The following is a 144,179-nucleotide window of genomic DNA, read 5'->3' on the forward strand; positions in this document are numbered from 1 at the left end:
GCCGCCCAACCCTCTGCTCCCGCAACCCAGTACAGCTGTACCCCTCATCTGAGCCCCCCTGTATCCCAACCCTTGCTGTATATCTATTCTGTTGTTACCTCTCAAAAGCACTCTGTTATGCATCTGTACTGTTGTATACCTCTGTAAAGCTCTCTTTTATGTAGCTGTATTATTGTATACCTCTGTAAAGCACTCCGTTGCCTCTCGAAGCTAGGTCCGTGCTCAATAAATAGAAGAAGAAGAAGAAGAAGAAGAAGAAGAAGAAGAAGAAGAAGAAGAAGAAGAAGAAGAAGAAGAAGAAGAAGAAGAAGAAGAAAAAGAAGAAGAAGAAGAAGAAGAAGAAAAAGAAAAAGAAGAAGAATAGGAAGACCAACATACAGCTTATGACGAGAGATGAACATCTCTGGGGAAGCCAAAGTCACCTGCCTACAAATATACCCCAAGGAGACACCCTTGAAGGCCGCCCAGGAGGGCGACATAATACAGGTGGACCTACCATATACAGCCTCAGGAGGGGGATGATAAGATGCCTCATAAGCCAAGCTAATGCTGTCCTCACCCACCTAGGCAAGGTAGCTATGGATGGCTGCCTACCCGCACGCATCAGGCAAAAGGTGACAAACAACTGGTCGCATTGCCTGGAACCCGCCATCTTGGCTAGGTACAACTTTACAGCCCTGCCGACAAGCATGGGGTGCACCATGGAAGTACCAAACTTACCAGAGAAGTCACTAAGTGTGGGGAGGGCCAGATTCTCATGAAGATGACATTGATGAATTACCTTTGCTGGTAGGTAAAGTGGAAAGAACCCTAGGACTAGACCTCTCACCCCCGCCCCCTTGATCCACCAGGTCCACCACGGATGAACTACAAGGTCCTCCACAGAAGAAATGGCCCTCAAGGCTCTGACTTCTGCTAATTGAGACCTAATGTTTCAGATGCCAACCCCAAACCAGACACCTTGTGAAGAAAATCTATGACCTGCACAGGGTCACAGGAAATGGGACAAACATGTACAGCCCTCCAGAACCAGGGCCAGAATTGGAGACGGGGCCACCCTTACCAGGCCTACCCATTTAGAAGGCAGCTGTCAAGTACAATTGGGACAAAGTTCACCTCAGGAGGTTAGACCACCTCAGGGTGGAGGGAGCTAAAGAGACTCCCTGGAGAGGTGCAGCAGAAAAGGAATCCAAGGCATCCTAGGCCAGGCAGGGGCTACCAGGATCAAGGAAGCCCTGTCTCTCTTGACCCTTGCAGGACTCTGTGAATCTGTGAGAATGGGAGAAAGGCAAACAGGAGAAACAGTGGCCAGTGAGAAGACAGGACATCAGTGCCTATCACTGGAGGATCCCAACTCATTTACATGTGTGGTTGGAGCAGGGTTTCATGACTGAAATCAAACAGGTCAACTGCAGGGATTCCGAACCTGCCACAGATCGACCTGAACAAAAGACCCTTAGGATGGAGTCTACTGAGGATAGAAAAACCCTTCTTAAGGTATCTACCTGGATTTTCTCCACCCCAGGATATATGAAGGGTGAAGAGACAGCAGATTGACCTCTGCCTATTCCATAATCCTGACCGTAACCTATTGGAGAGAGTGGGATCTGATGCCATTCTGGCAGTTTATATATACCTTTGCCTCCTGATTGTCTATGTGGACAGCCTTCCCCAACGGATGAGGGGTCAAAGCACTGAGAGACCTCCAAATGACCATTACATCCCTCTAATTTGAGGGTTTATCCCCTCCCATCTGGACCATTTCCCTTCAAGGGCAAAGGACCCCAGTGTAGTACGCCATCCCATCTGATTGACGTCTGTCGTGAGGATGAGCGCCTGAAGAGGATCCAAGGATAACACCTGAAGCAGGTGATTCCCCTCAAGCCACCAGGCCAACTTCCCCATGATAATGGGGGAGATTGCTATCTGCCTGGTGTAGTCCATGGAAGGAGAATACCAGTTGTCCAGGAGGTGAAAAACCAAAGGTCTCAAGTGAAACCTGGCCAATGGGAACACAAATACAATGGCTGCCAAGTCTCCATGCACTTACAACCATTGTGGGACCAATGCCTCCTTCCTGCTGAGCACAGCCCTCAGACTGTTCTGCAGGTTCAAGGCTCTGTGAGGTGGTAAAGAGTTCTGGGAATCAAAAAGACCCCCTACAAACTCCAGTACCTCAGTGGGGCGCAGGATGAACAGCTGTGTGTTCACCACTCAACCGGAACTCTCCAGGAGTGCCCACAAAATAGTTTTGTTCCTGAGGGCAACGGAACACAAGGGGGCATGCAGAAAAAACAGTAATTCAGAAAGGGCTAAAGACAATTTCCCTGGGAGTGGAGCAGGGCTACCAGGGGAGCCAGGACCTTTGCGAAGATCATCGAACCAAGCCGAGTCCAAAGGGCAATACTCGTAACTGAAACTGTTCCTCCCCCAGTGCAAATCTGAGGAACTGCCTGCACCCACCCAGATGGGCATGTGGAGCTAGGTGTCTTTGTAATCTATGGCAGAGAGAAAGTCGCCCTTTGCAATAAATTGCATGATACCATGAAGAGTCTCCAAATTGAAGGGTATCTTCCTGGCATGAAGGTTCACCTATTGAGGACTATGATATGTCGCCACTCTCCTGAGGGCTTCAAGAGCAAGAAGAGAATTAAGTAAACCCCCAGCCCTTGGTCCCCGTTGTGCACTGGCTAGATCTCATTTTTCTGGAGAAATAGTTGGATGCCCTGTGAAGAATCGTCTTCTTCACAGGATCTCTGGGACAAGAAGTCATCATCACCCATAAATCTGGAGGGTAGGAGTTGAACTCTATGGCATATCCCCTGTTTACAGTGCCTCGGACCCAGGTGTTGCCTTTGCTGTCTTCCCATGTAGAGCTGCACAGCTGGAGGCAGTCAGCCACTGGAGATGAGATGTAGAGTCCCGGGCTCCTCGACTCAGGAAGTGCCAGTGGCAGCAGTGGGGGTAGCTTTGGGTTTGATGGGCTTAACCGCTCCTCTACCACTAAACATGGAACGCATGGATCCCTTTGGCACCGGAAAGGATGATATTGTCTGGTATCTGTAGTGTGCTTTGGGTTGGCATTGTTTAGGCTTCAGATCAGAAAGGGCATTGTTATCTTTAGCTTTTGTGGCTAGTTGGTTCATCTGTGGGGCATGGACCTTCGGACACAAAAAAGGGGAGATGCATTAAGATGGGCTTCTGGGATGCTTCTCCATTCCACTGTCAAAAGCCAGTCTTGCATTCTGGCAGAATTGATTGACATATCATGCACTGCAATTGCTCTCATAATGTCTGAGGGGAATATCCAAAGCCAACATAATCTCATCCTCTATAATCTCAAAAAGGTCTTCACAGTTATGCCCCTCCTCTAGGGCTATAATTAGTGCCTGGAAATCATTTGTGGAAGATTGGTACCATATCCAGAGTAAGCTCCTGCCCTGAAAGCAAAGATGGGGGTGCCATCATCTTTCGTTAGGGCAGTCTCTACCTGTTTATCTACCGGGTCAGAGAGAGCAGTTTCTTCGTTAGCTATGGATGGATGCCCAGTGAAGGATGACAGACTGGAATTAACCTTGAGCACATCAGGGTATTCCTGGCCGGACCTCAATAGAGGTTAAAGTTTGGACCAGACCTCTGGGATTGATAGATTGGTGGACTCCTGCCAGTCTCTGTGGATGATGTACCAGATACTCTGCAGGGTAGGTAGGCCAGACCTAGAGACTGGAATAAAAAAGCTGTAGGCATCAGGGACAGCCTCAGCGGTAGGGTTCACCTTAAGATTCTGTACATTCCCATTATGGAACAGGTGAGTAGTTACCTCATCCACAATCTCCTACATCAGAAACGTCCTAGCAATAACCTCTTCATCCTCAGGCAGTGCCAGTGGGCCATGAGGGACATGCAGCTGAGGCAAACCCAGAGGGATAGCAGATAGCGGGGATGGCGAAGCAGCATGTGGAATGAAATGGGTCTGCGCGTAAACATGAACCAACTCTGTGATTATTGCCCTAATTCAAAGAGATAGGTGTGAATAGCCAGGAATGAGATGTGGACACAGAGGACTCATGGTGTTTGCCATACAGTTTTATTAAATAATAAAGGGGCTGGAAAATTCCTCACTGTCCCTAACCTAGGAGGTGTTCCCTACCTCAACCAAAACTAAGGGCCTGTCATACGTCAAGATGTCCAAAGCAAAAATGTCCTGTGTCTGAAATCTTGTCCTAGCCCTCACACTCTATTGTAACTCTAAGGTGCAAAGGGTAATGTCTCTGACTTACAAAGTGCACATATGTTCAAGTTCAACAAAAAGGCGTAAATCCAAACCAAAGTTCCAAATGAATAATGTTCACAGTTCTAGGGAATGACTCCCAACCCCAGGTTTCTCTACACCAAAACAAAGGTTCAAAAGGATAACCAAGTTCTTTGTAGCTCAAGAGGATAACACCCTACTCTTGAGGTTGCGACTTATTCCAGAGGATGTGTCTCCCTTCCCCAACTCCTTCCCACATTTAACGTAATCCAAAAATCCTAAGGTCATGAATCTTCACTGGGATTCTCTGACTCACACAACACCTGGCATACTCTCGTGCCAGGTTGTTTCCTTACATTACATGGCATTTATAATACGCGCTGTGGACCCGCAGGCATAAAGACGCACACAACAGAAAAGAAAACACAAAACTAGAGACTCCAAAAACTTAGAGCATCTGAGGACAGTTAATGAACTAATCAGGACAAGACAAACTGCATGAAGTGTGCCTGTTAAAAGGAACTGCTGCTGGATCTGTGTCAGGTAAAAAGTAAGGTTTTCAGTTCTTTCTTAAAGTTTGGTAGTATTTTGTGATTGCACAAGTACCCTGGCAGTTGGTTCCACAAACTGGGTGCTTTAAACGCGAATGCCCCGTTCTCTGCTTTGGAAGTCCTAGGTCCTAGTTTCTCCAGAAGATTTTGAGATCCAGACCTCAAGGATCTGGTGTTGATTTTATCTTTAATATGACACTGAAGATAAGGAGGCAACATTTGAATTCAACACTTGAAGGTTATCATTAGAGTTCTAAACTTGATTCTTGATTCAATTGGAAGCCAGTGAAGAGAATGCCTGGCCTCCAATATGTGTTTGTGTCTCAAAATCCCTACAGCCACCAACACCGCCCAATTCTGTACAACCTGTAGTTGCTCATATAATCGCTCTTGCGATAGTTTCAGCACTTTTTTGTGAGATAAGAGGCCTCAGGTGTGACAATAGTTTAACATAGTAGACCGCCGAAGACACAACTGAGGTCACATGAGCTTGTCTGATCGAGTGTGACTCCCAGTATTTTAGTCTTTGGAAGTGGACTTATAATGTCATCCCATAGCTTGAAAGAACTGTAGGAGTAATTTAAAGCTTTCAGAGCCTGTGGACTACCTACTATCTTTAGCTCTGTCTTGCTCCTGTTAAGTGCGAGATAATTATCCAACATCCATTTCTCAATTAAGCTGAAGATTCTATTAACTTCAAGCTCATCTTGTTCATGGGATCCCGTTAGAGGAACTACTCATTGGGTGTCATCTGCGTAATTTGAAAACACCACACCCTCCTCCTCTAGCATGAAGAAAAAAGGTGCCATGAAGAGGTTGTATATGCATGGAGTGGTGCTAGCCCCCTGACGGACTCCATAGAGCACTGAGATTGGGCCTGCTTCCGCAGTATCTGAACAGACGCTACTGTGTCTAGGTTCCAGGAAGGATGCGATCCAAGATGCAGTCCAGTCCGAAAAATTGGCGACTTCCTTAAGCCTAATGTTTAGTATAGAGTGTTCAATCAGGTCGAAGGCTGCTGATTGATCTAATGATATAATCAGTGATAGCCCACTCTTATCCATCTGTGTTAATAGCTTGGATTTCAACTCTAAGAGGGAAGTCTCTGTGCCGAATAATTTTCTGAAACCTGACTGATGGGAATGCAGGATAGAGAATTGGTTCAAATGCTCAGCAATTTGATGATATGCTACCTGATCCAGTATTTTTAAAAGAAACAGGGTATTCGAAATCAGTCGGAAATTCAATGGATTGTCCCTTGATAAACCCGGTTTCTTAATAATTGGGGTAACCATAGTTTGCTTTAGTTCTGCCTGTAACCTTACCCTCTATAAGAGAAGCATTAACAAATACGCTCACTGCTTTAACTGTAGTTGGAGCAAAAGTCTTGCTTATCATTGATGCACATGCATCCCCTCTACACTGTGATGGCTTCATCTGTTTGATGATTTTTTTCTGGATCTGATTCACTTATTGGGTGAAAATTAAAAATGGGGATATCAGTGATCATTTTGAATGCTTTAAGAGGGACATCATCCAAAGAAGCAGAGTTCTGCTTCTTTTTTTCAAGCATTGTTGATCGAATATTATGCAGCTTGTTTTGGAGTCTGTCTTGGATGAGTTGACACCACTCGTTATCGATATTTTCTGCTAGACCTGATGGAGCGGGCGTGAGTTCCTGTTCCTTCAATATTTTAAATAACTCTTTGGTGTCTGGTTCGGCATTAACTATGCGGTTATTATGGAAATTATGGAAATTCATATAGTTCCTTGATACAATTTGAGTGCAGGTCCCATACTCGCAAAACAACCAGTATACTCTCCTGCCAGGTTCCTTCTCTTTGTACATTCGCTGCAGTTCAGAATCCTTAGGGCATGGCTCTTCCTTGGGATTCTTTAACTCACAAACGACCTGGTATACTCTCCTGCAAGGTTCCTTTTTTATATTCACTGCAATTTACTTTATTCACACTTGTTTTCATCTGGCATACTCCCATGGCATGTCTTTTAATATTCATTGCATTTCACTCTTTCCTGCCACACTGTTTTTCCCACATATATATTTTAATGTAGCTATGGGTCCCAGACCCTTTCACATGGACTTCTTATCTTGTAATCAAATATCCCAGGGCCCTATAATCCTGCTGAGGCTTCCCTCTGCTCTCACAGTGTGTTTCCTTTGGTACGCCTTCTAAATTGCCCTGTTGGCCAGGCCCTCTGCACAGGCTCACCGGTTCTCAGCAGTGGCTTCAGGGTTCCTTGTGTCTCCTGTGTCAGTCTGTGGCTTGCTATCGGGTCTACCGAGCGTTTCATTCACCTGTCAGTTTCCACCACACCTCTGGCTCCCCTTGGCAGTTTCCTCTCTTCTCTGCATCTCTGTGGCAGTGCTTTGACCCATGGGCTTCACTGGACAACGTTCCGAGGCATTCATGACCCAGCAAGACCGTCTGCCTCCTCTGGCTGCTCCGACCAGCATTGGAAGCAGTGAATCTACTGCACCGACAAACGCCATACTCCCGGTCTCTCGCCACGGCTGTTCTCACCCCAGCTGGATAAGAGAACAAACTCCATGTTTCTTTTCCCAGCATGGCTTTAAACCCTGCTGGACCAATTGCATTCTTCCAGATTCTTGATTGCTGGCGTTGTTTCGTATTAGGAGTAATCCTCATTGCTCCTTGCCTCTTCCTCATCTCAGTTTTTGTTCCTTTATTTGATCTATGATATTGAGGAATACTGTCAGTAAAATTGTCAAGTTGTTGAAGGGGATGAATACAATATACCACTAGGGCATGAGGAATGGAAGGAACATCCCTAAAAGGGAAAGGGGGATATGGTATTTTACTTCGCCAACCCATTCCTCTCCCAGATGGGCCGTTTCTCCATCCATGGTCCATTCCATCTGCCTCACCTTAGCTATTTTTCCACCGAAACATTGATGACATTGCCAGATTCATCGCATAGGGACAATGATGGCTCTGAGAAAGTGAGTCAAGATGTTTGTGGCTCCAGAGGCCTCCTGGTGCTCCTGTAGGAAGAGGCTCTCGAATTATAGTACTTCCAGCCGCCCCTCTACCCTCCCTGGACCTGAAATGAGAACAGGATCTCCTCCTGTATGAGGTCACGTCACATGCATGCACATACTCCAGACCCTTGCACAGTACACCCAGTTGCTGGAGAAGTACAGCAGGCTAGCCCAAGCCTATTACCCCCAAGCTCCTTACCATAAATGACTAGCCTTTCCTGTCATGGGCACTAGAAAGTGAAAAATACTCAAACCTGAAAATCGGCCTGTCTCCATGGAGCCAAGAAAAAAGCAGGCGGTGATGTGGTTGGGTGAGGTGCTTATCCCCTGCCCCCTCAGCAGGGGGACAATCAAAGATGAACCCTGAGTATTCTGTCATAATTTGCTATTTCATTGGGTATTGTCTCTGTACTTTGGCATATATTTTATAGAGCACCATTCAGTATCTGTATGTTTTAACATTCAATGTTTGATTTTACATCACAATGTAAATAGTTATTTGTGTGCAATCTGGGGACCCCAATCAGGGGAACTGGATTTGAGATACTGGGCGTCCCTGTCACGCGATGCAGAAGCCTCACATGATAAGGGTTGGGAAGAGGAAGAGGGACAAGGAGGTAATGATAGGAGTAATGTGGATTATTGGTGCATGATTGTCACAGAGAGCCTTCATTGTGTACATAGTGTGAAGAGGAAGAATAGGTTTAGGGGTAATGTGGATTGCAGGTGCATGGCTGATAAAGCACCATCATAGTGTAAGTAGTGTGATGAAGAAGAGTGTAAGAGTAATAGGGATTACCGTTGCATGATTGTCACAGAGCTCTTTCATAGTGTAAGTACTGTGACGAGGAAGAGTATGAGCAGAAGTAATGAAGATTACCGGTAAGCAATCCGACCGTTCGTTCTGCATGATTGCTCAACGCAATCAACTGGTAAGTGCTTCCTGGTGCAGCACAATGTGTCACAAGGCACAATTCGGATCTTAGCTGGACTCTTGTTGTGGGCATGTGTCATGCCCGCGCCGCTGGCGCACGCATTGGCAACCATCATGGACTACTTGGTACTCATTTATCCTCCTAATACTCCTTGAACAACTCCTTTTCACGCCTTGGTCTTTTATTTCCATTTGCTCAACTTTGGTTCTTTCTTATTTTATTCAATTAACTACATTTACCATAAAGCACCTGGCTGCAGTCCTCAATTCCTGGCTATTCTCATTCATCGTTATTGGGACCACAATCCCCAGAAGCCCTAGCGGCCAGTGCTGCTTCCATCTGCTCAGGACCAGAGAGGGAGGAGGCAGACTGTCTTCAGGTGTGCTGCTCTAGGTGCTGTCTATTAGCCTGCCTCAGAACAGGGCAGGGCTGTATATAAGCAGCTGCCTGCAGGAGCACAGTGTCTTGCATCTTGAGATCTCCCGCTCCTGTTTGCCTTGACCCGCTACTTTGCATGCTGTTCCTGTTGCTGCATTATCCTGTTTTGATCCAGTTTTGATCCAGTGCCCTTTCCGGGCTCCCTGTGTTGCAGCCGATCTCGCTCTGCTGCCTTCTACCTACAGCCCCTGTCCTCTGGGCTCCCTGCCCTGCAGCCTGCCTCACTCCAGCTGCCTATGGTCCTTGTCCTCTGGGCTCCCTGCCCTGTAGCCTGCCTCACTCCGGCTGCCTACGGTCCTTGCCCTCTGGGCTCCCTGCTCTGCAGCCTGCCTCACTCCGGCTGCCTACGGTCCTTGTCCTCTGGGCTCCCTGCCCTGCATCCTGCCTCACTCCGGCTGCCTACAGTCCTTGTCTTCTGGGCTCCCTGCCCTGCAGCCTGCCTCACTCCGGCTGCCTACAGTCCTTGTCCTCTGGGCTCCCTGCCTACAGCCTGCCTTACTCCGGCTGCCTACAGCCCTTGTCCTCTGGGCTCCCTACCTTGCAGCTTGCAACCCTCTGCTGTCTCCAAGCCCTTGTCCTCTGGGCTCCCTACCTTGCAGCCTGCACCTCTTCGCTGCCTACAGCCCTTGTCCTCTGGGCTCCTTTCTTGCAGCCTGCTCCATCCGCTGCCTACAGCCCGTGTCCTCTGGGCTCCTTCCTTGCAGCCTGTCTCCCTCCGCTGCCTACAGGCCTTGTCCTCTGGGCTCCCTGCCTTGTGGCTTGCTACACTCCTCTGCCTTACAGCCTGTTTTACACTTAGCTACCTATGGCCCTGCTCCTCTGGGCTCCCTACCTCGCGGCCCTATTCTTTTGGGCTCTCTGTCTGTCGCCTACTACTAATCTCTTTCTGTCCTGTTCTTCTGGACTCCCTGCCTTGCAGCCTACTACAGTCCTCCGCAGTCCACTGCAGTTTGCCTCCACCTAGTGGCACTCTTGACTGCAGAACTGCTTCTTACTTTGCAGCCCTTCTGTTTTCCTGAATGCTGCTCCCTTGTTCTCTTCCTTGAGTCCTCTGTACTCCACCTTAGGTTATCTACTTCAGTCTAACTGCCTTTCCTTCATTTCCTTCTGCTAGATTGCTCATTGACTTCCTTTTCACTGGATATATCTGTTCTTGTCTTCTCATGTGTCTTATGTAATCCCTTTGTACAGAGCTTGCCTGTTGGTTTCCGACAGGCAACCTCTGCCCCTTCCCTTGTCCCGTTTTCAGTGTTACAGACACCCACTGCTGTTGTTCCCAGCCATGAACATATAGCGTGGGCCTCTGTTATAGCAATCTGTGCAGAAGGCTGGAGTTTCCTAAGGTTCGTGGAACACTCTTTCCCATTTCAGCATACACCCCAAGAGGGAATCCAGTTTGTTTGTACCTTTGTATCTTTTGCCCCTTTTGGCTCACAGCTACAGTTTCCTACTCTTCTTTCTTGTTGAATTTCCTGCTGTGTGTGCTTATCTGCTACCTTACTTCAGCACAGCCACCCAAAACCTACCTGGGTACCCTGTGCCGCCACTCTTGACAGAGTGCCATTCTTGACAGCATGGCTGGTGCAGCTGTATTTCATTTGCGCCACCAGATTGGCATTGATTTTATTCTGTGGATAGGTTTGTGCAGTGATGGAGCTAAGTCTCTGTCTGCCCATGTTTTGTAAATTAGTCTCAGAGTATGCAAAGATTTAACAACCAGTAAAATAAGGGCATACATGGCCAGGGCAGTTCTTCTATATGCCAGCAACTGCTTCCTCCTAATAGCTCTAGTAATCAAAAAGTCAAAGCCATTACAAGGTGCCCAACATTATACTTATTGTGATGAAATATTTTTCTGTCCAGAAAGTTCAAGGGGGAGCAAAGGCTATTATGTGCTATGCCCACATTATACCACAATTTGGCTTGTAGGTGTTTCTGCCATAGACGTAAAATAGATATTAGTAGATAGTAAACCTCCTTGCCCAGCATTTTAGTGGCATGGACTGAAGGCAGGCTGTACGCTCCGGAGTTGTGGAGCAGCAGTGGGAGCTTCCAAAAAACAATACACTTAATACTAAAAGTAAACTCTGCAGAAGGGTCTGCAAGAATAACAGTCTAATATTACAGATGGCACTGATAATACTTCGAGTCTCAAGGAACGTTAAAGGGCTTTCATGGTTTTGTTAGTGGGACCTAGGGCCGTCCCTCTCTCGTCTCCCTAGGGGTTCCCACCCTAGCCAAGGCATCCATAACCCTTGGTTAGTGTTCATGAAAGGTAACCCCTTATGCCTTAATTCTTGTTAATAAACTAGCAAGAGATTACCTAACTGCAGACTCCCTGTCCTCCTCATGAACTTCCTAAATTTCAGAACTCTTACGGCTGCTTCATTTTTCTAATGGGAACAGTGTTTGCAGTTGCTCTATAGGACTCACCTGTACCAATCACACCCGATCTCGCCTTTCCCTTATAATCCACCTGTCCCTTCTCCATTTGCTCCTCCAAATGGTCTTCTTTCCCTCAGATGTCTCACTTCTCCTGTCTCCTGCCTCCACCCTTTCATGTTACCTTCCTCAGTACACCTTCTCGTTCCCCTTTCCGCTGCCAGGCCTCCCACATTACTACTCCACTCACCACTACTACTACTGTCCTCTAATTACTGTTACTTTTCCAAAACACTACTACTCCCCTCCTATCGCTACTATTCTCCTTCAACCACTACCCTCCAATCGCTACTATTCTCCTTCAACCACTACTACTCCCCTCCTTTCAACCAGCAGCAGCCTTCTAGAGTCACACCCTACTCTATCCTGACTACACACTTGTCTCACACACACTCGCACTGCAGAACCACAAACACTCCTGAAGCAATCCCTCAACTTTCCAAATATTTCTTCCATGATCTGCAGCTCCTTCCTCCCTCCTGCTGGTCTCTTGGCCATCATTCTCCTCCTCCACTGCTGGCCGAACCCGGTACACCAACAACGTCCTGCTTCCTGTCTGCTCTTAAATCTCCCTTCTTGTCTCCAGATCGGTGTTCTGTCTCTAAGCAGTCCAAATGCCTTTCCACTCCTGGGAAGTGCATGTGCACGTTGAAGCTCTCAAAAGGAGCTGAAGACCCATCCACTGGTGCTCCGACAAGTTGCCCTGTATGGGCAAAATACAGAGTTCAATTATGTTTAGGCTTTTTGGATTTCAGCACTCCAAAAATGTTTTTCCCATTCAGGGCTTTATCCAGAAAATGTCTGAAAATGTCCACTAGATAGAAGCACTGACATGGATTACTGTATTCAAGTGAAAATTGAAAGCAAGGTCAGCACTGCCATTTACTGGACATTTTCAGATATTTCCATTCTGAAAACGATTTAAGCTCAAGTAAGTCATATGATATATCCCACCTAATAATTTTACATTGCAAGAGCCATGCATTTCTTTGAAAGGTAGCAATTTGGAGTTCATAATAGGATTCCTGAAGCTACAAGGCTGAAAGGAATCAATTGGCGACTTGCCACAGAAGATCCTAATAGACTACTTGGTCAAATGACACCTTGTACTCCAAAGACCCTCCATCAAACACTAGTCCATTCATGTTCTTTTGGGGAAATGAGCCATGGAAAGGCCACTTCTATTATCCTCATTGCACAGTTTTCAGAAAAATTAGATTTGAAACGCCAAATACCCATCAAAATGAATATCCTTCTCTCTTTTATGGTGCCTTAACTTACTGGGTTGCCTGCAATACACATTCCACCCTAGACATGGCACCTAATAAGCTTTTGTTGTAGTGTGGTATGACCTCCCTGGCATGCATTGACACGGGATGCCTTTCTCTCTTGGTATTGCTGCACCTCTTGGCAGAATTCCGCACGGTTAATCATCAAATCAAAAGCATCAGACAGAAGGACATTAGCTGGTGTCAGTCTTTCCTGGCTGGAGGAACCCAACAGGTTAAATATATACAATGAGCCAAACCCCACCCTTGAGGCTCCTACTAAAATTCGGGTACTTGTACATACGCGATAAAGTAGGAAACCCCACATAACATCCGTGTATGATGGAGATTATACAACAGGTGAGCAATGTGAATCCATACAGGACAAACATCTGACCAACAAATGAATGATCTTTTCAGCACTTTAATATTTGCATAGTAGACCATTTTTATTCGAAAAATTGAACACGTTAAAACTTATAAAAACGATCTGGCCTCTCTCTCATAGTCCAGTGCCTAGGGGTTAGTAAACACGTGAACAAAGTCACTACATTCCATATATCATGCGCCAACATTACAATGTTGTATACAAGAGAAAACCTTTTTCAAAAACTGTTAAATCAATAGATGACAGTATTGTAGGGGTGTTAGAAAGAACTGACTAAACACAATTAGTCTGTCTACATGTTCAACCACAGACACCCTTTCAAACCAGTATATGTTGTACGGGCCAACAGGCGACAGAAGGACATTAACTGGCTTTAGAATTTCCTGGTTGGAAGACACCAATGGGTGAGATGGAGTCATTCTTTGTCAGCCTCTGCCTGCATTAACTGCAGTGTTCTCTATGGGTCACCATTATTACCCCTTATGTTTAGCACACATCCTCTGTTATCCATTTTTGAAGGATCCAAACTTTCACATCAATCTCACGCTGATGACAACCAGGTGTACTTTAAGGTCTCTGGGCTTAAAGATAATCATTATGGTCTATTGACTTGCATGAAGGATGTTAGCATCTGAATGCTTCAGAATCGACTGCAGCTGAACACATCCAAGTCACAGGTTATGCATTTAGGGAAGGCACACATGCCTAATGACCCCTCCCACGCCCCACTAAGCTTTTTGGACTTCAAACAATGTTGACAAGGAAAGAATCTGGGGTTTTTGGGGCAGTCAGATTTAAGTGTTAATCCGCAGGTGCGGGAGGTGGTCCGAACCACTTATTAAAGACTGAACAACTCTGTTGAATTATTCCTTTTCCCCCCTAGGGAGGAGAATGCTGTGGTGGTTGGTGCGTTTACTCATTCTAAGCTCACCTACATAGAGGTTTTTTATGTCAAGATCCATGACTGTCAACTGGTCCAAAATGCCACTGCTGACTAACTGTCAGGTTGAATAAATCGCATTCTATTTCAGTCTCCGCACCATCCCTTCACAGGATGCCAGTACACTTCAGAGTTGTTTTAAAATTAATTTGTGGTCCTGCTCCCCAATATTTAAAAAATAAAATGGAGCTTTACAAACCGGTTATTTGTTCCCAAAATGACTGTTGAATGTTACTAAGTCCAGATGTAAGACAAGAGTGGACCCTCACAGGTTCTCAGTTGCAGCCTCCTCTCTAAAATGCCTGACCACTGGCCGTCCACAATCTTTTTTGTTGTTGTTTGTTTTTGTTTAACTATGTTATTGGTTTCCATATAATACAATAATTCATTGAAACAATACATCTGAACAATACAACTGTAGTTCAAGATGGCAACAGAATATTACATCTGTTCAAACCGGGTATTCCTTACCCCTTCACACTCTGGCCTTACATGTGACAATATGAATAAGAGTAAGAATAATGACGACCAACTCACAAACATCGTTGGGGAACAATGTAATATACTATAGTCTGTCACACCAGTGTTGCAAAGTGGTGGGGGGTAGTGCACCAATGATTATGCATCTTCCTGCAAGTTGTATGGCAATGTTTGGAGCCAATAATGTCAGCTCATATCTAGTTAACATGGAATTTGTCAGGTACTGTGTTTTAGTATTGTTCAATAAAATATCAATCGCATGTGGCACAGACAATGTCACTTGGTGCACCAATATTATGGCATCGGCTTGCTTCATAGAAATGGCTGCAGCTGCAACACCCCTTAAACAATTTGGCATAATCTTCCCATTGTTTATATGTTTCCCATTGCAGGGTTCTAATGGCCTTGTCACCCTTTTGTGGCTAACACTTCTCTTAAATATCCCATTTTTTCTAGGTCAAAAGACCCATGCACTGGGAACTGTAAATCATGGTTGTTGGCAGTGTGTTAGTTCCATTTGCGCAAAAACAACACTATGCCGAAGCCTTTCTTGATCATCAACTCCCATCCTGGCGTACCTTCCAGGGGAGTAGACACATGTTTTTCTAATTCTGAACGACTCTTACAACATTGCAACCCACAACATCCTTTAGTGCATGAATTTCCCATTTCTGTCACAGTAACTGCTTCTTGTGATCACAAGGTTGCATTGATAATGGCCCAATTAACGCAGTGCTCCCACAATCAAAATAAATGACACGCTCCTTTCATGATTCATCCATCCCATGGTTTCAACTTGTCTACACGAGATGCATTTCTCTTTGGCTCATTTAACACAATGCTCCCATAGAATATACAACACTACAAATTCATAATATCTGACCGCACAACATCATTCTGTAATAAATCATCACATTCTGTGCATGAAACAGTCTCAAAACCCTTTTTTAGCAGTCTTCTGTGCCAGTGCTGCACCAGGAGTATAAGCCTCCTTTCCAGACACAGGCAGGGGAACCTCAGTCGTGGAGACCAATGTGTCGAAGAGAGCGGCTGGTGGACCAAAGTTGTGGCTGCAGGAAACCTCTGTGCACCTCAAGCATCGCGCTCTACGACCTCCTCCAGTCTGGCACCTACTCTCCGACCATGGCAGAACAGTCCAACTGGATCTTAACCATGACAAAGTCCCATCTGGAGTAGCCAATTTGTGGGCAATACTTCTCACAATACCTGTACCTATAAACAGCAGAATGAGACACCAGCACAGAAGATTTCAAAGGGTTTACAGGATATTTTATTATTAATACGCTTAAGTGGGACTCAGACGAAGGAACTGGCTCCGCCTGTGCCTCTCCAGTTGTTCTGAAAACAGCTTTTATACCCTTGGTGTTACATTGCTTTATGACAGGCATTAAATCACCAGGCTAAAAGCAAACAAGGAGTCGGGGTCTCAGTTTACTGCTAATGGAGCGCTACCTGGGCTATTTCCACCCCATGGGCTTGCTCTAAGAAAACATGCATACGTGTAATGCAAACGGTTGCTTTTTATTCTGCAAGGCAAGCACACTGTAACCGTGTGCATAACACTAACTAGATAAAAAGAACTAATTTTCATTTATTTACAGAGTGCTTATAGTTACACAGCCCCTATACTAGAACCTGGAGATTTCCCGCTCAACCAAGTTTCAATCGGTGAGTATATGCCACCAGGTTGCACCAGTGCAGAGCAGACAGACTGGAAAGTTCCTTCCAGTTCAACGTTATGACTTCAAATGCTATGGCTATAAGAGCATCCAATAGCTTCCCTTCCACTGTGCAAGGAGTGCACACTGCATAAAAGCACTGCTGCTGGGGAGAATGGAATAGCAGGGCCACAAATTCATAGTATCTGCGGCCAAACAGCCGCTTAGAAGGGCTTTGAGAATTTACACCAAAATAGCATATGGGCCGAGGTGCCATTATGTTCCTTGCATGACCAGCAGAGCAAACTATCGCTACCCTTACCCAGTTTTGTTAGGCGGGATGGTGTGAACAAAGCTAAATTATATACCATATAAGGCATCTGTTTTGTGAGCCACTAGTGAGGTGTGGTGTTTTGTGAGCCTCTAATGAGGTCTGGTGAGGTATGTCTGATTTTTTACCAAATGTTCAACCATTTATTTTCTGTCATTGAAACCACAAAAGTGTCGTTCTATGCCAATTTTCTTGTTGGTATTTGTCTTATTGACATTATTAAGGGTGGCGTAAATATCAGATGCCATATTAGGGGCTTTCCTCCAACCCACTACCCCATCAATGCTCCCAGTTTTCGTATTAAGCCATTTGAATATACCTCAAGAATTTGCCGACAGTTAGGCTAAAAGTCTTCTGTAATACTGAAAAGGGGAGATTTCCAGAGGACGACTGCAACTGGTGTAGGTATAAAATACATTGTTTCTCCCAAGTAGGCTAATTTAAGAATGTGTCGACTGTTCTCAATTTTAAATTGAAGAGTGGTCATCCTCCCACGAGGGTGCAGTACCCCTCTAGTGCTTGCACCCCAAGTTTGCAATGCATCACACGAAAAACTTATCGGGTTGACCCCTTGTAGGGAAGGTTTGGCCGATATGCGGGGGATATCAAACATTTGGTAGGGGTGCACTAACAATGCTTCCTGGTCAACCCATGCCGGCTGCTGATACATCTCTGCCTCTGAAAACGATTTAATTGTGTGGCTAATTCTAAATGGTATCAGATATTTCTTTTAATTTGGGAATTTCATTCCACCATGTGATGGAAGCAGTTGAAGCCTACTGCAGGATATCCTGGGCCCCCTCCCTTTCAAAAGAATTTGGTTAGTTCCCTATGTATTTCCTCAAATAAGGATGAGGGCCGATGGAGGGGTAGCATTGCCAGGCTGTACACAATTACTGGGAGGATACACATTTGAATCATGCCTAGTCGCCCCCGACCATGTGAGGAGTAGCAAGGACCAAGTGTTCAATAACCTCTCAATCTTGGACTTAATTCTATTGCAGTTCAAATTTAGGGTGTCAACATTGTGTTTGAAGAAATTGATACCCGGGTATTTCATACTACCCTGTTGCCACTTGAGACACTGACCCTTGATATGTGAACTAAAACATACATTGTTTAGGGGCATTACTTCTGTTTTGCCTAAATTGAGTTTATACCCGGATACCCCAGTGTACCGCTCAATCTCTTGCAAGAAGGGGGAAGAGACATTTCCGGATCCTCTAAATAAGCCAGTATATCATCAGCATACACTGAAACTTTGACTGTAAACCGCAAGGCACCCACCCCTTAATTAAGTCGTTCATGCAAATCCATTGGAGTAAGGCTTCTAAGGAGAGAACGAAAAGTAGTGGGGATAAGGGACATCCCTGCTTAGTGCCTCTAAACAAGGGGAAGTATTGGGAGAAGACAATCTTTTCATACACCATGGCTTTGGGGTGCTTATAAAACATCATTATGAATGTTATTATTGTGGGCCCGAAACCATGCCAATGCAAAGCCCACTTTAGTAACTCCCAGCTAACCCTATCAAATGCCTTCTCCGGCCAGGGTTTAACTGCGTTTTCCCACAATTTCACTACATTGCAGAGGAGTCGGGTATTAGCTGAGGATAGTCTGCCCTTGACTACTCCCGTTTGATCATTGTACACTAACCTGGGAAATACTGGATCCAGCCTCAGGGCAAGCATTTTGGCATACATGTTTTCCTCTGTGTTGATCAGTGAAATAGGTCTATACTTCTTCCCATCCAAACTTATTTCCGTGCTTGAGAATTACATGGATCATGGCTTTATAGAACATTCCACTAGGAGCATCCTATACACCATAGCACGTAACTTAAAGATGGCCTCTGTGATTTCAGCTATGTAGATGTTGTGTTTTAATGACATGTAAGCCTCTTCATAGAACTTTTCAAACTCCCTCGCAGTTTCCTTGTCCCTACAGATTGTACTTCCCTCCGTTACCAAGGCAGAGATCCTTATTGTTCTGGCTGCGGGCCTTGAGATGATTTGCCAGCAAGAATCCTGCCTTGTTGGCGTCTCTGAAAAATTCGAAATTGTACTTCAGGATCATCCCAGAAGCCCTATCAGGTCTAGCTTTTGGGACAGGGCCAGCTCTGCGGCCATGTCAACAAGGTGGGGGGTATCTGTGCTTGGATGCAGGCAGGTCCCCTCAAATCCCTCCTTAACTGCAGGGACGGTGGCCTCCAGGCCACAACAGACAGAAGAATCTGGGGGGCCGCTGCACAACAGAACACCGACAAGAAGCAGAGGGTCATCTGTTTCATGGGGTGCCGACAGGCAGCACAACACCAGTCAGCAAAGGAGCTAAGCTCCAGCTGACAGCTATCATCTGGAGCCAGCACAGCATCGGCGCCACTAACCCACCAAGGAATATTAAAGAAATAATAAAAGACCCCGGGGGAGGCCGCAGATATCCACTAACCCACTAGGGATATTTTAATTAATAACATGAAGGCCCCATGGAGGCTTTATCCACTATGCCACAAGGGATTACAATAACATTATTTTAAAAGGCTTGCAGCTCTTAAGGAATCCAGCATCCTGGGACCCCAGCAGGGTCTATGTTGGAAGAAGGCAGGGCTTATCAGCCCTTTTAAGCCCTCCTATGTCTTTCCCATGTCACACCCCCTGGAGCCAGGTAAGCTATTAGTTAAGGTAAGTGGTCAATCCTGGCAGGGAGTAGGGTATTTAAGGCAGTGTGTGTAGGATAGTTGGGTGAGGACAGGTGGCGGTGTAGGACATCCAAGAGACCAGAGGAAGTGAGAGTGCTTGGAGTGCAGAGGCTATTGTTAAGGAGGGGGTCTGCAGAGTGTTTTTGTGAGACAGAGTAGAGTGTGAATATTAGAGGTAGAGTATGAATAGTGGAGTGGGGCAGTAGTAGTGACAGAGGCAGTAGTGGTTGGGAGTAGAAGTAGTAGGTGGTGGTAGTAGCAAGCGAAGGACATTGGTGTTAGAGTGGGAGTTAGCAGTAGAACGGTGAGCAGGGTACCATATCCCTGGAGGTCCCTGAGGGTTGAACAGGGGCTGGTAGAGGGTGATCTATGCACCATATCCCTGGGTGTCTATAATATTGAGAGAGGTGGGCAGGGCACCAGATCCCTGAGTAATTTAAAAGGTAGTAGAGAGAGGTAGTGGTAGAAGCGGAGTGGGAACAGTAGTCATGGTAGCAGCAGGAGGAACAATAGTGAGTGGGAGAATAGGAGTGGATATTGGTATAGGGTAAAAGAGGAGTTAGTATTATAGGAACAGTAGGAGGCTGAGAGGTAGAGTGAGTGGAAGGAGCGAATAACGAAGGAAGGAGGCTAGTTGGGGACAGAAGTGAAAGTAAGAATAGGAGTGGGAAAATAAGTAAGATCAAAGGGTGGAGGAGAAAAGACAGAGTGAGAGATAGGAGGGGCAGTGACGTGGTGGGAGTGAATAGTGGAAAGGATTAATATAGCGATGGTTCAGGAGTGAGAGGTTGTGAAAGAAGGCTACGTGATGCTGGGTGAAAGAAGGCACTAGTCCCTATTTTCCCAGCAACTAACCAACAATAGGAGAGGAAGAGTTAGACATTTCCTAGGGAGTCAGATATCCACCGACATAGGGTGATCACCATTAGTCATAGTGAGAAGAGAGATAGATAGGGATTACCAATCCATAGTTACTAACAGCCCGGTAGGGATGTCTGGGAGGTGGGTCCCAAGCCCGAGGAAGTCGAGAGAGGAAAGGGACAGCCCTAGAGCCAACAATTCCCCAGTCACTTACACCCCAGAAGGAAACAAGCCACAGCTATTCTGACACATTATTGTAAATAAACACCCTTGGAGTCCGTGTGCTTATTGGTGACGGGCCACCCTGTCACACTTTATTATGGTCACATTTCACTTTAATCAGTGCCTTCGAAGATTGAAGTTCTAAAGCTTGTATCTGCCCGAGTTTTCCCTGAGCGATTAATTTTGCCCCCTTGTTTCTCTCTGCAATGTAGCCTATTATGTGGCCCGAAGTGTGGCTTAATATGCATCCCAGACTACATTATGTCTCAACCCCCCATTCAACATTAAGCTGGAAAAACTCCCTTGTGAATTGACATACAGAATATCTAAATTCTGGAGAGCCTAGTAAGTCTGTATTAGCCACCACTTACTCTTTCTAGATTAGCCACAGCCCCAATATAAGGCCGTATTGGGGCGTGGGACGATGTTACTATTGATATGTCAGCCCTGAACACTTTCTCCATTAGTCCTCTACTCATAAATACTTTGCCAATCCTTGAATGTGACAAGTGCATAGGAGAGTAAAATGTATACTACAGCACTGAGGGGTTGGAGAGTCTCCACACATCCTCTAAGTTATTGCAGTGGACAAACTCTTGAAATTCCTTGTGCATTTTGGAAGGTTTGTAGCCACATTGTTATTTCCTATCCATAATGGGATCAAGCGGGAGATTGCAATAGCCCCCTATGATCACATTCGGGGAGTTCAGCCTTTGGACCATCACGTTGACGTTATGCTAGAATTCGGTATCTGCTTGGTTGGGGGCATAGATGTTCAGTATAATTACTGGGGATTTATTCAATGAGCAATCCACCATTACCTATCTACCATTGTCATCTTCTCTGACATTCCCAATTCATACAGAGAGCTTCTTGTGGAAAAGAATGGTGATTCGCCCTTTTCGGGCCCACGGCCCGCCGACACACACCCCAGTCTGATCCATTGCTTCATCAGCTGTGCTGCTTCTTTTGTCAGGAGGTGTGTCCCTTGCATAATGGCCACATGGGCTTACCTCAGGTGAGTAAGCACTGACTGCCTTTTAATGGGGGCCCGAAGGCTTTTTACATTCCATGAGACAACATTGATCAGAATGCAGCATTATCAATGCTGAGCAATATTTGCATAATCCCACTATTACCTTGACCCTGCCATGCAGCCAGGTCACCCACCTGAGGTGAGAGGATACCCACTCCTCCGAACAGACCCCCAAGACATTTCCACACCACATGTGTTTCACTATGAGAGGAGGGAAGGACATATGAAGACACAGAAGGGGGTAAACATGGAAAAACCAAATAAGGGAATCAATAAGATGTAATTGTGATTGCTTCTACCACTTTCAACTGCCCAACCTGGCGCCTCTTCGTAGCATGAGGCAGATCGTGGCTTCAGACCAAAAGCAACCACATATCCATGTGAGCAGTCCCCTCTCCAGCTACACAGAGGTTCCCTGGGAAAAGGGGTTAAACCACAAGAGTCACAGTGGCCCCATATCAACTTAACAAGAGTTACAATACAAAGTTAGAGAAGGTTATCCTGCAGTTAGCAGTGTCTCTGCTTCATTTAGCAACCAGCTTCCTAGTGACCCCTCTTAGCCCGAGTTTGGCTTTGGCTACAGATTCTTGGTAGACTTCAGAGGAGATCTTGACTTGTCCTGAGCTTCTCGATCGGCTTGCGACGTGGTTGCAATATCGAGTGACCCAGTCCCAGGCCTGTGAGGCCTTTCTGGTAGCTGCCGTTGGATAATCTAGCCTCCACCTCCCGGTGATGTCCCAATAGGCGTAGCACTGTAGATGTCGATGCAGATCCTGCACCGTGCTCAATGTGGAGAGGAGGAGCAGTGTCCATGGGAAGGTCAGAGGTTTCCACAAGATAGCGCCAGAGGTCTTGCAGATCGTCAAAGCACACTGAGGCTTCTAATTCGGTAGTAATCACCATTTTACCAGTGACAAAGAGGCCATACAGCAGTCCTCTTTGGTATAGCTTAGGCTGGATTGTGAGGTACTGCTTCCTTATGGCCACTGTGTGCTCGTCATGTGCACTTGGTGGCCCTCGTAGATCAGCTTTTCAGGCTTTTTCCCCACCACCTCTAGAATCTGGACCACTTGGTTATGATGAAGCAGGCATGCTATTAAGGGTCTTGGCTTCTTGCCCCGATTGTTAATTTCAGTGCCCACTCTGTGTGCCCTTTGAATTTTGAGGCAAAGTACAAAGTTGAGCTGGAATGCATGGGGGATCCACTTCTCCATCCACTGGACAGAGTGCACCTTTTGCTTTTTCTCAGGGATCCCGAAGACCCTGATGTTGTTCCTTCCGTTCCTGTCTTTCAGTTGCGAGATAGCTTATTCCAGTTCGCCAACCCAGCCATGGATGTGTTTGAATCCTTCCAATCTATCCCCCAATGAGGATATTCTCTCCTCTGCATGCTCCATGCGCCCCATGAAGGGCCCCATGTCCTTCCTGATAGATTTAATTTTGTTCTGGACATCCTGGGTTTGCCTGTCTATTGAGGACACTGTTTTTGTGTGGATGCCAGTTCCGCTATAATTCGGCCTAATTCCCCCTGCAGCAGTTCCATTGACAGATTATGAGGTGGCAGGACGTGGGGCGCGCTTCGTGGTGATTTCTTGTTAGCCTCTAATTTCAGGGCCTTCTTTGAAGTTATAATGCCTGTAGTTTGCACAAAATCAGGTGGATGTCTTGTATTTTATTGTATTGTATTGTATTCATTATTTATATAGTGCCCTTTCCCCATTGTATGGCCTCAATGCGCTTCATGGTTGGAACACCCTCGGTAACCCCAGTCCATGTGTAGGAGGTTCGAAGAGTTTAAATCAAAAGATGCTTGTGTGCATTTTTGCCAGGCTCAGACTTAGGTGTGCTGGCTAGGCTCCAGTAAGCAGCCCAGAGATCAGGCACGTCAGAGGGCACTGTTGGTGGTTTAGGATAGAATGCTATTGCTGAAGATTCGATTTGTGCCCAGCTAGACCAAATTTGTTTCGTTGGTTGTCACAGTATATTAATGGCAGAGGTGTTGAGGTACATCAGGGGTTTCAGTGTGGGCGGCTATGTGTGCTGCTAGAGCGGATTAGCATAGCCATAGCTGCACTCTAGGGTGCATGGATGGGTGGTCATGCTGTGGCCTGTGGCCCCAGACGTGGTGTAAGGTATATGTACCGTTTGCTTGGAAGGAGTTTGACTGCAGTGTTCTTTGTCTTGGCTTGTCTCTCTATTAGTGGTCTCCCTGGAATGAAAGTCTGAACAGTGGGAGAGTGGCCGGAGGGGATGCGGGGGATGAGGGAGGACGATAGGGGAGGATGATAGTTTGTTGCGATGTGCCTCTGCGAAAGCTTTCGGCATTTGTGAGGTATTGGTGGGTAGGAGTGTTGTGTTTTTAAGGGGGACGAAAGTTTGATGGAATGTGCCTCAGTGAACGCTGCCGGCATCCGCTGGGTATTGGTGGGTAGGAGTGTTGTTGTGTTTGGATCAGCGTTTCTGTGCGCCTATCGAGAGTGTAGAGTGGGGAGGGTTCAAGAGAAGGGAGGGAAAAGCCAGGTTTTTTTGGCCTTTCTGAATGCCAGGTGATTGTCAATATTGCGGTTAAGCAGGGGTAGGGAGTTCCAGATGGTCGGCGCTTGGACAGAGAAAGAGGATCCGCCCAGTCTGGAGGAGTTGTAATGTGGGACCACTAGGAGACATGCTGTACGAGATCTGAGAGTCTTTGAGGGCTGGTAGCGAGTGATCTTGTCTTGAAGGAATTCCAGGCGGTTTTGTGGATGGCCCGGTGGGTGATGCACATTACTTTAAAGGTAGTGCGTCAACCAATAGGGAGCCAATGCAGGACTCTTAGTGTAGGTCTGATGTGCTCTCTGGGAGGAAGGTTAATGAGCAGGCGGGCTGCAGCATTTTGGATTCTTTACAGTTTCCTTTGCTGAAACGCTGGTGCACCTAGGTAAAGGTAGTTTACGTAATCTAAGCGGGAGAGAATGATGGAGATAATGGCAGAGAAACAGTGAGGATAGGTGAGGTAAGGGAAGATATGCCTAAGGATGCGTACATGCAAGAAACAGGTTCTGGATACAGAGTTGAAGTGTTGGGAGAGGGATAAATCCATGTCCAGTGTGCATCAGAGGTTTTCCACTGAGGTGGTGGTAGCCGGTGGGGGGCCTAGGGTTTGCGGCCAGGGAATAGGTTGGCGGAGGAGCACTGTTTTCCCGCAGACTAGGATTTCAGGATTTCCAGGATTGAGGATGAGGTGGTTGGTCGTCATCCAGTAGTCAATATCCTAGAGGCATGATGACAGATCTGGATGGTTGGAGCCCGGCGATTTTGTGATTTTAAGGATGATCTGTGTGTCGTCTGCATAGTTGTAGCAGGTAGGATTGTGGGAGGGGATGAGTGCGGGCAAAGGGTTTAGATAGATGTTGAAGAGCAGGAGAGATAGGGATTCTCCTTGTGGGACCCCTTTTGTTATTGGACGTGAGGTGGAGGTGAACGGGTGGAGAAGCATGATTTGGGAGCGATTAGAGATGAAAGAGGAGATCCAAGAGAGGGCTGTGTCTTTGATTCCTAATGAGTGTAGTCTGTCTAGGAGGATGGTGTGATCGGTGTGATCGATGGTATCGAAGGCGGCAGAGAGGTCAAGAAGGATGAGTACAGCGCAGCCTTCTGCATAAGCAATTCTTTTTAGGTCATCCCATATGGACACAAGGGAGGATTCTGTTCCTCTAAGCGGTTTCAAGCCAGATTGAACAGGGTCCATGAGGTTGTTGGCTCAGTGAAAAGGCCAAGCTGCTTGCATGCTGTGCGGTCCATGAGTTTGGCCATGAAGCGGGTGTTGGGGATTGGCCGGTAGTTCTGGGGGAGGAGTGGGTCGAGTGTAGGTTTTTTGAGGAGAGGTTTCATGTAGGAGGTTTTCATTGCTTCCGGGAAGATTCTCGATGTTAGGGAGTGGTTGAGGATTAAGTGGGCGTTAATGCCTGCAAAGGTTGAGGCTGTGATGTTTTTGAGGCGGGAGGGCAGAGGTCGTCAGGGGAGTCTGATGTTCAGCTTTGTGTTAGCAGTGCAAGGAACTCCTGGTGCAAGATGGGAGAGAAAGAGGTGGTTTGTATTGAAGGGGGTTTTTGTTGACATAGCGACATTGTGGAAGTGTTCTGATAAGGTGTCACATAGGGATTGGGAGATGGGTGGAGGTGGGTGTGAGCAAGCTGGGGAGTTGAATTCGGAAATTATTCTATGCAGTTCCTTGCTTAGGTTGCAAGAGTTTAAGATTGTGATCCCATAGAATGCTTTCTTGGTTTTTCTGATTTCCACTCTGTATGCTCTGGTTAGTCTTGCTAGGGCGGTTTTGTTCTGGCCCGTATGGATGGTTCTCCTGATCTGTTCCAAACGGTGCTTGAAGATTTTTTGTGATTTGCGGTTGCCAGTGAACCACCTAGTTGTGGGCTCTGGTCTCTTTGAGGTCCGTTTTTTTGAGGTGAGGGGTGTGCAGACGTTCAAGAGCCAGAGGTTGAGGATTTTGATTGTGGAGGGGGGTCCTTCCTCGAGGGAGAATGTAAGGAGAGAGGTGAGGAGGGAGTTGGCTAGATCTGGGGTGATAATGACTTTATTCCATAGGGGAGTGAGTGGTGTGGGGGTTGGCGGTGATCGTGCATGGCCTTGGGCAGCAGTGGTCAGTGGTACCGAGAAGAAGATTGCTGAGTGATCAGGCCATGATAGGTGGTGTGGGGGCAGAGTGAATATGTTTGTGGTGCTGAAGATCGCAACCAGGGTGTGACCTCCAATGTGGGTGGGTGTGGAGATGTGTTGTGTCAGGTTAAATGCTTCTAGGTTGTCTGTGAGAGATCGTGTCAGGAGGTTGAGGGAGAGTCAAACCCGATGTTGAAATCCCCTAGGATGGTAAGTGTTGGATGGAGGTTGAGGTTGGATGTCAGAGCTTCACAGAGTGTGTCTGCAAGGATTTTGTTGTAGCCAGGGGGTTTGTAGATGAGTAGGAAGCTGTGTGAGGTTGTGGTTGAGAGTTGGAGTTTTACCAGAAGTGATTCGTAGTTTGTGGTGCTGTTTGAGGTATCCTTTAATATTAGTGGGAATTGGTGCTTGTGTAGGATTGCAATTCCTCCACCCCTTCATGATCCATTCCGAGCAGTGAGGTTGTACCCGTGTGGGAAGGCCTTGTGCGCAATGGGCTCGTAATCATCAGCAAACCAGGTCTCTGTGATGAAAAGGACATCTGGATTTTCTTCTGTGATGAGGTCAAAGATGTGGATTTTATTTTTGGAGGCTGACCTGGTGTTGATGAGGGTTCACGAGAGTTGGTTGGGTATGCTTGCAAGTGCTGGAGGTGTGAATTGCGAATGGTAGGAGGAGCTGAAGTGTAGGAGGGCAGGGTAGCCGGAGGTTGGCAAAGGGTGTGACCAGGGGAGGGTGTTATGGGGAAATGGGTCATTTGGAGTTAGTAGGGGCAAAGGGATGAGCGGTTGAGGGTGAGCAGAGGAGGCGTGGGGGATTGGAGGTGGACCAGGGAGGATGGGTGAAGAAGTTAAAAGGCTTCGACTGGGTTGGGTGCCAGGAGTGAGGTTTTGGCCTGGTGGCTGTGTTTGGGATCTGGGCTGGAGAACAGGTGATGCTAGGAGGGGCCTGAGGATGCCTTGGTCTGGGCCTTTCCTTGGCTTTTGGCAACCCATGGGGTGTGGGTGAGAGTGGGGGGCTGTGGAGTTTGGGGTTTTGGCCAGGGCTGCCCTTGCAGCACTGAGAGAGGGGAAGCAAGAGTTGGGGGAGGGGGTGCTGTGTTGTTTGGCAGAGGTGCGAGCAGAGGATGCAGGTGAGCAGTTAGCGACGGTGGTGGGACAGGAAGGTTGTTTTACCTGGGTTGCTGGGAGGTCCGGTATGTTCCGGGGGTCAATGTTTTCTGTTCCCTTTTTCAATCTTGCCACTCTTGATTGAGCGGAGGGAGATCTACATGGAGGGTTTAGCAGGTCGGAGAGAGGTGGCGTTGGTCAGGCGAGCAGGGGGTGTAAGGAATGTGACCATCCACACGGTGAGTGTGTGCTTGCCTGAGCTTTTTTGAAGTTTTGTAATGAAAACGAATGATGGGGGATCAACCTCAGAAATAAAATGGGGCTAATCCACATTCATTTTCCACTACTCACTGCACAACAAACACATAGTCATGTGTACTCTGGGGGGACGCAGCCGACAGCTGCAGTCCTCCCTGTCACATTTAGCTGGTATGTGACAGCCACAGGTACATCAAAGCATCTCAGGAAGGGGGAAGGCAACACCTTCCTTCGGCCATGGCCAGCCTAAGTAAAATATCAAAGGCACCAATGGGTCTGCCCTGTTCTATTGTAGTTCTGTGTGGTGGCAGCGCATACTGATGAGAGTTAATTGAAGCAGGCCTCCGAAGGTGCCTGTTCACATAACAAAGGGCAGAAACATTAACACCTCTTTGATATGCAATGTGTCAGCTTGAAGCTAGCTCCCACCCCTCTGTATTAAGGGCAGTGAATGTCATGTCTTGGACAACAGTTTACAGTAGGCAACCCCCTTTCAGAGCAAAGAGGTATATGGTTTGATGGAGACAGAAAGTCTGTTCTCGCCACAAACTTCAAGGGAGACCTGCGCTTTGATCAGGAGTCACATAGAGCTCAATTAACCAGATAGACACTTTGATCCACAACAGACAGGAAGATGGGTGGGACTTAGTAGTACATGTTGTCACCCCCTACCTTTCCTGTTGCAAAGCACTCTGGTTATGACCTCACACATAACAGAAGATTGTTGGTGGGAACCTAGGATTGGTTCATGAAGGTAGGCTTAGCCTTCATCATTCACTGGGGCCCATTTGGCTTTAAAAGAGGGCAGAGCCCCTCACTTAGCAGATCATCCGATGACTTTGAAAGGAGTAAGAAGGACTCATTTGGACCCTGGCTGAAGGTAAAGTCTGACTTACAGATTCAGCCAGTGAAGGAAGGCCAGGATTTCCAAGAGGGAATCAAGATCACTCCCATAAACATCTAATAGGGAACAGAGGGAGATACCGGACTCAGAGGACCCATCCAGCAGCTCCAGAACTGGTACCCAGCCAGCACACAGCGTACCCTGCTAGGTTCTGCCAGCAAACTTCCTAGGTGGAAAGTGCCAGAGAGTCTTGAACAAAGGACAAGGAAATTGCCTGCAAACAGTCTCCTCAGCTTTGGGTCGTCTTCCTTAAAGGACGACAGGAGCCCTGTGAAGAAGGTAGGAGGAGTGCCAAAACGAGCATCAATCAGTGTCCATCTTTGAAGGACATATTCAAGACAGTTGAGCCCTCGAACCGTGACCGGCTGCACCACTGACTGTTGTCATGCTGCAGTCACTAAAGCCGTCCGAGATGCCTCGACCAGCCCCCCAGATCTGCCAACCAGCACAGAGATGATTCTTGACCCTGAGCCGTCTTGTAGGCCAGCCTGCAGTCGTCCATCCAGCCTCGCTTGCCGAACTGCCTGTCGCCTGATACCCACAGCTGTCTGCCATCTCAAACTCTGTCGCAGGAGCTGCAATGTGTCCTGGAATCGACTCAACACTGTTGAGCATCAAGATCATCTCAAGCACCAGGTACATTGTGGTTCTATCCCCCTGGTCCTTCTCTGAAGGCCCCTAGTCACATTTACGACCCCTTGCTCCCTTGGTGCTGAAACCAAATAACCTTGGACAGTTAAGACTGATTGCTTTACCGACTACCCTCCTGCCTGAATACAGAGTGCATCCCTTTCCTTCATGAAACAGTCTGTCCTCTGTGTTCCTTTACAGGGTGGGTTGTATTTTGTAGTGTGCTAGAACTGTCTGTTGTAATAATAATAAAGTAGATATTTGCATACAACCTTGACTGGAAAGTCCCTCTTATCATTGGGTAATAATTGTGTGTTGCAACTAACCAACAATTCATAACCTTGCAGAGAAACCAAAATTGGACAAGGAGTTTTATAATTGACTTGTGTTTCCAATCTGTTTGGATCCCATTTGGTGTACTAGAGGTGTGGGACTGATTGATGGTTTAGAAACTGATATTCATCCCTGTACCACTGGTGCTCCAGAAGTTGATTTGTCACAGAGGCATAGGGTGATGTATACCATGGGGTTCTGGAGGGTGGACACAGGGCTGCAAGACTAGGTGGAGGGTTGGGATCATGTTCTGTGCGCTGGAGGTGGCTGGGTTAGGGTGAGGTGGGTCTCTACAGGCCTTCTGGTGCGCCAGCATGCAGCTCTAATTTCACCATTGTGTGGCATGGTGTCTAACCTGTGCGACGGGTGCATCTGATTATGTGTCTGAGTATAGGGGGGACGTCGAACTGGGGGCACAACACTAGATGTGTACTTACCTGGCTTTGGGGCACCTGGTCAGGGCAGTAGTACAGGTCTGGAATGCCTAGATCGGGCGGGGGGAACTAAAGGGGTACAACAGTGGATAGTAGAATACAGTAGCACCTAGGTTTGGGACACCTGCTAGCGGGAGAGATGCCTAAGTGGGAATAGAACAATAGACAGTAAAATACAGTAGCACCTAGAGTTGGGACACCTGGATATCAGGAGGGATTCCTAACTGGGATACAACAGTAAACAATAAAATACAGTCGCACCTAGATTTGGGACACCTGGGTAGTGGGAGAAAGGCCTTACTGGGATACAACAGTAGATAGTTAAATACAGTAGCATCTAGATTTGGGACGCCTGGATAGTGGGAGGAAGGCCTAACTAGGATACAACAGTAGATAGTTAAATACAGTAGCACCTAGATTTGGGACACCTGGATAGTGGGGTAACTAACACAGTTCAAATATAGCTAAGAACATAATTTACCTAACTGTGAGATATGGCTAACTAACACAATTCGTTTAAGTGTGAGATGTGGCTGGCTTACACCGTTGGTCTAACTTCAAGTAGGACTAGAACACACTTTGCTTAAGTGTGATATATGGCTAACTAGCACAATTCGTTTAAATGCAGTAACACTTAGATCTGGGACACCGGGATAGAGGGAGAGTGGCCTAAAATGGGGGCTGAACAGTAAATGCAGTAACTTAGAAAGTATGGTTTACCAAAACAATCAGGTTAAATGTGAGATAAGATTACTATACAAACTGGGGGCTGGACGCATCAGTCAACCAGCTAATAGAGAATATAATTGCATAAGATTGAGTTTGTCAGTTTAGTAGGGAGCAGTGATGGCTGCACCCCCTGCCTGAAACCTCACATACCTTGTCAGTAGCTGCTGGTTGATGGCTCCATGCTCCACAGGCTAACATGGGCCAATACGGTCTGGAGCTGCTTCCGCAGGAGCTTCCTTTTGCCTTCGGCCCTTAGCTGTGGGAGCTGCCCTGTAGAATTCAATGAGTGACTGGCAGGCCCAATTAAGGATCTGGGGTGGGGTGGGAGGCAGGAGGGAATCAGGAATGAGAGGCAAGAGAAGGGATGGGGCTGGGAATAATCTGTAAAGACTGGGGTATCTGTACTTCTCTGTCACCTATATGGTTGGGACAAAGGCACAGATCATTCCAGCCAAGGTTCTCTATATGGTAGAATGGACGAGCAACCAAGACATAAAGTCTCAGGAGGTGATGCAGGCAGGTTTTTAAGTACTGTGCATCCACAAACCCCACAAAGGAATGTCCACACACTATGTTAGGTGACAACACAGCTTCTTTATATAAAATAAGGTTGCTACCAATATATACACATAACTAATAACACTAGTACTCACGCAGAATTCTTCTCCTGCATATACTGGTGGTGAGTTTGCTAGAACCTCTCTGTCAGCTTGGCGTAGAAGTACAAATAATTCCCAGTGTGGAAGATTGAGTTTGTTGGGCTATAGGATATGCTTCAGCCAAAACCATTCCAATATGGCCGCCGGCTCAGCTGCAGCCCATGATGCTGGGAACACTAAAGAAGGACACTGTGCTTCCGAACGGCCTCCTCCACACAGCGCTGTCCCAGGGCAGGCAGGCAGGTATGGTCCGGAACATGAAGTCACGGGGCTCCTTCCCTGCCGTGCGTGTCTCTCATGGACCTCACCTGGATAGAGTGCCCAGTGTGTGGCAGCATGATACCTGGTGAAACGTTGCTTTTCCTGGCAGCCGGCCGCCTCAGGCCATGCACCACAGCCCACGCCGTAAGGCCGTCTGGTCAGAAATGTTGCTAGGCCTGGAAAAGATCTGGGGCTATGCTAATGTTTTGGTTGTAGCCCCTGAGCTTCTATCCGGGGCTACAATCAAAAGGCCCCGGTATATAGCTACACATAGCGACGCACCTGCCTCTGGTGTTTCCCGCCTCCTGCATGCCGTTTGCAACATTGCAGGGACAGTGCTATTCACCCTAGTCACAGGAGCTGATGCGGATTGCCAGGTAAGTAATATTAGGGGATACCTGCACTTTTTTCAAATTCAGTGAGCACAGATGTCAAGCGGCCAACTTGCGGCCGCTGGCACGCCCCCGGCTATCACCATCTTAACTCCTATTGGGCCATTTGACCACCTGATCCAGCTCAGTGGAATTCTATGTATGGCATATACATTTCCAGCGTCCTCATCAAAATATGGTAGACAATTCCTCATTGGATAGCAATTTCTTGCAGTGTAGTATTCTTTTTGATGTTTGCCTCGTTACAGGAGAAGGTTCTGCTGCAGATAGTAATTCCTTGCAGTGCTTTTATCTTTTTAATATGGTACTTTTGTATTTTAATCAGTTATATCAGCTTGCCTTAAATGTCCTTGGAAATACTCTTGCTCTTATGGGTTGCTTGGCCCCCTGTATCCGTTTGTTTCTCTGTAGGAACTAAGGTCATGGAGATAGCCTTGCCTCCGCTGACAATCTTTCAATATGTTACTCCTTGCATCCTTATTCCAAACTGCAATGGCAGCCGCTGCAATAGGGTGAAAGGGGAGACTCCTATTGGATCCTTCGATTGCCTCATCCTGCCACCTAGTTCAGTGGGATAATATTTAAAACACAGCATTTTAGGCGTTCTCATCACTGTATGGGAGTAATTTCCCTAGGGTATAGCAATTCTTTGCTGTGCTTAGATCTTTTTAATTTGGCCCATTTCTATTTTCGTCTATTATATTATCTTGTTTTTCATTTCCTTATACATACACCTGCTTGTGCAGCGTTGCCTGCCCCCTGTATCTGTTTGCTTTCTTATAGTACCTACGTTTCAGGAAATGTCCTGGTCTCCGCTGGGCCATTTTTTGATTTTGTTACTCCTTGTATTCTTACCTCAGGGCGTACAACTTAAAAGTTAAAATACACGCAAGCATATGTAACCAGCTCTGAACACCAGGCACTGTTTTCCACTGGAACAAAAGACATTATTTTAACTTCCTAAAATCCAGGACTGCCAAAAACATCACCTACTGCTTTCAGGAAAAAGTGCCTGGGACAACGTGCTATTGGTGCTGTTGGCAACTGCCTGTGGAGCTCCCAACATATACACAGCAAGGAGATTCAGGAAAAACTAAAAGCGAACCTATTAAAACAAGCCTAGCCAACTAAGTGACTCTCCATGGTACAGGTAATGCCAGCTCCTTGGTTTGCTACACAGTTTGCAAGTCTTTGAGATGCATCATAGAACTAGGGGCCACATGCTTTCTCTGGGCCTCTGCTTTCTTTTGCACTGCAGTTCTATTGCTCACCGTCAATGCTCGTATCTACTCCTTCTGCACTTACCTAACTCTCTTTTTTTGACTGCACATGCACACTGCACCCTTCCCTTACACCTATGTGAATGTACTAGGCCTGTGGATGCACAAAAATAAATAGGTGATGGCTGGAATATTTGGAATTAATCCTAACCTCTGGCATTGCTCTGGGGAACCCTCCAGACCGTCGTTCTTCACCTGCCAAGCCATTACAAAGGGGGAAAGACCATATGCAAATCAGGCTTGGTCCCACCCCAAAAGGGGCAGTCCAGCCCGAAATGCTTGGTCACATCCCTTCTGCATGTGAACACAAGCATCTCCAAACATGTTTCGGCCTTGTTGGGCCTCATCAGTGAGGAGTCCCATGGGTCTCTAGGCCAAGCAGGCCTGTGAATGATCAGCTTATTGTGTTTCCTTCTGTCTTGTTTCACCCCCTCCCATTTGAGGCACCAGAAAATAACTACATTGCAGTTGGCACTGTATGAATCAATAAGGAATGAATAAACCCCATGTTGCAATTGAGTGAAAGGGCACACTCATATTTTCCATGTGATCACTTGATCCGCTGCTTGGCTCACATTCCCCCTTGTGTGCAAGTCGACACACAGCAGACAAATACAGTGGGCATACCACCTGTGTGCCAGTGTCGCACCAGAGACTAGCCTGTCTCAATCCATTCGGATCCTTGGCAGATCACTAAGGGATCTTTTGCCAAAATGAAGATGGTAGGCATCAGTACTCCATGAGCGAATTATGTAATTGTCCGAAATCACCTTCATGACCAATGTATTAGGTTAATATACTAACAAGGAAACCACCCCCTGTTCAAGCGACACGTGGTTATTATCCCTCACAAAAGGAAGGACCCAGATACGCTGCTTAAGTGTTTTCTTAATGAATACATGTTCTATTTCAAAGAACACATCTTACTTGAGAGACCTGATTTTACATAAAGAGCATGGCTTTTTATGTATTGGTGAAACGTGGATTAATGAGGACTACATGTACATTGTAAATTATATTTTACCTGCATAACATAAAGACTTAACTCACAACTGCCAATCTAGATCAGGTCCTGAAGTTGCACCTATATTTTGGGATAACCTTATACGTGCTAATATAACCTAACCAACACATAATGTAGTTGATAATGAACCCTTATGGTCCTTTTAATTGAGGCAACACATCATACAATGGATGGGATGGAGAATAACTCTCACACCAAATAAGAAGACCGACTCAGGAAGTTGGCAAAATGTCTCTGTTTTATTCTCAATGATCCAAAACAGGGAGTTACAACGGACATCAACGGACGTCGCACAGCAAAGTCTCGAAGCATTTAATCAAAAACAGTACTTATATAGGAGAAACTCGTCATGGTTTCATGAAAACCTATGTTTGATTGTGGTTGGTTCAAGGGTAACATCTAAGAATACTTTCTATAAGGGATTGGATTGTGAATGGGTTTCCATAGTCAGGTGGGCAACTTATGCTCTCCGCAAGTCATCTTCAACAGTGATTAGAAACACGTTACATCATTGGCTCTCAAACTATAAGGCCCTTCATTATATGGCCCTCTACAATTCGTTGGCACACTTGTACCATTCTGGAACATTCCATTCACCAGCAGCACTTAAGCTGGCACCCCAGGTGCTGGTGGGTGGACCTGACCGTACCTCCCCACCCAATTTTCGCAACATCTCTCATCGCTCATGCCTCCTGCCATTCAAATTGTCTTTGAACTTGGCCTTGTAGCAGCTCCTCATCTCTGAGGGAGTGTGAGCATGTTCTTATCAAGGTTCAGATCTGCATGCCCCCTTCTATTTCCATCCTGGACTCACATGACAGGAGACTGTGAATCGGTCCATTTTATAGCATTTGATTGTCTTGAATAAAGAAACTTGGCACTCATGGTATTCTCTCTTTGCAACTTAACAAGGGATGCCTCGGCGTCTCACACTCATTGTTCTTCAAGGACTGATAACCAGTTTTGGCTGCCTTAGCCTTTGACTCCAGGCCAAGCAGCCTTCCTTTTGTCCATCTTCGAGTTTCGGCTTATTTCTTTGCTGCGACACACACAAGGCTTTCAATCCTCCTTTCTCCATGGGTTGAGCTTACTAAAGTTGCGACATCGAATATCCAGATTCTATATACATCTATATTGGCGGCACCGCCTGTATCCTATTCACTACGCATAGCCAGCCTTTGCGATTACTAAGTCTACTTGCGTTACAGCATATGTACAGTTATAAAACGGCTTGCATTTTCTGCAGTGCTTCTGGACACGTGCAATCTTTAATCTGCACATGAAAGTCTTCTCGATTCTTTACTTCACCATCAGGTTCTATAAGGTCTATACCTTTTCTTCTGCCATCCTTTCTATTGCGTTATGCTCATTTCTTGTGATGTCATCAGCCTCTCCTTTTCACATTTTCCCACTTCTTCAGCGTCCTCCCTCAGGAGACCGTCATCTCTTTGAGGATACATCATATAGGGCTTTCTCAGTGGATACCTTGTCGTAAAGGCTCTTCGTATAATAGGCACCATTACAGGCGTTTTCCACATTTCCCAATTTCTGGCTTCCAACATATGGGCAGAATAGGGGTGGGACTTCCTGCAGAGGCATTCAGCTGCTCCTCTACAATACAATTTGTGCTTCAGCTCTTTTGACATTATACATGACATAAACACCACTGACCTATGATCAGACTTTTGCTGACTTTATATAGAACTATTTAGTCGACTAAATTCTATCAGCACCCACATTTGTATTTTTGGCAGCGTGAAATTTTGCCCGTAAATGAGAGGCCCGCCGATAATTAAATTGATACTTGATGCTATGAAACAATTAGAATTCACCCAATCATTAAAGGACTGTTGGCATGCAGGTGCAACGTGCCAAATGTGGAAGGAGGTTCAGGCTGCGCAAATTCTATTAGCAGGGACAGTTGGTTGGTTTGGTGTCAGTATTTGTATAATTTGTTTTAGCATCTGTGTTTATGTGTGAATTGTACTTAGTTTTGACACATCATAGAAAGCATCACATGGTGGAATGAAGGGCAGCAGAAGATGGGCCTCATTACGAGTTGGATGCTATTCCGGTGGTAAATCCACTGAAATACCACCCAGCTTAATTACTGTTACTGCCACTGGTGGAATTACCACTGGATTACAAGTGGTGGTGGCAGTGTACTTCCCCATTATGTATGAGTCCATTGGACACAATGGGGCTTGTCCTAATTACCACGGTAGAATTTCCACTGCAGTAATTCCACTGATTGTGTCGATTTTTTGGTGGTGAGTGGCAGAATTTACCTCTAGGATGTTCCTGGAGGTAAATCTTCCACTTCATAGCCCGATCTCATAATTTGGCATAGCAGTAAAATTAGTGGTAACTTTGTTACTGTCAATTTTACTGCTAACCGCCATACTCGTAATGATGCCCACTGTTGCTTACATTTAGCAAGGATCACTGAATTAAATTATGTCTTTGTTGAAGTGAAAAGAATTAGATTGTGACATTATCAGGACAAGCTTTTTGTTAGTGTTGAGTATATGGCTGAAGTGCCAGGTAGTGCAAGCATTAAGTATGGTAAACAATGGGTTTAATTAGCATAAGGGCCACCTGCCACACTAGCCAGAGCCTTGCACTAGGCCTAATTAGAGTTTGCAGCTCTCTGTCAGTAAGAAGCACTAGGCCACAGTAATGAGCTTCTGTCCTGGTCATTCAATCAGGGACGTCATTTGGGTCACCAGAGGTCGCAAGTGCGACCTCTGAGGTCTCCCTTGCGACCTCTAAAAAAAAGAAAAAAGTTTTTTTTTTTTTTTGTTTTTTTTGCAATGCAAGCTCCTGGGCTGTGGCTAGCACTGTGTGGCTCTTTAATTCTGGAGTGGCTGGCTTTCTTGTTCAGGCCCCTTAAAAAGAAGAAAAATAAGAACAGGAGTGCCACAAGTCTAACACTTTCAACACTGAACCTAAATAAGAAAGAATAGGAATGCCAAAAAATGTGTCTTTCTGGAATTCTATACAATAATTGCTAGACTCATTAAAGGTTTATTTCAGGCACACTTCAGGGGGTGAGTCACTAATTTAGTCTGTTCTCAAACGCCTCAACTCAGCCTTTCATCCTTCTGAGGTCAATAAATGGGTACCAACACAGGTTGGGTGATATTGGGTGTATATTTCTTCTATGTAAAGCGCTTAAGCTTAAGTGCTATATAATAATACATCATTATCATTTGGTCATGGACGTCTGCTTGCAATCACAGTAATTTGGTAATATGGGCCTATACACACTGATCTTAACAATACATATGGCGATCAATTCAGGTATGAAATGTACATCACATTATAGTGATATTGTAACCATATGTTTCGTAGTGTACAATGCCATGTGATGCCACTTCCTGTTTTGTCAACGGGTGAAAGGTCGTGTTCCATCACTTCCCGTGATATCACTTTGGGGGGGTCAAATGACATAATTTCCTGTGATGTCATCAGGGGTCAAGGGTCGTGTGATGTCACTTCCGCTACCCCTGGCATTTTGGTGAAATGACGTCCCTGCAGGGATCTCTCAAAAAGATGTCGACACTTCACATTTTGGTCTTTTACTACAGGGTACACCTTTATCCCATGTGTCCCTTCATGCGGATTATGGCATTGGCCTTCGTCAGGACTAGGAAGACTGCTTGTGCGAAGACTTGATCTTCAAATTCCCTTAGTAAGACAGTGTGTATCATATCTGCAAACATGAAGTGAGAGTGTATTACATGTTCGATATGTGTACTGTATCTCCAGATCAAATGAATAAAATAGTCACCAGATGCACTAACCTCCATGTTTGCAAACATGTTGTCAGTTGTTTCTGCCTTCACAATGATGTTTGAGCTTAAATCCCACATCGTGATTTCTTAATCTGTTTTTTTCCAGGAGCCCTGTTGTAGTTACAAAAAGGCTTTATTACATATACAGAAATCTGGATCCCCTCTTTTTATAAAGATATATGTACTTCCTATATGTGCCTAATGTTGCCCAGTTTTGTGTGAAACAAACACCCATTGCTATTATATCTGATTATGCATAACTCTTCCATGCAAGTACTCCAGTTGCCAAGTATACACAGTTTTTCCCACTACATATATCTTCAGAACCCCATTGGCTGCCTGTTCATTGGAAGTCACATATTGTCAATCAAATGAACGTTATTTTAATTTGCCCTCACTTGTTTTGGTGTTTATGCGTAGCTCCGCTATGAGGGAACGACCCTGGCATCAGTGTCCATGCCATTCATTGCAAACACGAGGAAAGTGACCTTTTAACAGGTGGAGCCAAGGCGCCTCGTCGTCCCAGGAGGGATGCTCGCTAAAGCATGCACCGAACTTGCACTCATTGCAAATTATCCCGGTGTGTGAAACAAACACACACGGGAGTCTTACAGAACGAAAACACAGTCGCGCATCTTCCGATCACGTTGGCTGTTACACACATTTTAATGCTAGCGCAAGATGTTCACATCATGCTATGTGCCAGAGGACTATCCTGTGACATGTTTACTACGTCAAACAACTCAAAAGGGCGCCATATTGTAGTAGGTGATTGATGTTTACTATATTGCAGGTGCAGGGTTCAAGATTCCATGAGCAGGAGCTAAAACCAGCTCCTGGGTGTTGGTCCTCACCCAGTATGCAGGAGCTAACGGTGGGGAACTGGGACTGAGTACACAGCAGAATGCAAATCTTCTACAGGAGTGCCAATCTTTAACTTTTTGCACATTATTTATGATCCTTTATATTAAATGTGTACTAGATGTGTCGAAATCTTTCTTTATTGACATTCTCAAATGCTAAAGTTTATGTCTGTATGGCACCTGTTGTCCTGTGGAGCAAAAAGTAGCTTCTGGTAGCTGTTGGTTTCCAGCTAGCCAAGCTCTCCTAGGCTAGAAGAATGAGCTAAATAGCTCCCGGCTCCCCTCAATTTGGAATCCTGCAGGTCAACCTCAATACTTGTGTAAAAAACATACAATGTTCCTTATGTTCATATTACCGTTCATATTACCTGTTGTTGCATTTACTGCACAGGATTCAGAAACCGATTATGTATCACATATCTCTGATGAAAACGTGGCTACACGCTTGCTCACGACCGGAGAGAAATGCCACCAGGAACCCTATCTAAACTTTAATATCAGCAGGCTGGTGGATGGCCATATTTACAAGTACATAAAAAGGTAAAAAAAACAGTTATGCATGAATATCTGTTCTGGTAGTATGACTTCTTAGGTCAATAAAGTGTGTATTAAGGATTTCAGAGCAGGTCCAAACAAAGGCGCAACATTTAGGAAAAAAATTGATTCCACTCCACGCTCGTATTTAAAACATTTTCTACATTGTCAAGGAGCTGAAACCATTTCTGTTCAATTTTTCTCGAAGTTTGGTCTCTGTCTCCACCACTAGGATGGGCTTTCACCAGTTGTATAACAAACTATAGTACCTCATTTGGTTTGTGGCTATATTGTATATAATAGTCTACCAGGGCTTTGTCTGGCACCTTGTTTTTCAAAGAGGATCTCTGCTCACAGAACCTTGATCTGATTCCCTAGATGACTTTCTAATGTAAAGTAATTTACAGAGACATTGGATCCCATCAATGACCCAATTGCTTACACAATTTAAAAAATCCCTATATTCCCAATTAAGACCATAGAGGTCCATTTGTTTCAGATTGTGAGTGAGAGAGCACACTGAGAAATGTCCACATTTGAAATGTCCAGTGACTGGCCTGAACTAACATTAAAGGGATAGTCTAGTAAAAAAATGTATTTTAAAAATAGATAGGCAACATTAAAAAAATAATACTAGCACTTTTTTTAAAAAAACTTCCTATGTAAAATTTTGAGCTATTCAAGCTCAAAATTCGCAAAAGCAAGCACATGGGCGCATCCATTTTGTGAAATGGATGCCCGCCTGTGTTGGCTTTTGCTTTTGCGGCACTAATGAAGGACAAGCCAGCCAGCTGTAGTAAACAAAAGCTACCACTGGGTGGCTTTTCCTTCATTGGTGCCGGGACTCGGAGGATGCGGACCGGAGACCAGAGCAGGAAAGCTGCAGCTGAATCTCGGTAAGTGCTATTTATTTATTTTTTTAAATAAGCACTAGCTGCGTTTTTTTTCTAAGTTTTCCGGGCTGGAGGAGCCCGGAAAACTTAGAAATAAAACCACAGCTTTAAAAACGTTGTATTTATGTTTGCAGTCGCTTTTGAAGCGACCGCAAACATAAATACAACGTTGTGTTTGAAAACGCTGCGGTTTTTCTTTCCAGGCTTCTCAGGCTCCTCCCGCTCGGAGGAGCCTGAGAAACTCGGAAAGAAAAACCGCAGCATTTTCAAACACAACCGTGTTGTGTTTCTGCCTGCTGTGGCTATCACTTTGGGTCTCCGTTGCTCCCGAAGGGGAGCAACGGAGACCCAAAGTGAAAGCCAAGGCAGGCAGAAACACAACGCGGTTGTGTTTCTGCCTAAATCTGATTTCCCATTTGGGGTTCTCGGGCTCCCCACGGGGGGCCCGAGAGCCCCAAATGGGAAGGCTGATTTAGGCAGAAACACTGCAGCATTTAGCCGGAGGAGCCTGAGAAACTTGGAAAGAAAAACCGCAGCGTTTCCAAACACAACGTTGTATTTATGTTTGCAGTCGCTTCAAAAGCGACCGCAAACATAAATACGTTTTTAAAGCTACGGTTTTATTTCTAAGTTTTCCGTGCTCCTCCAGCCCGGAAAACCTAGAAAAAAAACCACAGCTAGTGCTTATTTTAAAAAAAAATAAATAGCACTTACCGAGATTCAGCTGCAGCTTTCCTGCTCTGGTCTCCGGTCCCCGTCCTCTGCGTACAGCACCAATGAAGGAAAAGCCACCCAGCGGTAGCTTTTGTTTACTACAGCTGGCTGGCTTTTCCTTCATTAGTGCCGCAAAAGCAAATGCCAGCACAGGCGGGCATCGATTTCACAAAATGGATGCGCCCATGTGCTTGCTTTTGCAAATTTTGAGCTTGAATAGCTCAAAATTTTACATAGGAAGTTTTAAAAAAAGTGCTAGTATTATTTTTTTAATGTTGCCTATCTATTTTTAAAATACATTTTTTTACTAGACTATCCCTTTAATGATAGTAGACAGCAAGGAAACTTAAAATGAACAAATGATGGAAAAGGCACCATTGTGGCCCAAATGCCATCCCACCACTCACCAGAAACAATTGTCTGGAAAGAGTGTTTACAGTAGGAATTTGCACCCTACCAAACTTGTATAGGGAAATTACCTTATTATGAAAAATGCTATTAAAGAAAGGGAAGACGAGTGACCGCCCTATCAATGCAATGCGTTACTTGAGAAAATGTCACAGGTAACACAGTTTTATGCTACGGCAGGAGATTGTGGGGGGTTCTATGGAGTGTTTTGACAAGTGCATAAGAAACAGAAATGCAGAACTCAATCTCGATATAAGCAAACAAGATGGCGGGAGTTGAACAATGACATTTCTAAGGTGACAGACAGGCTCACTCAACAAAAAATTGTTTTCAGAATGTATTGGGTGCTGAGGAAAAATGCAAATTACACCTGTCGGATACTGATCAGGGTAGAAGGTTTGGAGTAGCAAAGAGGACTCTAGAAGCACACATCCTGCACCTGTCAGAAAGTGAGGCATAACTGGCCAAACATCCTATAAAGAATGCACATGGCTTAGGCATGCGACATTCCCCTATCAGACTCCCTAATTCTTTGCAATGGCCTTGCAGAAGAAGACTGGTCTCACGTTTGGGGCCAAATCAGTACTGTCCATGTCTGTGCCTCCCATTGGTCTAAATCGTTGTTGTTGATACTTTCATGGTTGCTGGACTCTACATATCTCTTCAGCTGGAGTGGGGGGAGTTTTGAAATTGGTATGTAATTTGCTAGGAATTCAGGGTCTTTCTTTGGTTTCTAAAGAATGGATTGATAACTGCTGCATGTTTCATGGAGCATGAAAATATTCCTTTAGTATGGAGGCCAGGGATGTCATTTGGGGGGAGCCAGGGGTCTCAGCTGTGACCCCTGTGGTCTCCCTTGCTACCCTTAAAAAAAGAAATGAATTATTTTGTGTTTAAATAGAAGCTCCTGGGCTGTGGCCAGTGGCATGTGACACTTTGTTTCTGGGGTGGCTGGCTTTCTTTTTCAGGACTCTTAAAAATAAAGGGGGTTCCACAAGTGTAACACTTTGAGCAGTGACCCTAAATAAGAAAGAATAGGAATAACAAATAATGTGTCTTTCTGGAATTCTATACAATAATTGCTAGACTCATTAAAGGTTTATTTCAGGCACACTTTGTGGGTAAGCCACTGATTTAGTCTGTTCTTAAACACCTCAAATTCACAATGCAGACAAAAAACTCCCAAAAAGCATTTCGAGTAGAATAAACATACATTACGGACTGTGTATTTTGCTTTTCGCCAGTTGCAGTTATATCATGTTTTTTTTTCTGCCGTTGTCTCTGTTACAATCATCACAAGACATTCCATCTTGTTGTCCTCGGTTACTTGGCAAAATCCTTGTGCCTAAAAGCGTGTGTACAGTGTAGAAATGTTTGACCATAGCACATAAAGTGGCTCCTTATTTCATTGTGCCACAATTAATGCTTTGTTGTAATGTGTCTATCTTTCCTATCTGCCTGGCATCCTGGCATGCTGTTCAGGATGTTTGTTTGCATGTATGAGGTAACGAGTGCCCAGAGTACGGGATGCCTTGTGGGTGCACTGCTTTCCCTGTGCTACTCTAAATTCTTCAATACACAGCTATGAAACCTCCCAATGGTATGTATTTTGCCAGCCTCTGAAGCCTGAAAAGTAGATCCACGCAGGCTTGACATGCAGCCAACTTTGCACCAGATCTGCAGATGAACTGGCCTGCTGTTGAATCTCAGTTACCAGTTGAATGGTATCCACTACAGAGTGTAATTTACTTTCTGACTTTGAGAACATTCAGACATGTAATTGCTCATTTTACTATGGCCGGTAGGATAGCTATAGCCGGCAAGATAGCTCAGTGGGTTGAGCGCTTGCTGCTGAAATGTATGTGTGATCTGCAGGTTCGAATCTCGACAAGGCCAACTCAGCTTTTCATCCTTCAAAGGTCGATACATGAGTGCCAACACAGGTTTGGTGATATTGTATGTACATTTGTTCTAAATAAAGCGCTTAAGCGTAAGTACTATGTAATAACACATCATTATCATTTGGCCTTGGACGTCTGCTTGTATTCACAGTAATTTGGTAACATGGGCCTTTAGACACTGGTATTAACAATACATATGATGATCCATTCTTGTATGAAATGTATATCACATTACAGTGATACCATAACCATATTTCTTGTAGTGTACAATGCTATGTGATGCCACTTCCTGTTTTGTCAAAGGGTGAAAGGTCGTGTTCCATCACTTCCTGTGATGTCACTTCAGGGTGGGGTCAAATGGCATCTCTTCCTGTGATGTCATCAGAGGTCAAGGGTTGTATGATGTCCCTTCCGCTACCCCTGGCATTTTGATGAACTGACGTCCCTGCATTCAATTAGTCTTTTGTTCCTGCTAACCTCCCCAGCAAGTGTTCAAATGACCAAGGCCTTGGAGGAAGGGTGAAGCACCACACAAAAATGGGTTATTGTTGCAAGACTTAGCTTTTCCCAGATGATTCAGGCAGGAGATGGGCAACGCTATGCTCCCAACGTTAGAAAAATGTAATAGCAGTGAAGGGCAAGTTTTGGTGTGAACATGGCCTGGAGGCAGGACCTAGCTAGGGAATTGAACGAGGTTGTGGTTATACTGACCCCATTGAGAAGTGGTAGGACCATTGGAACTGAAACTGATAGGCTAAATAGAACAAATAAATCTAAGAAATGAGTCCTCCAGAGTGTTTTTATGAAGCCACCTGGTTCCCGAGAGAGACATGGAAGGATGTGTGATAGGAGAGCAACACGTTTCAAGACTGCAGTTGCATGATCCTTGCCAAAATGTACAACTGCAGGGTCTGAGAATCGCTGTGGAGCGCCAAGATGTCTGGTCTCATGAGAAAGTAGAATTGTGTCCATTTTGTTGCCACAGGGTATTGGCTTCACTGGTCACACTCACTTCAAGATTGGGTCCTCTCATGGGGGTGGGGGGGCATGGACATTATGAAATTGTGCTGGTCAATGGGAAGAGGCCATTGTTGCAACAGTAAAATCAATAATGCTGTCCAATCAAAACGAAGTATTTTTTGCTAACTACACAATTAGGTCATTCATAGGGGCGACAATCAAATGACCATGTGGAGGTTCCTGACCAATGGATTTGGGTTGCATAGGTTGTTTTTAGATGTTTGTATAGGGACTAGCAAATGGGAAATGTGTGATTAACATATACTTGATACTTGTAACAAATGTTGTTCTCTGATTTTTCATCTATAAAACTGTGAACTGAGAAGGGCGTGCCAAGGGTGTTTTCAGTTTTTCAGTTCTACAGAGCATACTGACCCTGTAATAAATCTTGCTTTCCTTGCAAATCGTGCACTCCTTACTGATTGTTTTATATCGTTCGGTTTTTGGGCCCACAGTACACCAGCCCCAACCACAGACAGACAAGATTTAGGACTTCAAAAGATTAAAAACATTGACCATCTTCCAGGCTACCTCTACTATATTTGACAGAGTAGAAATCTAATGGACTTTTACCATGGGACTGAACGTTGTGCTGGTAGACCTTGGACAATAGCAAATATATCCATGCTTCTATATATGGCCGTCAGCAATCCAATTACTCATCCTAGGGGCTGGTGGGCCCACCTGGTTCGAAACCACATGCCCTTTACCTTAAAAAGTGGCGTTAGTAGTTTCCACTGAAAGTATTTTATGACAGAGAGGCTTTTTGCAGACCCAACTTTCATTTATAATCCATTTATTATGGCTCCTAACACGTTTTAAAAACTTAGAAGGGTTCCTCTAGCCTTTTGGGTTCTATCCCAGTGATATAAGGCATGGTTGTCTGTTCCATAAGAGGGATGGATGTGTGCACTGCTATTTCCCTTATGTAGCCGTTCTGTGTGAGGGACGGCGCCTGCTCTGTGTGAGCGGTGCTTGTACAGCTGTTGGCTGGCCAGTAACAATAATTACAATAATGTGTTTTTGCATGTAGCGTTTCATCTCAGATTCCTTCCAAGGCCAAGTGCTGTAATTTCAGGTGTTTTTATTAATACCAAATTTGAAGGTACTCAATTTATGAAACTCAGAAAGATGAAAGCCTAAGTCAATTCTGCCACGGGGTTTGAATGGGTGAATTGCGGGCTTGCCCCATGTATGAGGCAAGCACTTCATTTGCAAGCTGTGCACCCATGTGTTTGCCAGGAACCATGCAGCATGTTGCCAGCATGAAAAGGAAAGCCTTTATGTTTTGATTGTTAATTAAGTATTTCTCACTATCCATATCGTGTAATGCATACTTGTACTATGTGGTTTAATTTAACGGAACAGTCAATTATTGCTCCAGATTCCAGCATGGTGGTCTCCCGGCATCAAGCCTTGCATGGGGTGTATATTGTGCCCAGGCCTGGGTGAGGCCAAGTGCACTGCAGGTGCCCATGCTGTACCTGCTCTGTGGGAGGGAAGGTTGCACTGATGCTGCCTTAAATGCCCCTGGTCTGTGTGTGACGGTAGCTTGCACTGCTGCGCCTTCTGCTCCTTGTGTGTATCACAAAAGCGTGAACTGCTGCTGCACATTCTGTTGCTAGAGTGGCTGGGAGGGGAGCTTGCATTGTGGCTGCACACTACTGAATGCAAATGGCACTTGCTATGCTGCTGCCTGCACTGTACGAGGGCGTGTGTGTGCGCTCGCGCGCCTACCTTACACTGCTGTTGTTGTGCTGCCCTTGGCATGCCTAATGTCTTTATGGGGACTGATTGCTCTCATGTCCATGCCGCACAGGGTAGCGGATCTGTACACATGGCAGAGAGCTGGTGCCGGCAGGGCCTGCAGTAAATGAAATCAAATTCATGAGCGTAGGGTAGACAGAGAACGCAGACGTCTGCTTCCAAGGCTACGAAGAACGCAGAGGAGATGCACTTCGAGGGATGTGTTTTCTTCTTTTTCTCCAGGACTTCTAACCCAGCATCATACTTCTCAGACTCTGCTGCTTCGTCCCTCTGCGCTGCCCACGGCAACGCCACAGTGTACAGTGAAAAGAAAACACACACAGGACATGGTACAGAACCTTCCACCATGTGACCAACCAAAGGGGAAATACCTGACGGCTGGATACATAAAACGCGGATCGCCGAGTTGCCTGCACTACTTCTTGCATCCCTATCCCTTGGCTAGAGAGAGAAGCCTTCAGGACAACAAAAAAAGTGAGCTCTTAAGGCACAGGCATCCCCTGACAGCTAAACACTGAACAGCTGCTGGCATGTTCCCCAGATTCCAGGCGTTCCGGAGACCCTTTTACTGTGCAGTAGAGACGCTTGGCACGGGGCTTTGCGCCATTTTGAAAATCTAAGTATTTCAGGAAAGAATCACCAGCTCTGCCGCCTGACCATTTCTCCATCGTCTTGTTGCTTCTCGAGACCTGACTTAATTCCAGGTTCTAAAGGGGGCAGGGAACCTGCTCCATTCTGATGAAGGTGCAGAGAGGAGTTAATTCATGGGACAGTAACGGTACCCCGTGCAAAACTTCTCACTGGAGTTTCTGCCAAAGGTTCCTCCTCCATGAGGGAATTACTAAGGACTTCGGATCATGGTTCGCATTCAAGGCCTATTCATTTCAGCGGATTGTACCCGCTTTTTCCCTATCAGGAAAAAGCTCGTAAAATCCATTGAAATCAATGGCGCACCCCAACATGTAATGAAGGTGGGTGCAGCAATTTGATAGCGCCAAAGATCTAACTATTCCCTCGTTAGCGGTGAGCAAGACATCTTTTATTGATTGTTTCTCTCTGTAGTAGATTACTTGCAGTGAAGACAGGAGTCAGGGAATCTTTAACACGATTGTTTATTCCTTCACAATCCCATGCATCAATGCACACGACGTGCACGTTACAACAATAAAGGCCAACGTGCCTAATTAACATAGGGCATGCTGCAGTGATGTCCGTGCGCGTAATACGCACTGCAGGCCCTGTTTGTCCGAGAAGCCGGCGGGACGCTCCTGCGTTCGCGTCCGCTCTCTCCCCTCGCTCCTCTCTCCTTGTGCGCGCGAAGCCGCGGGGGCTGGCTCATCGCGCTCACAGGTCTCGCGAGAGCGGGAGCTCTCGCGATGCCTCTACACATCTCCCCTTTTTAACCAACAACACATTCACTGTAAAACATAGTCATTATATCTCACCGGCCTTCTGTGTTCCCTTCTGGGCCGATCGCTTGTTCCCATGCACTCTTCCTGTTGCACCGGTTCGGGGTCTATACTCGGAGGTTCTTGTTCAACTTCGATTTCCGTCCTTTCTCTGTCGTCTCCTGCTAGTTCTCTTTCTTCAGCTCTTTCATAGTCCTTTTCAGCTTCCATTCGAGATCTCTCCTGTGTACTCACTTTCTCCCGAGTCTTCTGGAACAGTGCAACTCTTTCAATGTTCCATGCGCGTCCATCTTCCGTGCGGACGTGATTAGTTCCCCTGTGAACCACTTCGATGGGTTGGCTATACCGAGACCCTGTGACCTGATCTTTCTGGGGTAGTCTGATTTTGACCAAATATCCTTTCCCTATGTCGGATGCTTGCTTAGTCCTTCTTCTCCAATCACTCCATGACTTCATGCGTGTTTTACTGTTTTCCATTCTCCACACTACCTCCGACATGTCCACTGCTTCGTCCTCTCGTACCTTCGACAACCATGGTGGAATCAGCGTGGATGCCGCACTCCTCCCTCTCAACATTTTGAACGGAGATATTTGGGTGATCCCATTTGGAGTGAGTCTGTGAGCCGCTATGGCTTCCTTGGTGATTTTGAGGGGGTCCTTACCCGAAGCGTTTGCCAATTGTATTGCACCCTTTATGAATCTGTTTGCCCTCTCCACGAGCCCATTTGCTTGGGGGTGATATAGGGCCGCTTTCTTTTGTTTGATGTGGTTTCTTTTCAAGAATTCGTCCATGTCCTTGGAAACCAGTTGCACCCCGTTGTCAGTGACCACTTCACTGGGAAGGCCTTCCCGCTGAAAGATTTCGGTGAGTACTTCTATGACTGTTTGGGTAGTTATGTTCGGGACAAACTCTGCCTCCACCCACTTGGATAGGTAGTCCACCATTACTATGCCGTAACGATGTTCAGGTGCCATGGCTTCCAACGGCCCTATAAAGTCGATGCCCACTTTGGACCATACCGCCTCTGGTATTTCTGTGGGTATTAGTGGTGCTTGGCGGACCTTAAGTCTCTTATCACTATTTAGACATTCATGGCAACGCTCTATCATGGACCGAATTTCTTGGTCCATGGATGGCCACCAGTAGGCTTCTCTCACCCTGCGGCGCGTCATTGTGTTTCCCAAATGGCCTGCGTGGGCTCTACAGAGGATGGTGCGTCTCATTCCTGTGGGGGGGATAATCTGATCACTTTTCATGATCAACCCTTGCGTTTCAGACAGCTCCTCCGACACTTTCCAATAAGTCCTCATGCCCTCGGGCAGCGTTTTTTCACTTGGCCATCCTTCTTTGATCCATTGGCGAATCATGGCCATGGTGGGGTCTTTTCCATCCTCTTCCTCCCAATGTCTCTCACTGAGTTCTAGGTAAACAGGTGCCCTCAAGTCAGTGATGGATGCAACTATGCATTCTCCTTGCAGGAATGTGGTGGCTTTTCCTTTGCACTCTGGTAGTCTCGACATGCAGTCAGCTTGCGAATTCTTCCAGCCTGAGATGTGCTGGATTTCAAACGTGTACTCCTGCAGCTTGGCCGCGATGCGTGCTAGTCTGGGCGTGGATACCTTAGTGCCTCCCGGGCTAAGCATGTGAATGAGGGGCTTGTGATCAGTCACCAGTTTGAATTTCGTGCCCCACACGTATGTCCTGAAGTGCTCCACCGCCCATGCACAGGCCAACATTTCTTTTTCAATGGTGGAATAGTTCTGTTCCGCCTCTGAGAAGGCCTTCGAGGCAAATGCCACTACATGTTCTGTGTCACCTTTCTTTTGAGTTAAGACTGCCCCTAGTCCATATGCACTGGCATCTGTGGTGACGACGGTTTCCCACAATGGATTGAATGGCTGGAGGCAGGGTGCATCAATGATGTGTTGCTTTATCTTCTCCACCGAGGTCTTCTGGGGTTCTTGCCATGTAAATTCCGATCCCTTTCTGAGTAATTCACGGAGGGGTGCCGTGGTCTCCGAGAATTTGGGTATGAACTTGGCATAATACTCGGCCAATCCAAGAAATGACCTCACCTCCTCTTTACTGGTGGGTTCCGGCGCTTTTGCAATGGCTTGCATGAGGTTCTGTTTGGGACTGATACCCTTTTCCGATATTTTATATCCCAAGTACTCTACTTCCTTCACCTTGAATAGACATTTTTCATGCCGTAGTCGCATCCCTGCTTCTTGTAACTTGTTTAGAACGGTCCTCAGTGTGGCATCGTGTGCCTGCTCATCCGCTGCATACACCAAGATATCATCCTGGAAGTACACCACATTTTGAACTTTCCTTAGCAGGACATCCATCATGCGTTGGAAAGCCGATGCTGCTGATGACAATCCAAATGGCATTTTGGTGAATTGATATGTCCCAAAGGGGGTGATGAAAGCTGTGAGGGGTTTCGACTCTTCATGCAATTGTATTTGGTGATATGCATTTCTCATGTCCAATTTTGAAAATATTTTTGCTTCTTTCATCAGGAGAATTAGTTCGTTGATGCTTGGAAGGGGATAATTATCAGTGACCACTTCCAGGTTCAAGCTGCGCAGGTCTATGCACACCCTTAATTCCTGTGACTGGGGCTTCTTTATCAGCACGACCGGGCTCAGCCATTCGGATGCTTCAATTTCTTCAATGACCCCTTCCCTTTTCATTTTTTCCAACTGATTTTTAAAGGTGTCCCTTGCTGTGGCTGGTACCGGTCTCACACCGTGCTTTACTGGGACAGCGTTTCTTTTGAGCACAATTTTGTGCAGGAAGCCTTTGATGTGCCCCGGCTCCTCCGAGAAAAGTGTCGGGTAGTCACTTTTGACGACGTGCCCACTCGTCACCCTGACCGACAAAACCTGATCTTCGGTGCTGGGATCCAATCTGATTTTTAGCTTGTCTTGGTCATCCCAACCCAATACTGCCGGACCTTCGTGACTGAGGTACACTCTGGTTGTGGTTTCCCTTCCTTTAAATTCCACTCTGCCCTTGATGTATCCCAGCAGTTCGACGGACGCCCCTCCGAACACAGTGGGTTTGTGCTTCGTGGTTAGTACTTGTACCTCTCCTTTCCCACCATTTCCTTGTAGGTCCGAAGGGGTATGATCGTTAAATCAGAACCAGAGTCTGCCATGACCCTCGTTTCCCTGCCATCGATTTTGATCGTGCAGTGGGGCTTCTCTCTTCTGGCTCTTGTACTGTTCACCATGATGACGGTGGGTCTTCCTTCATCTTCTGAGGAAGAATCTTTCTCTGCCTTGCGATCTGCATCGAGACTGGAGACTTTCTTGTTTCTCCACCAAAACACTATAGAGAAATGACCAATTCGTTTGCAGATGGAGCACTCTTTGTCTCTGGCTGGGCACTCCCTGTCGAACGCTAGATGCTTCGTGCTGGTGCACCTGTGGCACTTGAGGGGTTCTTTCCTGTTCCCTCTTCCTTCTCTCGTGTCTATCGTTGGCCTTTCTTTTTTTGAATGGAATCTCACCATTTGTATCTCTGCAGGACCCTGGGCTCCTGTAAGCTCCTTTCGTCTTCCAGCCATTTCCTCAACTGCTCTGGCAATTTCTATAGCTTTTTCCAAATGCAGTTCCTTCTCAACGATGAATTTATCCTGGACTTTGCGACTGTTGGTGTGCACAACCAACATGTCACATATGAGACTCTCTGCATTGTTGCCAAAACTGCACAGCGCCGCTAGTTCCCTCAGTTTTGTGATATAATCGTCCACTGGTTCGGACATCTCTTGCTTTCGGGTGTAAAACCTTATCCTATGGAGCACTGTGTTCTCCTTACTGGCAAATCTTTTTATAATTCTCCTGACCGCCTCCTTAAAAACATCGTCATCATCGCCAGCCACCGGTATAGGGGTGAGACTCTCGAACACTCTTTGACCTTCCACTCCCAGGGCATTGAGTAACATGGCCCTGCGCCTTGCCGCTGAGAACCCCGCTCCTCCTAGAGCTTCCACATAAGTTGTGAACAGGGGTTGCCATTGTGGCCATGGGATGGCAGGCCTACCTGGAGTTTGTAGAAAGGGTGGCGGTGGCATTGCGCCTTGCATGATTCTCCGTGGGTTCTGGTGATGATCCTCGTCGCCAATTTATGTAGTAGATTACTTGCAGTGAAGACAGGAGTCAGGGAATCTTTAACACAATTGTTTATTCCTTCACAATCCCATGCATCAATGCACACAACGTGCACGTAACAACAATAAAGGCAAACGTGCCTAATTAACATAGGGCATGCTGCAGTGATGTCCGTGCGCGTAATACGCACTGCAGGCCCTGTTTGTCCGAGAAGCCGGCGGGACGTTCCTGCGTTCGCGTCCGCTCTCTCCCCTCGCTCCTCTCTCCTTGTGCGCGCGAAGCCGCGGGGGCGGGCTCATCGCGCTCACAGGTCTCGCGAGAGCGGGAGCTCTCGCGATGCCTCTACACTCTCCTTCTGGCACTTCTAGACAGAATGCCAGGGAAGGAGGCATGGCAGAGTGTGCTACTCACAGGTGACACGGGACAGCTTGAGATGTCTGTAAACTCTCCTCAGGGCTCAAAGAACAGCGTCCTGCTTTTATCATTCCTTCAGAAAGGCATGCAAATAATTGTTATGGATTATAGGAATACATTGATTGATTGATAGTTTATTTGTATAGCGCCTATGCACAATGTGTTTCAAAGCGCCTCAAGGCAAGGGAGGGAGCAAGGGGAAATACAATAACATTCCTACCAGGCCTTGAGACATTAAGAATGTGAAAAATGACTATTGTACTAAGCCTGGCGACATTTCAGGTAGTGCAAGAGCTATGACAAAGATAAAGAGGGGGTGGAGGGTGCGTAGGAGATGAGACAGACAAGCAACTATCGTACTAGGCCTAACAACATTTTTTGTAGAGCCGGAGAGGTGACAAGAGGTGCAGGGAGGATGGAGGAGGCAGTAGGAGAGGAACAAAACAAGCGACTATCGTACTAGGCCTGACGACATTTCAGGTAGTGCTGGGGAGGGCGGGTGAGTCAGCAAAAAAGTGAGCTTTCTAAATTGTGAAAGTACTGTGGGCTTTTCATGAAGATTTGGGACTTTGCACATGAAAGGTCACTGAAGATGCAGTTTCTGATGAGATAGCAAATCTAATAATACAATAATGCAGAGGAACAAACGGTGTGCAATGCCTCACTCACACCTAACATTGGAATGATCATCTGGATTATCAAATTGCTGCACACAGCACTGTTTTCATTGTGCTATGCCCCATGATCTGCAAACACTACATGCTAGCTAAGATTGTTCAATGTCACACGTGGACAGCCCATCCTGCCTGGATATTCTTAGTTCTGGGACCCACAGATCTGCACAGTACCCAGTCAATTTGCCGAAGAAAATTTCAGAGTGGTACATTTCAGTGCAACCATAATACCGAAAAATAGTAAATATCTATATATTGGGTAGAGGGGTAAGAGGTTAAAATGGGTCGGGGTTGAGGTGGGATTATAAGGATAGATAAACAGGGGTTTTGCCCCCCCCAATAAACAAATAAAAACAAATGTCGGTATTTGTTCGGTATTTTGGTTTCAGTGAAATATACCGTATGGGTGCCAAAATGCACAGAAACGAGCAAGGGCACGCCTCAAGTGTTGGGAGGGAATATTTCTCTGCTTCACAACCACCACGCAAAATAAGTCGGCATTGGTAAGAAAATAGCTGCCAAGAGGTTGGTCTGAGATTTTCTGCCATTAACACTTTACATTTGGATATTTGTAGGTCCAAACCTATGAGACTATGAGACCCAGAAGGAATATTATTGTTGTCACAAGAGCCAGGGCAAATGGATTTGCCATGTCAGGGGCAACATACTTCACCAGTCCCGTTCTCCAGGCCTGCATCACCTTGCAAATATACTACTAGTAATCCTGTTTTTGAAATGGGAAAATTTTAACTCTATTTTGTAAAAGAAAACAAAATAAAACTGGACCTGGAGAACATCGCTTATGTTACATAGGACAAGAAAGGAGCTTTTCACTGCATATTTTTGAAAAACTAGTTTCGTTGAAGCTGTGATGTTAGATGCCAAATGTAGGCAGTCAATTGTCAACATTATAGCTTTATTGGCTATCAAAATGTAATGAGTAAGCGGGCAATTCGACTGCTATCGCGTGGCTAAAGGATCCAAGGTATTCCACTTCCCCACATCCCTAGCTGGGCAATCTCATCATGAAGGGCACCACAAGGCATCTGGCTAGGGCGTGCCCTTCTGTATTAGCTTACTACACAGTAGACTGGTATCTGCCTTTCTTTGTGTTAAAGTTATTCTGCGTGTACTATCACCACCGGAGTGGTCCCTTGGCGCTCTGTAAATAGAACCAGCTCTTTATTCTCTCTGCAAGCCATTAATAGGCATTATAGTCAATATACATCTTGGGAATAGTTTTATGGACCTCAAAAGGATGCAGGATCATGTTGGTACCAAGACTTCAACCGATGATCTTGAGGTCACACGCTTATCTACGGCAGGTTCTCAACCCTATGAGCTGTGCTAAAATCATTGTCCTGCATGTTAAGCAAGTTATGTGCTGTTGTATGTATTTGAACACAGCACACTAACCAATTGATACATGGTATGTAAAGTATGTTTTTTCCCCATAAAGCTAGCCAACATCTTCAACAGCTCCTCATTTCACACATCAATTCACTGGTTTAATGCATACATTGTGCTATGGAGAATAGGTTCCATGTGTTAATATCACCGCAAAAATATCGCCATACAAAAATATCGCCATATTTTTGTGACGATATTAAGCATGGAACCTGCGGGGGACACCCCCGCAACCCCTGCGTTTTTTGTAAAAGAGTGGGGGACACCCCTGCAACCCCCGCTCCCAAAAACCCCCAAAATGACCCCCCCAAAAATATTGCATATGGCTGTTCCAGACGACCATATATACAGCAATATTTTTGGTGGGGATAATATGTAGTGATACCGGAGAATATACATACATTTCTAATTCATATGTATTAATGGATTGCCTTTTTATTGTTTTGCAGATAGGCACACTCTGTTGTGCTATTTTGCCCTTTGCTAGGTCGAATCATACCTATTGTTCCTAACATGTTTCTGTAAAGTTTTCCTATACATTGCCAGGTGTCTCGAACTTGTGATTTGGTAATTTGGCACTGGGATATATTAAACACAGAGTACTAGTTTTGTTTTAAAAAAACCAGTGTCAAACATAAGATGAGATGGCATGGATGTAGTTTACTGCCTACATTACAAACTTCGAACCAGGAATTCTGGGCTGAAATCCATGCTTTCCCACTTCACCAAAGCGAATGACCCTTGAAACACAATTTGCTGTATAGGCGCATTATAAATACCCAATAAATAAATAAAGACCCTGGGAAAATCACTCAACTCCACTGTGCCTTATTTTTCTTAGGTACCAAAATTGGTATCCCCTACTAGTGGTTCGTTTAAGTGTGCATTATACAACAAGACTAACTTGTGCTCAATTTAATTAACTACAATGGTGCCCATTCATATTAATAACATTGAACATTCTATAGTGCATACCACAGACTGAATAGTCTCTACCGCTTGAGCGAGACCTGAGTCTCTACTGACAGAAGTGTTAAAAATGTGATGTTACACCATTGCATTGTTGGGGTAGCAGGCTTGGAGAGTGCCATGCAGGATTATGGGTAGGACAAATGAAAGGGTGTGATTATGAGATACATGCTGCAAATGTAGGGCAGTGCACTGAAAGATATGATGCCACAGCAGTCAAAATGATATATATCTATTGTACCATTTAAAAGTGCATACTAAAGGGGCTGTCCCCACAGGGGAATCATTTAGGGGTTGCCAGGGGTCGCACCTGCGATCCCAGAGGTCTCCCTTGCTAGCCCTGTGGTCACCCTTGCTAGTGTAAAAAATATATTTAAAAAATAAAAATTGAAATGGAAGCTCCTGGGATGTGGCCAGCACCATGTGGCCCTTTGCTTGTGGAGTGGCTGAAATTCTTGTCCAGGCCGCTTTAAAACAGGGGGTACCACAATTGTATCACTTTGAGCAATGACCCTAAATAAGAAAGAATAGGAATAACAAATAATTTGTCTTTCTGGAATTTTAATCAATTGCTAGACTCATTAAAGGTTTATTTCAGGCACACTTCCGGGGGTGAGTCACTGATTTAGCATGTTCTTAAACACCTCAAATTTACAATGCAGACAAAAACTTCCATAAAGCATTTAGAGTAAAACAGACGTCCATTAAGTACTATTTATTTTGCTTTTCGCATGTTGCAGTTATTGCATTTTTTTCTGCCGTTGTCTCTGTTATGATATTCACAAGACATTCCGTCTCGGTGTCCTGGGTCACTTGACAAAATCATTGTGCTTAAAAGCTTGTGCACAGTGTAGAAATGTTTGACCATAGCACATAAAGTGGCCCTTGATTTCATTGTGGCACAATTAATGCTTTGTTGTAATGTGCCTATCTTTCCTATCTCCATGACATGCTGTTCAGGATGTTTGTTTGCATTTATGAGGCAATGAGGGCCAAGAGTACGGAATGCCATGTGATTGAGCTGGTTTCCCTGAGCTACTCTAAGTTCTTTAATACACAGTTATGAACCCTCCCAATGGTATGTATTTTGGTATATATTTTGCCAACCTCTGAAGCCTGAAAAGTAGATCCACACAGCTGTTGCACCAGACCTGCAGATGAACTGGCCTGCTGCTTAATCTCAGCTACCAGTTTAATGGTATCCACGACAGAGTGTAATTGGCTTTCTGACTGTGAGAACATTCAGGATCACAATCAGGGAGAGCCGGATTCTAGTTTGTAGTTCACCCTGAAGTGTTAATTAGAACATAGTTTTCACACACACAAAGCACATTGTGGGGTCCACTATTTTGTGTGGAAGTATTTCATTCTTTTTTGCCATTTAATGTGTGGCCTCAGTGGCTATTTCTTCTGGAGTAGCCCTCATGGCATGTGCGGGCTTCTGTCCTTAGGGGTGGGGTGATGGGGTCTTCTGTCCGTTTAGTGGTAGGTTTTAGGGGTGGTAGGGATCCTGTCCCTAATGCTGTAGTGAATTGGCTGTTGACCACCTGCTGCTTGGTGATGATCGTAGCTTGTCAGTGTCTCAGAGGACATTGGGGCCACATTTCTAAGAGGAACTATTTCCATGGGTCACGGGACCGCTATTCTTTTATTGACCTTCACAAGAAGTGTGTGGTCCCCAATTCATAGGTCACTTGCTGATTGAAAGGGTTAAAAACCAAATTTGTTGTTGTGGGCTCCTCTTGGTTAATTCGATAGATCCGGATAAGGTGTCCGGTATCTTTTGGATGGTCTAGTTTCTTGGATTAATGCCAATCTATTCCAATCTTGTTAGGGTGGTGGAGTCCACAGAGCAGCAGAATTTTAGGAGGGTCCCTCCTCCAAAGGTAACATTTACTTTTTTAATGGTATCCCAGCTGGTTTATTGGGGTATCCCAGGTAAAAAGAGGGTTGACCGGTTTCGATGATAGTAATTTGTTATCTTCTTCAGGACAGTGTATTCAGGCCTGTCACAATAGAATCAGGATGACAGTGAGATCAGAGAAGCCGTCATCCCATCTGCCTGAGGAAAGAGGAAACCAAAAATGTTTTTTGTATTTGTGAGGTCATGGTTATTTTTTGTCATTATTGCATAGTATATATTTGTTTATTAATCATATATCTACTTTTCATTTTTTTTTAAACTGGTAAGTATAGACAGTCTTGGATTATCTCTAGCCAAAGAGGCTCCTTAATTTTACACATGGTTGTCATCATTACCTTCTGCGCAGCTCTACTGGTTAGATGCTGGGTGCCATGGATGATCTCTTTTGGCAGGAAGGTTTCATCTGGATTTTCCTGAAAGACACAGTAGTAGGTTGTGTCATGAGAATATTTTTGCCAAACAGAGATAGTTTGGCCTCTGTGCGATGTGGGGACGCATACACGAGCATAATCATATGAAAGTGCTCTTGCCCCACCAAATGCATTTTTAATACGCTCTATGCCGGGTGGTGCCATGTTCAAGTCGACGCCTATTATACTATTCATGCGTGCCTGTATTCGTGTGGTAAATGCACTCATGAATATTGTTCCCATAGGCATTTGTTGTTAAAACAGTCTTGGCTGAACGATAGATCGTGCCCTTCCCGTGCACTGATCACATTAATTAGTGCGGTTCGTTGCGCTTTGGGCTCTACAAGGGTGTGCAGTGCCCGGGTAAGGTGCTAACTAGGTGGTTTTTGATGTACATCGCGGCAGTTGCGAGAGTCAAAGGCGCGATATGCTACAGAATTGAAAGCGCCCGGGTAAGGTGTTAACTGGGTGGTTTTTGATGTACATCGGGGCAGTTGCGAGAATCAAAGGCGCGATATGCTACAGAATTGAAAGTGACAGAAATCATCACAGCGTCGGCATTGGAGCATAGTTACATTCTAGCGCTTCACGATGTAATGGTCTGTGTGCTTACCGAGTGAGTCAGAGGGGCTCCGCTTCCATGGGAACCTCAGGACACCAGGGCTCACGCTCTGTCTGTCCCGTCCAAACAATTGGTTGCTCGGCAACCATTGTGGATTTTATACATTGTCCATCATTGATGTTAGTGTCCCTAGGTTATGCTGGTGGCCATGTTTGAATAGTGCTGGTGCTATGTTATTTGTATCTGTAATATACTGAGCAGATGCCTGCTAGCGTGGTTGATTGCTCTAAATGTTACATAATCCATTAGTTACATCATGTTTACATGTACCCCTAGTGGGGTCCACAATTAGTACATATTCATTCGAATATTCATATATTCAAAAATGATTATATTACATCTTACATGCGTGTAATCGCTTCAATCTTGGCTGCTCCATTTTCCCCTTTCATTTCGTGTTAGTGCACGGGTGATTGTCTTGGGGAACCGGAAGGGTGGAAGGGCGAAGGGCCCTGGTGAGGTGGGCAATAGTGGTCGTGTGCACAGTGGTCCCAGGGACACTAATGGTTTTGGAAATCATGTGCCATTATGCAGCCGTCACAGAAGCACAAGGGGAACAATGGTGCCAAGTGGGCCATTAACATATGCAGATATTTACAATTGTTCATCAATCTTGTGGGGGCATTTCCCCTTTATGGTCCCTCGTTATCCTGTCTTCGTTGCTTGGTTGTATATTGTAGGTGTTCTCCGTGGTGTAATTTAATTCCTTTCTGGGTTCTTCATGGCTGATCTTCTTTTTTTTTTTTATTTTTTATTTTTTAATTTTTTTTTTTTTTTTTATTGGCATAAAATGCCTTTAAAAAGAGAAAGGAGATGAATGTTTCACTACAGTTAGTTCCTTCTTCTCTCCTTGAGTGTTCGGGTATCTCTCATCTAATGGCACCATTGCATCATGAGTTTGTAAGTCGCTTTCGATCCTTTCGATCCTTCGCCTTTGCTTCACTCTCACAATTTTGTCCTTGTTTTAGGTGTTATATCAGAAGTTTTTTCAACAGGCTCAAAAGGCGAATTAACGCATAATGCAGGTGTTTTTCCCGACTGTCGAACAGAGCTTGCCACCAATCGTCCGCGCTTGGCGTTTGAAATTTCATTAATTGGGGCCCTAATGTCAATGTTCTCTCCTGGTGTAGGCTTTTGCATTCGAGTGTTAAGTGTTTTAGAGTTTCTTCCTTCTTGTTGCAGAATCTGCAGGCTGCATTGGGTTCTTCTATTTTGCGTTGCTCTCTAGTCCACTCTCTTGTTTTGAATGCATTTAATCTGAAGTGTAGAAACAAGGCTCTGCTGCCGTTGTCTGGGGACAGTTCGATATAAGGCTGTAGGGTGTTTAGATTTCTTGATTCACTCGGCACCTCCTTCATTAAGTTGTTGGCTGATCTTAGGTTCCCAGTCACGATCCAGTCTAATCGCCAGACCTTAGTTTTTGCAGCATTCGGATTGTCGTGTAGGATTTTTAGGTTAATGTCATAAAAAGCCATAATTTCCTCGCAGCGTTTATACCACATTGATAGCAGACAGTTGGGATTTCCTTTGCTGGGATTTTGTAGTATTTCGAATTGTAGGGCCACTTTCTTCATGGTTATCTTTCTAAAGAGGCTCAGCACATTCCAGCTGACTCGTGCATTGATTGATGTTAGGTTTAGCTCGTATCTGATGCAAGCAGTTGATGTACCCTTTGGTAGTTGCAGAACTTTTACCCAGAAGATATTTTCTAAGGTGGACCACACATCCGCTGAGCATCCGAGGGCATTTTCAGCACCAAAAATCAGGGCCGGCACTACCTTTTGGGAGTAAAAGTTCCTTACCGGTTTTATTGAAAATTTGCCGTCTTTCTTGTGTAAGACGCTGGCTTGGCATGCAAATTGCCGACATTTGGATTTGGCTGTCTGTTCCCATTGACTGTCGTTCAGGCTCGAATTAATTTGCATGCCTAGGTATCTTGTGTTTGTTGTGTTGTTTAGCCACTCTTTTCCCAAATGCCATTTAGGTTTTTTGTGCTTTGTTGTTTTCAAGTTTTGCAATGTTAGCACCTCACACTTTTTTTTATTGATTTGTAGGCCATTAGCTCTCACGTAGAGGTCTACTGCGTCAATCTTTCGCTGTAGGCCTATGGGTGTTACGTCTAGCAGTATTAGGTCGTCGGCATAAAGCATCCAGCTTAACGGGGCTCCGTGTATTTTTGGAGAGAAGGAGCGCACGCTGTTAATTGCATCTCCAATGTCCGATAAAAATAGGTTGAATATTATAGCAGCCAGTGGGCAACCCTGTTTGACCCCGCTATAGGTATTTATCGCTTTGGACAGGGTGCCCTTTTGGTCCAGACGGATTTTGATGCTTGTGCCAGTGTGTAGCTCTTTGATGGCCGCTATCAGATCTTTTGGACATTCCCACTTCTTCATTTTCTCCCATAGTAGTTCTCTATCTATACTGTCGAAGGCATGTGAGAAGTCTATCAATGCTAGATGCACTTGGGTTCTTGTTCTTATTGCTTCCATTTTAAGGAGGTTGATTAAGAGAAGATTCAGGGAGCAGCCTACACCCTTGACAAAGCCGGTCTGACGTGGGTCCAGATGTTTTGAATCAGCTGCCCATTTTACAAGTTGTTGTTGTAGAAGAGTCGCGTACACTTTGCCTAACACATCTAGCAGCGCAATGGGTCGATAGTTTGTTGGATCAGATCGGTTCCCTTTCTTGAAGATAGGAATGATTATTGCGCATTTCCATGAGTCCGGACTCTTGCAGTTAGCTGCTATTCTTTTGAACATCATGTGACATAGCTCTGCCCATAGCTCTGGATTTTCTTTGATTGTGTGGTTTGTTAGACCATCCGGGCCTGGGGCTCTGGAGGAGCTAGCTCTTTTTATTATCTCCTCAATGTCGTTTTTGTCGAATTCCAGCTTCCATTTTTCTAAAGTGGATGGTGGTGTCTCTGCTACAGTTGTTCTTTTGCTGTATAACTTCGAGAAGTGTTGTATCCATTCAGCTTCAGGAATTGCATTTGTAAGTAATGCCATTTGTGGGGCTCCTGCGTTGTTTATTATCTTCCAGAAATCAGAGGAGTTTTTGTTTTGTAGTTTTTGCATTATTAGTTCTGAATCGTTCTGCATCATAACTGCTTTGTGTGATCGTAACCATTTTTTGTACTTTTGTTTACAGTTCCTTTTTGCAGTTAAGTAGCTTTTGAAGTTCGTTTTCGATAGATTTCTTATTTGCGCTCTTAGTTCTCTCTTTCTTTTTCTCAACTCTAGATCAAATTTGTGTCTAGCAACAAAGCCACGAGCTTTGGCTCCTTGATGTTTTTCTTTATAGTCGTCTAAGAGATGGATGTATTCAGTCTCCTTTTGATCGTCTACGTATGTAGTTAGTATGTTTTTGACCTCTGTTTTCTTTAGTTTCAGTCTCACCCTGTTGGATTCGATCATTACCGGAAATGTCCAAGTTGTGGGTTTGAGTCCAGGGGTGCTCACGCTCTGTCTGTCCCGTCCAAACAATTGGTTGCTCGGCAACCATTGTGGATTTTATACATTGTCCATCATTGATGTTAGTGTCCCTAGGTTATGCTGGTGGCCATGTTTGAATAGTGCTGGTGCTATGTTATTTGTATCTGTAATATACTGAGCAGATGCCTGCTAGCGTGGTTGATTGCTCTAAATGTTACATAATCCATTAGTTACATCATGTTTACATGTACCCCTAGTGGGGTCCACAATTAGTACATATTCATTCGAATATTCATATATTCAAAAATGATTATATTACATCTTACATGCGTGTAATCGCTTCAATCTTGGCTGCTCCATTTTCCCCTTTCATTTCGTGTTAGTGCACGGGTGATTGTCTTGGGGAACCGGAAGGGTGGAAGGGCGAAGGGCCCTGGTGAGGTGGGCAATAGTGGTCGTGTGCACAGTGGTCCCAGGGACACTAATGGTTTTGGAAATCATGTGCCATTATGCAGCAGTCGCAGAAGCACAAGGGGAACAATGGTGCCAAGTGTGCCATTAACATATGCAGATATTTACAATTGTTCATCAATCTTGTGGGGGCATTTCCCCTTTATGGTCCCTCGTTATCCTGTCTTCGTTGCTTGGTTGTATATTGTAGGTGTTCTCCGTGGTGTAATTTAATTCCTTTCTGGGTTCTTCATGGCTTTGTCATATTTATTGCGGCTTACTTCATCAGGGCCAGATTGTGCCCTATGGAGCCCTAGGGGTTCTTCATAGCCATGCTCCTAGTCATCTGTTTAGTGGGAGCTTACTTCATTAGTGCCAGGTTGTGCTATTGTATTTCTTCATTTAAGCCATTCTTAACTGTGTCGAGTCTGAAGATTCAGAATTGTTCTCGTTTTAGAAGCATTTCTCCAAAATCCCCACCCCTTCTTGGTGGTCTTAGTTTTTCCAGTATGGCCCAAATGAAGTTGTCCTGTGTATGTCCTTTCTCTGTGAAGTGGCTGACTGGGGGGGCAGTCAGGTTTTTTGTGCAGATGCAGGATTTGTGTTCAATGAGTCTCTTCTTGACTTCCCTCATTGTCATACCCACATACCTTAGATTACATGGGCATGTAATGAGGTATATGACACCTTTGGATCTGCAGATAGTGAGGTGTCTTTGTTCCCATGGTGTGTGCCATTCTATCTCAATGTTTTTGCTCCTCGAGGTTTGGGCGCACATGGAGCAGCATCCACACGGCGTGTGTCCTGTGGGTGTAGCTGATTTCTAGATCGTATTTACTTCTTGGTGGTGGTCTTTTTCCTTCAGGGTGTGTACGAGGCCGTCTCTTAGGTTTCGGCATCTTTTGATGACAAAAGATGGTTGGGGCAGAGAACTGGAGCCAGTGTTTAGGATTGGCCAAAGTTTTTTTATTTCTTTTTTCAGACAGTTGAACATGGGTGAGTAACTCATTACTGCCGTTATTTCCTCTATTCTTGTATCTTTCACATGTTGCTGCAATGTGATCTCCCTTCGGATGTTTCTTGCCCGCTTGCAAGTGTCATTAACAATTTTTTCGGATAGCCTCTGTGGATTAGTTGTCTCTTCAGGGCTCCTGACTGTTCCTTGTAGTCTTCTATTCTTGTGCATGTTCTGCGGTACCTGAGAAATTGGCCAATTGGTAGGTTATCCCTCAGGGCTTTTGGGTGGTAGCTGTTGTAGTGCAGTAATGAGTTCCTATCAGTGTCTTTTTTGTAGACCTTGTCTACTAGTCCTTCTCCTTGGGCGGTGATATGGAGGTCCAGGAAGTGTGTTTCCATTCTACTTGAGTCAAGAGTGAATTTAAGATGATTATTGCATGTGGTAAGCCACCGGTGGAAATCTGTGAGTTCTTCTTTTGTGGCTTGGAAAATCATGAAAACATCGTTGATATACCTCTTCCATAATCCTATGTTGTTCAGGAAGGGGTTCGTGGTTGCATATACAAATTGGTTTTCAAAATGTTCAACATAAAGTTTTGCCAGGCTGGGCGCAAAGTTTGCACCCATTGCTGTTCCAGAATTTGTTGGAAAAAAGTGTTCTCTAGGATGAAAAAATTCCTGGTTAATGCGATCTAAGCAAGCTGGGTAATGAAGCCTGCACGCCTTGGTGTTATTTTAGGATCACTCATCAAGAGTCTTATCACCATTTCCACTGTTTCTGCCTGTGGGATGTTGGTGTAAAGTGACTCGATATCCATGGTGACCAACCATTGCTTGGTGTGGTCGAAGGTCAAGGTGGTGAGTAGATTCAAGATTGCTGTTGAGTCCTTTACGTATGATGTCATCTTTGGTATTCTATCCCATAGGAATCTATCTACATATTGCGAGAGAGGTTGTAGGATTTAGTTTATGCCCAACACTATTGGTCTGCCTGGTATTGGTGTTATCCCCTTATGCACTTTTGTTAGTGCATAAAATGCTGGCCATCTTGGGTGTGTGGGTGTAAGGAATGCGGCTTCTTTGTCATTAATGTATTCCTCATTGAGCGCTTCTTCCACAATCGGTCCAATGAGTCTTCTCACTGATGGGATGGGATCGGATGGTAGATCTCGATAGCTATTCTGATCTTGGACCAGCGTGTTCACCATTTGTTGGTAATCTTGGGTATTCATTATGACTGTGGCTCCTCCCTTATCTGCTGGTTTGATTGCAATTCTGTCATTGTTTGATAGTGTCCTCAGTGCTTCTGCCTGATTCCTACCGTAGTTGTTTTGCACATACTTCTGATCTTTTTCCATTATTTCCATTCTTTGTAGTAGTGCTTGTTCAAAGGTGGTGCACTCAGGTGTATTACTTTCTGATGGTGGAAAGAATTGAGATGCTGGGCTTAGATCCGTGAAGTTTCCATTGTCTTTTTCTGCTACATTCTGACAGAATTGCTTGAGTCTTATTTTTCTGATCAGCTGTGTGATCTCAATTCTGGTTTGAAACGGATCATATCGGGCAGTAGGCACAAATGAGAGTCCTTTTCCCAGAATGCTTCTTTCTGATTCAGTTAGCACATGTGTTGACAAATTCATGACTAATGAAAGTTGGGTTGCTGAAACCCTCTGCCTCGGCTGCGAGTTGTCATTGGTGAGAAGGGTTGCCAGCGTGGTCTTCCTCGCTGGTTTCCTCGTTGGCCTAAAAAACGCACATTATTGGTACCTCGCCCTTGCCCTTGGATGTTTGGGAAGGGTCCTGTCGTGGTCGATTGTGCTATTTGTTGTTGTTGTTGCTGGGCCCTTATGTCATCATCCGAGCTCATACTAGAATTGTTTGAAGAGCCGGATCTGTTGCCTCCATATTGTCTACCTCCCATCTGTTGGTTTTGTAAATATGTGTTTCTTCTTGCCAGCTTCACTTCATCAGAGAAATCGTTTTCTGTAGTGTACGGGTACACCTTTTCATGGGAAAAGGCTGCCAAGTCTTTCTTTAGTTTATTAACTTTTTTTGTTAAGTTCCGTTCATGGAACTCTTTCATAGAGGTTTCTAATGCCGCAAGTTGGGTGTTAATGATGTCCAATGCAATATTGGCTTTGCTGGTGTCCATTTTGGTTAGTATATCTTTCATGAGCTTCTTTGAGACCGTTTTTGGAGCTGTTTATAATTAGGATTAGCCAATCTCTTGTGCATTTGTTAGCTATGAATGACCAGTGCTTCCTGAATTGCAGGTCATCCAGGAAGATTCTGGGTTCTATGTGTATAATGAGTCCACTGGGGGCTGCATGGGCTCTCAGGTATTCGACCATCAAGGCTCAATGGAGTTCTGTTCGTATTGGTTTTTTTCTTAGGACTTCGATTTCATTCCATTCGTCGTTAATGATAAGTGCTTGTAGTGTTGCATTAATCCCCAGTAATGAGGGGTTTGCCAAGATGCCTTTCACAAGTTCTTCTGCAAACTCAAGGTAGTTAAACACTTTGTGGGGTCCACTATTTTGTGTGGACGTTTTTCATTCTTTTTTGTCATTTAATGGGTGGCCTCGTGGCTATTTCTTCTGGAATAGCCCTCATGGCATGTGCAGGCTTCTGTCCTTAGGGGTGGGGTGATGGGGTCTTCTATCCGTCTAGTGGTAGGTTTTAGGGGTGGTAGGGATCCTGTCCCTAATGCTGTAGTGAATTGGCGGTTGACCACCTGCTGCTTGGTGATGATCGTAGCTTGTCAGTGTCTCAGAGGACATTGGGGCCACATTTCTAAGAGGAACTATTTCCATGGGTCACGGGACCGCTATTCTTTTATTGACCTTCACAAGAAGTGTGTAGTCCCCAAGTCATTGGTCACTTGCTGATTACAAGGGTTAGAAACCAAATTTGTTGTTGTGGGCTCCTCTTGGTTAATTCGATAGATCCCGATAAGGTGTCCGGTATCTTTTGGATGGTCTAGTTTCTTGGATTAATGCCAATCTATTCCAATCTTGTTAGGGTGGTGGAGTCCACAGAGCAGCAGAATTTTAGGAGGGTCCCTCCTCCAAAGGTAACATTCACTTTTTTAGTGGTATCCCAGCTGGTTTATTGGGGTATCCCAGGTAAAAAGAGGGTCGACCGGTTTCGATGATAGTCATTTGTCATCTTCTTCATGACGATGTATTCAGGCCTGTCACAATAGGATCAGGATGACAGTGAGATCGGAGAAGCCGTCATCCCATCTCCCCGAGGAAAGAGGAAACCAAAAATGTTTTTTATATTCTTGAGGTCATGGTTATTTTTTGTCATTATTGCATAGTATATATTTGTTTATTAATCATATATCTACTTTTTGTTTTTTAAACCAGCTTGGATACCACTAAAAAAGTGAATGTATTATGTACAACATGAAACTATGTTGCATTACTAAGCAATCTTGAGACTGTTAATTGGTTCAAAGTCTTAGGCCCATTGTGTGCCAACACGTGTTTCAACCAACTTTGGTCTTTCTCAAAGCCGGGCCTGATTACAAAAATAGAAATAAATACAACATTCCATTCAAAATAAGAGGGGTTTAGTGGGTCCAGGTTACCATTCAGTGATCATCACAGAGATGCAAAAAATATATTCAAACCAGATTTGTCAGGAGAAAATAGCCATCAAGAACATTAAACCCACAGGTTTGGCACGCCCGATATTCACACAATGCTTTGGAGATTGTAAAAAATTAGAAAAAACCCAAAATATGTGTAAAAGTAAAACAACACACAAGTCACAGTAGAAACACAATAGAAAGATAAAAAGAAAAAAAGGACAAAACCAATTGGTTAGAAATTGTTACCCTAATCTCATAGGAGTAACTGTCATCAAAAGTAAGTATCATGGTGAGTTATAACCGTTTGAACCGTCAAACATTCCAATCTGATCATACTTAACTATGTTTATTATTTTGTTGTTAGTTTAAAAGAAAGGACATGTTGTGTGAAAAGGGGGAGAGTCTCAAAGCAGAGCCAAAGTTAGGGTGGTGCAAATTGAAAAAGTGCCACTTGTGAAATTTCATTGGTGCCACTGATGCAAGCTCTGTAACACTGTCCCAGTTAAGTGAATCTTTCTGTCCCCTATGCAAGCTCCCCAGTGATACATATCATTATGTACCTGGTGTTGCTGCAGCAATTAATATCCTGTGAGAAAATGTTTAAGAATAATGGGTTAATCCTGGTTTTAGTGTTCTCGTTCCAAGGCTAGGCCCTTGTAAAGGCTGAATTTTAAAGTATTGATAAATACCTCATCTGAGCGTTGCACCTAAGATTCGTGATCCAAAAGTAGGGCTGTCATCACAACTTGTTCAACACAATTTTTGAAAACCTATTACTTTGGTTCAGTATGCGACAAGTAATGTGTGGACCCTGAAAGCCAAAAACGACAATACATTGAGCATTGTTTGGGTGTTTTCCTCTCATATTACTATCACACTTAACGCACCTTCTTAGCAATATATGCTATTCTGGAATATTAAAAGCTCTTACTGTTTATCATGGAATTGCTGTACTACTTGGTTCCTGTGTCTCCTTTAATCTCTCGCTTGCTGATCAGCCTGCTTACATATATCAGTCATATTGACATCATGGAATGTTTCTAAATCCGACCAAAAAGATAAAAACACCAGAGATGCTAATCTTTTCCCGCTTGAGCGCTCTAATACCTGGTTACCCAAACACAGAAGTCATTGGTGGAGAGCAGACACCATTTTGTGAAACAGCGCTAACTGCCATTTTTTCTTGAAACACTCACGTCAGCTTGTATCATCTTCCTGGCTGCTGTGCCAAAGGTGAATTTCAACTCGTACCACATCCACAATGTAAACTAATGTAAACAATTTGCCCGTGACATGGACCTCATCAATGCACTAGGGCCAGCCCTCATGAGGGCAAACAGTGATTCATCCTGCCCTCCATCTCCTCAGGGGACCCAATGCTTGACACCAGAAGGACACATTGAGGGAATTAAGGGCCCTCAATTACTCAAAGTTGAGACCAACACGCAGCTGCAGGTAAAATAAAAGGATTACTGAAATGGGGCAGAGGATTAGTAATGCTGAAGAGTGATGCCAAAATCCCATATATAAAAGCTGAATTGATGGTGATGCACACTGTAAGGATCTAAAAAATCGAGAGAGCGGTAATAACCTCTGGGTATAGGGCCATGTGATCAAGCCAAGTACCCTACTCCAGGGGTGGACTGGCCATCCCAGAGCTTGAACGCTGTCATCCAAACTCGCCCCTGGATATCGTTTGGACCACTGGGGCCACGTAATCCGGTCCCTCACATCTATTGGCTGTGGGGCTAGGGAAGACTAACCCAGGTGGCTCACCAATTGGCCATGTGGCAAAGATGAAAGTCCCTTTTCCGTTTTGCGAGTGCACCCCCCCCCCCCCCCCTCACTCTGCAAGATGACTGGGCTCTGTCCTGCCTCTATGTGAACCTTCTAGAGTACGTTTGCATGCCAAAAGCATGTCTGTTTCTGTTGGAAACAATACCACGGGTAGTGTGCGGAAGAGTTCTGAGTGTCAGCGTGAGGACTCGCTGCTGTTTTCCGAACCTGCTGTGGATGTGTTTTCTACTGATGATTGTCCTCTAATCCACTGTGGCTTTAAGAACTGGCTGCTTAAAAACCCACCGCCCTTGCGAAGAGACGCAAAGTGCGCAGAAGTGTTCTGCTTGTTCTGAAGTGGGCTGGAGTGTAAGGAGGGGAGTCGTTCACCTAGTCGCAGAGTTTGGTGTCCAGGACCTGCCTGCTGGGTGTTTTCTCCCCATCCTATTCCTCTTCACTGGAGCTGGAATAAATAGTGGCTCGATACAGTTGGTGAGTTGTTTCAATTTATTTTTGATGACATGAAAAACATTAAAAACACAAAACAGCACACACATGGATTAAGGAGCGCGTTGCTCCATGCTGCTAAGTGCAACCCAAGTCCCGTTACATTGAATGGCAGTGCTAAAGGAGCACCCAATCCTAAAAGAGACGAACAGGACCTCAACATCGAGGCACAATCTAAGACCACAGTTTTTTTTATCATTTAAAAAGCGCAATATCCACAGGAGTTGGAGCTGTAGGTGAACCGCCTCCCCCCTTTTGCAGTCTCGGAAGCCAACGAGAGAAAACCAGTTTCATATCCCCACACATTGACAATAAAAAATAATAGTTTAATTTATTCCTAGGGTTGCAACACAACTCACTTGGTGGAGCAGATGCACAGATAAATACATCAGGAGCATTTGACAACATTATCGGAACAAATCTGTCAGCTAGTCACGATTTGTAGCGTATAGCTTCTTCTATTGAATCCTTGGATACTGATAGTGATTCTGAGGATATGTCTGACTTTGAGGACCCGACTTTTATAGAGTTAATAAAGACACCTTTTCCACACCTGCGCTAAATGCTATGGCCACCACCCTTGACACTCTATTCACTCTCTGCTCTAGAATGGCAGAAGAGCAAGTCGTAGACATAATACTTGGCTGCAACCCGCAGAACCTTGCACAATTATCAGTATATGATGAAAGTTTTGATAATACTCTACCTGAAATTATCTTGATGCCCTTGCAAGAGCCAGTAAATAGTTTCAGCAATAAGAACTCCACACAGCAAGATCAGCAACATCGGCCACTGTATTCTCTGAAGCAAGTGTTTACACATGATTTTGCTGAATCGCCATTAGAGGCGGCTACAGTGCGTACTTCTTCTTTTAGCGTGGGTGTTGGCTACGTGTTCTTCTACACGCAAGGCAGACGGTGAGTCGCACATGCTATTTTTCCTACTGCGGGTGTCCCTGTTAGTAGGGTACCCCTATTTTTCGGGCATACTAGCCTGCGTGTTGGTCACTTATGGCTGCCACAGTGTACTGCGTGTGTTTTTTTACATGCACGTGGGCTACAGGGGTCGCGTATCTCTTTTTCTTGCTTTTTTGGGATGCCTGAGCATTGCATGACACGTCATTTCTCCTAGGGGGCCACAAAATGGGACATTCATCCTAGCTGTATATACGTGTTTGTTGTTTGCGTGCACTTTTGTAATGCGCAGGGACGCTACCACCTGCCTTCGTGTGGCAGACGTGTTTAGGCCTTTGCGTGTCTTTGGCCGTGCGTAGGTTTCCCCTATTCGATTCCATGAATACGTGTAGTTCGCGTGTGTGTGGGCGTTCTGTGCATTTCCCTGCAGTACTTCCCCACTTACACCTTCTTTTTCACGCGTTGTTCCCCATTCCGCGTGTTCCGCCCCGTGTTCCGCCCCCTTTTTGGTGTGTGCGCTGACTTTGTGCGCTTTGGATGTGCGCGTCACGCACAGCGTTCTGGATGTTGCAATGATGTGTGCGTCCATGTGCGCCACGCGTGGATTTGGCACACATCCCGGGGAAAACATGCGCAGGGCCTGCCATGAATCTCACGTGTGCGTGTGTGCTTGCATTTTCACGCTTGTGCCAGCTTGCACCACGATTTTCGTCGCACATTTGTTCCATGAATCGACCCCATGGAGATTCAGGGTTGATCAACATACAGGAACCACCTGGTTCATACTCTTATCTTCATGTTGGCGCTTGGACGATAATAGAACATTTTCTACAGTATTCTGGGCCACTGTCTAGTAATGAGCAAGAAGTGAGAAGGCCTACTCGGCTTGCAGTTTTGAAAACTATACTTATTGCTTCAGCTATATTTCATTCAAGTCAATATGTACAACTTTATTTTTACCTGGATGTGCAAATTATCCATTCTTTCACCAAGATTCTGTCCCCCATCCATGAGCTCAGGTGTTTAACATATATGAATGAAATGTGTGCTATATTCTGCGCTTGGCTTGTTACTTTAGCAATTCAAGAAATATCTTTACATAACAGTTTCCAATGTATCTTTATATATAAAGTTGAATGTATGTATGTATGTATGTATGTTTGTCCAGCTGTACAAATCCACACCGTTGAACCCACGTCCACCACATTTTGCATGGATTCCTCATTTGTCTGGGCCAAGATTGTAGTCTATGTTTGGATGCAAAAAATGAACTCCGTAGACACCAGCATTTACTGATGCTCACTCTGATTCATCTATTTAATTGTGGAAGGACCAGTCCCAATATGAGGAACACACCTTTTCAAGGTCGTAGGATGCACGGTTTTTAAGATATTTGCACCGCAATGCACCACAACGAACTGCACCACGCCAGGGTGAGGCAACAGGTAGGGAACGAGCACAGAAAGTCCCAGTATGCAGCAGCACACCAACTCTCGCCTCCCCCCAACATCTGCTCTGGGGTATGTTAGCCAGCCACACATGCCCATTCTCAGTGCAGTTTACTTCAGGGTGCAAAGCACATCAAGCGGTAAGCGAATCGGAACAGCGACCTACAGGATCATTGATTTTCAGCAATTGATGAGAGTGTTATCATGTCCGTGGATTATAATTATTCGCTAGTACTTATGAATGGGATAAGCTCTTGTTTCTAGATGCTATGGGCCTCATTTTTCAAGTCCCCAGATATTGCTGAAAAAAAAATGGCAAACGTGCGATTCCGTGACTTCAAACCCCTTTGTGCAATATTGATATGGTCGTTAAGATAACAAGGGATTCATGGAGACGTGTTTCTGTGTGTGAAATGTACACCATTTACAAAAGAGACGGATGAATTCCACCAGCAATGTCTGTAGATGGCCGGGAGCATTCTCATGGAATCTTCTGGAATCCGCCTCCTTTCAACAGGTGCAAAAAACAAGTAGATTCCAGCATAAACCCAGAGCACATCTTCCCACGTAAAAAATAAATACCTGCAGGCGGGTATGCTGCCGCCCGGCCCCCATGGACGTCATTTCCCCTGCGACTCCTGGCATGTCCTTTGCGACCCCTGCTTTTAAAAAAAAAATAGTTTGTTGTTTTCATCCAACTATTTAAAAAAGCCAAGCCTGCACAGGTGGCGGCAGGCGCCTCTGTGTCTTGAGTGTTCACAATGTTGCAACCATGTGAGCTCGTAGTTCACCTAAGTTGCCGCCTCTTTGGAGCCTCCTGACGTTTACCGCTTCTGGGTTATTAAATGCGTGACCTGCTGCCCTTTGCTAGAAGAGGGCTGCTGGTGGCAGTGTTTTCAGTTTCATGTTATGAGCTGCACAGATTAACACCTTCCCCTTTCACCAGGTCAGGGGCTGGGAGGCTAATGAGCGGGGCTATGTTTTTGCAGTCGCTGGGACGCACGTCGAGGAATCCATGCAGCTGAAGAGCAAATAAACAGCCAGTACCGTAAGTGCTGCACTGCAGTCTACTCTGCCATAGGAAATGCTTCTATGTATGTGATAAAAATAATTGTCTTGTGGACGTTCATAGCAAACTCTGTTGTAATGTTTAAAATAGTCTGGTGTTTCACGTTCTGCTGCTTAACAGCCCAGTCCCCGGCCGTACATGACATGCAGTCATTTTTTTCAGAGCTCTTGATTGTAATTTGTTGTGCACGTACGTATAACTTGAAATGTATTAATTCTTTCCTGGATGGAACAATAACAGCTCTCAAACTTTCCTCAGAGATCAATGCTGCTTCAGACTGCAGCTCATTCACCCTGCGTACACAGACAGGAGACGATATTTGTTAGGTGAGGATGGGTGGCTGAGGGGCAGACTAGAGGCATCTTACTGTGTCTGTGGAATGGATGTGCGTGGCCCTAGATCTGGCGGTCAGATTTCGGTGATAAGATTTGCTGGCTGGGGTAGAGCCCTTTATTGGACAGAGTGTTATACTTTAGGGGTACTACAGAATTACTCCAAAATCACACCTCGCACCACAAGCCATGTTGATTACCCCGCTTGCTGACTTTTCCCCAACATAGTTTTTGTGAATTGGTAAAACAGATAAATGTTCTGTATGAAATTATAATTTTTCCACATTTTACTTCAGATTCTTAGCAGTGCCACCCCGGGAAGGCACCCCACACTCAAAGTTCTGCACAATAAAAGGTTACTGTGAAAATCTGTCACTTCTTTTCATCTGTAATTTTATCTAATTGCAGAGCATTCAGCTTAAAAAAGAAAAAACAGAAATATTGAAGTAAAATTATGTTGAGGTTGGATATGGCGATCTCACAGTCATATTTAAAAGAATTTTAAAAGTGAAAGTGTGACAGATAACCTGCTTTCTTGCTATTGGACAGCCCCAGTCTCATCATGAGATGTGAGTCTGAAGCATTGGAGCGCCGCGTTGCAGTTTTCAAGATCTCTTTTACTTCAAAAGCATCCACCGAGTTGTTGCCAGTCTTACATTATATGCCCCCATTAGCTCTGGGTCCATACGTTGAGAAAAACATATACGTTTCACCCAAATCTCTGAATGCCAGCTTAGATAGCTCCCCCTGGGCGTTTCCATGAAGTCATTTGTCTAATGACATGTCACAAGGAACACGTTTTTCTTATTTCAGATGACCAGTGGGCATGCATTTACTGTATTCTTACAAACTGTTTTCAGGGTTGCTGTAGTGTGGAGATTGGCACTTGATTGATGCACTATGTTGGCAATGTCTGACCCAAATGGGAACTTAAAAGCACACCACTCCTGTGCCAGGCAAGCCAAGGTAAGTGCAAATGAATCAAATATTTGTGTGTGTGGCATGTATTGTGCAGTCAGTGTAGCCATTTCTTACTGTGACATGACATATTTTACTGGGAAACTGTGATAAAGCCAGCATGATAAGTGTTCCTCTGTGTTTAGAATGGCCTAAATTGGAGCCAGTTTGGACATGTTTTTTTAATTATGGCATTACATTTGTAATCGCAAAGCAAACAGGAGTATGTTATTTGGGGCAAGTGGCATACTGGCAGAGCCAGCTTGCACAGTTTTATTATAGCATCATTACTGGCATCAAAGCCAACATGAGTATTTTGTAATATGGGAACACAGCACATATTCGTGCAGCCACCATGGACCACAAACAATTGCTAGTGAAGAATATAGGCTTATGGCAGGCCTTGGCTCATTACGCAAAGCGGAGGAAACAAATAGGAGTCTCTCTATCTGTGCGTTTCATGCAACACTCTATGTGAGAACTGTCTAACACATGGAAATGCTTCAGAAAACATCCAACACCTGTAAATATATAGAAACTGCTACAATCTATATGTTCAGCTTTTTGCACATCCCGCCAGAGGATGACTGTATATGAGCTTGGCCCTGGCTCACTTCCTAAGGGTTGAATTTGTTGACACACCTTTCATTTCATGCAATAGTCACATGCGTTATCTTTCCATTGCATGGCATCATTTGGCCTGGACGTCTGCTTACATTCAAAGTAATTTGGTAATATGGGCCTGTAGACACTGATATTAATGCTACATATGGTGATCCATTCTTGTATGAAATGCATATCATATTGCAGTGTATTGTAACCATGTTTTTCTTAGTGTACTGGAACAATGCTATGTGATGCCACTTCCTGTTATGTTAAGGGGTGAAAGGTTGTGTGCCATCACTTCCCGTGATGTAACTTGGGAGCGGGGTCAAATGACATCACTTCCTGTGATGTCATCAGAGGTCAAGGGTCATGGGATTTCACTTCCGCTACCCCTGGCATTTTGGTGAAATGACGTCCCCGCCGGCCCCCTCTGCCTGACAAAAACCACACAATCGAATGGAGAGTAAAAACGAGTAAGCCCTGTGCACGCATGTTTTCTGCTCTGTGTGATAAGACAGCACAGTGGAAAAGGATCCCCTCCTGGATCACGCGTGGTACAGGGATTATCTGCGTCTTTAATGTACAAAGGTGTATGCATGTAGCAGCCTCTGCAGTGGTTTTGTCTTTCTAAACCTTGGCTGGAGTCGTGTAGGCGACGGTTAAAGTTTATGTTGATTTGTATGTGTAGGGTCCATTGTATACACTTTCTTTTTTGCTTCTTGTCTCTGGTGGTGCTTTGTGACTTAGCTTTCATGCGCATTTATTGTGGCCTCTTTGCAGGTGCACACCGATATGCTGATCCACACCATGTGGAATATATGGCTGAGTGATCGTGTTTATTTGTGCAAAAAACTCTATGACTCACGTGGTGGTCGCCTATTTAATGTGAATATTTATTAACTTCTCTATATTTTAACAGCTGCATATTTAGACATTCCCCTAATACTCTGCTAGCTTCTCCTATTATCCACTAATTTTAGAGAGAAGCACTTGATGGCTCATCCAGGCAGTTTTTAATCAGCAACATCGTTTCGCAGTAATATCTCTCTCCTTTCACTGCCTGGGGCATATCATACATTGAACTGTTCTCGGTCATGTAATGAAAACGGGTGTTTGATATGTTTCCAGGGTTTTTTGTTTGGTATGTGTTGTGCGTACTCAACAATGCAATACAGAAATGTAAACATTAACCAGGAAGTGCTGTTAGACGTGTAGCGGTTTGAGACATTTGCAGAGTAGGCGCTAAGAAAGAAACACTAGGCTAGACAGATAGTGATGGGCAAGAAGCCGAAATGTATCTTGAGGACTGGAAAGTGTGTCAGCCTTTAAGGTTTAAAAGCCCAATCAGACAGCCTTTGTGGAAGCGGTGCGAGGAATTTTGAAAATTGTTTCCGCTGATGGATAGGTTAATTTCATGATGGTACCCAGTGCCTTAAGTGGCACTACAAATCGAGCCGGGGCTCATCGAGGGGGCGTGGCCTAACAACGGGGGTCTTCGTTGCCCGTTAGGCCACGCCCCCTTGACGAGCCCCGGCTCAATGGGCTACTGGCACCCCTGCCAGGCAGCCTTTTGTAGAGATTAGCACCCTCTCCTCCATGGAGGAGAGGGTGCTGATCTCTGCATTTATTTTTTATAGGCCTGCCTGGCAGGGGACAGCGCCTCGTCTATTCAGCCTTAATGGTGGTGCTGCCCCTCACCAGCTGGGCAGGGGCAGCGTCACCATTAAGGCTGAAAGGGTGAGGCCACTGGAAGCAGAGGCCTTTTTCCTAAAGACAAACTCCCGCGAATCCGCGGGAGCTTGAGTATTTAGAAAGCAAGGCCTCTGCTTCCAGCGGCCTCACGTTTTCTCCATAATGGTGGCGCCAGCCTACGTGCATCACTTGATTAAAGGGATGCCTCGCAGGTGCGGCGCCACCATTACGGCTAAAAGGCATTTTTTTCTGAAGCCTGAAGCTTTCGCTCACGAGCGAGAGCTTCAGGCTGTACAAAAAAATGCCTTTTCATGTAGTGGCCGGGGCTGCCAGGGGAGATTAGTGGGTCCCGGCAGGGCCCCGCCTCAAAACGAATTTTCGGAGCCTGCCGGGGCCCAGCCCCGGCAGGCCCCGGCCCACTTAAAGCCCTGATGGTACCAAGTGGGGGCAGTGCTTGTCAGCTTGGACCTGTCATATTAAAGCAGACTTTTCTTTTTCACATATGGCTTATTGCGCTGTGATGACCAGTGGGAATTGTCCAGCTCCCTTTTACCCTTCCCTGTCAGAGAGTTACACAGCTGACCACAGAGATAATTCGGGGGCTGACAACGCGATCTGGTCAGAATAGGGCGGCGATGGGGACATTTTAAACATACACCTTATATTTTACTCACATGCAAAATAAATGTATTTGCCAACAGTGTAATAGTAATCCCTACTAAGTATTATTGATGTAAGTGGGGGAAACCAAAGGGATAGGCCCAGAATCACACATAGGGCCTCATTACGAGGTGGGCGGTAAGGGTTAACGGGCACCGGTAAGGAGACCGGTGCCGGTAAACCGTTACCGCCCTATTCTGAGGTCCCTTAGCGGGTCCCGCTATGGGCGCCTGGTTTTAGCAGGCGCCCTTAGCCGGAGCCGCTAATGCACCATGGAGCTTATTAGTGGCCCCGTCATTAGCTCCATCCCCATTCCCATTGAGCCCTATGGGGGCTCGAATGGGAATGGGGAATGGTTCTCGGAATGGGGATTTACCGGGTCCTCCAAGGTCGGAATGACCCGGTAAGTCCCTATTTCGACAACCCGGACCCGGAATGCAGTAAGGGGGTAGCCATGGTGCTAATAGCACCATGGCTACTGCCTACCTCGTAATGAGGCCCATAGTGTTGACAATGAAAATGAATATTAGTTAACAGATTTTCAATATGGAGTGACTGCCTGTCCGAGGTTCCAGCAAAGTTGTGGGTCTGTGTGCATGAACACTAAACTAAAGGTAATGTTAGTCCAGCACAGAAATCCGCCCCTTTGCCACTTCTGTCACCCCTTCCAATTTGACAAAATTCCTCAGCCATCTACCGTTTTGGGGACAGTTCAAGGTGGTGCAGCACAGTTCTCCGCGACACTAGGGCCACATTACTATCACTGAATCCATAAGGATACAAGACCACAGGCTGTTACTAGGTTGCTATGTGCAGCCGTGAACCACCCCTCCCTTTACAAGGGTGCAGTATTGCAAGAAGAGGTTAGCTAGGGTACCTTGCCACAGACTGCTACTATCTGACTGCTCAGCAGAGCATTGGCATCCATTGTACAGGGGTGACAAAACCATCAGCTGTTATTAGGCGATGCTGTGCATGCAGCCACCAGCACCGAATGTACAAGTGTGCAGTGCGGTGGCCAATTGCACGGTGTTCCTATGCATAAAGGCAGTGCACTAGATTTGGAGAAGTGCATTAATATTATGTTTAAGCTACTGCAATCATTCAGTACACAGCCAGATACCAGAACTGAATTTAAAATGGTACAATACCACTTGCTGTTGCTGGGTTACCCTGCAAAGGCAGGCACCAGCATGAGACTTACAAATGCGCAGCATCGAAAACTATTTCTAGGATGTGCTGTGCTTTTGGGCACAGCAGAGTACTTACACGCCATGCATTGTGCATGTAGTTTAGAGGAGGCACTATGCTTGATTAGTGCATGACTAGTGCAACTGATCATTGTTGCCCAATTCATTGGCGTTTTGCGGAAGGCCGGAACAGCATGTTACAATGTCAGGATTGGATGTGACCAGTAAGTAATCGAGGAAGTAACCTCAAGTCCCTCTTCATTGTCCCAGTCCTTATTCATCACCATCATCATTAAAAACGTTTTTCTTTTCTTTTTTCTCTTTCTTCTTTCACTTTTTCCCTTTTTTCCTCTTCCTGTTTGTGTTGTCTTATGTACTTGTATATGTGTATTAGTTGTATGTTCCTTGAATTCATTGGATATAGTTATTATGCTAGAATGCGCAAAATATGATATTTACAATGTACTGTAATTTTGATTATTACTGCTTAGTATGAGACGTTGTGTAATTTTTATGAAAACGTTGTTCTTTATTGGAAACTTAATAAAATGTTTCTGAAAAAAAAAAAGTTTTTTCGGCACATGCCATAAAAGTATATTATGAACAGTAGTGCAAAATCAGTCCTTATTAAATCAGGAGTATGTCATTCTCTCAGTGATGCAAATGCAGGTAGTGTTTCAATTAAGGGGCTTGAATCGTGATTTCGGATTTTTGAGCTATGTTCTATGATTTTAATGGAAAGGGACCTGGTGGTCAAACCTATGTAAATATGTGTTATGAGTACATGGACAACAGATTGCATGTATGACATTGTTGGTGTTGCAATTAGTCAAATGTTTTACTCTGCCTGTCGAATTCTGTTATTTCTGGAATCTCGGGTGGCAATAAGCAATATGCGTACAGGTCTCCCCTTGCTCTGAGATGACGCTGGTTGATGTAGAGGTGTAAAACCCTCTATTTGGAATACATTTGTCTACCGGGTTTCTTGAAAGAATATTATTTCATTCTGCCCAAATATATTTTCCTTCATAGTTTTTGTTTTGAAGGAATTGAAACCCAGCGAGTTCCAACTCACTAATCGCCATTCCTTACTACTAAAGGGGTTCTGTTACTGCTCCTAATTTCTGAAATACCTGTATAAGTATTTGGGGGTGAATTGACCAAGCTTTCTTCTGTGGGTCACCCTGCTGATTAGAGTTTCCATCATCACTTGTTTTATCAGCCCTTCCTGAATCACTATTACCATGTCTGATTTAACTCTCCCCCCTTGTGCCAGTCCCCCTCCCTTCAACGCCTGATTTCCTTTAGGCAGCGTTGTGTGGCCCTCTTAGCCATGTTGTAAGAGGTCACTGGACACTTATAAGATTGCTCTTGCACCCACTTTTGATGTGACCACCACCTCTGCCACGTATATTGTATAGCCCAATGGAAATCTGACAAATTCAATGTCAACGGTGGAGAATAGATACAGAACTGGGATTTGTTTGAAGAAGTTCAAGATCGCGCAGTGATTCAGGGATTTATATTTAGTTGCCCTTGATGAACATTTGAAACAGCGTCTTGGGATAGCAAAAGAGGTTGTATCTTTTATTTGTGTTGTTGTATCCTGGGGCTCCTCCTTTGCTTCTTCTTCTCCTTTCTCAGTTGGGGGTATCCCGATCATTTCCTCATTCTCCTGTCTGTTTGGTGTTTTCTGCAATAGGTTGGCTTGGTCCATTGAACATCTTGGATTCTGCCTTTCTGACTCGGTGTTATAGTTAGAGGGCAGTGTGGTATTCTCTTGTTCATCCTGATCGACGTTTTCTCCCCCTCAATTAAAAGATTATGGCCAGTTTCAGATTTTTCTTCCTTTCTGTTAGATGGACATTGTCTAGCTAAGTGTCCAGCTTGACCGCAGGAACAACAGATGCTCATGGGTGGTTTAAAGAGTCTCCCCTCCTCTAACTTTATTTCTCCTTTACCAATTATGTTCCTCCTTTCTCCCTTTTCGGGTTCTTTCAATCCAGATTTAATTGGGACATCCTGATGTCTGTCTCTGTTATTTCTCCTTTCTCCTGTGTGATACAGAAGATTGGAGAAAGCCTTAGGATCTTTTGTTACTTCTTCAGTTCAGTGAATTGATCTTAAGTGTTTATTAGTTTCTACAAAATTTGGGCTGTTTCAATAGCCGTTGCCATGGTAGGTTTCTTCAATTTAAGGACGGCTTTTAGCAGGAGGGGTGCTAAAGAACTGACATATTGTTCTACGGTTAACGTTTCTATTACTTCAGGCAGACTTTGTTTTCCCCCAGCCATAAGTATATGGTGTTCTGCACTTGGGCACCCAATTCAGTAGGTGTCCCCCAGATATTATTTTAATGTCTCGTAATTTTTATTTATATAAAATGTCTCTTCGACTAACTCTTTGTAATAGCCCCTGTTTAATTTCATTATTGTTGCAGTTCCTAGCAGATTTAAAAGTTGTATGGGTTCTGCAGCTCCCCCCCTAATAACGGTCCTAAATAACAGGTTTTTAAATTGTCCCCCTAACGAAACTGCTGAACTAACCTTTTGAAATTAAGGAAAACATGTCCTAGGTCTTCTCCCTCTTTACAAGGCTGTAATACTCTATGGGGGAGAATGGGTCTTCGTTAGGCGGCAACAATTTGGTCCAGTCCAGTCTGAAATTGTATCTCTGCCTGGATTTGATGGGCTGCCAATTTTGCTAATAGTGTCTCTAGCGTGGCCATTGTGTCGCTTGGGAAAGGGCCAGTCAAATACCCCTCAATTAAAGTTGGAGTTTTAACAAATTCCCCATCAGAGAATTCAATTTCTCTCTCAAAGGCACAAAGATCAACTTCTTCAACAGGGTCTTCTGCCTGTCCTAAAGAAAAAGAAAAAAGAACGTCTCTTGTGGTTCCTGATGGGCCTCTATCCTCTAGAAGCTCTTCAAGATTTTCCTTTTCTATATGGATTTTAATAGGTCTCGAGGCTTGGTTTAATTCCCAAGGAAACTATTGGTTGGAGATACCCACTGATTTTAATAGAATGGTTTATTCTGCTATTGGGTTTTATTGCGTAGTCTGATAACCTCAAAGCATTCAATAAATGGCATCCTTGAAAGAGGAGCCACTGGCATTCAATGGGGAGATGAAACCTCTTTACTATAAGTTGTTTAATTACATGGCCTTTGCAAAGAAAGTATATGGCCCGCTCTGAATTGTTTTGCAAAGTTTGGTAAGGTTTGGTCAAGGGGGGGGCAAAGTTATAGGGGGGGTCCCAAAATGTATTTTCCCCATAGACATAATGGGAAAAAACTTTGCTCACACCTACAGCCCAAACCGCTGGACGGATTCTCACCAAATTTGCGGCAGGAGCGGCGGCTTGGTCCCAAAAGCATGCTTATAAATGACCAAAACGTAAGGCAACAAAAATTAGTGATATCTATGTCCGCTCCGCAGACACACTTCCCTGTTTGCTCTGCGGACAGGACACCGACTGGCTAATGGACTTGCCGCGGGCACACAAAGTTTTCACTGATTGGTTGGCGTGTAGCGTGAGGTGCGTTAGATTCTTGGAAACACCCGTCATCTTGGATTCGCGGACATCGTCCGTTGTCCACGGACATCGCGGTAAAACATATTAAAAACACAACATTGCACTTGTCAAACATATGAAATATTGTCTGGGCAGTTGAGGGGTGATGAGGATGGGATGGAATATGGCTGCAAGAAGCAAGAAAAACGGGTGTTTTTCACTGCGAAAGTCTGCGAACAGTTCGGATGTTCACGACCAATCCTGTGAAAGTTCGCGGACACCTCTGCATTGCTGGTTTGGTGAAAAGCAGTTCTTGGGTGGCTTATAACTTTGGCGCCACTAAATGGAACTGCATGCAATTTTGCAGTTATATTCCTGACCTGATCCCGAATGAGTTTGCAAAGTTTAGTGAGATTCTGTCAAGAGGGGCAAAATTAGAGGGAGGGTCCCAAAATAATGTAAAGGCTTATAAATGAGGTGCCATTTGACGAATATACACTTAATTTGTCAAACTGATAAAACATATAGATATACATGTTTTTCCAGAGGTTTGTGGGATTCTGTCAAGAGGGGGCAAAATTAGAGGGGTCGTCCCAAAATAATGTAAAGGCTTATAAATGAGGTACCATTTGAAAAATCTACACTTAATTTGGCAAACTGATAATAGATCTAGATATAAATGTGTATGCGAAGTTTGGTGGGATTTTGTCAAGAGAGGGCAGAATTAGAGGGGGGGTCCCAAAATATTGTAAAGGCTTATAAATGTGGTGCCATTTGACAAATCTAAGATAATAGATCTAGATATAAATGTTTTTGTAAAGTCTGAATGGATTTTGTCAAGTGGGGGTTAGGTTATATGACGATTGTATGTGCATCATTTGACACTTTTGAAAAAATAAAACATGGGTGGATTTCCAGCAAACTTGTGTAAGGATCATTGAGAAAGACCTGAAAGCATGGTCTTGTAAATGTGCCCGTGTTTTATTTTTTGACAAGTGTCATAATGTAGGTACAAAAAATAGTGATATAAGTTTGGTGACTGAGGTGTAGCCTGTGGCCATGTGCAGTGGCCAGATTGTCAGGGTCATGGAATAAGGTCATGATCCGGACAATCTGTCTACTGGCCATGACCAAGAGGTACACAACATGGGGTTAAAGTGGCCATGTCTACCTGGGACTGGTTTTGTGGTAAAGTTATTCGAAATTGGGCAAGATTTGAAAAGGAAGAAAAATGTGCTTGTGGTAATATGGTCATAGAGTTCTCTTTTTGCCTTCTGCAGGCCACCATGGAAAGCGAAGAGGGACCCTGTATGGAACCCTGCCTTCCCTTTCCATGGTGGCCATCTTGGAAAAGGATTTTCCTTCCTCTGGCGTCCCGGTGTAGGAAGAAAAATCCATTTTTTTAGCACCCTGGGTTCCCGCTTTGAGAACCTAGGGTGCTAATGGTCTTGGCCTCGCTTGGGCTGATAACTTGGACTGCCAGGCTGGTATTCACCGTTCCATACCTGGAACTGAGGATAAATGCCACAATATTGCCATTAGCATAACACAAAATGCAAATGGAAATGTTTGAAAATCTTATTGAGTCTATGTACTTTACTGAGAAATATAAAGTAGGTGGAGTCTATACGTTTTTTTTGTTTTTTTTGGCAGGAGAGCTTAGAACGAAAGGTGGGGAGGGAAATGTGGGATTCTGTCAAGAGGGGGCAAAATTAGAGGGGTCGTCCCAGTGTCTCCTTGCTTCCTGCTGGTTTGGAGTTTTGAATGTCCCAGCACCTATCATGTGCTCGCAACCACTAGAGAAAATCATGAGCTTCTCTACTTCCTTGCTCTTCATTGATCTGTTCAGCCGCCTTGCCCCAGTGTTTCCATACATATGGGAATAATAGGCAGTTTTTGGTATTTCATTCACAGAATACTCAAAGACGTTATTTGCAGGTTTTTATGGTTGATTGAAGGGGTCTGCAACAGTATGCTATAAAGGCGTGAGGAAATGAGGGGTTGTCCCTAAAAGAGCAAGGGGGATATGTGTTTTTCTCCGACGATGCCACAGGGGAAGAGCTAGCACCGGGATAGGAGTGATGACACCATCGGATTCATCACAACTGACAGAAGGTTCCTGAGCCTGACCCCGAGAAGAATGAGCAGTCAGATGACAGAATTGAAGATATTCCAACAGAGTTTCAGCAAAGTGGCCATAGGTTTTGTTGAGCTGGTGAAGAAGATAAAGAAAGGGCTAAGTGTTTTGGGGTGGAGTAATGGGCATTTCATTTCAGGTTAACCACTCTTCAAGATTGATGTGACAGTGATACTACAAAGGAGCAAAGTGGTTACCGAGAATTGCTTTCTTTATTGGGTCCCCACATGTTTGTTGAAAATGATGTTTCAGATTCCTGTGATGGCAATGGTCACTCATTGCCCATGCCAACTAGGGTTTTAATTATGTAAGGGGGTGGGAAAATAGGGAAGTATATGATATATATGATGACACTTTCTCAAAATAAAAGAAATAAGAAGGCCAATGATGCCACAACTCTGATGAGAAAGATACATACACAAACAACACAAGAACAAAACATGCTTGGAGAGGCTATTGGTCATTCATTAACACTTTCCATGCCCTTCCAGAGTTGAAAAACAATACACTGCAAACTGAACTCTATGGAGAGTGGAGGGCAGCATGCATGGGGTATTATGGATATGGATTGTGAAAGAAGGAGCAACAGGGAACATGATGGGAATGTTTATTGTAAAGACTGGAGGGGGGTCTCTGTACCCCTGCCCTCTATATGGCAGAATAGAAGCACAGAGCACCCCAGCCAAGATTCTCTATAGGGTAGCGAAGGACCAGCAATCAAGGCTTAAGCTCTCAGGAGGTGATGCATGCTGGTTCTTAAGTACAATGTAGTCCCCAAGCTCCAAACAAAGGAATGTCCACACACTATGTTATGTGATAACACAGTTCTTTATATAAATAAGGTTCACTATATATACACAATCAATAATACACTTTGTGCTTTGTCAAATATGATATGGTAAATATGTACAATGTCTAAGTGGCACCACAGTTAACTCTTGACTCCTTTAAAATGCACCAACTTTTGACAGTCATACAAATCAAATAGTAAAGTGAATCCACATCAGACATAGGAAGGAAGACAAGTTGGGTAAAACAATGGCAGAAATACAGTCCCCCTCTACTTGGAGGTAATTCTGTGTGAGGATCCCCCACCTGGGCAACCTGCAAATAAAGTGTATCAACAAGCCCAGTCCATTACTGTTTAAAGTAGTCTTTTTTCCTGCTAAAAATGTTCTACTACCCCAATGTACCTGGTTTTGCAGAGTTTCTTCGAAGGTTCGTCGACGGATCCCTCGTGGGTGAACTCCCTTTAAAGCAGGAGCCACAGGCGTTGATAGTCCTCGAAGTAAGGTGAACACTGTCATCGAGATAGCAGCTTCGACCTTCGCGGTGCTCGTCAACGATCGGTCGTGGATGTCCTGTGAAGGCAAGGCATGCAGTGCACCTCGATGACAAGAGTTTGTTGCTGCAAAGATGACTCGATGAAGAACGTAGACCCAGGAGCGGGCTTCGGGTGTTGGCGTGGACGATCAGGACTCGACCACAGCTACATTTTGGATCTTCGTTGGTCTTTGTGGACTTTGAGTGGTGGAAAACCCACCGGCGGATTCTCCTCAGTTCGTCGACAACCTCGACTTTCTCTTGCGGGACAAAGCAGTCGACGGTAATGGCAAGGGAGTCCTTCATTTCAAAATGTCTTAAGAAAAGGTGGAGTGGTGCGGCTCCAGTCATCAAGCAGCACGGCGTCAAGCTGTCCCCGCTTCAGACAACACGAATGGACTGGCTTCCAGCGGTTACGTCAATCCTCCGAACCCTGTTCAATGGCAATGGACTTCGGTGGCCTCGATGTCCAAGTGCTTCACTTCAAGATTCCTCGACGGACACCGTCTCAGGTCAACAGCCTTTCAGGACTGGCTTCCAGGGTGCCTTGGTGAAGATTAGCTTTTGCACGATGTACCCTAGTAGCTTGGTAAGAGGTCCCCTAGCCACGTCCTCTCTTGAATCAGTCCTCAACAGACTCGACAGCTTTCAGATTTGGTCGAAGGAAAGCAGCAGCAATTCTTCTTCTTTCAGCTGGGCTTCAAGGATAAGCAGCTTCATGTTTCAACTTCAGCTTCTGAACAATTCTGGTAAGTGAGAGGTACCCAGAAATACTGTTCTGTCTCTCATTCACACTGCTGAGCCAAGTTCAGGCAGGCAATCAATCAGAAGGGCATTCATGCAGGCAGGCAGCCAATCAGGCTCACAGTGCATTCAGGCCATTCTCTTCCATCCATGCACACATAACAATCACAAAGAATGTGGATTGGAGCAAGCAGCCAACCTTTCAGCACACAACACTGCATTCATTTTAGTTTCGGGCAGGGCTGTCGCATTGTTTGTGTCACACACACAAATACCAGACACGCATTACATGAAGTATATAATGGTCACACAATCCATTCATGCAGGTCCCACACCAAGGGTGTACCCACAACATACAATCACTGGGAAGGCTCCAGCCAGTCTGGCCTGGACTTCCCCACAATACCATATATGGTTCTTCCACCCAACAGCAAGTCAGGGTAAGGGACAGAGTCAGGGCTTCCCAGGACTTTGGGAAAACAAGGTAACAGGTTATAGAAACCAAGAGGCCACGGGGGCCATCTTGTCTCCTATCAGGAATCAACTGATTCCAATGGCAGGGCCTGGGTATCCCAAAATGGAGGATACTCAGAGCACCTGTCAAATTCAGCATGGAGCTACCACCAGCCCATACCCTGCTCTGTACACTACACATACACTAGTGGTACGGGCTTGTACCCCCACCCATGGGGGACATAAGAGTATCCCAAGGCTCTGTTAACCACAACCAAAAAGAGGAAGAGCTGCACTGCCAGGAGTCCCATATGGATTCATGTGCAGAAAACAACACAGAGAGCACATGATAAGGGAGTACAGGACAATGACATGGAGGCCCTGTCCCTCCAATGCATTTACAGCATCACATTGATCACTTATGTGATCAAAGGGGGGAATTAAGAGATATAGATTGAGTTTCAACAAGATGGGAAGGCCTGTGCAGTAATGCCAAAAGCCACACACCATAGGGTGCTGCACAGAATAATATTTGTGCAAGGACATAGAAGTTATATGTAGTAGGTTTATTGGGCTAGGTAGAAGAGCTTGGCTGCAGCAGGTAACAGGACACATGTGGCAAAAGCTATATCTATATGATTTCCTTCTGTTTATTTTTATATCTACAGTGTATATATGCAAACCCATGGGGTAAATGCAAAAAGGGCCTTTCGTATCTGCTTTCCTTCCTTTCACTAGTTGTGGAGCATAATTGTTGTTTTGACATTTTATAATGTCTTTTAAAACACATGATGGTGAACACAGTTAAATGATTATACAGAGATAGGTAGAAATGGTAGGAGTAAAAGAGGAGTCCACAGTTTTGGCCATGTTTTTGTAGGCCCCAGTTAGGAAAAGCATTCTCCTAGCCAGCCCATATTAAAAGGCTGCAAGCTTCATTTCTCCTGTGTTTTATTTTGTGCAAACAGAGAAGTGTAGTCAGGTTAACACGTGACGCCGAATTAATTTTGTAAGGGGAGGATTTTCTTAGGAAGAATTCAATCCAGCTGGAGCCTTTTCATGAGATACTCTGAAGGTCACGGAGCTAGGTACCTAGAAGCTCAAGCAAGATTAGGAGGACAAAATGAATCAAACACAGTAAATTCACTTTCCAGCATGGTGCCATCAGGTTTTATTCAGAGCAAAGTCAGCACAGTGTAAGGGAAAAGATGGGGAGGACTGGCAGGGGCTGCAGGGCAAGGTACAGAGAGCCAATCAGGGGGACAAGCCTGGAATACCCATGGCCTTGCTCACCTCGTGTTATCTCCAAACAGTAGGAGCCAGTTAAAACCTGTAGCTGCGTAGCTATTTTGTATGTAACCATTTCCAGCCAATCAAAGCTGAGAGTTTTTCTGCTGGTCAGCTTAGTGATGTGTTTCAGTGGTGGGACATTTTAATATTATGACATCATAGAAGGGTGTTCTAGGTTTTGTTTCAGGAAATATTCTGTCCAATAAAGGTGTCCCAAACTATGGAGCACTATAGGAGCCTGATGATGATCTACTAATCATTTCCTTTGACCTGCAACAAAATGTGACTAATGTGGTTTATGTTATTGTGTGTCTAGTTCTATACATATTGTAGCCTGTTATGGGCGGAGTTCAGAGCTTTTCAACCAGTTCAGCTTGCAGGACTGTCTGAATTGTTGTTTCCCATCTGTGGGGAGATAATAAATGTGTGTTTTTTCTTGTACAGTGTCTCCTCTTCTTTGATGTATTTAGTGTACCTTTATCAGATTACTCATTTAAAGTAGTCCCTCTTTACATAGGAATCAGAGGGGTCAATAATATGTCTTCTAGGAACCCCGCTGAGAGAATAATTAGATAGATACAAATGTATATATCTAAGAGACAAGTAAGAATAGCTCTAAAGACTGGAGGAAGTGCCAGATATACAGGCTTGTCAAATGATCTGACTACTTGGGCATTATGTGAATTGAAAATCATGAAGGAAAGGGTCCAGAGTGGTTACCTTAACCTGGGCAGATTTCATGAAAATGAAGACACCCAACATTTGAGGGAAGACAGAAAGAAGGACATGATAAATGGCAGGAGGCCACATTCTGTAAACAATAGGATTCTGAAAATGATTCCAAGGATATTGGAGTGAAAAAGTCATTAACTTGCTGACTGGAGTAGAAAAAGATATTTGGAAGATAGCACCATCCTCATCAAAGGCCATCTGTCCACATTAGAATAGACAGTTTGATTTTTGATGGTGAGTACGATATTTGAAAATCAGTATCCTGGTCAAAAATAAGTAATTAGACGCAGCTGGGAAGTACATCAGATGTTCAAACATACTGCGGATACTACTATATTAAAATGGGAAAAACATAAAGCAATGAAAGCTTTTCCAAAGTTTGGTCAGTTTCTTTAGGATTATGATTGAAAGGAAGAACTGCAGAAATATGAGCAAATAATTATTTGTTTATAGATGAGTATAATAATTGTCATAAAAATAGATGCTCTAAGCAAAAGCAAAATATAAAATGTCCCAAAGAAAGAAGAACGCTTTATGTTGTTAGTCCGAGAGTTGAAACGAGATCTGGTAGACCATGCTAAATGTATATTTTTATTTTATTGCTTGTGTCATAAACTTGTTTATTGTGATGTATTTTGATTAGTCCTAAACCGTTAGCTAATTGTTGTTGAATTTATGGTAATTGTTTATTCATTTTTATTAAAGTACATGTGAGACAAGTAATTAAGTAGTATGCAGGTGGAAATGTATTATTATTTTAAATATTTCATATGTTTAATATAAAATAGAAATGTATTTTTAAAAACGTGTCTTTTTGTGAAGTGCAATTTATTGTGTGATGTGTATGTAGGGAACAATCGAGGCTTTGTGTGTAACTGTGGACAGATATGTTAAATATAGACCTAGGGATTATACCATTTCCAGAAATGTGTAGTTTGTGCCAAATATTTTTTTTACTAAATTATTGAAGATTATACTTGAATTGCAAGAGGATTCTTTTGTGTGTGAGACTAACAGCGATTGGATGCACCCAGGGGTTTCTTTTGCTCCTGGATTTGCTGAATAATTGCCGGTCTCCACTGTAAGCTACTTCACCACCTGTCTGTTCTGAACCAGTAGATGAGTGCCCTCCAAAGAATCATAGTGCTTTTCAAGGCCTGTACTCTTCATCTTTACAATTCCTTGGTATCAGATGCTTAAACCCACTGAAGTCAAACAATATTAGGACCTTAGAACTCATATGTTTGTCACAGGAAAGGCCATGACTAGAACAATTAACATGAGGTCATCATATCGCCATAACCAGAAGTGATCAGAGCAAGACTAGTACGCAGGTATTTTTATTGTTCGCAGAGACGGGATGAATGGAGAAGCGTATGGGTCAGGAACAGGGCAGGCCTGTGTAACAATGTCAGTATGAGCAGGGATGAAGGAGGAGCCAGGAACACCATTACTATGTGTTCCAACCCTAATAGACATATAAGCGAAAAAGGAGTTGGGCTGGTAGGGTCCTACCTGTTTGGCATTAAGGTGCTTAACATTTATGGATAGGATCCAGGTGCCACAATGGTAGCACCTGACCGTGGAGCATAAAGTAATCACATGTAAAGCAAAGCAAAGGTTAGACTCATACAATATGTAAAGGAACATAGACAGCAAGGAAGGGGCTACAAGGGATGGGGTGAGATACCCGTAAGGGTAAACAATGGTAAAATATAGTGAGGAAGGAATGGACAGAGACACTAAAAGTGACATAGATTTCGAATGAACTGCTTCTGGAGTATCAACTATATTCATTATGTAAAACATTACTTGATTCATGTTTTGAACGTCCAACATATACACCATTGCAAAGAGGAAGCTGGGCTAGTATTTCAATGTTGAAATACCCTTATTGCAACCTTAGGAGCTTCAATGATATGGCCAAGAGAAGGCAGCTTACATTGTGTATGTTATAGGACACAGTTTGTTTTAAAGCAGATAAAACGTGATACAGTGAAGAATTGGTTTTGTAACACAAAACAGGAATAGATCCAATTGATGGCATGTACCTAGCAGTACACAGGGTCAGAAGAAGGAGTCAGACAATTTGAGGACATTATGAACCGCAATAAAAATGTAACGATAAAGATACTCGTCATGTGTCAGGAAGTCCAAAGTAAATATTTCCTCCATCCAACCTAACCCTATCTGACCCTACCACTAAATATAACTAAGGTAAATAGGCCAAGAGAATGTCTCTTCTTCTCTGGGACTTCTCTTTGTTCTGGGAAGTGTTTTTATATGCAGGTTTCCCTTTGGAGTATATACTTGTTAGCGTAATCGTCCTTGATAGTATTTGTTATCAAGTCTTGTAGTTCCTCAAGATAGCTCTTGGATCGTGTGCTTTATGTGGTCCTCTCTTTGTAGTAGTTTTCCTTTCAATAGTTGATCACACTCCTTTAACAACTGTATGCTCCTCACAGTCAATTTGCTCAGCCATTTCCAAATTCCATTTACATGTATTTCCTCACAGGCTTTCTTTGCCATTGATACTCTCATGAGGCTCACTGTTCTTTTATCCTGCTCAATTGCAAGACTTATCTCCTCTTTCTCATTATATATTTCAGGGTTACACTTTCTTAAGGCTTCAGCTTTTAATGTATAGGATTCCTGCCCTTTCTCCCAGGCGTGCTCTTCCCAGTCTCTGTTGGCTCCCCCTCTGGCTTATTTAAATCTCCCTCTTATATCTTGTTCACTTCCTTTGTTAACTGAAGTCTTTAATAACACATTATAGGGCCTCATTACGAGGTTGGAGGTTTTACCAGCAAGGCTACCTCCAAACTTGCATCCGGGTCCGGCACCTGCAAATGGGCAATTATAAACGGAACTGGTGCTACCATCATGTTCTGCTCACGGGTGCCAGTACGTCCACCAGGTCAGACCTGGTGGCTGCCAGGGCACCCACGAGCAGAACTCCTAGTATGGCGGTACGGTCGTAACGGTGCCGGTAGTGATACTGGCGCCATTGTTGCCTTACCACTATACTTGTAATGAGGCCCAATGTCCTCAGGATTGGGACAAGTTCATCCCTCTTATATCCCCGGTCTTTCCCTACCAGGTTATTTATTCATTCTCTTAGATTTGTACAGGTCCAATTATTCAACTTTCTGGTTATTCTTTCGTCCTTAGGACTAGGATGAGGTCCTTCACACAGATAATGATTCCCCGGTGGCCTCCCATTGTTCCCAATTCCCCCGGTACTTCTTGTTATGTGGGGAACAACTCAGGTACTGCTTCTCACTCTCTTTGCTGTTCTTCTTTTTCCTGTTCTCAGTTCCTCGTCAGACGTCTGCCATCTGCAGACGCTGGTGCTTGGATAGCATTCAGACTTCCCGTCGGGTTAGTCTCGTCACCGTTCTTTGGGCATCCTGCCCACCACTCTGCATGCGTAGTCGTGTCACTACCAGGTACCTCTTCCTTTGTGGTCCTGCACACCAGGGCTCCAGCATCTCAAACTCTGCTGCTCTAGTTCTATGAAACTTGCGGCCTGCACAATCTGCTTGGACTCCGCCTCCACAAGGCATGATGAGGTCGGGGGCTTCCCCTGCAAATAGCACACTCCTTCTCTCCATCTGCCTGACTCATTGCAGTTAAATACACGTTACTGTTTAAAGAGACATTTTCCTTATTTTCTCCACATGAAATTCTTTTTACATTTCCTTCAGAAAAACACAAAGTAGCCATATTATTCTTCATAGAAGACAATCCCATATATGCATCTATGGTAGTTGCGTTAGGGAGTTTCTCACAGGAACGGGAATCCTTATCCGCAAAGGGGCAGTCTCTCCCCGTGAGGTCGCACTTGCCTCGACCCCTAGTGAGGGTCTTGTGGAGCAGGCTCATCTCCCTAGCCTCACAGGGGCAGGCTCCCCCTACGGGAGAAGAGATGAATACCTATGATTCGTCACAACTGCCACTGTAAAACATCTTTCATGATATACGTTCCCACGCTATATGGCAGTTCAGCACTTGTTTTAGAAGACATGTCAACGCTGTCTGTGGCAATATATGTAATTGTAATTGTGATCGTCATTTATATAGTGCCCTTTCCCCATTTGTATGGGCTCAATGCTCTTTGTGGTTGCAACGCCCTCGGGGACCAAAGTCCATGTATGCGAGATTCTAAGAGTTACGTTTAAGATGCTTGTGTGCCTTCTGTCAGGTTAGGATTTAGGAGGGTTGACTGGCCCCAGTAAGCAGCCCTGAGGTGAGGCACGTGGGTGGGTACTGTTGCTGGATTAGGATAGAATACTAGTGCAGGAGATTCGATGTGTGCCCAGCTAGACTACATTTTCTTTTCGTAGGTTGTTGCTGTATAATAATGGTAGAGGTGTTGAGGTACGTCATAGTTTTAAGTGTGGATGGCTATGTGAGCTGCTAGACCGCATTTCCATAGCCATAGCGGAATTCTAGAGTCCATGGATGTGGAGCCGTGCCTGCGGCTTGTTTCCACAGACATGGTGCGCGTTATACATACCTTAGTCTCAGACACCTGGCAAGTGGAGGCAACGCCCAGCATAGGAACACAGCAGCAACCAAAAACACCCCGACCTGAGACACCTCGCAAGTAGGAGAGATTCCAAACCATGGACACAGCAGCCAGTAGAGGTACCCAGACCTGAGACACCCGGCAGGTGGGACCAACGCCTGCAGTCTGAGTCACAGCAGCAAGCAGAAAGACCCAGACTTGAGATATCCGGTAAGTGGGAGAAAGGCCCAAACCAGGGACACATCAGCAATAGCAGTAGTAGGACAATGCCTACGTTGGGACAATGGAGTGTTGGGAAAATCCCTACGTTGGGGACACATCAATGGTGGTGAAACCGCTAGAATTGGAACTCCTAGAGTTGGGAGGCATGGATAGAGGTAGAAACACCTAAAATCGTGGAAAAAACAGTAAATGCAGAAACACCTAGATATGGGATACCTGGATAAAGGAAGAAATGCCCTAAATGGGGACAACACAGTAAATGCTGAAACACCTAGATTTTGGACACATGGGTAGAGGGAGAAATGCCTAAAATGGGGACATAACAGTAATGCAGAAGCACCTACACTTGGGATACCTCTATAGAGGGAGAAATGCCTACAATGGAGGCAAAACAGTAAATGCAGAAACACATAGATCTGGGATACCTGGATAGAGGGAGAAACACCTAAAATGGAGGCAAAACAGTAAATGCAGAAACATCTAGATTTGGGATACCTGGATAGAGGGAGAAGCGCCTATAATCGGTGCAACACAGTAAATGCTGAAACACCTATGTTAAGGGAGTTTTCCTAAAGTCTACCAGCAGGTGAGACTCTATAAAACGATTACTTGGTATACAGCCCCCAAATCTTAGTATAAGTCTGTACTACTCAAACGTTTGGTAGAATGGCTGTAAGTAAGTACCATGAACTCAGTAAATAAATAGGCCCCAAGAAACTCTCACACACTTGCAGTTAAAGTAAAATAGACATTTATTTTATATACACAAGGCAAAGCTACATTCAACTAAGTATGTGTTATTTAAACAAATTAACACCATAGAAAAAAGCATCAATACTTCAGGTGAGTAAACCAATAGTAAGGGAATGTACAGTTCATGAACACAGTTCAACGTTTAGTAAAATCACATATGATAGTCACTCAGAAAATGTTCTGTTGTAGGAATCAAAAGGGTTATTTAACACCAGCAAAAGCAATTCAATACTTTCATAGAGTTATAATACTTTTACTAAGCCACAACGCTTTAGCATTCCATCCTTAACTAGTTGTGAGTTCTCCAGAGTCAGTTTGGAGGGAATGCAGTTCAGACACAGAAGCAGAGAAGATAAAGTTCAAATACTTTGATTATTAGTCAGTAAAATGATTTTGGTCTTCCAAAGGTTATCAGGGACCATGGAAAGGAATCCCCGTAGGTGAACAAGCATTAGGTCTGGGTGAATGGTATGGGTGAACACCTAAACACCGGATACAGCACCCCAGTAACACCGGAGTGACAAAAATGGCTTTGAGGATAGTTCTACACTGAACCCCACAGTACCTTAAAAGTGTTGAATACATTGAAGCTGGATTCTTTCATGGTGCAGCAGTGGTTGACCCGGTCTCCTGTTCCTTGGTCATGGTGGCGACAAGAGGGACTCTGGAAGAGATATTGCAGCAGCAGTCAAGAGAAATGACTCTCAGCAAGGAATTCTTTGTACTCCCACGTCGGTCTACAGGTTTGGTGCCTTTCTACCAGCTCCAAGGATTGTTTGCTGCCTGGTCAATCCACCTCAATTCTTCAGTCCTGCACTCTGGTGAGGGGACTTTGAGGAGGGGGATCTTGTCTCTGGAGGTCCAACTGGAGCTCACCAAAGTTCTGGGAAGATTAATTCACAGGATGGCGATGCACTGCAAAGGTCACTTGGTTTTGGCGGTTTGCAGCCCTGGAAGGTCACAGCACATCGGGGATGGTTCGTTCTGCAGGTCGTCTTATGGCATACATTAACACACACACACACATATACACACACACACACACACAGGAAAAAATACTCACAAAGACACACATATTCACTTAGCATTCCCACATCCATATACACGTTTTTTCAAACACCTTTCTCTAGAAGCTAGTCTTGGTGCCTCCATCTACCCATGAACACTTCTTGGACTCCCTGCACTGCATGGTTCTCAAGGAGGGAAGTTTATTGACACTTCCTTCCCTGGATCCTACCTTTAAACGACCCATAGCAAGACATGACGAAGATAATCAGTTAAATTCCCTCATGGATTCCTATGGGCCGTGCTAACTCACCCCTATTGCCTGCAGGGACATAAGTCTTGAAGGCCTCCACCTGGCACAGTCACCCAAATGATGGCCTGCAGAGCCTATTACCCTGCAGGCAGTACATGATTTTACTGTCATGCACGCAATTCCTGTAATGAAGTTCTGTCCATGGCAGAATATGTGACAACTTGTGGATAATCATTGGCGCTGCAACCCAATGCCCATTTTACACCAGCCGTCACTGGTTTGAACATAGCTGATGCACGTCCCAGAAATAAGAGTCCGTTGTAGACTGTGGAGACACACAGAGAAGATTTTGTATTAATGATACAGCAGCAGTTAAAAATAATAACAGTTCACACAACCCCAAGAGATTCGAAATCTGTTCATTGAATGTATTCAGATCTGACCTTTATCCCAGGGCAGCACTTCGAATTGTGTTCCTTTTGCCAGATTTGAATATCTGTACAAAATATCTACCCCTTCAATGGTTTTGGTATAGTTCGAGCTTCTTTTGGGAAGCCATGGAGTGCAGCCAGACATGCAGATGTAGATTCGTAGACTGTGACATTCCAACTGTAAGTTAATGGATTGGGGACATGTACCTTGTTAGCCACGGGGAAGGGGGTATAATTTGTTAAAGGGTGGACCTTTTGTGATGATACTTACAGTAGTATAAAGTATATTACTTCCCGGCGCTGCTTATATAAACCAGCCAGCTGTGTACATTAGAGAGCACCCCCATGAAAATAGAGTGCGTTCCATGAACAACATCCCAAAAATATGTCCAAAACATCACAAAACAAGAAAGAGCATGCACATCTTACACAATTTCACAGTTTGAATGAGTGTTCACTAACATTAAAATTGTGGGGTTCCAGTTGATCTTTCCATGGAAATAAATTGATTTACATAAACCTTGCTAAAGGCATCCGCCACATAGAGGATAACCTTGCCTTCTGGAAGGCCCTCAAGACCTGGCTCTTCCCACCTGCTTCTTGACTGACCTAATCCGCCTCTCGGGGGAACTTCACTCCCAGACAGGTAGGCAGGGGCTTCTATGAATCACATGAGGAGACTCCAAGAAAGTACTGAGCACACACAGAAATAATCTCTGTATGCCTGCACAACAGGACCTGCACCCCATGACGGGTACGTATCGCTCTCCATCTCGATGGAAGATAGCTGTATACCTCCCAAGGCATGACCACCCAAACGCACACATCTGCACATCGCCTCTAGCACTAGAATGCAGCTAAGTCCAATGACAGAAATTCAGTCTAGCTGGACACATAATCAGTTTCCTTGACTTGCATATTCTCCAACAGCCTTCACAGTACCCAACCACAAGCCTGTTCTATGTGGGTTGCATGCAGAGTCTTAGCCACCCTACCTACTCTTGTACAGGATAAAATGCACACATGCATTCTAAATCACTCGAACCAATCTCTCATACTATGGACTTCGGTTTGCCAAGGGTGTTCACCTTCAGCGCTTTAAGGTCATTACAATTGCACGAAGGCACTATCCAAATGCCACATTACATTGCACACAAGAAATACCTCTGGGGATTACAGGATAAAATGCCCCTTTTTAACTAACAATGAGGGACAAATGCTAATTGAAAAATCCAAATAATGATCTCTTACAAACTGAACATATATTGCAAGTAGTGTATACATTCAATATAATTTAGGATTATACTGAAAAGTATGTTTACCTTTGTCAAAGAAGCTAAAGTCCACATGTTTTTGAAAATACCTTAGTAGATATTAATCACTGATGGCTCTGTAGTGTAGTGTTATCACCTCCTTTAACAATCATAACATTTCGCTGGGAGGATATCTCAGGGGCAACGTGTGCATAGCAGCACAGGTTCGAATCCCGGCTCGTACTTAGAAACTGGCCCCCGGTATTATGCGCATTATAAACGAACAATTATACATTATGTCTGTGTATGGTCACCGAAAAATGAAGTATGTGCACACGACCCAAAAAGAGTGTGAAAAATGCATCCCCAAATGCAACAAATTAAGTGCATAACCATTCCCTGCAAAAATATGATATACCCCCACTCCCTCTGCATACATTCTGTGGTCATCACTTGGGACACAAAGCACCACGAGTACTTCTTCAGTGGAATTTTGGGGATCGATTATTGGCATAATACAATGTGAGATTGTGCAGCTGAACTGTGTATAATTCAGTCCTATTGTATGTTATGTAGTGTCATATTTGCAAAGTGCCTAACTACCATTATTACATCCTGAAAGCACTGTGGGTTGCCATGTTATAAAGAAGACTGTATTTGAGCACAGTGGGTTGTCTGTTTTATTCAGTAGTTTGAACATTACTTGATAAATTGTACATTACATTGCAGGAAAATAATGATGTGTTGTGTGGGGAGCACTTTGTGTTTCACTATGTCAATGACTCTACCACCCACTATGGGGGGACACTGTGCTAATAAGTAAAGCAAGCAAAGTTATTTGAGAAGTAATCATCTACCGCGAAGCAGCTGATTGCAGTTGTGGGCTCTGCACTTATCCATTATGCTTATACACATAATACATTATTGATAATAATTTTCAAGTACCACCTCCATTTCGATCGAATATTTTCAATGCATTCACAGAGGCACTTTCATCGACAAATTTCTTTTTTAAAAGAACATTCTTTTACAGTGTGTTGCTACCAATCAATCCTACAATTCTTTTAATTCACTAAACATATAACGTACTTTGGTTCTGTTTTCTTTTCCATGAAATTAAACAAACATTGTAACACGTGGCCCTGTGTTTAATTTTTTTAACACAGGACTACCCATCTGGTAAACTTTTAAGTTGTGACATTTTTAAGTTGTGATACCCCAGGGCTCCTCATTGTCTCCCACTTTATTCAGTCATTATTCAATCTTTGCATTCTACCGCTATTGAGTATAATTCACGCTTTTGGCTTTTTGTGTTATTCCTACGACAATGATACTCAAATTATTGTGCGGTCGGTTTTAACCCAACCTGAGATGCCTGGTCGATTGAAGAAGTGTCTACAGGATTTTGGTGATTGGATGGGCTCAAACTGGCTCAAGCTGAACAGAGAAACAACAGAGGTGCTGGTAATGGGTACTGTGCTGCCCTCTCTGTTTTGGACCCCTGAGTTCTGGCATGAGAGGCTTGGCCCCTTCCCCCGTCCGGTCCCTTCAGTGAAAGATCTGGGTATTAAAATCTTGGCTTCCTTGTCTATGGACAGCCAAGTTTCTCTTGTCTGCCAAAAAGCACATTTCAAACTTTGGACTCTTGGTAAAGTTCTTCCCTGCATCCCTGAAAAAAGTCATGCACCAGTGGTTTCTTCCCTGGTTATCAGCAAAATTGTCTATTGCAATGCTTTATATCTTGCTCTCCCGCGGTATCTACTTTAGTGTCTCCAGTTGCTGCAGAATGCGGCAGCTAGGGCTGTCCTTCATCCTCCTTTCGATGCACGAATGACTCAGTTTCTGCGTCAATTTCATTGGCTTCCTGTGTAGCAGTGCATTACATTCAAATTGCTGTGCTTGGTGCACAGATCTCTCTACAAATCAGGGCAGAATTTCTTCTGGCAAAGTTCTGTATCTACAAACCTGCCAGGCTGCTCCGCTCGCAAGCCTTGAAGACTATTCAGCCCCAGAGGGTCAGGCTTGCTTGGGTAGGGGGTCACGCCTTTTTTGTGGTGGCAGCGAAGGCCTGGAACCTTCTACCGTATTCCCTGGTGGTCAGTTATAATTTAGAAAAAATAATGTCGAATGACAAAAATGTCGAAAAAAAAAATCGAAAAAAAAAATGTCGAATGTATTATTTTTTATTTATATGTATTTTTTGGCTTTGGTAAGTATAAAAAATGGGTAAAATAAAAATAAATTAAAAAAGGGGGGTTAGGGGAAAACCCCCCTATTTAAAAAAAAAGACGTATTGAAAAATACATTTGACATTTTTTTTCTATAAAATGACTTTCGACATTATTGTTTTCTACATGATCACTATAAACTGTTTTCCCTATGTAACATTGAGACTCACCTGCCATTTCGCTGGGCACTGAAGACCTTCCTTTTCTAGTTCTCTACTGTTCTGGCTGACCCTTCCTCTTTAGCTTTAGCGCCAATATGCCTTTGGGCTTATGCTGTGCTTTATAGATATGATTGAGATAAGATTTAGATAAGATAATTGGCTGCAGGTGCCTTTTATGCATAATCTGTTTTACGTGCATCATTGCATCATTGCATACTTACTTAACTTCACTCATCAATGATGAGTTCTTACATTTTACTCAACATGTTTCTGGTTTCAGGCCTTTTTATGGGATCTAGTATTCAATATTAATTACATGATCTTCAGTTTTTTTGTTCCCAGCAAGGTGTTGTATAAAAACAATTTTCTTCTGAAAACACAGCTGTGGGGTTACACATACAAAGCAGATTATTAGTGAATGCCTGTATTCTTTACGAATCCTTAATTTAGGATTATATTGAATAGTACGTTTACCTTTGTCAAAGTAACTAAAGTCCACATGTTTTTGAAAATACCTTATTAGATATTAATCACTGATGTCTCTGTAGTGTAGTGTTATCACCTCCTTTAACAATCATAACATTTTAGGCCGGTAGGATAGGTCAGGAGCAATGTGTGCATAGCAACACAGGTTCGAATCCCGGCTCGTGCTTAGAAACTGGCCCCCGGTGTTATGCGCATTATAAAAGAACAATTATACATTATGTCTGTGTATGGATCCCTTTTGGGACACATACAAAGCATAGAAAGAAGTAAACTTGATGCCTCATCCTTCCCAACACTGCTATCTTATAATCTTTCCTTTTTTGTTTTCCCTAGCTCCTGGGGTCATTCCTCCAACCGCTCCCAAAAAAAGAAAAATAATGTGAATCCTTGTGTATTGAGTCATCTGTTATATACATTGTGTGGCACCTATAGGGAGCCAAACCTTTGTTCCATATAGCAGGATGTAGACCAGTTTTCCATGATAAGCTTTTACAATGTTCTCCAGATTTATAGTTCAATCCTCAAAATGCACATGTTAGTTTTCAACACTTAATCTGGCCACAGATAATGTTTTATAAGATGCACCAATATCCAGAATATAGCCTTAATACCCATTTTCCTCCATACATTGCAATGTCTGCTCCAAGAACCACCTACATTATCTTCACATGGCTTCCACATTCAGGAGTTTTGATTTTGTGTAAATAATACTGAGTTAATTTTTGACATAGTACTCCTGAAACACTGTTGCATGTGTTATAAGCGAATAGGAGATAGTTTCTGGAACTGTATATCATCTGTGGGTTACAGTATATAAATCCCTGTCATGCCCAGGATCGGAAGGGAAGTTTTCAACCTACATATATTCAGAGGCATATTGGCAACTTAAAGATTAAAAAGAAATGGGGCCGATGCATACTCCTGTTTTAGCAGCCCTTCCACCATGTTCCTCCTACTTCAGTCCAAACTAAAAGTAGCCCATGTGCTAGTACACAATTGGTGAAGCTAGGAAAATAAACTATGCAGTATGTCCCACAAATACAGTTTCTGCAGTTGCTTTGAATAATTGCCTATATGAAAGCCTGTGGTAAAGTCAATGAACCTAGCTCTGGACTGGCTGACCTTCTTTTCTGAACGACCTTCCTAGGTTCACCTGGGCCCTTTTCTCTCGTCTATCTCACTCTCCACCTGTATTGTTCCTCGTGGCTCTATTCTCTCGCCTTGGCTTTTCAGCAACAACGTTGCCCCCCTAACCCATTCGATCTCTGCCTTCTCTCCTAACTTCCAGCGTTATGCGAACAACATGCAACTCTCCTTCAAGCGTCCCACCTCTGCCTCCTCCTCTTCCTAGCTCATTCCTGACTATCTGTCTGCTATTCAGGCATGACGCACTGCTACCAATCTCTGCCTTAATGCCAGTAAGACTGAGGTCCTTATCATTGGTACCCCAGCTTCCCCCTTCCCTCCTACTCTCTAGCTGCCCTCCTGTGAGGCAAAAAACCTTGGTGTCATCTTTGACTCCTCTCTCTCCTTCTCTCCTCACATCATGGACCTTGCCAAGAAGGCCCACTTTCAGCTGCACCTCCTCAGAGGCATTCTCCCTTTCCTCACCTTCCCCCAGAAGCTCAATGTCTCCAGAGCTCTGGTCATCTCCAGGCTGGACTATTGCAACAGCCTCTTCCTCAACCTGTCTAACTCCTCCCTTCGCCCCATTCAACTAATCGAGAATAGGACTGTGAGCCTTATCCTTGGCCTGAAGCCCAGGGACCGCATCTCTCCAACCCTAAAATCTCTCCACTGGCTCCCGGTTGCTGCGAGTATCAAGTCCAAACTCCTCTGCATCATCCACAAGGCTTTCTGGGGCCTCGAACACCACTACATCCAACTTTCTGTCTGTAAATACCTCCCTGCTAGAGCCCTTCGGTCCTCTAGCTCCAACTCCCTGCAGATCAGACACTTCTCCAAGCAGAGAGTGGGGGGGGGGTAGATCTCTCCCTCTGAAATGCCTCCCTGCTCCTCTCAGACTTGAACCGGCTCTTCTTAAGTTGTCTAAGCTTCTCACGACCCTCCTCTTCTCTTACTCCTTCCCGCTCCCCCACCTCTGCTAATTTTCCCCCTCTGCCTCTTGAATGGCTACCTGGTTCCTTCAGTAACATTCATGGCACTAGGCCCTCCCCGACCAATCTACCCCTGCACTTGGTCTCCTCTGACCTCCGCCTCAAACCTGCACTTGCTCTTCTGTGCTCCCTCCCCCTTCGCTAGCCTGGCTGGGCCTGCACCAACGAGCCCTTCCATCCCTGTTCCTCGCACTTAGCACATGGACCTTCTGCCCCTGCACTCTCTTCTCCCTCAGCTCTGCCCACCTGGCCTCCCCTGGCAATCACTTAACCCTCCTGCACTTCCCTGCTACTTTCTCCCCTCCCACCTCACCTCTCCCTGGCACTTTCTTTTACTGCACTTGCACAATCCCAATGTCACATGGCCTAGAAGGGCCGTTTGTGTTCTGTCATCTCTGTCCCCCCTTGTCTTTGTGCCTTGAAACACATTGTGTAAAGGTGCATTATAAAAACCCAATGAATAAATAAAAAATAAGACCCTACGTACAAAGGCAAAATGTAGTATCCTATAGGTGATCAAGGATGTCTGTGTGAGTGCAGGGGCCTTGCAGAATGCTCTAGTGGAGCTTGGAGTGTGGGCACCTGGGAATTCCATGGAAGACGGTTGGGGACTTGGAGTTGGGCAGGGAACCAGGGTAGAAGCTACTGATGATCTCTCTCTCCCCTATTCAATACTGAACCTGTAACTAAGAGAATAAAGTGTGTTCCTTTTCTACATACCTGGGTCAGCCTGGTTCCTGCTCCTTGTTGTTACTGGCCCAGGGCAGATCCTGCAGGAGGCAGGATACATCACAAACTTGACCCTGTCACAGCCCTTTTAGTCAGTGGTGCCGACATCAGAATATTAAGAAGCACTGACATCTGTAGGCGAACAGCAGACTGCTCTTCTCATCTTACACTTCAGAGAAGTCCTAAAGACTTTACTCTACAAAGACCATCTAGCCAGTCACTGAGTGGTGCACCCAGTCCTATCCCTCCCATCCAGAGCTGCCCCACCTCTGTTCTCCCTACCCATCCCAGCAACCTATGCCACCACCACTCTCTATCTATAAACTCTTAGGTGTGTCCCCTATGAATGTGCTTCCCTGGTAGGTCTGTGCTTTATGCAGCCAAAACATGGAGATAAACATACATACATACATATCAAGCACATCTTTTAGCTGCTGAAAGATGGTCCTAGGCCATACTTTGCCCACTGCCTCCAGCCAGGCGATCAATCTATAATTGCCTGGACGTTCACGCTAACCATTTCTGTGTGACGGCATCCAAATAGTTTCCCTACATGAGTGTGATGCCTTCCTACAGATGCTTACCTCTTGGAACAAGGGGAGGATAAATCCTGTCCACCAATTAATGGTAGGATTGAAAAGCTGCATTTCAGAGGCTGCCTGGCCCTGCTCCCTTAGATGCTGTGAGTTAGCGAATTGCCTTGAGCAGGGACGCGCCACTGTTGCAAACGGGGCAGTGCCTTGGAAGCCTCAGACTACCCAACCTGATTTTTCTTTGACCGACCGCTTACATACACGGGTTCCCACCCCACATAAAAAACAAAGACAAGTCTGAATTTGCATATACATCTTTTAATTTAATGATTAGTCCAACTTGAGACACTGATATACATCATTGTTACACCACACCTGATTGTGAATAAGAAATAATTCAGTCATGAAGCACTGTTTCTATCATATGTACTGAACGTTGGGATGTCATCAAACCTGCTCTTCCATTCCACATTTGCACATCATACCCTCCAAGCCTTTTCCTCTCAGGTAGTATTTGTTGTGTTATACTCTAATCATCATGATGTGTGACTGAATCTGCTTTTCCTCAACTAGCTTTGGTGCCTTGTGCATTTAATTCAGCCTCTAATAAGAGCTCATCTATTATATGGCTTTCTCCTAATTTGTCTAAAATCCCTGTTAGATCACCCCACAGTTAAAGAGGTAAGTAGAGCATATGCACTGATCAACCACGTATTCTTTACAGCATGGAGGTCACAATAGTTTCACAACCAATATCTGCAGCATATTCATGAAAACAATGACCTACTTCATAGCAATCCTCTTGGTAATTCCCATTATCAAGTGCTTTGGACATCCCCTGATTCTAGTAGTGATAGATTGAAATAAATGGAATCTTACTACATTGCAGTCATTCAATGCTCTTGTGGCCCCTGTTTTAAACAGAAATATTGTATCTGGCCTGGGGTGCACAATAATAGAATAACCCCCAGCCAGAACAGGAACACACTGGAACTACCCAGCATCCCAGACCAGCTGTTGTGGTGAGATATTAAGCACCCTGCAAGTGAAATGGTTAGTGCAAGAGATGGGCTACACCCTTAGTTCTTCGATGACTAATGGACACAGACACCAGCTTGAATTCTTACAGGGATCCCAATGGGGACCCGTCTTTATTAAACACCCTTGATCTTTAAAACTTTACCCTGAGACACTTCTGGCGTGAGCTACATCTAAACGGGGACCGGCTATGTCAGCTCACCCTTCCTTGGAGGTGTCTCAGGGACCCTAAGAAAGAGTCTACCGCAACCGATCCCCTTCTGATGCTTAGGCACCACCCACACGAAGCATGAGGCCAGAGGATGGCCTCTTTGGGTGATCCCATCTTTCTAGGTGGTATTAGCCAGGACCCCACCCTATCCCACTACCTCATGACAGAGTATCTCCTCTGTACCCCCTATTTAATATAATTGCTATTTAAACATTCTATCCCTACTTAAAAGGTACCCTACTTAACATGCCCCCTAATCATTACCCAAACTCCCTAACTCCCTCTACTTAACATTTAATCTACTTAGCGATAACTATACAAATAACATACATATATATATTAATATATTACATAAACACAAAAGACACTATGTCACAATGAGGTGACTGCTGCAGTCAGCACCCCTTCACAGTACCTTGCCATCTGTCCATTGGGTGAAGGCTGCTGGCTGAGGTGATGCTGGCTACTGGCTGCCCACTGGCTGATGAAATGACCTGCTGGAGACTGGGGCTTGACCCCACAGTTGATGCCTGTGGCCTAACCCCTCCTCTTCTTCCGGGGTGGTTCGTCCACCACATGGGGCCACCACACACACTGTGCTGCCCATGATCCTTAGTCTCAGGCAGCCCTCTGCGTGCATGGGGGACTGCCTGCACTCACTTGCTGCACCTGTGGCATTAACAACATCCTGGGTGGGTGCCATTGGCTGGAGGGCCCACCCGACATCACTGCCATGCTCCAACAGCATGTTTTTATTTACACTGGATGGGCCCCGTAGGATGGGCATCCCACCCGACATCATTTTGGATTTGGGTGACATTGCTATAGGGATGACGCCACCCTCACCACAATGACCTCCTGGCTTTATTCACCCAGGCCTCTCAACGCAGCTGCCTGGGACTTCACCTCCTCCTCTTCAATCAGGTTGGCGGTCAAGGCCAACCCGGGACTTATTCCTTCACCGCTCCACCCGGGTTTCCCACTGCACTACTCTGCTTCACCTCCCTGGTTGCTCTTTGCATACGCCGCCTGGAGTACTTTGATGACAGTGGGCCTGCCTTGCTGGCCACGAGGCAGGCCTTTGGGGGCATGGCCTGGCAGCCTGCTCTGGGCTGCCTCCCACACACGGTCTGCGCTGGGTTGTTCTTTGTGGCCCCAGGCAGCCTCTGCTACGCTGCCTGCACCCTGAAATTCAATGGGCCTGTCCAGTCTGGCCCTTGGATGGGCAGACAGGCACCATGGCCCTGGCATGGCCGAGTTGCTCCTGGCATAGCAACTGGGCACCTTTGGAAACTGCTGCCTGATGGATTTTGGCCCCAGGGGCCGCTCGAGACAGCCACCCCCCAGCTCAGCCATTCTCTCTCCTTTTTTTCAACTGTCCTTTTTTCAAATCCTTCTGAATTCTCTTCTCTCCTCTGTCCAGCCCATTCTTGGGCATGGGAGTTATTTCCTATTGTTCTTTTCTCCTTTCTATTTTAACATTCCATCCATCCCTATGGTGGGTTGTATGTTCTCTCACACACACACACACACACACACACACACACGACAAACAAATAAACACATTACACATTTAATAAACCATTTATTACGCTGGTGTCTGTGTCTCTCTTTTCTGTGTGTGTTCTGCGAGGGGTCAGAATGAGAGCCGGACACAAGGTTGTCATGTTTTTGTCAAATATATTTATTAAATTAAAAGGGTTGCCTCTGTGACCCTATGCTAAAGAGGCGTTTTCCTACCTATAAACCAAAACTAAGGATCTGTCTGTGTCAGGATGTCCATAACTAAAAAATAAAAAGTCCTTGTGTCCAAAACGTCCTATCCTGACCCTCACAATACAAACAAAAAAAATGTCTAAGGAAAATATCTTCATCTTGAAAATGGCAAAAAGTGTTCACAACTGAAGTAAGAATAATTCCAACAAAAATGTTCTCCAAGGGGGAAGCTCTTGTTTCCAGAGGGTGGATCCCTTCCCCTGGATTCTTAGGTAGAGTGAAAACACTTTATTTTACTGGTAGTTCCTTTGTTTCCTGCTTTGCTTCACATGGTCCACGTTTATACAGTAGCTTCTGTGACTGTCTTTCTTTAATGCAACATTCTCCTTCATTCAAACAACAAACACCAATCTTTCCTTGGTTCAGCCAACATGGTGTTTCTTTAACATTTCTGGGGCTTGCAAATTGCCTGGTATATTCTCATGCCAGGTTCCCATATGCAATGTCAATTGCGTGGTGTACTCACCTACCAGGACTTCACTTTATGGATTCCTTTTGCCTGGTATACTCGCAGTTGCCTGGTATCTTGCTTGCCGTGTACTCACCTGCCAGGACTTCACTTTATGGATTCCTTTTGCCTGGTATACTCGCAGTTGCCTGGTATCTTGCTTGCCATGCCTTCTCATGTGCGTTACAGTTCTCAGTGTTACCAATACTGTATTTATTGTTCTTGGTTTTTTTAAGTAGGTTTGTTCGAGGTTTGCTCCATATTTACACTTTAGGTATTCATAGTTCGTCAGGGGTTGTACTTTGCCCTTTCTGCATTTAAACAATTCTTCAATGGTATTAGGTTCAAACTGATGTTGGCTCAGTTGCTGGAATGCCCCGGAGTCCCACTGGCATTGGGTAGACTCACCGGCTTACTCCAGCGTCTCTGGTTCAGTTTGTGCTTCTGTGGCGGGCTGCTTTCTCCCGCTTTCCAAATTGGAGGGTGTAGATGTTCTGCTGGCTTCCCTCTTGGCTCTGTGGTCACACATCTGCTTTCCTAAATGAGAACAACACCTTCTTGACTTGCCGAACGCCCAGGGCCTTTTTTGGTGGCTCCTATCGTCTCCATGGCACTTCTGTCTCTGGTATGACGTCTCTCCCTCTAAAGTGGCATCCTCCTCTGCCACACATGATCTTCGCATCTCTGAGCTGGGAGACTGGAGCCAACATCTCCTCCTGCACTGCGTCTGCATTCCCAGCACAAACTGGAAGGAATTCTCTATTCTCTATGGTTCTTGCTGTTTTCCTGGTTCCAATTGGGTTTATACAAACACTAGAGAGCGTAGTTGAGTTCTCTGGTTGGGACATTTTTATTATTCTCCTCTTCCTCTTCCTCATCCCAGTACTGTTAGTCGATTCTGGGCAAGGAGAAAAAGGGTTTTAATTGTTATTTATGCATGAGAGTCTCTGTTTAATTTTGTGATGTGGAACATCGTGCTGTGGAAATAATGAGGAGCACGTTCGAGGAGTGGTTCGCTGAGTGGTGCTGTCTCGCTATCAACACTCTGCTTCTTGTACCTGTACCTGGGACATTTGACTTATTGGACTTATTTCCCCACATTGCAGCTGATTGGCTACCTACCATGTAAACCCACCCCTCCTCGCAGTTCAATCAACAAAACCACCATGCGTGCGCGTTCAGCACGCAAGTTCGAGGAGTGGTTCACTGAGTGGTGCTGTCTCGCTGTCAACACTCTGCTCCTTGTACCTGTACCTGGGACATTGGACTTATTGGACTTATTTCCCCACATTGCAGTGATTGGAAACACGAGTTGAACCTGGTTATTAAGCCTACCTTGCGAAATGAAAACATCATCGGCTGCCTAACGTTTCATTTGCCTAACGGTTTCCTTGTTGTTCTTTTTCTCTGGCGCAGCTACCTACCCTGTAAGCCCGTCCCTCCTCGCAGTTCAACCAACAAAACCACTGCGCGTGCACGTTCAGCACGCGCGTTCGAGGAGTGGTTCGCTGAGTGGTGCTGTCTTGCTGTCTAGCGTTCGAGCGGTCAGCCAGACTCACCCCCTCATGCTCCCCTTATACTTTTATATCTTGGTAAACTCAGCAAATTCTTGGTAAAGTGCTTCTCAGTGCCTCTAACTGATACACTTTTATACGTATACTCTGAGAACCAATATGCCGCCCATAGAAATGATGCAGAGAAACCTTGTAATGGCAAGCTCTACAGCGACTGCGTGGCATTTACAAAAGTCGACAAACCTTGTGGCGCCAAAAAAGCTACCAGAGCAGCCTCTCTCTCTTTGGATATTAGATCTTTTTACCAGAGAGATAAAGTACACAGAGAACGACAAGGAGGTCTAGTAGCAGGGACGTCATTTGGGGGTCGCCAGAGGTCGCAAGTGCGACCTCTGTGGTCTCCCTTGCGACCTCTGTGGTCTCCCTTGCGACCTCTAATAAAAAAAAGAAAAAAAATGTGATTTTTTTTTTTTTTTTTTTTTTTTGGTAATGCAAGCTCCTGGATTGTGGCCAGCACCATGTGGCTCTTTAATTCTGGATTGGCTGGCTTTCTTGTTCAGGCCCCTTAAAAAAGAAGAAAAATAAGAACAGGAGTGCCACAAGTCTAACACTTGCAGCACTGACCCTAAATAAGAAAGAATAGGAATGCCAAAAAATGTGTCTTTCTGGAATTCTGTACAATAATTGCTAGACTCATAGGTTTATTTCAGGCACACTTCAGGGGGTGAGTCACTGATTTAGTCTGTTCTTAAATGCCTCAACTCAGCCTTTCATCCTTCTGAGGTCGATAAATGGGTACCAACACAGGTTGGGTGATATTGGGTGTATATTTCTTCTATGTAAAGCGCTTAAGCGTAAGTGCTATATAATAACACATCATTATCATTTGGTCATGAACGTCTGCTTGCATTCACAGTAATTTGGTAATATGGGCCCATACACACTGATCTTAACGATACATATGGCGATCCATTCTTGTATGAAATGTACATCACATTATAGTGATATCGTAACCATATTTTTCATAGTGTATAATGCTATGTGATGCCACTTCCGCTTTTGTCAACGGGTGAAAGGTCATGTTCCATCGCTTCCTGCGAAATCACTTCGGGGTGGGGTCAAATGACATCACTTCCTGTGATGTCATCAGGGGGGTCAAGGGTCATATGATGTCACTTCCGCTACCCCTGGCATTTTGGTTAAATGACGTCCCTGTCTAGTAGTACTGTTAACGTAATTCCTCCACCTTCTATTGTTAGTTCAAATATAAATGTAATCATGGAATCATCAGTAACTGTCGATATGATTGAAAAGAGAAATGTAATGCCAGAAAGTACAAACGAAATAACAGACTCACCGTTATATTCTGCATGTCAATTGGGAGAACTGCACCTTAGGACGAATCTACCAAAAGCCACAGCAGGGGCCCTCAGTAAGCCTGTGGAGTTGCTAAGTACAGTAATCATCCCTATAGACAATACAGTGGCATGGGAAGTTGATCAAGAAGTATTGGACTTCATGAATATGCCGTCTAATACTTCCCATACTTCCCCAGACATAATGTACATTTGTTCCAACACAGGTGACTTGATCCAGTTAGAAGAAGGCACAGATGATTAGAAGACCATGTCATCACCTGCCCGAGGCCCGGGCCGTACAAAGGATGACGATTTCACCAATCATCACTTATCTAGGTCACCTGTTATGTTTGACAAATCATCTATTCCCTTCCATGCAGAGTCCTCTCCTTCTCCATCCTTCATAGCCCCAACACCGCGACGTAGCCAGTTTAACGAACCTATGAATAATAAGCAATTTTTTATACAGGATCAGCCTCTGCAGCGCTTTTCCTTTTCGGAAGCTCCTGTGCTACATAACATATTAGGTGCAATGAATACGGTGCTTCTAGCTCTTGCTAGACTTTATCAAAAAGCAAGTTTGCATACAAAATCACTTAATAATTTAATAAGAGAAAATGCATTTGCAAAAGAGTGATCTGAGTGGTCCAACCGGAAAATTTACCAACTTTTAATTCACATAGATCAAATTAAAAATAATGTGGTCCCAAATGATCGGGTCAGCCATCATTACAATGATGTGATCTCGACAATAAATCCGGTGGAAAATAAAGCCATCACTCATGAAGCCCCAGTAAAACGGCATCTAACCGAAAAAATAGACATGCAGGATTTACAACCTTGTGTTGAGATAAATCCAGTAATGCCGCCCTTGGCGAAATTGCTTCCTGCTGTACCTGAAGAATTGTCCTTGGCAAACGAGACAAAGGCCCTCATTACAACACCGGCACTAAACCATGGCGCTATTAGCACATGGGGAAATACCGCCCCATTCCAAGGTTGGCGGGGCAGTATTTCCCCATTTCCCCATGGCCCTTCCCCATTCCCATAGGGCTCAATGGGAATGGGGAAGGCAGCAATTACGGTACTGCAAGTTGCAGTACCGTAATTGCCTGTGAGGTCCCTTTGCGGGTCCCTACTTTAACGGCTGGTCCAGACCAGCCGTTCAGGTCGGGTCCTGCAAAGGGACCTCGTAGTAAGGCGGTAAGTGGTTAACGGCACCGCAGCCTTTTACGGCGCCGTTAACCAATTAGCACCTGGGTCGTAATGAGGCCCAAAGGCCTTACCGACTCCACAGTTAAAGCTTGTGTTTGGGCAGCCAAGTCTTACATTTTCTGTGTTTAATAACACGAAGGGGAAGATGACACAGCCCAAGAAAATTCAAGCCAAAAGTCAGATAGCGAAACTTCCATATGGTAAGAATCAAAAATCTAAATCTTTGGCGATTCATAAAAATGTTGACTACACTCAGACAGGTGAAACAAGGGGCCCAAAAAAAAGGAGCGTAGGAAAAAAATACTGAATGTATAAAAGAAAGTGCCACGGATGTGAGTATCCCTGTAGTCAACAATCTCCTGTGCTATCAACCTCTTGGCGATCTAGTTGCGATATCCAATTCACTTGGGTCGCAACCAATAGCTCTGGGCAGTCAGAAAACCTTGTTAATGCCCAGCCAACCTAATATCAATGTACTTCCAACCCTTGATCAAATGCGGATAGAAGTAAAAGAAACAATACCTCTGGGTCAACCTATTACCAATGTATTTCCAACCTTTGACCAAATGAGGGTGGAAGTAAAAGAAACAATTGCACATTATATTCAAAAAATGACAGCTGATGTAGTGGCAACTCAAATGTTAAAGCTGCCCATGCCGATGGTGCCTGTATATAACCCAATCCTAAGAGGCCCCCTCGAGACTAGTGCCTCCCCGAATTTGCCTGAAGCATTGCTTAGCAATGGGTTTTAACAGAATCGTGTCTCTCAGTCCAAACAAAAACACATGCATGTTGAGATCGAGCAGTCATCACGAGGAAATAATAAGCCCAAAATATCTGCAAGCATTAATCCACAGTTTGCAAACTGTCATCGTTTGATCCTAAAATGTCGGGGGTTGTCATATCAAACATATGATCTTAATAGAGCTAGAATTCTGAATATATGTGCAGATATTCCAAGCTTAAAAGATTTGATAACATCTGATATTAATTTAATAGATTCCCCAATGATAAAGTCCTTTTGGAGGTGAGACTTTATATAAGCTCGGGTGTTATTTTTAATACATGGTGGCTAACAAAGGACTCTCTATACAACATGGGGTTCTTACTTGATCAAGACATAGAGATGGCTTGCAAAAAATCAGTAAGCCAAAAATATACGGTGCCCCTCAAAGAGGTGACCAAGATTCTCATGGAGGACGGGGGTCCACTTATCCCATCTTTCAGCAAAATCTTGTGAGGAGACAATAACAATTCATAGATGAACAGAACTTAAAGCTACTGTCCTGGAATACAAGAGGGCATCGCCATTTCATAAATTCCAAAAGCAAAGCCCTAACTCATGATATTATTGTATTCCATGAAACATGGCTTACTAGTGAACCTGGGTGCGACGCTTATAATATCAATGTAATTCCAGCAATTACAAATCAGAAAGGGCGTCCCATGGCAGGACTGCTTATTGCAATGAAAAAAACAAGACATTTGCATATTACCGCCATCTGTTCACACTCTGATTATGTTCAAGTAGTAAAGATTAGCATTTTCATTATAACTTTACAATTATAGACATATATTGGGCGCGAGCTCGTCTATCAACAGAACTTTTTTTTACCACAATCCAAAATGTGATGGATGAATTATTAGCTGACAAGTATCTTGATCACACATTCATAATGGGAGACTTAAATTTGCATATGCTTTCAGAAGACTACTCTGCTGATCATACGGAAAAAATAAGTTGGGCCTCACTTATGACTAATAGGAACTTTGTACTTCTTAATGGTTCAATCTTGGGAGACAGTCCGGCGCAAGCCACCTGGTCATGTGATGCGAGTGAGGCGATTCTAGATTATATTTATGTTGATTCTAAGCCATTTGACTCGATATAATCATTACGGGTAATGACTAATGAACATAGTGATCACAAACGGTTTATAGTGATAAAATCGATATGTCGAAAGTCATAATGTGAAAAAAAAAGTCGAAAAAAAAGATTAGAATTTTTTTTTAATTGATATTTGTTCGAAATGGGGGGATCCCCCCCAACCACCCTTTTTTTGTGGTTTACCCTTTTTTTACTCCCAGAACCCAAAATAAACATATAATTAAAAAAATAAAACATTAGATTTGTTTTTTTCGACTTTGTTTTTCTTCGACATTATGTCTTTCGACATAATGTTTTCGACTTTTTGACTGCACACCATCACAAACAACTGCATCTAACATCGTCATGGCCAGTTATAATCCTGACCCACCGACAAGATCATTATGTGGCTTCAGTTCAGGTGAATAGTTCCGGCAATCGCATATCATGGCACAAAAATAACCTATTGCATTACCAAATGATTCTATCTAATATGCAATCGCCTGATCAAGTGAATGGAAAGGGTTGTTATGTCTCTGCAATGCAACTTTTTAAGCAGCATAAAAATATCGGCAGGAACATATACACCAAACCCACTCATGCCTTTGATCCACTTGTAAAAGTAAAGAAACCCCAATTACGACTAGCCATCCGGAATGTAAGGCAGATTTTGCATACTAAGAGAATAATTAAAGTCAAACAACTTAAATTGGCATATAAAAACTGGATCAGGGATAGACGAGCTATTCAATATCAACGAGATGGTCAAGCGATGTTTTCACAACTTCTGACTAAGTCCACAAGGGGGTTCTGGGCCTTGCTGAATACAGCCTTGCATAAGACCCAAACATCAGTACAATTAAACCCAATATCAGAAAATGCATGGAGGAGCTATTTTGAGAATGTATACCAATCTGTCGCTCCACAAACAATTGAGAATTGTGATTGTATAAATTTGAATTGTTCATTCTCAGTTGAAAGATAGAATATACTTCATTGTATAACTAAGCTTAGCTCGTCTAGAGCCTGTGAACCTGATGGTCTGCATAATCATATAATGAAAGCAAACCCTGTCCAATGGGCATATAACATCTTATGCGAATAATGCAACTAGGAAACCTACCAGATTAATAGAAAAAGTCAATAGTTTTACCAATTTATAAGAAAGCCCTAAGATCCGAGCCCTCTTCATATCGACCAATAGCTTTGCTAGACTGCCCTGGCAAAATTTTTGCCAGGCTGTGTTAGGTGAATTCAACATGTGGTTGACGAATAATTATCTAAGAGACTCATTTTAAGCAGGCTTCATCCCAGGCTTAGGGACTACAACAACCCTGCTGACTTTAACAGCCATTCTAACAAATGCAAAACAAAAGAAACAACCAATATATGCAGCCTTCATTGACTTTCGCACAGCGTTTGACTCTGTCCCTAGAGAGATGCTGTTCGCTAAACTTTTGAAGGCCAATTGCCCTTGGCATATTTTGAAATAGATTATTGAATTTCACACAGACACAAGTATTCAAGTGCGGCTGAGTCAAGCGGGCTTGTTGTCTAGTCCCATAAATACTGGTTGCGGCTTAAAGCAAGGTTGCTTATTGGCATCTGCCCTATTTAATTTTTTCATTGCAGATATCTATATTTATTTTGAAAACCTTATATCAGATTCTCCAAAATTAAATTATCTGGTGGTTAAGTGGTTGCTCTATGCCAATGACATGATTTTGTTATCAAAAACACTGAAGGGCCTGAGACGCATGTTGAAGACTTTGGACCACTATGCAAAGGACAATTGTATTACCATAAATACAACTAAAACTCAGGTAATTCAATTTGGACTGATTGCGAAGCAACGCCTGAAAAACAACTGGTCCTTACAAAATTCTGCAATACAAACTGTAATGCATTATATATACCTTGGGGTAATGATAAACAATCATCCCGATGATAGATCTTATGATGACCAGATTAAAAATAAGCTAACTCTTGCTATTTCACCGACTAAATTAATTGAGCATATTTATTGTAATTATTCAATCATGCCTCTTGTAACCTTTCACAAGATGAAAGTTGTACCAGTACTTTTGTATGGGGTGGAAACTAAGATGGGGAAGTCATCTGATTATTGTAATAGACTAGAAAGTCTAGACTGGAAAAAAGTCCTGCATTGCCCATGTCTGAACCTATTGCGATAATTCGCTATCACTTCGAGCCATGTACAATTGGAAACTATGTGCATTATGTCACAAACTTATCATGAATGAGAGTCCGAATCGCCTGTCTCATGTACTGTCAATATACATGTTAACTTCTAATGATACATTTCCTAACGCTTGGCGAACCGAAGCGCTAAACAATAATGAACGGCGCTGATATATCCAATAGTTTATTAATATCAAACCCAGATAAGGCTAAAACAAAAATGTGGGACTATGATTGGATATGTACAAGGGAGAGCTGTTTGGTATATAAAAACTTCACACAACATCCATTAATGATTAAGAAACGTGATGTAATAGCATCATACCTAATCAAGTCGCCCAATCCCCAGCAGCATTCTAATATTTTGTGCTTCAGACTTAATTTATGGCCCACGAAGGAAGTTTTGTTGAGACGGAAATTATTCCTGCCCAATGAAGTCTTGTGCAGATATTGTAAACTTGAGAAAGAAGCTTCATATCATCTAATAACTACTTGCATAGCTTTGATCCCTGAAAGAGTTAAATATTTTAAGCATTACTTTGTTGATTACAGAGATATGTCTACACTAGACCTCTACAATCAGCTGTTTTATGCCACCAGAAAATCAGTTATGTATGCAGTAGCAATGTATTTGTTAAATCTAGGTCTACAAAATGAGTTAGAGGGTGAAACTGATGAAGGTTAATGATCTAAAAGGGAACCATAGTGGAGTAACTGGGAAGTGAAGGGTGATAAATTGTTATTTTTTTAATAAGCATATATATTTTTAGAAGAAATATGATAGAATGTATAATTATGTAATTTGGATTTGTAAATATATTTTGATGTAAGTAGTATATGTATGCGAAATAATTGTATATAAAATCAGAGGTTAAAAAGTTGATTTGTCAGCTAAAACAACCAAACAAATAAAAAAAAAATATGTATATAATGAGGAGCTATGACTTTCAGAGACATTCTATCTTTATATTATCACACACTCTAGAGGAGAGACATTCTGGTTCTGGGTTTCTTTTACTATTCCTCACAGGGGGGCCTGGATTGTAGGGGGTGATGAGGAAGACCTCAGATCTTTACTAAAGGTAATACAGGCATGTCTCCTTTTCAAATTACCATAGACTGAGGATGAATGGGGATTTGGGTCTTGGTTAGTAATCAGGGATTGGTCACCCCTCCCTCCATGAGAGTCACCCCCCCCTCCATGATCATCCCTCAAATAGCCACCCCCAGGATTTCGGATCAGGAAGTGTCTGCCTCACCCTGGCCACGTGAGGAGAGGCATCCTCCATGGACGCCGTGATGACATTGCCAAATTCATCCCAGTTCCCCCACGAGGTGGGGCCCCAGGGGGCCACAGACTACTATCTGGCCTCCTAGAAAATAACATAGCCAGACCTCCATCATATCAATATTCTTCCGTTTTTTTCAATGCAGGGTTTGTTCCAAGAGACCACTTTTACATTATATTGTGTATCTTTATTATCAGGGGCTTGTTAAAAACATTAGCTATAAGGTATCAAGATAAAATGACCAACACTTTCTACTATCCTCAATATTAATAGTGGTTCCAGGGAGAGCCCATTCATTTCCAGCTATCGAGATGCCCCTGAGTAATTTACTTAACAAGTGATTTTAACCTTGGGTCTGATCTCCTTTCAAATGTATACCAGATACCATGCTCCAGGTTTTCTTTGACTACCTCTGAACCGGTTCTGATTCGAGCAGCCTTTCTGGAACAGCCATGTGGATTAGCAGGTGGACAGGGGTGAGATTTAAATGCCCCATCATTGTAATATCAAAAATGATGAAAAGGGGAGAGATGTACAATTCACATTTGGGTCCATACGTCTTTTGTTAATGTTGTGAAAACAGAATCAAAATATCGAGGTTGAGTACCCCAAAAGGAAATACACTGAACAGGGGTTACAAAGGAACATACAAAGTACTTTATTTTATACTGAATCCAGTTACAAAAACAGAGCAAAATCAGATAGCTATCGGCCCTCAGTACAACACAACAAACTCCAGCGTGGTTCAGTGTGTTCGGTGAGAGACGTTGTACATTAGAATGCATTCGCTTTTTATACACTTGGTGGCAGCGATGTCCAGCCCCACTTCGGGTTAATATTCCTTTTAATACATCACCGATCTAGGGTTCGTACCAAGTCTCAAACAATCGCACATAACTGGTTTGCCTTTAATACATGTATCAACAAGCCTATGCAATAGCTGTGTATTCTAAGATTTTCCATGCAGGCCTTCTTAAACATTAATACAATGTAGTTAAACAGATGTTCTTTGTTCAGTATTTGAATACATTGTCTCAACATATGCTCGTGGATTAGTTTCATTGCACGAGTAATCCTTCTACACATAGGTCAACGAAGGACAAGGTCTCAGTTCACGACCTCAACAAGTGGCCTGCAGGCAAGTTACACATTAGCTATGTACAGAGGACAAGACGGCCATATTGTATTCTGGAACGACATCGTCCACCATTTTAACTCACAGGGTGACTTTTACACAACGAATCCTAAAATGGTGGTTTGAACTAAAATGGCGGCTTACATGGATTTAAGGTCAGGACCTTGAAACACGGATTTCTTTTGCAAGCGGCTTTCGAGCAGCTTGGCGTAGGCCAATATTAATATATTTATTACAATAGGAGGCACGATATACTTTCTCTTTCGACAAACCCTCCTTTTGGCCTATGCCAAGTGCTAAAAACTACTTTGGGTCTCCCTGCAAATAACTCCCTGCATCATCGTCCATATACACTGAATCACTATCGGAAATATCTATTGCCATTAGGTCATTTGCTAAAATATCCTTCAACACATATTCTTTGGAAGTCTTATCTGGGGCACACACTTTATGTCCTATCGAACCAATTGCTTGTGCGCAACATCCCTCTAGCATCGAACACATACCAGGTAGACACTGAATACAGCAACAAAGAAACAACAGGATTCACAAAATATTTAGTAAGACCGAAAGTACCTTCCAACCCCAAGATCGCAAGAAGTCCCAGAACCAAGCGCTTAGATCCCAGTTTCCCTCGGGAACATGCACTTCGAACTAAGGACGTGCAGATTCTGTATTGCCTTGAAGATAGTTGGGGAGGAATCTGGTGCGAAAACACAGCAAACGGACCCCACTAATTTGCACACTCCACCACGCTCAGCTAGAATGACATCTAATGCCATTCGGTTTTGAAGTGCTACTAATCTTATCGCCTTTTGTTCTAACGTCATATTATAGAGTATGTCCGTGGTCCGGTTGATGGTTCTCTCCAGTACTCTCGCTAGTTTTCTGATATCTTCTGTATTCATTATCTGCCCCCAAAATGGCACAACTGATTTAGCTATATCTCCCAAGATTTGTGCTGGGGTGTCACCATTCTTATCCCGCCATGGACGAGCCTTCGAAACTTCTTTTGTACTAGCTATAAACACCCCAGGTAACAGGATCCCTAAATAACAGGTTTCCTGCCAACCCCTGGGCAACCACAGGAATGCTACATTACCGCAGACAAAGTAGACAGATTCGCCTACATACAAAGGTCTGTTCTCCCCAGTCAAATTTGCAACGTTGGCACAACCTAGAAAATTTCCCATTGACTGAGTTCCATTCCTCTGTATGCAAAAAGAAACTGAATCGGGGCTATGGTTAACAGTGTAAGAAGGAGGCATGGCGTCCTTATTGCCTACTGGAGCCATTTTAAAGGAAATCAAAAATTGGAAAGGACGAGACAGTTTATCAGAAGGCCTAATAGAAGCAACATTCGGTTTACTACTACTTGCAAAAAGCAAGAATCCCAGGGGAGTCAAAACACGTTTCTCAAAACTATTCAAATTGGTGTCATCAAAGTTCCCTGAGATGCTACCATTCCATCGGCCAAAAAACAGTGCTCTAAGAGAAGCAGAGCAAGCAGTTGTCAACGGTAAAGGATGAATATACCAACCTAGCCCCTTATCCCCGTGTTGCGGTAAATGTGAGCAGACCCAACAGTTAGATTTATTAAAAATGGCATGTGTAGCATCCATGATAAGCAGTAAAGTCTTATTGTGGTACCTTTGTCTGTGCTGGGAATCCCGAGGGGATAAAGTATGCAAATGTAAAAAAGGGAGTAGGAACAATGGGTGCCCTTTCAGTAGGCAACAAAAGTTCTAAAGAGTGAGTTTCCTCGAGGTACCACAATCCTAAGGCAGCGACTATTAAAAAACCAAATATCATTATAAGAATACAGCAATACATTTTCGGGGCCCAGGAATTTTGTCCATTGTCCCGGTTGGTCACCCCCTTATTTACAAGTCCCATACGAGCGGTAGCGGTGGCGGGCATTGTAGTCTTCAAAACGGACACTCCAAAGTTTGTTGCTGGAGACCTCCCGGTCGAGCGACTTCTTAGTCTTTCCACTACCATAGCCAACAGAATCCCCTTTCTGAAATGTGGGCAAAAAGCAAGCCCTCAATGACTCTTTTCCTTCTCCGAATGCACAGCCGAACCGTGCCGTAAGTGTATCAGATGCACAGCAAAACCGTGCCGTAAGTCTGTCAAATGCACAGCAAAACCATGCCGTAAATCTATCTTCGTGGTCGTAGATTATATCGTACTTTTCCTGGTACTGATTGATCCGGAAACAATACATCGTCACTTCCTGCTGGAAGCAACGTGTCGGAGGCAAGTGAAGGGACTGAATTCGAAACAGCAGTTTCCGGGTGCAAAATTTGTGGAGAGTGCGGAGACAAAATGGCAGCTTCCCCAAGCATCCCGGGCTCAGAGAGATTCTCCGACACACTCTCAGTGCTGCTTACTGCTTTGGGATAATTGGTTGCAGTGTCAGCGAGGGGTTCTGTTTCTTCTGTAACGTGTGGCACAGGGTGAGGAAGTTTCTTGATGTGGATCCAGTTCTTTCGCCTAGCGACCCGTATCGCTGTCTGGGTGACCAACAGGACTTGCAATGGGCCACGCCAGCGAGGCGCAAGGCAGGAGGTGCGCTCAAACGATTTGACGAGCACCCAACTCCCAGGCCGTATGCCATGGCCCGGGCCCTCGTATCGCACAGGTAAAGCTTCTCGTACCTGGTGATAAATCAAATACAGGTTTTTAGTCAATTGGCTACAATAATCTGAAAGTAGTACATTTACAACATTTCTTAGCGAGTTACATTTAGGAAGGTTCCAAATATTGGCAGGTCTCCCCATTACCACCTCAAATGGAGAGAGCACAGTCTTAGTTTGAGGGGTTGTGCGCCTAGATAACAACACGATCGGTAAGGCGTCCGGCCATTTTAGTTTGGTTGCTGGCACACGTCTTAGCGAGCTTGTTCTTGATGATACCGTTGTGTCTTTCTACTAGTCCAGCGCTCTGAGCATGTCTGGCCGAATGGAACCGTTTGTCAATTCGTAATGCTGTACATATCTGTAGAATTACAGCGGCGACAAAATGTGGACCATTGTCCGACCAGATGACTCTTGGCAAACCGAACCGTGGAAAGTATTCTTTTAACATGATTTTTCCAGTAGTCATAGCTGTAGCATCTTTAACAGGGAAAGCCTCAACACATTTACTAAAAGCACAGATAACCACCAGTACATATTTCTTATTATCGCGTCGTTCCATTTCAATGAAATCAAAGTGGATCACTTCAAAGCGGACAGAGGTTGGCCCAAAACTACCCCTTGGAGTTACTGTCCCCTTTCCCATGTTGTGTTGCAGGTAAATCATGCACTCCCGGACGTAGCTCTGGGCAATTTTTTCGAAATGTTTTAATTTACCCAAACCTTCTCTAACATTTTTGTCATTTTCTGGGCACATACATGCGTAGGACCATGGGCCATGATGACCATCATCATGACATACGCGTCAGGGATTAGCCATTTCCCTTCTACTATGTCCACCCAACACCCGTCATCATCAAGTTTCTCCAAGCCTTCCGCCCACCTTTTGGATTCTTCTAACGTGGCATCAGCTTGGATATCCCGTACAGACCCAACACCCTCATCTATTGTATAAGTATCTACAGATTCCCTTGAAACATACATCTCCGTAAGGAGATCGGTAGCAGTTTGCCTAGCTATCTGATCAGCAAAAGCATTCCCTTTCCCTATATCATCTGTAATCTTTCGATATGCTGCACATTTCATAACTGCTAACTGAGTAGGGAGCGCAAGCACTGAGAGTAGTTGTACTATTAGGGAGCCATGTTGAATTTTGGTGCCATGCGAAGTTAGGAACCCTGTCTCTGACCAAAGTCTCCCAAAGTTGTGGACCACCCCAAAGGCATACTGACTATCAGTATATATATTTACTGCAAGCCCTTCGGAAAGTTCACAAGCTCGGGTCAATGCTATAATCTCTGCGGCCTGCGCAGAATTATGCGTGATTCTCTTAGTTTCCACAACCGTGCTCAATGTAGTGATCGCATAAGCAGCTGTGGAACTACCATACGGAAGTTTGAAGCAGGAGCCGTCACAAAACAACTCTCCTTGCGGATTATCCAAGGGAGTATCTTTCAAATCAATTCTACCCTTTGTCTCTTGTTCGGTCGTATACAAACAATCATGCAGCACTTCATCGCCGCAAATAGCATCTTGCAGGAAAGGTAGGAGTTCAGCCTGATTAAGGACAAAACACCTCTTAATTTGAATGTACGGAGCAAACAAGATCAATTCATATCTTGTCAACCGTGCAGAAGTGAGGTGTTGCGTTTGAGTTCGGTTCAGTAGAACATCTACAGAGTGAGGCACCATCAGGGTTAGATCATGGCCTAGGACCATTCCCTCACTCTGTTTTACAGAAGCGGCAGCAGCAGCGACAGCGGGCAAACATCTCGTCAAAGCGCATGTTACAGGATCAAGGGCGGAAGAAAAGTAACCGCACAGCCTATTCTTCCCTCCATGTTTCTGCGTTAATACAGCCAAAGCACATCCATCACATTCATGCACAAACAACACAAAGGCCTTTTCATAGTTTGGTGTGCCCAAAACTGGTGCAGAGCATAATGCAGTTTTAAGCAAGTCAAACGACTGCTGGTGTACCGCGTTCCATGGCAATGGCGAAGAAATGCCCTTCTTCGTCAAAGCCAACATCGGTTTGATCACTAGTGAAAAATTTGGGATCCACAACCTACAGTAAGAAGCCATACCTATCAAGGCCCTAACTTCCTTCTGTGTATTTGGGACAGACATACCGGAAATGTGTTTTATTCTTTCAGGTGTCAATCTTCTTCCCTCCTTTGACAGTAGATAGCCTAAATAGGCGACCTCCTGACAACAATATTGAAATTTTTTAAGCAAAGCTTTGTGACCATGCTTAGCTAGATGAATAAGTAATGACACAGTGCCCTCCTTACAGGCACTCTCAGAGTCAGCAGCTAGAAGCAAATCATCAACGTACTGAAGCAAAGTACAGGTAGAGGGCAATTCAAGGGTATCAAGTTGTTCTTTCAAAGCCCTACTATAAATGCTAGGACTCTCTGTGTACCCTTGAGGTGCACAAGTAAATGTAAACGAGCGTCCCCCTAAGGTGAACGCGAACAAATATCTACTATCCTTGTGTATAGGAATACTAAAGAACGCATTCTTTAAGTCCACCACACTAAAGTAAGTGGCTGTAGCTGGAATCATGGTTAAGATTGTCGTTACATCAGGCACAATTGGAAATTGTGGTGCCACAACTTTATTAATGGCACGTAAATCAATTAGGAAACGGAATGGAATTACATTATCGCCTTTCTTGTGCACGGGTTAAATCGGACTGTTACACAAACTTCCCGAAATTTCTTCAATCACCCCGCGATGCACAAAATCGGAAACAATACATTTCAAAGCTCGCTCGCCCTCAACCGAAATCTTACACTGGGGAATGCTTGGCAGCTCAATTCCATGTTTCAAAACTATTTTGACAGGCTCAATCTGTAAAACACCGACATCATTGTTGTCGACAGCCCACAAGCTCTCTGGTACATCAATGAATTCTGGAGGCAAAGGTCTAGTCAAGAATTGCGAGGCAGAAAATTGCTGTGGTGAAATCGTCAAGTGCACTCCATCCGAAGAACAATAAATCATTGCATTTAATTCTTTTAACAGATTCAACCCCAGCAAGTTCTCTCCGCAATCCGAAGTCAACAGAAATGGACAATGGTCCGTAAAGGGACCCAAAGAAATAGCTACCGGCATAGAAACCGGACAAACAAATGGTGTACCAGAAAACCCTACAGAAACATTGGTTTGCCCTGACAGTGGAATGTTTGGAACCCGCGAATGATCAATGGAACACTTCTGTTCTCCAGTGTCTATCAAAAACTGATGTTTCCTATTTCCCACCACCATTTCAACATAGGGACCTTTCTGATTGACGGGAATAGATGTAGGTTCCAAACCCTGCTTCGGGCAATCCTAACGAAACAGAATATCATCAAAAGGAAGTTCTTCAGATAAATATGCAGCGGAAGGATGATCAAATATGTTCCTGGTGTCCACACTCGCAGTCTGATTGTCCTGCGAAAAAGGTTGCTGAGGGTCCTGTGTAAACTGACCTCTACCAGGGCCCCCTACGCCCGGGCGAACCTCTGGATTGCCTACCCATATTACCAAATGTATTATTCGACCTTTGTTGAAGGACGGGGCATTGTGCTCGCCAATGACCCTCTCGACGACAATAAGCGCACTGGTTAATGTTCACAGGACCCAAGGGCACATTCCCCTGCGGGACATACTGACCTCTAACCTGAGAACTACTCCCTCTGGGGCCCCTAACAATTTGCTGCAATAATACTTTCGTTTTTAAATCGCCTTTCCGTTTTTCAATCCTATCTTTTTCATTATTGACACGGTTCTCGTAGTACTGAGCCATGTGCAGTACTTCTAATTGTGATTTCACCTGCCAAGCGCTCTCAGAAGACATAATTTGTGACTGAATGTCAGGCAGCAATCCACATACAAATTTGTCTACAAATAATCTTTTCCCAGACTCTGTGCCTAAGTCTTGTCCACTGAAATCCGAGAATACCTGTTCGAACCGATTAAAGAACTCGGTAGCACCCTCAGACTTTCCTTGGACACAGGCCGTAAGCTTGTCCCAAATAATTCTCTTTTCGGGAATTATGGTTTTTAATTTAGCAACGATTCTATCAGGCAGAGTTAAAATCACCTGAGGCGGTCTTTCGCCAGCTGGCCTTTCCCCATCGAGTCTAATCATATTCACCCATGTATCTCCCAACCCGGGTACGTCGTCAATAGTTCTAAAGTGTTTACATAAATCTACGGGCAGGAGTACAGGAAACAACAAATCAATGTCACCTAAGGTGAACACTGAGGACTGCAAAACGGACTCTATCTCTTTATAGAACCCTGTCGGATTTTTCCTAATATCAGGAATAGATTCCTGTCTTGAGAACGGGACGTGAACGAACTGTGATACATAATGCGCAGGAATGTTCACTGCGACTATATTATGTGCAGGATCGGCCGCAACCTCAACCTTCGGGACAAATGTCGGAGGAACCTCTCTTATAGGCAACTGAGAAATAGGTGACTCGGAAAGCTTACAAAGCAACAGAGCCAAGTCGAGCGCTAAAGCAGTCGAAGAAGTGTCAAGTGAAAAAGCTCTCTTATAAATGCTCAATAACTCTGTGGGACAACTAATCTTCCTTTTTACACACTCATCCTGCAGGTACTCTACCATTACCTGTATCACTTTCCTCTGCATTTGTAGCGTATATTGACTATATGTGTTATATACCTCAACTGGAGTTATCGATATGTCTGAAATCCATCTAATCGTCTCTTTCTTACAAATTCGCATTTCCTCGATATCGGTTTACGACACGGAAGGAACCGTTTCTGTACATACATATTTTCCTCTTCGTCATCCTCATTCTGTAACTTTTCTAACTCCTTTCTATACCCAAATAACCTCTCGACATGCTCATTTACCTTCTCCACAATGTCTCTAGAAAGCGCTAGAGTATTTAGATCCCTTAACCCTTCCAGAAAATCTGCATTATTTAATCTTCCACACATTATACATAACTGAATCCCTAAACCTTCAATAAAAACATTTTTCTCAGGAAAATTATCCGTATTACAAAGTGTGGCAAAAACGCTAGCTTGATCATCCTTCTCCATACAATGCTTAGCCCATGCAATTAACTCACTTTTCTTCTCCGGCGGTACAGTATTGCGAGTGACAACCTTTGTTCCCGTACCTCGATCGATTACAAACGGCTCAGGACCACTTGGAAGAGAGGGAGCAGGCATATTTGATGGAGATACTATAACTGGTGCGATAAAAAGAGGTGGGGGAGCTGGAGGAAGGGGAACATTAGGCGGAGCAAGAACAACGGGAACAACAACAGGCGGAGCAGGAATAACAGGAGGAAGAGGCAAAGCAGCAGGAAGAGGAACATACAGAGGTGGCGCAGAGGCACCAGGCCTTCTTTCATTTAATATTTTGGCAATAAACTCATCAGAAATATGAAGATCTTTAGAAGGATAGATTTTCTGAATACCGAGTGAAAAAGCCCTATCCATATTTTTAGTCGGCTCAGACTGTTTGTCCTGATCATATAACAACGCTTTTTCAGCGTTCGTTTTATGACGGCGTACATGTTTCTCTCTACTTTTAAGTTGTTGCAACGCTTCTTTTTTCCAATTCTGCAAAACATCAAATGCTGCAGGTCTAGCCTTTTTCTTTAATAGAATTGACTCTAAATACTCAATACGAGGGATTTCAAAACTACCATTGATTGGCCACTGAAGTTCAGAGGCATGTCTCGTTTGTCTGTGCCAAATGTCATTAAATACTATACTTCCAATGCCATGCTTACAGTACATAGTACATGCCGGCGACCCCTCCTGTGGTGCGGGACTGCTAAATTCCAAAGATTGTCTATCACTGTGGAATAATGCCCTAAAGCAGGTAGACAATTTCCCAGGCATATCTCAAATTCTTGGTGTTACCTGGTCAATGATTTTGTCTGCAGATACAATGCGCCAAAATTCAAGTTGGTCAAATTAAGAATCGGGTCACAACTCAGCTGACCAAACCTAAGGAGGTCTGATCGGATTTCTAAGAATCTTACCTAACTAATCTTACCTCGTGTATGGTGATTTCAGTAAATATGCCCGCCTCGATAAGTGGACACTCATCAAGATGACGTCTCGGACCACACGCTTATCGTCCAAGGATCGGGTCGTGCAGCGCTGCTGAGGTGTCGCATCTCATTCAGGGGGCCCCTTATGTCACACCATCCGATCCCGGTCCGATAGCGTGCGTCAACCTTCAACAATCCGGCATCAATCTTGAGGGTCCCTATTCGGGCGCCAACTGTGAAAACAGAATCAAAATATCGAGGCTGAGTACCCCAAAAGGAAATACACTGAACAGGGGTTACAAAGGAACATACAAAGTACTTTATTTTATACTGAATCCAGTTACAAAAACAGAGCAAAATCAGATAGCTATCGGCCCTCAGTACAACACAACGAACTCCAGCGTGGTTCAGTGTGTTCAGTGAGAGACGTTGTACATTAGAATGCATTCGCTTTTTATACACTTGGTGGGCGCGATGTCCATCCCCACTTCGGGTTAATATTCCTTTTAATACATCACCGATCTAGGGTTCGTGCCAAGTCTCAAACAACTGCATATAACTGGTTTGCCTTTAATACATGTATCAACAAGCCTATGCAATAACTGTGTATTCTAAGATTTTCCATACAGGCCTTCTTAAACATTAATAAAATGTAGTTAAACAGATGTTCTTTGTTCAGTATTTGAATACATTGTCTCAACATATGCTCGTGGATTAGTTTAATTGCATGAGTAATCCTTATACACATAGGTCAACGAAGGACAAGGTCTCAGTTCACGACCTCAACAAGTGGCCTGCAGGCAAGTTACACATTAGCTATGTACATAGGTCAAGACGGCCATGTTGTATTTTGGAACGACATCGTCCACCATTTTAACTCACAGGGTGACTTTTACACAACAAATCCTGAAATGGCGGTTTGACCTAAAATGGCGGCTTACATGGATTTAAGGTCAGGACCTTGAAACACAGATTTCTTTCGCAAGCGACTTTCGAGCAGCTTGGCGTAGGCCAATATTAATATATTTATTACAATAGGAGGCACGATATACTCTCTCTTTCGACAATGTGTTGCTCATCACTAGTCCAAGCAATGACTGCTCACCAGCAGTTGGCTCTTTCTAGAGATTGTCTTTGTGGGAGCTCACTGGCACAGATGTCTCTAGTTTCTACGTCAGCTGTCTGCATCCTTTAGCTCTGCATATGTTTTTGAGTACAGCTCTTATCAGCCCTAGCCAGCAGAGTCAACAATGAGGGATCATGGAAGTCATAGTCAAAAACATATGGAGAACCGCAGGTATCATTCCCCAGATCTATACAAATGGTTTGTCTTCAGTGCTACTAATATCTGCAGTATCATATACAAACTTACTTGCGCTGATAATCACCTCACGTAAAACCAAAATGTTAATATCTACTCATCAAAATATACAGATTCCATGTTCTTCCATAGATGTAGAACATCAACCAATCCCAATAAAGTGATGGTTGGAAGGTTTTGAATAAATCTGGACCATTGGCACTGCACTGGGCAACCTTCCACAAACCGTTTTTTAGCCCGTCTGTGCCATTTCAGAAGGGGTCCAGCTATATGCATATCAGTCAGGCACTTCCACCAATTGGAGCAGCCCAGCACGAACTGCTAAGCCAGGTCCACTCTGTACGGAAACACAAGCAAGCCCAGACATGTTTTGGCCTTGTTGGGCCTCATCAGTGAGGTGCAGATTAGTTCCCTACAATGCAGTGAGCAGGGAACCCACGTCTAGGCATATCATCCCTCACACTGGGAGACAAACTATGACCAAAAAAGGGATGGCAGGAAGATTTTGAATAAATCTCAAACACTGGCACTACTCTGGGCAACCTTCCACACCACCGTGTTTTAGCTCGCGTGCGCCTTTGCAAAAGGAGTCCAGCCATATGCAAATCATTCAGGTATTGCGCCAATGAGAGCAGCCCAGACCGAACTGTTAAGCCAGGTCCCCTGAACTAATCCCTTTCCCGCTATGTTGCCCACTTCTCTAATATGTTTCACTGATGACACCACGGTTGGAACGATTTCAAAGGGGCAATCAGAAAAAAGATTCCCCACAGTACAGGTTTTTTGCTTCATGGTCACATTTCACCATTTGCCTTTCCATTCTAGTCTATTATGCAGTTTGCGCCTTGATATTAAAATGTATCTCGATCACACATATGGTGTCATCTTCAGCACTAATGGGGACACCGCAGCTGATCCTTTGAAATTTCCAGTGTCCCTGTTTTCCTGCTCCGCAGTGGGGATTATATATTTTTACAGTGAGAAGTCAAGTACAGAATACTTATCCAACAATCCCACGATTTTCGAAAAATAAAAATAACCAATATTACTTGTTCTGTGGGCCGCCCCTTGTACACCAATGCACACTGACTTCTACAAGAAATATGTTATCTTTATCCATTAAACTAAAAAGTGAGCCTGTGTGCTGTAGTGATATAATTTTGAGATTTCATATCCCGTCTACCAAATTAATTAAATGATTACAACAAATTAAAAATGCTGTCAACCTACTTGTACCTGTCATTCAAATGCACCAGAGAACTCCGCCACTGGCTCCATTACAGTTCTGCCCTTGCATATCTTCAAAACAGAATAAAGCACTACCACTCTGACATAAACCTCTGTTCTTCCGAGCAACTGCTACTAAAGATTCCCTCATCCAGATACCATGTCAGAGGTAGAAGTGGGGGTGATCAGTGTTGGCATCAACTCTTTGGATCACTGTAATAAAGAAAATCCCAAATAACCTCCTTATTACAGTTAAAGAAACTCTTGAAGACTTGGCTATTCATTCTAGTGTAGTCTGTCCCTCGTCCTGTGTCTCCTCATGCCTATTGTTGTTCCATATTGTTCCTCTTAACTTAGAGCTGCAGCTCTCAATGTGGTGTGCACTTTTTGAACTATTAAATAAATTAATAGAAAGAAATTAGCAAAAGATATGACATGGAAAAGTGCTTTCCTTCTACAATTGGTGATGTGCCCAAGGTATTCTACTTCCCTTGCCTCATCGCAACAGCTCAACCTGGAGTTTGAAGTACTTTTAGCCAGGAGAGTTTTTCCCCCATAATTCCATACACCTGCCGATCATCCTATCCATGACAGGTGAGATCATTTAGTAAGAGAACAATGCTTTTTCTCGGATTGGGAATATTTATTAATTTATGTATTCGTTTTTGTATAGCGCACAGCAGCCCTAAAACATTGTGGCACTTGTTACAGGTAGGACTTAGTTACAGATCATACACAAGACATGTTTACAGTGACAAGTACATACATGGCACAGATACACAGAATAGTGAGAAGGGGAAGCATTGGGATGCTAGTTACATGGGAGGACATAGTTACATAGCTGGAGGAATAATCTCCACCTTTTCAATATCAGCGCATGAGCAGCAGCACCGCCATATCAGAAAGTGGAAAATAAATCTCAGTCAAAATCCCAGTTCAGGTTCTTCCGGTTATGCTATATGTTAGACTGCCTGAGGGGATGTGATCTTCGTTTGCGCCATCAAAGGTCTAAATGGACAGGGCTCTGTTAAGAAAGCATTAATTTGCCTCTTTTCTGGAGTGTGCAGACTCCTGAGTTATTCTGCTTGTCTCTTCAATGGAGCCCCCTAACTCCTATTTATATCTGGATTGAGAAGCTCGCGTACAGACCTCTTGAATCAGTGCATTTATATAATTTATGTTGTCATTAAAACAGGTCTTTCATTTGTCAATGGCCGAAACTGTTAATGTGGTTACAGAATATAATCAAAAGTCACCAAACCATAACAATTCCCTGCTAGATGATGCAGGGTGCGTTTCATATTGTCCCATTGAATATTAACAACACAAGTATTTGGCAGGATATGCCTAACAATGTTACTATTTGCTTGCGTGTGTCAGCTCCACAAGACATGTGTCAGTTTGTGTGAGAAAACATTGAGCTGTGCATGTTGTGCAAAACATTAGAGTGCATTATTTCTGAAAACATTTTTGCTGACAGATTAGTATTTTTTCAAAAGAGTGTCATTGTTTCCATGAAGTTTAACAGAGCTGCTCATAAAGTTTACAAGACATATTTGTTTAAAGAAAAACACACATTATGATCTAGGGTTCCAGGACGCCCTGGGTTACTGAAATCGCACTTTTCAGCCATGAAACATCATTTCCATAATGAAAAGGAGGCACCAACTAAAGACAAAAGGTATATGAAGCTAATTTCCAGTAGGAAAGTTACATATTATTTGGTACACATTCATTTACAAATGGCACCAAATTTCAAAATTAAGGTGACCATTCTTCTCATGCCAGTGTCCATCCACCTAAATCTCTCCACTCAACTCAACTTTGTATTTCATTCTGCGTGAAAATATAACATGATTTGTGGGAAAGACTCAAACAAAAGGGCTTCATGGGTATGCACATGAGACCATCTGATTTTTGGGTATTTATTAAGGGGCTGGTCATATAAATTAAAAACTAAAGTAAGGCTGCAGAGCAACAACAGAGCTTGGCAGTTTTGAAGATATTGTGAAGTGGAAGCATTAGGAATTCTCTTCAATGGCAAATATATAATACAAGCATCATCAGAGTAAATAAGTCTGGCTAATATAGCGAATACCCTGCTTTTAACCTAGGGGGGCTTTTCAAAGAAATCTGCAATTCTACATTGAAACAGTCAGACCAATTGGCTTTGGTTATGCTCATGCTCCTTCTAGAGCCTAATTCCCATTAAGTACATTCTCCTGGAATGCAGTTATGGTCCCCTCTCTACACCAGAGAAACCTGAAAACCTCCAGGGGCTGAATCATAGTGACTCCACTGTCAGCCTCGCCGCAGTTCTTTGCTTAGGGTACAGGCAGTGCCTTGTGTGGCTCTGACTCTACATCCCTGTTGCCCTCTTTTATCAGGACAAAGTTTAACAGCCAAGGTTGTAATTGTAATTATAATTGGTTATCTATAACGCGCTTGATACCCAGAGGTTTTCAAGTGCAGACCCGGGGATCGAACCTGTGTTGCACCATCGTCTTGTTTCCAAGGCAAGTGCGTTGCCCCTGAACTGAGAAGAGTAGGCAAGGCTGGATACAGAGTAACTTCCAGAAGTGTCCAGACTCAGCCCAAGAGGAATACACCCTCACACACTACTATTACTTTCCTCATGAAGCACCTTGCAGGCCTCACAAACTTTCAGCCCGCCCAGTCCACAGCATTGATCACAGAGTAACCACAGTACAAACCCCCTTCTCATTTGAGAGTATCAGTAGTTCCTCAGGGTTTTCCTGTCTATAGGACATGGCCATATTTGGCTGCGTGTGGCCACGGGAATAAGTGTAACGCTCACCTGATTCCCACGGAGGCACCGACCCATTCTGGACTGCTACAACTTCTTCAACGGTAAAGCGTAGTGCTTGGAAGATGGACTGGACTGGACCCCCAAACCTCGTCTGTCTGGCCCGTAGAATAATCCTTCTGTAGATGGGAAAAGGGAGTTAACTGTCTGCTAGATTGTGTGTGAGATTCCCCCCTTTTCCCCTTCTCACCCTCCTCGAACCCTAGCTGTGCCTTCCGCAGACTCTCACCTTAATTTCTGTATGGACGAGCTCTCCATCCTGCTTCTGACGCAGGGGCGCGTAGATTTCCAGTTACTTCACTGGATCTCGGATTTGGCGAGGGTTCGATGTCTGCTTGCCTTTACCAAAATGCTGCCGTAAGTATATAGTTCAAAAGATCAAGTCTTATTTGTCCCTTGGCCTTTGTTTAATTTTAAGGGACTAGGTGAGGAATCCGTGTGGAGGAATGGATTCGCCGAGGTAAGCTCAGGTGAGTACTTTTAATGAAGGTGTGCCGTAGTGGTTTGCTCCGACACCGTAATGAGTGTGTCTTATTTCCCCATAGGGGCCGGGGTACGGAAAAGCCAGAAAAGCCGCTCCGACCCGAAAAGGGAACTGAGGTCCCAACAAAATTCAGGTAAGACTTAAGGTGAGTAATCTGTCCTTTTACAATTAGTTCGTTGCTCACCTTGTTTTGTCCTTTTTCTTCGTAGGTCTTGAATGCGACCGATGTCGCCTATGGGCGCTGAAAAGGTTGCCGGCGCCACGTGAAGGTAAGTGGAAGCGGCGCGGCAGCGTGAGAAGCGGAGCGCTTCTAACTATTGTCTTTCTTTTCCGTAGGTGCTGGGATGCGGCCGATGTCACCTATGACCGCTGAAGAGCTAGACAGCGCCACGTGAAGGTAAGTGGAAGCGGCGTTGCAGCGAGCGATGAGATGCGTTTCTAACCCTTGACTTTCTTTTGCAGGATCGACAGAGTGAAGAATCCGGATGCTGGATGAAGGTAGGTAATGTCCTAATGCTTGCCTTTCTCTCCTTGCAGGTGTTCCAGGTGCTGGCGGGCATGGCAGGAGCCAGGGTGCAGGAGCCGACTCGGTGAGCGTCCTGCTGCAGATGCAGAATAACGCGAAGCATGTGTGGCCATCCGGGCGTGGTTTAAATAGCCTAGGAAGAGCTTCAGGTGAGTGTTCTTCCACTGGCCCCACCCGAGTAAGAAAAGAGTTCCTGAAAGAAAATAGTTCCTCCCCAGCCTTAGTTGGCTTGGAGCTTCAGACAGCATGGTCTGCCTCGGGTGAGTATGCAGCATGGTCTGCCTCAGGTGAGTTCACCCAAGCATTACCATATGTTCTGCCATGATGAGCCTGGCGCCTACGGCGGCAGGACAGATGCCTTTTATGAGCCTGGCTCCAAAGGCGCCAGGACAAGGTCCAAAGAGCCCCAATAGGGGTTTGCTGGGTCCTGCTTGGTGAGTATGAAGTCTGCTTCCGGGGACGCTGGGCCTGACCTGGCTCCTCGGGAGCAGACATCATGACAGCACTCCCCCCCAAGGCCCCTCCCAAGGTTGTTTTCCCCGGGGGTTTTGGTTTGTCTGGGAAGGTCCGGTGAAACTTTTTAATTAACCGAGGAGCATGTACATGGTCATGGGGTTCCCATGACCTCTCTTGAGGCCTGTAAGCCTTCCAATCGATTAGATAGAAAAGCCTTGATCTTATCATTTTAGAATCTAAAATGTTCTTCACCTCGAACTCAGGTTCTCCCTCCACTTGAATGGGTTCTGGAGGCTTGATTAGTCTGGTTCCAGGTTGCACAGGTTTCAAAAGTGACACATGAAAAACAGGATGTATTCGCATATGAGCTGGTAAATCCAGTTTAACGGCCACAGGATTGATTATGGCCGTGATGGAATATGGTCCCAGGTATTTGGGATTAAAAGTTCGAGGTCCTCTGAGTGATAAGTGTCTGGTAGCCAGCCAGACCTGGTCCCCAATCTGGTACTGAGGAGCCTCACTTCGATGCCGATCAGCACTTTTCTTGTATCTTTTCTTGGCTTGTTGTAAATGTTCAGTTGCTTCTTTGAAGGCTTTGGTAATTGCGGTATGCAGCTGGTCCACTGCGGGTGTTCCGCGATCATGAGGTGGATCCAGGTCAGAGGTTCGAGGGTGAAGCCCATATAAAGTGTAAAAAGGACTTTGCCCAGTTCCAGAGTGCACAGAATTATTATATGCATATTCAGCTATCCAAAGAATGTCTTTGCAGTTACTTTCAGATTGTTGCAGCATACAACGTAAATATTGATCGAGAGTCTGGTTCATTCTTTCTGTTTGACCATCGGTCTGGGGGTGATGACTGGTTGATAGTCTTACATCGATTTGTGCCAATTGACAACATCTACGCCAAAAGTGGGAAATAAATTGGCTTCCTCGATCTGAAATCAGCACAGACGGAAATCCGTGTAACCGGACAACATTTTCAAGGAATTCTTTAGCTAGAACCGAAGCTGAAGGTAAACCTTTTAATGGAATGATGTGTGCCATCTTGGAGAATAAATCCACAATAACAAGAATAGTGTTATATCCTGAACAGGGGGGTAAGTCCGTAATAAAATCCAATGACAGGGTGTGCCAGGGCGATGGTGGAATGTCTAACGGTTGAAGAAGACCGGCTGGTCTTTTCTTTTGGCCTTTATTTTGGGCGCACACACCACAGGACATCACAAATGATTTTACATCTTTTCGCCAAGAAGGCCACCAGAATTGTCTTTTCACCTTTTCCTCAGTTTTGGCAATGCCGGGGTGTCCCTCTATTAGTGTATCGTGATAACAAGAAACAACTAGCTTTTGTAAATCCGTGTGTGGAAGAAATAATCGTCCTCGGAAATAAGGTAAATCGTTATCTATAGTAAAATCAGATCCCTTTTGAACCCAGTCCTGCAAGTCTGTTGGGTCCAGGAGTTGTTTAACTCTAGTTTGGATATTTTCTAGCAATTGTGAAGAAGTCATACCTAAGATCCTCTGTTCGGGAATTATCGGCACAGGCTCTGAATTAGTGACTGTGTCCCCCATTCCAATTCGGGGTAGAGCATCCGCTTTGCATTCTTACAGCCAGGACGGTAGGTGATTATGAAATCAAATTCAGCAAAAAACAGAGCCCAACAGAGCTGTCGAGATGACTGAGCCTTGGCGGTTTTCAAGTACTGTAAATTCCGCTGGTCGGTGATTACCGTGATGGTATGTCTTGCGCCAAGGAGATAATGTCGCCAGGCCTTAAAAGCAGATTTAATCGCTAACAGTTCTTTGTCCGTGATGGCGTAGTTAATCTCGGGAGCCGAGAATTTTCTGGACCAGAACGCAACGGGATGCAGTTGGTTAGTCTCTGGGTCCCTTTGAGAAAGGACAGCTCCCATAGCTAGACTGGATGCGTCGGTTTCGACGATATAAGGGAGATCCGGGCGCGGGTGTTTCAATACGGGTGCAGAAGTAAATTTAGCTTTTAGTTCTTGAAAGGCTTGCTCAGCTTCTTTAGACCATTCAAAACGTTTATTTTTTCTTAAGAGTGCAGTGATGGGTTGAACCACCCGTGAAAATTCCGGAATGAACCTGCAATAAAAATTGGCAAAGCCAAGCATGCTTTGAACACCTTTTACAGAGCTGGGTGATGGCCATTTGAGGATAGCATCCACTTTCCGATGTGGACTCCTTTAGGTGTCAGGATAAAACCTAGAAATTCGACTTCCATGACATGGAAAACACATTTTTCAAGTTTAGCAAATAGTTTGTGTTGCCGCAATTTCTCGATGACTGCCCTGACATGGTTTCGATGATCAGATTCTGAAGAGTAGTATACAAGAATGTCATCGATGTATACGATAACACAAACATCGATGAGTTCCCTGAGGACATCGTTCATGAAATATTGGAAGGCAGCCGGTGCATTGCACAGTCCAAAAGGCATAACCTGGTACTCGAACAACCCGATTTAGTGCGAAAGGCAGTTTTCCATTCATCACCTTCTTTGATTCGCACTAGATGGTAAGCCCCCCGGAGATCTAGCTTGGTGTATATGCAGGCATCTTTCACTTGGTCCAGGAGTTCAGGGATCAAAGGCAAAGGGTATCTGTTTTTGACAGTTGTCTGGTTCAGTGCGCGGTAGTATATACAAGTTCTGAGATCGCCTTCTTTTTTTGGTACGAAGAATAAAGCCGAGGATGCAGGAGACTTAGACGGGCGAATAAAACCATTGGCTAAGTACTGGTCCAGATATTGTCGTAAATGAAGATTCTCGGGCTCGGTAAGGGCATAGATCCTGCTGCAAGGGGGTGTTGCACCGGGTAGTAGATCTATCTGGTAAACGTATGACCTGTGGGGTGGTAGAGTATTAGCCTGTTCCTTTTGGAAGACGTCTTGAAACTCTTGGTACTCTGGCGGTATTTGCAAACTGACAGGAGTTACAGTAGCTAGGCCAATGCTTGTATTTCATGGATAGCAGGTTTGTACACACTCTGGAAAGGTTATCCTCTTTGCTCGCCAATCAATTTGAGGATTGTGTGTTTCCAACCAAGGGATTCCTAGAATTACTTGAAATTGCGGAACCTTGATTACGTCAAACACCATTGCCTCCTGATGCCCGTCTTGACCCAGCAATGTCACTTCCGTGGTGGAGTGAGTTACCGGCCCAGAGGCGATTTCGGTTCCATCCACAGTGGTGATGACATCTTTATTGGTTTTAGGGCAAAGAGGGAGGTTCATCCTAGAAGCCAATTCACGATCCACGTAGTTTCCTATAGCCCCACTATCGATGTATGCCTTAATTGCATGCAACCGTTCAGGCTGCTTTGGATTTACGAGAACCATTGGCATGGTGAAGTGCGAGGTCAAAGAGTTGGTTTTTAAGCTCGGCAAGCGGACCTCTACGCTTGTCAGGCGTGGTTGTTTCCCGGCTCAGATTCTACAAGATCTTTATCTGTGGCTCCTACCGCCTTTTTGGGCGGTTTTACAGGGCAGTCTCGTAAGAAGTGTCCTGAAGTTCCACAGTAGAGGCACAATTGCATTTGCTGTCTTCTTTCACGCTCCCTTTGGGTCAAAGGTCCCTTGACTACTCCAATCTGCATATGTTCAGTAGCATCGACACCCTTGGGGTGAACCTGGGCTTTGGCAAAAACCCGGGTTTCAAACCTGGACCGATCTGCTTTTCTGTTTTGAAGCCTGTGATCCAGTTGGACCACTAAGTCAATATAGTCCGAGCAGTCCTGGGGTGGATTTACGACCTGGGCCAAGACATCTTTAAGTTCTCCACGTAGACCTCGATGGAATAGCGTAATTCTCTTATCCTCGGGCCATCTTGTTTCCACAACTAACTTATTGAAGGTCGCAATGTAAGCTAAAAGGTCCAGATTACCCTGTCGTAGAAATAGGAGTTCGTTGTCCAGGGCCTGTCCCTGAGAATGCCTCGCAAAAAGTCTTTCCATACTTGTCTGGAAGGCTTGAAAGTTCTGAAGGATCGGGTCGTCTTGAGTAACCAATGGGATTGACCAATCAGCTGCACTGCCGCTGAGATAAGAAAGTACAAAGGCTACCTTGGTTTGGTCATTCGGGAAGGCCCCAGGTCTGCAGAGGAAATGCAATCGGCATTGATTCATAAATACTGCGAATCTTTTGGGATCTCCAGCAAATCGGTCTGGCGAGGCCAGTGGCACGTTTCCAGGTAGATTGATTTGCACAGGATTAGTTGACGCCACGGGGTTAAACTACCCCCTGAACTTGGTAGAGGAGTTTGACCAGCTTGACTCTGCAACAGCTGGCGGGCAAGATCATCAGTTTGTTCCTTTGACACAATTAACTCCTTCCTGAGGGCATTCGTTTCCTGGCGAGCGGAATGAACTTCGGGCCGTAATTCCCCTAATAGCTGGGCCAGCTCGTCTGTCTCGGAAGTTCCCATGGCGCCTGGGTAGGAAGTTATTGGTAGGCTTCGCGTTCTGTAACGCTCACCTGATTCCCACGGAGGCGCCGACCCGTTCTGGACTGCTACAACTTCTTCCACGGTAAAGCGTAGTGCTTGGAAGATGGACTGGACTGGACCCCCAAACCTTGTCTGTCTGGCCCGTAGAATAATCCTTCTGTAGATGGGAAAAGGGAGTTAACTGTCTGCTAGATTGTGTGTGAGATTCCCCCCTTTCCCCTGTCTCACCCTCCTCGAACCCTAGCTGTGCCTTCCGCAGACTCTCACCTTAATTTCTGTATGGACGAGCTCTCCATCCTGCTTCTGACGCAGGGGCGCGTAGATTTCCAGTTACTTCACTGGATCTCGGTTTTGGCGAGGGTTCGATGTCTGCTTGCCTTTACCAAAATGCTGCCGTAAGTATATAGTTCAAAAGATCAAGTCTTATTTGTCCCTTGGCCTTTGTTTAATTTTCAGGGACTAGGTGAGGAATCCGTGTGGAGGAATGGATTCGCCGAGGTAAGCTCAGGTGAGTACTTTTAATGAAGGTGTGCCGTAGTGGTTTGCTCCGACACCTTAATGAGTGTGTCTTATTTCCCCATAGGGGCCGGGGTACGGAAAAGCCAGAAAAGCCGCTCCGACCCGAAAAGGGAACTGAGGTCCCAACAAAATTCAGGTAAGACTTAAGGTAAGTAATCTGTCCTTTTGCAATTAGTTTGTTGCTCACCTTGTTTTGTCCTTTTTCTCCGTAGGTCTTGAATGCGACCGATGTCGCCTATGGGCGCTGAAAAGGTTGCCGGCGCCACGTGAAGGTAAGTGGAAGCGGCGCGGCAGCGTGAGAAGCGGAGCGCTTCTAACTATTGTCTTTCTTTTCCGTAGGTGCTGGGATGCGGCCGATGTCGCCTATGACTGCTGAAGAGCTAGACAGCGCCATGTGAAGGTAAGTGGAAGCGGCGCTACAGCGAGCGATGAGATGCGTTTCTAACCCTTGACTTTCTTTTGCAGGATCGACGGAGTGAAGAATCCGGATGCTGGATGAAGGTAGGTAATGTCCTAATGCTTGCCTTTCTCTCCTTGCAGGTGTTCCAGGTGCTGGCGGGCATGGCAGGAGCCAGGGTGCAGGAGCCGACTCGGTGAGCGTCCTGCTGCAGATGCAGAATAACGCGAAGCATGTGTGGCCATCCGGGCGTGGTTTAAATAGCCTAGGAAGAGCTTCAGGTGAGTGTTCTTCCACTGGCCCCACCCGAGTAAGAAAAGAGTTCCTGAAAGAAAATAGTTCCTCCCCAGCCTTAGTTGGCTTGGAGCTTCAGACAGCATGGTCTGCCTCGGGTGAGTATGCAGCATGGTCTGCCTCAGGTGAGTTCACCCAAGCATTACCATATGTTCTGCCATGATGAGCCTGGCGCCTATGGCTCCAGGACAGATGCCTTTTATGAGCCTGGCGCCAAAGGCGCCAGGACAAGGTCCAAAGCGCCCCTATAGGGGTTTGCTGGGTCCTGCTTGGTGAGTATGAAGTCTGCTTCCGGGGACGCTGGGCCTGACCTGGCTCCTCGGGAGCAGGCATCATGACAATAAGTAGAATAGACTGTGCTCTCCAGTTCTCTTGTGCATTTTAGCATTAATGCTGCACTTCGAGGACTGTTATCATGTGCTAAAGACCCTCGGCCCAAGTTATTGGGCCCGAGGGAAAATAGGGCCTTTAATTAAGGCCAAGGGATACTGCCAGTTAATGCCATGAAGAAGCAGGCATTATTGCCATTAGAACATTACACCAAAGTAGGATAGCCAGTTCTGTTTAAAACAAGGAAAGACAAAGAAAACAAATTGAAATGTTTGGACAGAAGATTTCCACCAGCTAACAATGACCTCTGCCACTGCATTTTCTGCAATGGAACTGCCAATATTCCAATGTTCCATTGTGGTTGATTATGTCTAGTGGGTGTATGAAGGCCTGAAAGACTGATCAGCCCTGAGCTAAAGGCATACTTGGATCACTAGAACCCTTCAAACAAAAATATTCCAGACTTTCACTGCATGCAGTCCTTATAATGGAGTGTTGTCATCCGCAAGTGTTGTTCTCCTTAAGTGAATAGTTCCTTTGACTTAAGGGAATTGTGCGCTCAAAAATATTAATGTCCCGAGCATTCCGGCATGTGGTTGTAAGCAAACTGTGAAATTTCCTATGTCCCTTACCTTTGTTTTCCTCACTTTTACAGATGCAAAATCAACGAGCGGGGTGCGGTCATCTTGTGCTAATATTATCTGTGCCTCTGCGGTACTAAATCATATCCCTTGCCCCTGAAGCTGACATCACTAGACACGTACGGGCCATTTCACAACACCAATGCACGTCTCGTGTCAAGGTTCTCTGCACTCAAGCTATTGACATGTCTCTGTGGAAATGCCTGGTGCCTCTTTCCTCAATAAGTATAAACAGACCACTTCACATCAGACAACATCAGAGTTGCTTTTTCAATCATTTCAGTGTCTTCTTTTGTATAGCCTGTGACTCGTTTTTGCTCTGTTCAGCTATCTCTGTTTCTCGTAGCCCGTGCAAACAGATACTAGTACTATCATTACTATCGAGTTTAATTTTGTTGTATAATGGCAACAATACAGCCCTACCAGTATGAGCCGGAGTATTCTGAGGTGCAATTAGTTGATAAAGAAAGATGCAGAAACAATGGGGCATCCGACGACGACAGTTGGGAGTACAAATCATCAGATCATGAGCCTGAGCCTAGTCGCATGGAAGACGTTTCTACTGGGTGTACCTGAAATCGGTGTGAGGTCATGCCAAGCGAGGTGGTGAACTGCTGCTGCAGAGAAAACTCTGGATGCTTAGCCTACATATCAGAAGGAGACACACCAACGCTATGCGTTACCGAGCTGCAAGACTTCAAAGCAGCCTGCCTCACAAGGTCCGTGTTGAGGATTATGATGGTGCTTATGCACGAACTTCGCGCAATAGTTCACCCTCGCAATCCAAGTAACGAGTAAGTGTACTCTGGATGTCATGTCAATTTGACCACTAAGGCCACTAACATTTCATGTTTGTCTCCTATATTGTCGTAACTTTGATCTATCACTGCCAAATGAATGTAGTCTGGCAATTCAATACATCTCTCGGACTTTGGTGAAATCATAGTGGTCATCTTATGTGTCTTTCACATACAACCAAGAAACAATATTTCTCTGTGCCCCAAACATTATGGATTGCATGGGTGTTCACTTTTGTATTATGTCTACACTTTAAAGCCCAAGTTGATTGATCCATGAAGTAACATTTGTACGGGCAACTATGCCATGTGATAAAGGATGCATTTTCAACTAAGGTTTGTACACCTATCAGGTTAATTTAAAAACAGTGGGCCTCATTACGAATCAGGTGTTAAGGGGTTAACAGCGCCGTAAACGGCGCCGACCCTTAACGCCTGATTCCGAGGTCCCTTTGCGCCATGGTGAGTTTAACGCCTGCTTTTTGCAGGCGTTACAATCCATGGCGCTAAGGGACCATGGTGCTAATTACGCCACCGTAATTTACGGTGGCGTAATTAGCGCCTTCCCCACTCCCATTATGCCCTATGGGGCAAAAATGGGAATGGGAAGGGTAAAATGGGAACTGGGGATTTACCGCCCCACTCACCTTGGAATGGGGCGGTAAATCCGCCATCCACCATGGTGTAAACATAGTTTACACCATGGTGGTAAGGGTACGACCCAGGCGGTAACTTACTGCCTGGGTCGTAATGAGGCCCAGTATGTATGTTTCTCTTCCACAGGTGGTACAGGTTGATGGCCTATAGTTTGTTTACATGGTGGCCTATTGGGAGGTTTGGATACTGCGTTCGATGAGTAATACCTGCCTGTGTCGTTGGAGCCATTCGAGCCATATTCCCCAGTGACAGCGGTCAGTACAGGGGATTTTTCCACACTGTGCTGCAACCCTAAGTAATCAATTTGTAGTACATTTGTGCCATCCACATCAGCAACAAAATAAAATCCAAATCATCTTTTATGAATAGTTGTTTCAATGTTTCAGTGAATAAAGGACATGCTCACTTGTCTATGAGTGACCAGAAAAAATGGTTGGGGCCCTCTTGCGCTCACCCCCTCTGCAATAATCCATGCCCCCTCCAGTATCAATAGCAGTTCTCACCTGTGGCCTTACGCTCCCAAGAGGGCTGGCAGGGTGGGAACGGCTGAGGTGTCAAACACCATGTAAACTTCAAAGGTATCTTCGGCACAGCGGTTATTGTGCACATGGCCTCCCCAGACCAGTGTCTCCGGGCTCCACTGAAGCCGACTGCGCCCCTTCAATCCACATAAGTGTGTCTCCCTTCAGCAGTGTTCTGGGCCTTTTCTGCATGCCTCATGGCCAGCCATGCCCACTCCAGTATCAATGGCAGGTCGCACCTGATGGCCGTGCGCTCCCAAGGGGGCTGGCAGGATGTAAACAGCCGAGGTGTCAAACACCATGTACACTTCAAAGGTATCTTCTGCACAGCGGCCATTTTGCACATGGCCTCCCCAGACCCAGTGTCTCCAGGCTCCACTGAAGCCGACCACGCCAGAAACATGTCTCTCATTTACATACACACCCACTTTTCTAATTCTTTATAAACCCCTTGATATTTATCGTGAGAACATCTGTGAGCACTGGAAGTCAACTCATGATCGTGCTACCTGTTCTTCTGCTACCAACTATCCTCCTTGCTGAATCTAAGTGTTTGTTATTCGAGGTAAGGGCAGGTCACCTATTAACTTCACTATAATCATCTCTTTCTGATCTTAACATTTCTATCTGTTTTGACTGAATGTACCCAGTAGTGTAATGTCCATTCATCTCATTGAGTTTACCATTGTCTAATGTTTAAAGCGTTCTGATCTGGATATATAACACATTTCTTCAGTGTCGATTGTGATAGAATCGCATCTTACTTGCAACATGTCTATAAGCATGTATCCTTTTGATTCATGAAAGTACATTCAACTGTCGGGTTAAACGTTACGATTTGCATTACATCAATCAATTCTGTATGAAAGTTATCCCAGTGTATATTCCACCACGCTACACAGGTTTTGGTTCTTTGACAAAAATAAACATTGCATAGAAACTTTGGTATAATTCCATGAATCTCATGCATTCTGTAAAAAGAAATTGTAATTATCTATACTTTTTTTACACCGATTTAAAAGAGCTGTCAAGAATGCCTGCTTGTATGGTTTTCGGTTGTCATTCTAGGAGTCATGACAAAAGTAAGGGCACAATCCTGCATACATTCCCGAGGGATATTGATTTAATAAGAGAATGAGTTGGACATTGTGGTTTTCCAGTGGATGAGCTTGAAAGTAGAGCCCAGGCTGTCTTGGGAGACTCGAGGGCCAATCGAGTCCGCATCTGCAGCCTTCACTTTACAGATGATATGCACGACCAATCGCGGTACACAAAAAAGCATTGACTCATAACATCTCGGAAATTGCTTCCGAAATGCAATTCCAACTCTATTCATGCACATGCTGCCTCAGGTGGGTCCCGGATGATGAATTAGCTGTAGGTGGTGGGGTACTGAACAGGAAAATACATTAATGGATTGGTGCTTTCGGTGTAAATGTTTCTTACTAAAGTTTGCTTATTTAACAGATTGCATTAGATTTTACCTGTTCCACATTTTTCTACACATCTGTCCTGGGTTCATTGAGCATAAAAGAAAGTGATTATGACCATAGAAAACAATGCCATAGGGCTCTACAAAAGAAGCATAATCTTTTCGTAATCAGTCGCTTGCATACTGACGGAAGCACAGACCCTCGCAAGTGACAAAACCACCGACACGTCCACTATACCAATGGTGAACACTACAGACTCTCAGACGTTCATATTGTAGACAGTTGGATCTTCCCACATATCTAATGCCAATCTTATTTTCTTTTTTACCACTTCATGACAATGCACTGAAAATGAAGGAGCAAGATTCTGCATCCATTTATTTACTGGAGTCCACAACAAATTCAAGCGCCTATCAGGTAATTTTATTTCACTTTTCAATTATGAGAATGTATTATGCTTGGAATTTTAAATAATATGAAATAATTTATGTATCCAGTTGGTTGTTTACACTATGCGCTCATTTACAGGTTTCTCTTTATATGTACCATTGTCTGCATTCCATAGTTCCATTTCGCTGTTTTCATCCGTAGTAAAAGAATGTACTGTGTACTGGGGGATGCTGATACTTTGACAACAATTATATTGTCATTTGGAGCAGGTCCAGAGTATGGGGTATCATACTAACCGTTCCCTTGAATGAAGGAAAGTAAACCCTACCTGGAATACTATTAGACAGTGACAATCATATAAACATACAGTGTTTCAAACTTTTATGATTTCGCTGTGTGTGAAGTTTTTAATTTCCAATACGATGACTAGTTTTTTTTTTAATTAATATTCTATTCAAGGAATGTACACAAGGTGAGGAATTACAAGTGGAGGCACATGGATCACAGGTGGTGGATCAGCTTGCTGTTGCGGTCGTTACAGAGAAGAACACGGTTTCAAGAAAACAAGGATAAATAACAAACCATTTCTTTTTCTAGAAGTGTTTTGGGCTGGTCTTTTCTTCATAACATGGTTTTGTATTTAAAGTGCTATCTGGTGTGTTTGTCCTATACATTAAAATGTTTTTATAACCCATCTCCTAGAGGCCCAGAAAGAAAAGAAGTATAAAGACACAGACAACAAATGAAACCAAAGATGCCGCCTGCCAAACAGATTTCACCATGGAGCAGCTACTATTTGAGGAGCAGCGTGGTCCAGTAAATAAGCAGACTCGAGATGCTTATGTCCAATGGCCTGAAATTGAATTGAATGTGACCGGCGAAGACAGCAAAGTGCTCTTGGACCATTGCTACAATGTGCGAAATCCACAAGAGGAAACTGAATATAATGAAGATGCATTGAAATACATCTCAGACCACTTGACACAATCTACACCTGCAAAACAAATTCCACACAATAAAAATTCGATGTTGACAGTTTCTCCAATTCGTGTGCATATGGCACCATCTGAACTAACAGAGACTGAAGCTTCAACGCAATTGACAGAGGAACTTGCCAATGACCTAGACTTCAGTGTGGGCCGTTGGGGTAATTTGTCCACCACAGTAGAGTCACAAACCACATTCATGCAGGACGATTGGCTAATAAAGGAGTACAAATACATTGTATTCGACAGTTGCCTGGTAGAGATTACACTGATGCTGAAATGTGTCCATCGAGTGAGGGGGAAAATATGTGGGGACCATTGGTGAATGTGACTCGTGTATTGCAAGGCACTAACCTGAAAATCCAAGCCACCTGTGTCCACCGACATTATACATTTTCATGGTCTGCTCAACCTATGGTGGGCAAAGTGCCAGCTGGAAATCTACTATGTTTATCAGCAAACGGTTCAGGCTAGCTGGCGACGGACCGTGTGATAGCCAAGGATTTTCAGCAAAGTACTGCACATACCACTTTCAAGACATGGGGGGGTCATTACGAGTTTGGAGGTAGCCATGGCGCTATTAGCGCCATGCCTGCCTCCAAACCCGGGTCTGGGTCCGGTCTGACTGAATG

This window comes from Ambystoma mexicanum, chromosome 2p (assembly GCF_040938575.1).
Source record: "Ambystoma mexicanum isolate Mex_15411 chromosome 2p, UKY_AmexF1_1, whole genome shotgun sequence".
In the NCBI taxonomy this organism is placed as follows: Eukaryota; Metazoa; Chordata; class Amphibia; order Caudata; family Ambystomatidae; genus Ambystoma; species Ambystoma mexicanum.